The sequence below is a fragment of the Nyctereutes procyonoides genome, unplaced genomic scaffold (genome assembly GCF_905146905.1).
Source record: "Nyctereutes procyonoides isolate TBG_1078 unplaced genomic scaffold, NYPRO_anot_genome, whole genome shotgun sequence".
NCBI lineage: Eukaryota > Metazoa > Chordata > Mammalia > Carnivora > Canidae > Nyctereutes > Nyctereutes procyonoides.
Genome location: NW_026575125.1, coordinates 45871596 through 45973323, shown reverse-complemented (window position 1 = coordinate 45973323; position 101728 = coordinate 45871596). Strand labels below are relative to the sequence as shown.

Here is a 101728-nt window from a genome sequence, read left to right as displayed (position 1 = left end):
GATTCCAGCTCCTTCTCTTCCAAAAAACCTAAACTTTGGTGTAGGGCCCAGCCCCACTACTCCTAGTGTATGTTTCTCCACTTAAAGAATAATCCAGGCAGAAAATGATTCCCTCTGCCTACTCTGACCCCTTACATATGCACTACTCGCTGCCCCTACATTGATGAAAGGCATCTAACTTCTCACTGTGGAGATACAAAATTCCTCTGGACTCCAAACCAAGCCCTGACCATCTTCCCCTTGCATTTTCAGACTCTTCCTGTTTTTTAAAGAACTAACTCTTGTCACTTCTATGAATTTTCCAGCTGAGTTAGAAACTCAGAACACCTTTCTGCACTTATCCCTTAATATTGTAATCATTTATGTGGCTGCATCTACACATAAATGGATTTGCAGTCTCACCTCCTGAGACTAGGGGCTGCGTATCTTCAAGACTTCAACAAGACCCAGCACAACACTGGTACAAATCAAGTTTCAGCAAATATACATGAATGAGTAAGCTTACAGGCCTGTACCACAAAATCAATGGGAAATGGACAATTTAGTAGGTAGCTTTGGGAAATTTGGCTCACCATAAGGAGAGAAAACTAGATCCCGACATTTCCACATAAGATGGTGGAGAGTATCTTTGTCACCTACAACTGGGGAAAGACTTTTTCAACAAAGTCCCAAATGTGCAAACTATAAGGAAAAAAATGCAATGAAATCTTGCAAAGAAAGAAATTTGGTGTTACTACTTTGGAAAACAATTAGGAAGATATCCAGAAGAGTTGAAGGTGAGCCCTGGGACCCAGCAATTCTACTGGTAAAGGTATATATAACCTCTAGACTTTAAGTCCTAGAGAAATTCCTATACATATGCACAAAGGGGCATGTGCAAGAATATTCATTGCATACCTGTTTATAATAGAGAAAAAATCTGAATGATCTTAAAGTTCAATAGAATGAATAAATAGTTCAGCTATACAACAGAATACTAGACAGCAGTGGAAAAAAATGAAATAGGGTTGCATATATCAATCCAGGTAAATTTCAAAAACAGTGCTGAGATAAAATTCAAATTATAGAAGGATATATGAAATATGAGACATTCATTTTAAGTAATCTCTGCACCCAATGTGGGTGCTTTACTGACTGAGCCAGCCAGACTCCCCTATGTAGGTTTTTAAAATCTAGAACATGCACTACATTATTTATAGATTATATAAATATGTAAACAGTATTTTTTAAACAATGGAATTAAATAGTGCAGAATAGTGATTAGTTCTGGGGAAGCAAACAAAGGAACAGAGTAAGAGAGATACACAGGGGACTTCAACTGTTTGTCTAATATTTTATCTAGGCAATAGGTACATGGGTGTGTGTTATATTATTCTCTTATTTGTATGCCTAAAATGTTTCATACTTTTTTTTAGAAAGACTACAATGATCAATCACAAAATTAATGATAGTTACATCAAGGGACGCCTGGGTGGCTCAGCGGTTGAGCGTCTGCCTTCAGCCCAGGGCGTGATTCTGGAGTCCCGGGATCAAGTCCCACATCGGGCTCCCTGCATGGAGCCTGTTTCTCCCTCTGCCTGTGTTTCTGCCTCTCTCTGTGTGTCTCTCATGAATAAATAAATAAAATCTTTAAAAAAATAATGATAGTTACATCGAGATGGTTAAACCAGCATCAGAATCAGTGGGAGGGCTTGTCAGAACATTGATTCCTGGGCCCTATGCCCAGAGTTGTGTTTCAGTATGTCTGGTAGGGCCCAGGAATTTGAATTTCTAAGTTTCTGAGCAATGATGATGATGATGATAATGATGATGAAGAAGAAAAAGGTGGGGGAAAGAGAATGACCATCTGCTGCGACTAGTCCAGGTACAATATTTTAAGAACTACTGACAGGGACTTCTGGGTGGCTCAGCGGTTTGGCAACTGCCTTCAGCTCAGGTCATGATCCTGGGATCCGGGATCAAGTCCTGCATCTGGCTCTTGCGAAGAGCCTGCATCACCCTCTGCCTATGTCTCTGCCTCTCTGTGTGTGTGTCTCTCATGAATAAATAAATAAATCTTGGGCAGCCCCGGTGGCTCAGCGGTTTAGCACCGCCTTCAGCCCAGGACCTGATCCTGGAAACCTGGGGTCGAGTCCCGTGTCGGGCTCCCTGCATGGAGCCTGCTTCTCCCTCTGCCTGTGTCTCTGCCTCTCTCTCTCTGGGTCTCTCATGAATAAATAAATAAAATCCTTAATAAATAAATAAATCTTTTTAAAAGAAGAAAGTAGTTCTTCTTTTAGAGAGAAGAGTTCTCTTTTAGAGAGAGAAAATGAGATTATCAGTGAATTTTGTTGTCTTCATTGTGCTTTTCTGTTTTCCACATAGTCAATGAATATGAATTACTTTACAGAGAGGTTTTTGTTGTTTCTTTTAAGTTCACCTTAATCAGGGCACTTGGGTGGCTCAGTCCTTTGGCCTTTGTCTGGGTTTGTGATCCCCAGGTCCTGGGGTCGGGCCCCACATCAGGCTCCCTGCTCAGTGAGTTGCCTTCTTCTAACTCTCTGTGCCACTCCCCCTGCTTGTTCTCTCTCTCTCTCTCAAATAGATATAATATTGAAAAAATATTAAATTAACCTTAATCTCTACTTCAACCTATTATTTCTCCCATAGGCACCCATTCTATGGTGTTTTATGCAGATCTTTTTGCTTATGTGTGTTCTTGCAAAATATGTATTGTTATTTTAGGTGCATATATTTCTTCCCAAATTTTTATTTTTTACTTTTTGAAAATTCAGAACATTTGAAAGAATAGTACAATGAAAGCCCATATACCCTTAATATTTTGCCAGACTTCCTCTACTTCTCTTTATGTATGTATGTATACATTTTCTTTTTGGATGAAGCATTTGAAACTTGCAGGCAATGTAACACTCCACCCCTAAACACTTCAGCATACATCTACGAGAATAAGGACATTCTCCTACACCACTACAATGCCATTATCATGCTCAAGAAAATTTAACAATTCAATAATACCATTAAAGATACCCTATATTCGGGATCCCTGGGTGGCGCAGCGGTTTGGCGCCTGCCTTTGGCCCAGGGTGCGATCCTGGAGACCCGGAATCGAGTCCCATGTCGGGCTCCTGGTGCATGGAGCCTGTTTCTCCCTCTGCCTATGTCTCTGCCTCTCTCTCTCTCTGTGTGTGTGTGACTATCATAAATAAAAAAAAAATTTTTAAAAAAGATACCCTATATTCAAATTTTCAAACTGTGCCCAAAATATTTTAGATCTGATCATTATTTGATCCTAGGATCTAATCAAGTTTTATGTATTACATTTGGTGGTTGTATTGCTTTAAATTATTTTATTTTTCTATTTTTTTTTAGATTTTATTTATTTATTCACAAGAGACACAGAGAGACAAGCAGAAACACAGGCAGAGGGAGAAGCAGGCTCCATGCAGGGAGCCTGATGTGGGACTCCATCCCTGGACTCCAGAATCATGCCCTGGGCTGAAGGCAGGCACTAAACCACTGAGACACCTAGGCGTCCCAGCTTTAAATTCTTTTAATCTGGAATAGTACTTCTATATTTTGTGTGTGTTTTGTATTACACTGATGTTTTTTAAGAGTCCAACCAGTTTCTTCTAGAATGTCCCACATCTAGATTCATCTGCTCTTTCCACATGATTAGAGTCAGGTTAAATATTTTCAGCAATAATAATTTACTTCATATTGTATCACTTCAGCAGGCACATAAACATCAGGTTATCCTACTGTGGAGGATGCTTTATGTGTGCATTTTTATTTTATATAAATGATATTATGTTATTACTTTTTTCATTCGACCTTGTGTTTTTTTTATTTTTTTTAAATTTATTTATGATAGTCACACACACACACACACACACGGAGAGGGAGAGAGAGAGAGAGAGAGAGAGAGAGAGAGAGAGAGGCAGAAACACAGGCAGAGGGAGAAGCAGGCTCCATGCACCAGGAGCCCGACGTGGGATTCGATCCCGGGTCTCCAGGATCACGCCCTGGGCCAAAGGCAGGCGCTAAACCACTGCGCCACCCAGGGATCCCCAACCTTGTGTTTTTAAAGTCTATCCATATGGCTGTGTATACATCCAATCCATTGCTTCTACCTGCTCATCCTAACCACAGCCTGCCTTCACATTTTCCCTGAATATTCCCCCAATGATAGAAGATTGCTTCCAAAAAAAAAAAAAAAAAAAGACGAAGATTGCTTCCAGCTCCCTGATACCACAAATAAAACTTAGATGAACATTACTGTGCATGTCCCCTTATTGACCTATATGAATATTTCTTTTAGAACATACACTCAGGACCAGCATGATTGCATCATAAAGAGTGCATGTACTTAGTTTGACTAAGAACACTAATACTGCTAAATGGTTCTCTGGGAGGCCTACACCAGTCCACAGTTTTACCATGAGTGTACAAGGATTCCTGTGTCCCTACATGCTCACTAACACTTGACATTTTCCAGCTTTCTAATTTTTGCCGGTCCAACAAGTATAAAGTGATATTGTGTTTTAGTTTGCCTTTCTCTGATTGCTATTGAATTTTTCAATGTTACTTCACATGTGTGTTAAATGCCTCTTTTGTAAATTGCCTTCTTATATAGTAGGCCCATTTTTTCCAATGAAGTTTCTATCTTTCCTATTGATTTGCTAGCTCCTCATACAGTGGAGCTATTGCAAATATTCTCTCCTTATTTTAACTTTGTCCATGTTATCCTTTTTTGAACAGAAATTGTTAATTTTAATGTAATGAAATCCATCACATTTTTGCTCTATGGTTTCTGGTTTCGGGGTCTTATTTAAAAACTAGTTCCTCGGGATCCCTGGGTGGCGCAGCCGTTTGGCGCCTGCCTTTGGCTCAGGGCGCGATCCTGGAGACCTGGGATCGAATCCCATATCGGGCTCCCGGTGCATGGAGCCTGCTTCTCCCTCTGCCTGTGTCTCTGCCTCTCTCTCTCTCTCTCTCTGCGTGACTATCATAAATAAATAAATTTAAAAAAAAATTTAAAAAAAAAACTAGTTCCTCCTCCCAGGTCACAAAGATAGTCTCCTACTTTTTTTTATAATAAATTTATTTTTTATTGGTGTTCAATTTGCCAACATATAGAATAACACCCAGTGCTCATCCCGTCAAGTGCCCCCGTCAGTGCCCATCACCCATTCACCCCCACCCCCGCCCTCCTCCCCTTCCACCACCCCTAGTTCGTTTCCCAGAGTTAGGAGTCTTTATGTTCAGTCTCCCTTTCTGATATTTCCCACACATTTCTTCTCCCTTCCCTTATATTCCCTTTCACTATTATTCATATTCCCCAAATGAATGAGAACATACAAACTTTGTCCTTCTCCAATTGACTCACTTCACTCAGCATAATACCTTCCAGTTCCATCCACGTTGAAGCAAATGGTGGGTGTTTGTCGTTTCTAATGGCTGAGTAATATTCCATTGTATACATAAACCACATCTTCTTTATCCATTCATCTTTCGATGGACACCGAGGCCACAGTTTGGCTATTGTGGACATTGCTGCTAGAAACATCAGGGTGCAGGTGTCCCGGCTAGTCTCCTACTTTTTAAATTAACTTTACAGTTTCTCTTTCACCTTTAGGTTTTAATCCATCTAGAATCTTACTCATATGTAGTGATATATAAGGGTTGCAATTTTCTTTTTTCTTTTCTTTTTTGTATTTTTTATTGGAGTTCAATTTCCCAACATATGGTGTAACACCCAGTGCTCATCCCATCAAGTGCCCCCCCTCAGTGCCCATCACCCAGTCACCCCATACCCCTGCAACCTCCCCTTCCACTACCCCTTGTTCGTTTCCCAGAGTTAGGAGTCTCTCATGTTCTGTCACCCTCTCTGATATTTCCCACTCATTTTCTCTCCTTTCCCCTTTAATCCCTTTCACTATTTTTTATGTTCCCCATATGACTGAAACCATATGATGATTGTCCTTCTCCAATTGACTTGCTTCACTCAGCATAATACCCTCCAGTTCTATCCACATTGAAGAAAATGGTGGGTATTTGTCATTTCTAATGGCTGAGTAATATTCCATTTTATATATAGACCACATCTTCTTTATCCATTCATCTGTCAATGGAAACCGAGCCTCCTTCCACAGTTTGGCTATTGTGGACAATGCTGCTATAAACATTGAGATGCAGGTGTCCTGCCATTTCACTGCATCTGTATCATTGGGGTAAATACCCAGTAGTGCAATTGCTGGGTCGTAGGGTAGCTCTATTTTTAACTCTTTGAGGAACCTCCACACAGTTTTCCAGAGTGGCTGCACCAGTTCACATTCCCACCAACAGTGCAAGAGGGTTCCCCTTTCTCCACATCCTCTCCAACATTTGTTGTTTCCTGCCTTGTTAATTTTCCCCATTCTCACTGGTGTGCGGTGGTATCTCATTGTGGTTTTGATTTGTATTTCCCTGATGGCAAGTAATGCAGAGCATTTTCTCATGCGCTTGTTGACCATGTCTATGACTTACTCTGTGAGATTTCTGTTCATGTCTTTTGCCCATTTCATGATTGGATTGTCTCTTTGCTGTTAAGTTTAATAGTTCTTTATAGATCTTGGATACTAGCCTTTTATCTGATATGTCATTTGCAAATATCTTCTCCCATTCTGTAGGTTGTCTTTCAGTTTTCTTGACTGTTTCTTTTGCTGTGCAGAAGCTTTTTATCTGGATTAAGTCCCAATAGGTCATTTTTGCTTTTTTCTCCCTTCCCTTCATAGACGTATCTTGCAAAAGATACTGTGGCTGAGTTCAAAAAGGGTGTTGCCTGTGTTCTCCTCTAGGATTTTGATGGATTCTTCTCTCACATTTAGATCTTTCATCCATTTTGAGTTTATCTTTGTGTATGGCGTAAGAGAATGGTCTAGTTTCATTCTTCTGCACGTAGCTGTCCAATTTTCCCAGTACCATTTATTGAAGAGACTGTCTTTCTTCCAGCGGATAGTCTTTCCTGCTTTGTCGAATATTAATTGACCATAAAGCTGAGGGCCCATTTCTGGGCTCTCTATTCTGTTCCATTGATCTCTGTGTGTTTTTGTACCAGTACCACACTGTCATGATGACCACAGTTTTGTATTACAACTTGAAATCTGGCATTGTGATGCCCCAGGCTCTGGTTTTCTCTTTCAATAGTCCCCTGGCTATTCGAGGTCCTTTCTGATTCCACACAAATCTTAAGATGATTTGTTCTAACTCTCTGAAGAAAGTCCATGGTATTTTGATAAGGATTGCCTTAACTGTGTAAATTGCCCTGGGTAGCCTTGACATTTTCACAATATTAATTCTTCCAATCCATGAGCATGACATATTTTCCATCTCTTTGTGTCTTCCTCCATTTCTTTCAGAAGTGTTCAGTAGTTTTTAGGATATAGATCCTTTACTTCTTTGGTTAGGTTTATTCCTAGGTATCTTATGTTTTCGGGTGCAAATGTAAATGGGATTGATTCCTTAATTTCTCTTTCTTCAGTCTCATTGTTAGTATATAGAAATGCCACTGATTTCTAGGCATTCGTTTTGTATCCTGCCACATTGCCAAATTGCTGTATGAGTTCTAGCAATCTTGGGGTGGAGTCTTTTGGGGTTTCTCCATACTATATCATGTCATCTGCAAAAAGGGAGGTTTTGACTTTTTCTTTACCAATTTGAATGCCTTTTATTTCTTTTTGTTGCCTGATTGCTGAGGCTAGGACTTCTAGTCCTATGTTGAATACCAGTGGTGAGAGTCCACTCTCACCTTGTCGTGTTCCTGATCTTAAGGAAAAGGCTCTCAGTGTTCCCCCATTGAGAACAATATTTGCTGTGGGCTTTTTGTAAATGGCTTTTAAAATGCTGAGGAATGTTCCCTCTATCCCTATACTTTGAAGAGTTTTGATCAGGAATGGATGCTGTATTTTGTCAAATGCCATCTTTGCATCTATTGAGAGAATCATATGTTTCTTGTTTTTTCTCTTGTTGATATGATCTATCACGTGATTGTTTTACGAGTGTTGTACCAACCTTGTATCCTGGGCATAAATGCCACTTGGTCGTGGTGAATAATCTTCTTAATGCACTGTTGGATCCTATTAGCTAGTATCTTGTTGAGAATTTTTCCATCTGTGTTCATCAGGAATATTAGCCTATAATTCTCCTTTTTGGTGGGGTATTTGTCTGGTTTTGGAATTAAGGTGATGCTGGCTTCATAAAATGAGTTTAGAAGTATTCCATCTCTTTCTACCTTTCAGAACAGCTTTAGTAGAATAAGTTTCTTCTTTAAACGTTTGATAGAATTCCCCTGGGAAGCCATCTGGCCCTGGACTTTTGTGTCTTGGGAGGTTTTTGATGACTGCTTCAATTTCCTCCATGCCTATTGTCCTGTTCAGGTTTTCTATTTATTCCTGTTTCAGTTTTGGTAATTTGTGGTTTTACAGAAATGCATCCATTTCTTCTAGATTGCGTAATTTATTGGTGTATAGCTGCTCATAATACATTTTTAAAATTGTTTGTATTTCCTTGGTATTGATTGTGATCTCTCCTTTTTCATTTGTGATTATATTAATTTGAGTCTTTTCCCTTTTCTTTTTAATAAGGCTTGCTAATGGTTTATCTATCTTATTAATCTTTTCAAAGAACCAACTTCTGGTTTTGTTAATCTGTTCTACAGTTCTTCTGGTCTCTATTGCATTGAGTTCTGCTTGAATCTTTATTAACTCTTTTCTTCTGCTTGGTGTAGGTTTTATTTGCTGTTCTTTCTCCAGTTCCTTTAGGTGCGAGGTTAGCTCATGTATTTGAGTTTTTTCCAATTTTGTGGGGGATGCTTGTATTGTGCTGTATTTCCCTCTTAAGACTGCTTCTGCTGTATCCCAAAGATTTTGAACAGTTGTATCTTCATTTTCATTAGTTTTCCATGAATCTTTTTAATTCTTCTCTAATTTCCTGGTTGACCCATTCATCTTTTTCCAGGATGTTCCTTAACCTCCACATGTTTGAAATCCTCCCAAATTTCTTCTTGTAATTTAGTTCCAGTTTGAAGCATTATGGTTTGAAACTATGCAGGGGACAATTCCAATCTTTTGGTATTGGTTGAGACCTAATTTGTGACCCAGTATGTGGTCTATTCTGGATAAAGTTCTTTGTGCACTTGAGAAGAGTGTGTATTCAGTTGTGTTTGGATGCAAAGTTCTGTATATATCTGTGAAATCCTTCTGGTCCAGTGTATCATTTAAAGCTGTTTCCTTGGAGATGTAATGCTTAGAATATCTGCCATTTGCAGAAAGTGCCATACTGAATTCTCCCAGTATTAGTGTTATTATCTAAATATATCTTAACTTTGGTTATTAATTGATTGATATACTTGGCAGCTCCCACATTAGGGGCATAAATATTCATGATTGTTAGGTCCTCTTGGTGGATAGACCCTTTAAGTATGATATAGTGTCCCTCTTCATCTCTTACTGCAGTCTTTGGGATAAACTTTAATTTATCTGCTATGAGGATTGCTACCCCAGCTTTCTCTTGAGGATCATTTGAATGGTAAATGGTTCTCCGCCCTTTCATTTTTAGGCTGGAGGTGTCCTTAGGTCTAAAACGAGTCTCTTACAGACAGCAAATAGGTGAGTCTTGCTTTTTTATCCAGTCTAAAACCCTGTGTCTTTTCATGGGATCATTTAGCCCATTCACATTCAGAGTTACAATTGAAAAGTATTCATTTAGTGTCATCGTAATACCTATTCAGTCCTATTTTTGTGGATTATATCTTTGGACTTCCTCTTTCTTTTACAGGATATCACTTAATATTTCTTGCAGAGCTGGTTTGGTGGTCACATATTCTTTCAGTTTCTGCCTATCTTGGAAGCTCTTTATCTCTCCTTCTATTCTGAATGAGAGCCTTGCTAGATAAAGTATTCTTGGCTGCAGGTTCTTCTCATTTAGGACCCTGAATATATCCTGCCAGCCCTTTCTGGCCTGCCAGGTCTCTGTGGAGAGGTCTCCTGTTAATCTAATATTTATCCCGATGTAAGTTAGGGATCTCTTGTCTCTTGGTGGTTTAAGGAATTTCTCTTTATCTTTGGAATTTGCAAGTTCCACTATTAAATGTCAAGGTGTTGAACAGTTTTTATTGATTTTGGGGGAGATCCTATCTCCTGTATCTGAATGCCTGTTTCCCCCCAAAATTAGGGAAATTCTCAGCTATGATTTGTTAAAATATGCTTTCTGGCCCTCTGTCCCTCTCAGTGCTCTCTGGAACCACAATTATACGTAGATTTTTCCTTCTGAGGCTATCATTTATTTCTGTTCACCTTTCGTCATGGTCTTTTAATTGTTTTTCTCTTTTTTCCTCAGCTTCCTTCCTTGCCATCAACTTGTCTTCTATGTCACTCACTCTTTCTTCTACCTCGTTAACCCTCGTTAGGACCTCCAGTTTGGATTGCATCTCATTTAATTGATTTTTATTTTATTTTTTTGTAAATTTATTTTTTATTGGTGTTCAATTTGCCAACATATAGAATAACACCCAGTGCTCATCCCATCAAGTGCCCCCCCTCAGTGCCCATCACCCAGTCACCCCCACCCCCCGCCCACCTCCCCTTCCCCCACCCCTAGTTCGTTTCCCAGAGTTAGGAGTCTCTCATGTTCTGTCTCCCTTTCTGATATTTCCCACTCATTTTTTTCTCCTTTCCCCTTTATTCCCCGTCACTATTTTTTATATTTAATTGATTTTTAGTTTCAGCCTGATTACATCTAAATTCTGCAGTCATGAAGTCTCATGATTTTTTTATGCTTTTTTCCAGAGCCACCAGTAGCTTTTGTAATTGTGCTTCTGAATTGGCTTTCTGACTTTGAATTGTAATACAAATTCTGTAACTTTATGGCAGGGAGTACTGTTTCTGATTCTTTCTTTTGTGGTGAGTTCTTCTTTCTAGTCATTTTGTTCAGTGCAGAGTGGCCTCTGGTTTTATAAACTATAAATCCCTCGACTTCCCCTGGAGCTTTCCAGCGCTGCTTGGTCAAGAACTTGCTTTTTCCCTGTCCTTCCAGCTGGTCTTCTAGGGGAGGAGCCTGTTGTGCTGATTCTCAGGTGTGTACCTGGGGAAGATCCCTGCTCCGTTGTTAAAGTGAAAACCCTTCTCTCTGTAGCACTCCAGCTATTCTCTCTTTAAATCTCAGGTCAAATTCCTAGGTTTTCAGGATGGTTTGAAAGTTATCTAGGTAAGTTGGTGAGGCCAGGTGAGTTAATGACCCCTACTCCTCTGCTATATTGTTCCACCCCTCACAATTTTATTTTTTCTACACAGTAAGCCACATTTCCCACCATCAAACACTAAACAATCCTTGCTTTTTCATTAATTTGGCATGCCACCTTTGTTACATATTATGAAACACACACACAAGTCTGTTTCAGTTCTTGCACTGATACTGCCTTACTTTTGATATTTTGTAATATAACATCTGATAGTGCAAGTACCTCCACTTTAGTCTTCTTTTAGTATTGTCTTAGCTATATCTCCACATAAAATTTTTTTAAAGATTTTACTTATTTATTCATGAGAGACACAGAGAGAGGCAGAGACAGGCAGAGGGAGAAGCAGTCTCCATGCAGGGAGCCCGACGTGGGACTGGATCCCGGGTCTCCAGGATCAGCCCCGGCCGAAGGTGGCGCTAAACTGCTGGGCCACACAGGCTGATACCTCCACATAAATTTTTAAAAACAGTTTATCAAGCTCTTTAGAAATCCAACTAGAGTTTTTATTAGGATCACACTAAATTTATAGGTTAATTTGAGGGACTTGACATCAAAATATTAACTTGTCTTATCTAAGAACATGGAATATATTCTCATTTGTTGAATTCACCTTCTATCTGTGTCCTTTATTAAGAGTTTCAAATTTTCTCTTTGGAATTATATGTTTTTACTAATTTAATTTTTAGTTGTTTTATAGTTTTTGTTACTACTGTGAATATTTTATATTTATTTTTTAATAGATAATATACATACATTTTAAATATCAAGACCATAGAAAAATTATACTTTGAAAAGTGTCACTCTTGTCCATTTCACCCATTTGCCACCATACACATCCCCAGCAGTTACCACATTCTTTTAATTTGTTTTTTATTGAAATATAATTAATATGCAGTCATATTATTTCAGGTATAATGATTCAGCAATTCTATACATTACTCAGTGCTCATCAAGATAAGTGTATGCCTAATCTCCTTTATCTATTTTACCCTTCCCCCCAGCCACGTCCCCTCTGGCAACCTCCAATTCATTCTCTATATTTAAGAGTCTGGTATATTGTGTGTGGTTTTTTGGTTTGTTTGGTTGGTTTTTTTTTTTTTTTTGGTCTCTTTTTTTCCTTTGCTCATTTGTCTCTTAAACATGAATGATATCATGTGGTATTGTCTTTCTCTAACTTATTTCACTTAGCATTATACCCTTTAGGTACATCCATATTGTTGCAAATGGCAAGACCTCATTCTTTTTATGGCTGCATAATATTTCCATTAGATGTGGAATATTTTATAGTTAATATTTTGTCTTGTACTTGAGTTTACTTTCAATAATCAAGACAGACTCTATGAATGAAAAGAGATTTAAAAAACTCAACCTTTTTTTTAATTTTTATTTATTTATGATAGGCACACAGTGAGAGAGAGAGAGGCAGAGACACAGGCAGAGGGAGAAGCAGGCTCCATGCACCAGGAGCCTGACGTGGGATTCGATCCCGGGTCTCCAGGACCGTGCCCTGGGCCAAAGGCAGGCGCCAAACCGCTGCGCCACCCAGGGATCCCCAAAACTCAACCTTTTAACACGCTTTTTTTTCCTTAAGTTTCACTTTCTCCCCCCCCCCCAATCTGGTACTTTTTTTTTTAAGATTTTATTTTATTTATTCATGAGAGACACACAGAGAGAGAGAGAGAAGCAGAGACACAGGCAGAGGGAGAAGCAGGCTCCATGCAGGGAGCCCGATGTGGAACTCGATCTGGGTCCCCAGGATCAGGCCCTGGGCTGAAGGTGGCACTAAATCGATGAGCCACCCAGGCTGCCCCACTTTTTTTTTTTAATTTAAATTCAATTTGCCAACATATAGTATAACACCCAGTGCTCATCACATCATGTGCTCCCTTAAATGCCCATCACCCAATTACCCCATCCCTCTTCCACCTCCCCACCCCAGCAACCCTCAACTTGTTTCCTATAATTCCTCATGGTTTTTCTCCCTCTCTGATAACTTACAATTCAGTTTTTCCTCCCTTACCTTATGATCCTCTGAGCTATTTCTTATGTTCCATATATGAGTGAAACCATATAAGTGTCTTTCTCTGATTGACTTATTTAGCTCAATATAACACCCTCCAGTTTCATCCATATCACTGTAAATGGTAAGTATCCATCCTTTCTGATGGCTGAATAAAATTCCATCATGTATATATACAACATCTTCTTTATCCATTCATTGATCAATGGATATCTCGGCTCTTTACCCAGTTTGGCTATTGTGAACATTGCTGCCATGAACATTGGGATGCAAGTGCCCCTTCAGATCACTACATTTGTATCTTTGTGGTAAACACCTAGTAGTGCAGTTTCAGGGTCATAGCTCTATTTTTAACTTCTTTGGGAGCCTCCATACTGTTTTCCAGAGTGGCTCTTCTCTTTTTAATAATAACCATTATAACAGTGTGAGGTGGTATCTCATTGTGGTTTTGATTTGCGTTTCCCTGATGATTAGTGATGTTGAGCATAGATTTATTGGCCACTTGTATGTCTTTTTTTGAAAAATATCTATTCAGGCCTTTTGCCCATGTTTTAATTGTATTTTTTTCTTGGTATTGAGTTGTATAAGTTCTTTATATATTCTGGATATTGACCTTTATAAGATGTCATTTTTAAATATCATCTACCATTCAGTAGGTTGCCTTTTCACTTTATTGATAGTTTTCTTTGTCATGCAAAAGCTTTTTATTTTGGTATAGTCCCAATAGTTTAATTTTACTTTTATTTTCCTTGCCTAAGGAAACTTACCTAGAAAAATGTTTCTACAGCTGGAGTCCAAGAAATTACTGCCTATGTTTTCTTCTAGGACTTTTATGGTTTCAGGTCTCACATTTTAGGTCTTAATCCATTTTGAATTTACTTTTGTGTATGGTGTAAGAAAGTGGTCTAATTTTATTCTTTTACATATAGCTGTTCAGTTTTCCCAGCACCATTTGTTGAAGAGACTATCTTTTCCCCATTATATATTCTGCCTCCTTTGTCACAGATTAAGTCACCATATAATCATTATTTCTGGGCTCTCTATTCTGTTCCACTGATCTATGTGCCTGAGTTTTATGACAGTACCATACTGTTTTGATTCAGTTACCAATTTTATTAATTTTTTATTACTCCAGTGTTTTTTTTTAATTTTACAAGCATTTTTATTTTATGTTATTTTTACTCTAGTAACAGCAACAGAGAAACAAAATGTGCCATTAGGGAGGCCCAGGGTTATGCAGAAGAACAAGGAACACTGTCTTCTCTATCACAGGGAATATGTCAGTGGATTTGGAAAAGCTATCAAGATGCCCTTGTGGAGCTCATATACAGTACCCAAACCAGTAAGTTCCTGTGTCCCTTGATCCATGAAGGCTGGAAAAAAATCTATTCCAGTGTTTCTTTATGCAGCTACAAACAAATATAAATGTATCATATTCAATCTCCCCCTTCCTTACACATGTGTATTCTGTTATATATGTTGCTTATTTCTCTTAATAATACTTCCTGGAGGTCTTTCTATATCAGAGCATTAGAGTTTCCTGTACATAGAAAGGCACTGTATGGAAGTGTTTAGAGTAGTTATTCAAAATGTCACATTATGTAGATACATAATAGTTTTTTTAATGACTGCAGTCCCCTCTTGTGGATGCTTGGGATGTTTTTAGTCCTTTGGTATTACAAATGGTTCCATAATGAATACACATTTCATACATATGCAGATAATTATGTAGGGCAAATTCAATAATTATATTTGTAACTGGTAGATATTGCCAAAATTTCCCTCCATAGGTGTACCATTTTGCACTTACCACTCATGTATGAGTTTATCTGTTTTAACAGCCTCACCAACAGAGTGTATTGTTAAAGACCTAGATTTTTTTACAGTGTGATAGGTAAGAAATAGTATCTCATCGTATATTTAATTTACATTTCTCTTATGAGTGAGTTGAGCATCTTTTCATATGTTTAAGGGTTAATTTTATGTCTTTTTCTGTGAATTGTCTATATCTTGTATTTTTCTATTGGGTTATTGGCCTTTCCTTGATTTCTAGAATGTTTTTCTATAATTGAGAGATTAGACCTTTGTGAATTATATCATTTGTCAGTGTTTTTCCCCAGTTTGTTATCCTTTTGGCTTTGTTAATGGATTTTTTCCAGGCAAGTTTTATTTTATGTAAACAAATTTATCTATGTATTCTCTTATAGATTCTAGATTTTGAGTTGTTGTTGGTGATAGATTGCATTAATGACCCCAATTTTTCATGTGTCTATGTATCCATACCCTTTCATAGTGCTCTGCTATGTTGAATCTGAGTGTGGCCATATAACTTGATTTAACCAACAGGATAGCAGCAAACTGGATATAAGAAGAGACTTGAAAAAGTTCTTGCATATTCTGTTTCCTCTCTTGGACACCTGCCACTGTGAGCTATACCCAAGCTAACCTTGGAAAGATGTGAGAGACATGTAGAAATGAGCCTAGTTCTCCCAGTCAAGGCATCCTATAGTAGTAGCCAATCTCTAGCCAAGCCATCAACTTAGTGCAGACACATGAACTAGCCCAGCTGAGATTAACAGAACCTGATCCAGATTGTAGAACCCCCCAAATGACCCACAGACTTTGTCTAAGTTTCAGCACATAAATATTCATTTTGTCTTTTTATAGAGCATTATTGTGGCAATAGTCCCACATCATTGTTCTTCCTTTTTGGAGATATCCTGGCTATGCTTGCTTGTTATTTTTCATTTGAACTTTTTTAAAAAAGATTTTATTTATTTATTTACTTATTTATTTATTTACTTATTTATTTATTTGAGAGAGCACACATGGTACACACACACCAGCCAGGGAAGGGGCAGAGGGGGAGGGGCAGAGGGGGAAGGAAAGAGAATCTCAAGCCAACTCCCACTGAGCAGAGAAAAATGGTATTTTTAATGAGTTTATACCAAATTTATAAATTAATTTGACATCTTTATAAGTCTTAATTTTCTTATTTAATAACATGGGATACCTTTCCATTTGTTCCTTCAGAGTGTTATAAGTGTTTTCTCATACAGGTTTTGGACATTTCTTATTGAATTTGTTTCTAGGTATTTGCTATAGAGTAAATGTTTGTGTGCCTCCAAAATTTAGATGTTGAAACCTAATCCTCACTGGGATGGTATTTGGAGGTAGGTCATGAGACTGGAGCCTTCATGAGTGGGATTAGTGCCCTTATAAAAGAGGCCCCAGTGGACACAGCCAAAAGATGGCTATCTATGAACCAAGAAGCAACCCTCAACAGACACTGAATCTGTCTGCCTTGATCTTGGACTTTTCAGCATACAGAAATAAATTTCTGTTGTTTATAAGCCACCCAGTCTGTGGTATTCTGTTATAGCAGCCAAAACAGACTAAAACAGTATTTTACCTTTTCTGTTGCTGTAATAAATAGAACCTTCTCTTCCATATATCTTCTTTTGTGAAAAAGATTTTATTTGAGCCCCCAATGTGGGACTCAAACTCACAACCCCAAGATCAAGAGTCACATGCTCTACCAACTGAGCCAGCTGGATGGCCCTCTTCCATATATCTTCTAACCCAAATGATTTCTATATATTAATTTTATATCCTGCTACCTGATCTTGTTTATAGTAGTTTTTCTATTGATTTGCTTGGGGGTTTGGGCTATATAATCTTATCTATAAATAATAATAGCTTTACCTCCTCAATTCCAATTTTATACTTCTAATTTTTTTCTTTTTTAATTACAATGCTTACGACCTCCAATATAATGCTAAATTATAGTGGAAAGAGTAGACATCTTTACCTGGTTTCTGATTTTAGCATATAAATGCTGCTAGTGTTTCCAGGTTAACTGAAATGCTGGATTGCTGGATTTGGGGAGATATACACACACATATAATTAAATCATATCGAGGGAAAAATCCCTATATTCATCTTATTGAATGTTTTTATAAAGAATGGGTATTGGGGATGCCTCGGTGGCTCAGCAGTTGAGTGTCTGCCTTCGGCTCAGGGCGTGATCCTGGAGTCGGGGATCAAGTCCCACTTTGGACTCCCTGTGAAGAGCCTTTTTCTCCCTCTGACTGTGTCTCTGCCTTTCTGTGTCTCTCGTGAATAAATAAATAAAATCTTAAAAAAAAAGAATGGAAAAAAAAAGAATGGGTATTTAATTTGCCAGATGATTCTTTGGCATCTCTGAAAATGATGATATAACTTTTATCCTTAGATTTAATGATATGTTAGATTATATTAATGGATTTTGTAATACTGAACAATTCTTGCATTCTTGGGATAAACCCCACACAGTCATGGATTTTTTTTGCTAATATTTTATTTAGAATTTTACATTACTGTATATAAAAAGAATTTTATATTGCTAAAAAAAGAATTTTGCATACTATTCATAAGTGAATATTGGTCTATATCCTTTTCCTTTTCTTGTAGAATCTTTGTCAAATCTTGGTATCAATATTATACTCACCTTATAAAATGAATCTGAAAATGTTCTTCCTTTATCTAGACTCAGGAAAATAAAAATGGCATTCAAATTACCTGCTTTTTAGTGGTGGTAGACTTCCCCTGTGAAAGCATCATGATCTGATACCTTTGGGGAAAAGTAGCTCTTTATAGCTTTCTCTATTTCTTCCATGCAAATTGGCCTATATGGGTTTTTCTCTTTTAGAGTCAAATTAAATTATATTTTCCTAGGATGTTTTCCATGTGTTCCAGGTATTTAAACAATTTGTATAGAGTTGGGCAAGGTAGTCTTTTATGTTTTAAATGTTGTCTTACCTTGGTTATGTACAACTTTTCATTTCCTAATTTGTATACTTGTGCTTTCTTTTTCTTTTTTTCTTTTTTTTTAAGACAGAGAGTGAGGGGGGCAGAGGGGGAGAAAGAATCTATTTTTTTTAAGATTTCATTTATTTATTCATGAGAGACACAGAATGAGAGAGGCAGAGGGAGAAGCAGGCTCCTTGCAGTAAGCCTGATGCGGGACTGGATCCCAGGACCCTGGGACCACGCCCTGAGCCAAAGGCAGATGGCCAACTACTGAACCACCCAGGAGTTCCATATCTCAGCTTTATGAAAGCTGCTATGCTATTTGGTACAAAAATAGTCATAACTTTATACGTCCATTGTAAATTGTGGCCTTTTGCCTCAATTAATGTTTTTTTTATAGCAAACTTTCTGTTTTGGAATAATTTTAGATTTACAGAACAGTTGAAAAGTTAGTGCAAAGTTTCCTTCACCTAGTTGCCCCCATGTTAATATCTTGTATGACATTTGTCAAGACTAAGTATTGGTACATTGCTATTAACTAACCTCCAGACTTTATTCAGATTCACCAGTTTTTCCACTAATATCCCTTTCTGTTCCAGACCCCAACCCAGGATCCCATATTGCATTTAGTCATCATATCTCCTCCAATATATGACACTTCCTCAATCTATCCTTGTTTTACATGACCTTCACAGTCAGTTAATGCCTTTGGTTCTGAGTTCTTGACTTGTCTGATAATTAGGAGTGCAACCTATGTTTTCTTTATTTGCATTTAACTGGTATACCTTTGTCCTTTCTTGTATTTTTAACCTTTCAGAATCAATTTGTTTTAATTGATTTTCTTTTTTTTAAGATTGTATTTATTTGAAAGAGAGAGCACACACACAAAACAGGGAGGAGCAGAGGGAGAGAAACAAGCAGACTCCACCTTGAGCACAAAGCCTGTCACAGGGCTCTATCCCAAGACCCCACTGGAGACCATGACCCTAGCCAAAATCAGAATTCTGATGCCCAAGCAAATAAGCCACCCAGGCACCCCTTAATTGATTTTCTTTAATACACAGTTTGGATTTTACTCAGTAATACAATGGAAAAAAATGTTTTTCTTAAAACAAATAAGTTAAGGCCATGTATATTTATTGATACAAAAGATGTCTGATGGTAATGTCTATTAAGTTTTCCTTTAAGTTTTCTTTTCCTTTTTCGCTATATGTTTATGTATTAAAAGTATTTTACTATGTAGTCTGTTTAGTATTTTTATAGTTACCCTGATATTTAGAAAAGCTTACATTTTAGCCTAGTGACTAATTTTAGGTATCTTATTTTTAATTACATTTTTTCTACTTGTTTATTGCTAATATAAAGAAATACTAGAAGAAATACTCTTCTGTACCTAGAAGAGAACACAGGCAATAATTTCTGTGACATCACCTTAGCAACATTTTTGTATATCTCCTAAGGCAAGCAAAACCAAAGCAAAATTAAACTGTTGGGACCATACCAAAATAAAAGACTTTTGCACACAAAAGGAAACCATTAACAAAACAAAAAGATGACCTTCTGAATTGGAGAAGATATTTACCAATGATATATCTGATGAGGGGTTAATATCCAAGTATATAAAGAACTTACACCAAACCTATGGAAAGATGCTCAACATCACTGATCATCAAAGGAATAGCAAATCAAAACCACAATCAGATATCACCTCACACCTGTCAGAATGGTTATTATCAAAAAGACAAGAAATAGGGATGCTTGGGTGGCTCAGTGGCTGAGCATCTTCCTTCAGCTCAGGGTGTGATCCCGGGGTCCGGGGATCGAATCCCACATTGGGCTCTCCTCAGAGAGCCTGCCTCTCCCTCTGCCCATGTCTCTGCCTCCCTCTCTGTGTCTCTCATGAATAAATAAATAAAATCATTTTTAAAAAGACAAGAAATAACAAGTGTGGAGAGGATGTGGAGAAAATGGAATCCTTGTACACTATTGGTGGGAATGCAAATTGGTACAACCACTGTGGAAAACAGTATAGAGGAATCCATCAAAATCCTAGAAAACACAGGCAGCAACCTCTTTGACCTCAGCCACAGCAACTTCTTGCTAGACACATCTCCAAAGCCAAGATAAACAAAAGCAAAAATGAATTATTGGGACTTTATCAAGATAAAAAGCTTTTGCACATTGGAGAAGGACAAACATTATATGGTCTCATTCATTTGGGGAATAAAAAATAGTGAAAGGAAATAAAGGGGAAAAGAGAGAAAATGAGTGAGAAATATCAGTGAGGGTGACAGAACATGAGAGACTCCTAACTCTGGAAAACGAACAAGGGGTAGTGGAAAGGGAGTGGGTGGGGGGATGGGGTGACTGGGTGACGGGTACTGAGGGGGGCACTTGATGGGATGAGCACTGGGTGTTATGCTATATGTTGGCAAATAGAACTCCAATAAAAATATACAAAAAATAAAATAAAAAGCTTTTGCACAACAAAGGAAACAGCCAACAAAACTAAAAGGCAATTTATGCGATGAGAGAAGATATTTGTAACTGTCTTATTAGAGAGAACTTAAGAAACTTAACACCCAAAGAATAAAAAATCCAGTCAAAACATGGGCAAAAGACATGAAGAGACATTTCTCCAAAGACATACAAATGACCAACTATGCATGAAGAAATGCTCAACATCACTGGGCATTAGGGAAATACAAATCAAAACTACAATGAGATACCATCTCACATCAGTCAGAATGGCTAAAATTAACAACTCAGTTAACAACAAATGTTGGTGAGGATGCAGAGAAAGGGGAACACTCCTACACTGTGGGTGGGAATGCAAACTGGTTATAGCCACTCTGGAAAATAGTATGGAGGGTCCTCCAAAAGTTAAAAATAGAACTATCTTATGACCAGGCAATTGCACTACTTGGTATTTCAGCCATCAAAAAGAATTAAATCTTGCCATTTGCAATGATGTGGATGGAACTAGAGGATATTATGCTAAGCAAAATAAGTCAGAGAAAGATAAATATCACATGATTTCCCTCATATGTGGAATTTAAGAAATAAAACAGATGAACATAGGAAAAGGGAAGACAAAAATAAGAGGAAAACAGAGGTAAACCATAAGAGACTCTTAACTATAGGAAACAAACTGAGAGTTCCTGGAGAGGAGGGTGGGAGGATGGGGTAACTAGGTGTTGTGCATTAAGGAGGGCACTTGATGTAGTGAGAAGTAGGTGTTATATGCAACTGATAAGTCACTAAACTCTACCTTTGAAACTAATAATACACTATATGTTAATTAAATTGATTTTATTTTTTTAAAGACTTTACTTATTCATGAGAGACAGAGAGAGAGAGAGAGAGAGGCAGAGGGAGAAGCAGGCTCCATACAGGGAGCCCGATGTGGGACTCGATCCTGGAACTCCAGGATCATGCCCTGGGCCAAAAGCAGGCACTCAACCACTGCACCACCCAGGCTTCCAAATGAAATTGATTTTTTTAAAAAAAGTAAAAATACAACTACCATATGATCCATTAATTCCACTACTGGGTATTTACCCAAAGAAAAGGAAAACAGTAATCCAAAAACATATATGCACCACTATGTTTATTGTACCATTATTTACAATAGCCAATATATAGAAGCAACCTAAGTATCTATCAATGGGTTAATGCATAAGGAAGATGCGGTATATATACACAATGGAATATCATACAGCAACAAAAATGGATGAAATTGTGCCATTTGAGACAACATAGATGGACTCAGAGAGTATTATGCTAAGTGAAATAAGTCTGATAAAGACAAATACCATACTCATAAATGGAATCTAAAAAATGAATAAGCAAAAAGCAGAAGCAGACTTTTAAATACAGAGAACAAACCACTGGTTGCCAGAGGGGAAGGGGTGGGAGTGGGGCAAAATGGGTGAAGGGGAGAGGGGTATACAGGCTTCTAGTTATAGAATGAATAAGTCATGGGAATAAATAGCATAAGGAATACAGTCGCAGTTGGCTGGGTGGCTCAGTCTGTTGAGCATTGGTTGCTTGATCTCGGCTCAGGTCTTGATCTCATGGTCTTGAGTTCAAGTCCCATGCTGGGCTCTGTACTAGACATGGAACCTACTTTTAAAAATTTAAAAGAGAAAACCATATCTGGGGGCATCACAATGCCAGATTTCAGGTTGTACTACAAAGCTGTGGTCATCAAGACAGTGTGGTACTGGCACAAAAACAGACACATAGATCAATGGAACAGAATAGAGAACCCAGAAGTGGACCCTGAACTTTATGATCGACTAATATTCGATAAAGGAGGAAAGACTATCCACTGGAAGAAAGACAGTCTCTTCAATAAATGGTGCTGGGAAAATTGGACATCCACATGCAGAAGAATGAAACTAGACCACTCTCTTGCACCATACACAAAGATAAACTCAAAATGGATGAAAGATCTACATGTGAGACAAGATTCCATCAAAATCCTAGAGGAGAACACAGGCAACACCCTTTTTGAACTCGGCCACAGTAACTTCTTGCAAGATACATCCACGAAGGCAAAAGAAACAAAAGCAAAAATGAACTATTGGGACTTCATCAAGATAAGAAGCTTTTGCACAGCAAAGGATACAGTCAACAAAACTCAAAGACAACCTACAGAATGGGAGAAGATATTTGCAAATGACATATCAGATAAAGGGCTAGTTTCCAAAATCTATAAAGAACTTATTCAACTCAACACCAAAGAAACAAATAATCCAATCATGAAATGGGCAAAAGACATGAAGAGAAATCTCACAGAGGAAGACATAGACATGGCCAACATGCACATGAGAAAATGCTCTGCATCACTTGCCATCAGGGAAATACAAATCAAAACCACAATGAGATACCACCTCACACCAGTGAGAATGGGGAAAATTAACAAGGCAGGAAACAACAAATGTTGGAGAGGATGCGGAGAAAAGGGAACCCTCTTACACTGTTGGTGGGAATGTGAACTGGTGCAGCCACTCTGGAAAACTGTGTGGAGGTGCCTCAAAGAGTTAAAAATAGACCTGCCCTACGACCCAGCAATTGCACTGTTAGGGATTTACCCCAAAGATTCAGATGCAATGAAACGCCGGGACACCTGCACCCCGATGTTTCTAGCAGCCATGTCCACAATAGCCAAACTGTGGAAGGAGCCTCGGTGTCCATCGAAAGACGAATGGATAAAGAAGATGTGGTTTATGTATACAATGGAATATTACTCAGCCATTAGAAACGACAAATACCCACCATTTGCTTCAACGTGGATGGAACTGGAGGGTATTATGCTGAGTGAAGTAAGTCAATGGGAGAAGGACAGTGTATGTTCTCATTCATTTGGGGAATATAAATAATAGTGAAAGGGAATATAAGGGAATGGAGGAGAAATGTGTGGGAAATATCAGAAAGGGAGACAGAACATAAAGACTCCTAACTCTGAGAAATGAACTAGGGGTGATGGAAGGGGAGGAGGGCGGGGGGTGGGGGTGAATGGGTGACAGGCACTGAGGGGGACACTTGACGGGATGAGCACTGGGTGTTATTCTGTATGTTGGTAAATTGAACACCAATAAAAAATTAATTTATTAAAAAATAAATAAATAAATAAAAGTAAAAATAATAAAAATTTAAAAGAAAACGAGGAGTACAGTCAATGATATTGTTATAGCTATGTAATGGGGCAGAGGGCACTTGTGGTGAACATAGAATAGTGTATAAACTAGTCAAATTACTAAGTTGTATACCTGAAACTTATGTAACATTGTCAACTATACTCAAATGAAAAACGGGGAAAAAAGAAATACTATTGATTTTTGTAAGCTGGTTTTATACCTGACCTCCTCACTGAACTTGAAAAAAATTCCAATAGTATGTCTGTTGAGTCTGTTGGTTTCTTCTCTTCCAAACTTAGACATCTTACTTCTTTTTCTCCCATTGTAGTATTGGCCAAGACTTCCAGTTCTATGTTAAACAGTAGTTATAGTAAGTATCTAGTCTTATCCTCAGTCTTCAAGGAAATGCATCTTAAGTTTCTCCATTTGGTATGAAATATGTTGTAAGGATTTGGTATGTAACCTTCACCAAGTTAAATTTGCTTTCTGGGGTGCCTGGCTGGCTCAGTTGGTAGAGCATGTGACTCTTGATCTTGGGGTCATGAGTTCAAGCCCCAAGTTGGGTGTAGAGCTTACTTAAAGAAAAAAAAAGAAATCTACTTTCTCTTCCTAGTTTTCATCATAAGTGGAATGTAACATACTTATTCTATATTAATTGAGATAATCATGTGAGTATTCTCCTTAAGTCTATTAATGTAGCAAATTTCCTCAATACATTTTCTGGGGTTGAACAAGTTCTCTTTGCATTCCTGGAATAAACTCCATCTGATTGTGATGTATTATTTAACATACTGTTGGATGCAATTAGCTAATATATATTTTTTTAAGATTTTATTTATTTATTTATTCTTATAAATTTATTTTTTATTGGTGTTCAATTTGCCAACATATAGAATAACACCCAGTGCTCATCCCGTAAAGTGCCCACCTCAGTGCCTGCCACCCAGTCACCCCCACCCCCCACCCACCTCCCCTTCCACCATCCCTAGTTCGTTTCCCAGAGTTAGGAGTCTTTCATGTTCTGTCTCCCTTTCTGATATTTCCCACTCATTTTATTTAGGATCTATGCATCTATATAATTGAAATGACCCTATAATTTTCTTTTATTATCCTTGTCTAGTTTTATTTTTTTAAGATTTTATTTATTTATTCATGAGAGACACACAGAGAGAGGCAGAGACACAGACAAAGGGAGAACCAGGCTCCATGCAGGAAGCCAGATGCGGGACTCGATCCTGGGACTCCAGGATCATGCTCCAAGCCAAAGGCAGATGCCCAACTGCTGAGCCACCCAGGCATCCCACCTTGTCTAGTTTTAGACTCAAGGTTTGAAGATTGTACTAGATTAAGAAAATGAGCTGGGCAGCTTTCTCTTCTTTTCTATTTTCTAGAATAACTTGCATAAGAAGAGAAGTAAGTATTCCTTGTGAGTCTGGCATAACAACACCTAAACTTATCTGGGCCTGGATTTGGCAGATGGGATGTCCTTGCATACCATTTCAGTCTCATTAATGGCTCTGTGTGATTCTGTCGCTTTGGATATTCATGATTGTATATGAATATGTGCACTTTTATAAATGTGTGTGTTTACACATGATGCTCTGGTGTGTTTCTATTTATATGAAAATAGACCAAAAGAGAACAATTTTTTTTAAGAGAACAATTTTTCAAAGGGAAATTAGCTGGATGATTCTCTGTGGAGCTATTCTTCTGTGTCTGTTTGAATGTGTCCCTGAGCTGTGAGGGGATAATTCCATGGGTCTCTCAGTGTCTCTGTGTATGTCTGCATCTCTGCCAGTGTTGATTCATCGTGTGTGTTTTTTCCATGTCTCAGAGTATCTGCAACTATGAGGATTTGTGATATTTTTTAAAAATTTTATTTATTTATTCATGAGAGACACAGAAAGCGAGAGGCAGAGACACAGGCAGAGGGAGAAAGCAGGCTCCATGCAGGGAGCCCAATGCAGGACTCAATCCCGGTACTCCAGGATCACACCCTGAGCTGAAGGCAGACGTGCTCAACTGCTGAGCCACCTAGGCATCCCAGGATTTGTGATTCTATGTGCATCTTTATGTCTCTGCACACGTCTGTGTTTCTAAGTGTATGTGTGTGGGCGGATTCTGTATGCATCTTGTGTTTCACTGTAGAAATATATGCATGGAGTGCACATGCTACGTGGCAAGTTCAGACTCTCCAAGTCTGGAAGAAACATTACAACAGGAAATGCTCTGGATTCCAGCTTCCGGATGGAATTTCACTCAGAAAAATACCCCTTCCTGGTCCTCCCAATAACTGCAGCATTCTTTGTCCTTTTTCAAGAGGCTGAGTTGAGGGGGTTTATGCTAACCTTGACCTCAGAAGCCTTGTCTTTCAGGAGGATTTGGCAGAGCCGTGAAATTCCACACCCTGCCACTTGCCTCTTGCCAGGCCTACTTCTTCCTCCTAAACCCTTTTATAGCTCCATATTATCTACGAGACCAATTCTGATCCAAATTGTCCAGAGAGGCCAGGGAAAGACACAGGGAGATGAGAACAAAGAAACATAATACAATTTTTTAAAGTAAATGCACAAATAAGGATTAGATTTAGGAAGAGAGGAACAGATAAAGAATAACAGGAGACAAAGACAAAGAGACAGACAAACAAGTAGGGCCTGAAAGGTGGGAGCAAATAGTCAGAAATGGGGAGAAATCAGGATGGGGATAGAGAGATATACAGGGAGATAGAGTGAGCAAGGTAGAGAAAGTACAGAGAAGTGAGGCAGGAATGTAGGAAGAGAGGGAGATGACATCAGAGAGGCAGCTATGTAAAAGTGAGGACAGAACAGCCCTGGTGGCTAAGCAGTTTAGTGCCACCTTCAGCCCAGGGTGTGATCCTAAGACCCAGGATCAAATCCCATGTCCGGTCCCTGCATGAAGCCTGCTTTTCCCTCTGCCTGTGTCTCTGCCTCTATCTCTCTCTGTGTGTCTCTCATGAATAAATAAATAAATACTTTAAAAAAAAGTGAGGACAGAGAGGGACACAGAGATGATAACAACCAGATATATAGGTAGGGGGTGATTGGATTAAATAAAGACAGCAAGAGATAGGGATGAAGGTGAGTAGAGAGGTTGATGATGTAGCAGCTGACATTTTTGAGCTTTTGTTATGTCTGAGGCATGGCCCTACAAACTGTGTGTGTATTTTGGCACATTTAATGCTCATAGTAATGCTGTGAAGCAGGTGCTGTTATCAACCCTATTTTACAGATGGGAACACTGAGGAACAGCAAGTCAGAAACCCAACTAAGATTTGAATTCAAACCATTTAGCACCAGGGACTTTACTCCTGACTACTCTGTCAGTGACAAAGAGAGACAGAGGAATGGGAAGCTGGGGACAAGAGAGGAAACAGAAATAGGTGAAACCCACCTAAGACAGAGAGATGGAGACAAGAGACAGGCCTATGAGGAAAGCAACCCAATAAGAGAGATGGTAAGCGATAAAAAGGGGTAATAGAGGATGAGAAAAGAATCAAATAGGGAAACAAGGGCAAAAAGACCAAAATAGAAGTGTAACAGAGACAGAGACGAAGAGTATAAATATTATGAGGAGGAGGGGAGACGAAAGAATGGCACAGGAAGGTAAGAATAGAGAAAGATAGGTGGGGATGAGAGACACATGACTGCAGCAGCACAAACAGAAAGATGAGGACTGGGAAACAACCAGAGAGAAGAAGGGACAGAGTTATGGAGACAGAAATGCAGATGGTAAAGAGGCCAAGGAGCCAAAGGAAACTGAAAGAGAAATAGAAAAGATAGAATTTCTGGAGCACCCAGAAATTCAGAAACAGATGAGGTAGAGCAATGTGGTATTATATACATGAGGACAGAGACTCAGACCAAGATAAGAACCATAAGTTAGATAGCCTATGACCGGATAAAGACAAGGCAATCCCTAACACATAAAACATGAAGAGAATGGAGCAAGAAGAGAAGAGAGATGGAGAGAGAATAGGAGAGACAGGAAAGAGAAACCATCAGAGAGATATAAACAGAGAGACAAGAGAAAGCAAAATGTAGACAGAGATGGGGATGTGTCTGAGAGGTGGTTAACAGCGATGGTGAACTTGGGGGGGCAGTAAAAAATAAAAAAGAGAAGTAGAGACAAAGATAAAGTCATCTTGATCCAACTTACAAGTTTCTTGGATATATTAGGGCTGGCACTGGGCAGTGTGGTGCCCACTAGACTATGAGTTTAGGAAGGCAAGGCTTCCATATCCTCTGTCCACAATATAGTCCCAATCATATGTGGGACTACTGTTTGTTAAAGATTAGCTCCCAGAAAATGTGCATGCATTGCATGGATTTTCTCGTTCAATCCTTACAACTCTGATAGAGCAGGTATTATTATCACCATCCCCAGTTTGCAGATGGGGAAACTGAGACTCAGTGTGGAGTAACTTGCCCAAGGTCACACATAGGAACTAGGAGTGAAACCCAAGCAGGGTCCAATGGCGAAATTATTTCATGAACCAAGGAATAAGATGAATCTTTTCCTGACCATGCACTTGAAGTGCAAACAAATTCTAGTCTGCCTGATTCCAAGGTCTACACGTTTGACCACCATCACAGACTGCTTCAGTGAAGACTTGCTGACACTGTCCTAACTCCTCACCCTCTGGCGCTCCCTCCATCCAGTGAAGAAGGCTAACATGGCCAGCTCAGAGACTTGAAAAAGTCCTAAGAGTGGCAGGAATAAATTTCCCGTGGAAGAACCCCAGCCTGGGGCAATCAGAGAATGCTTTCTGGAGAAGGAGGAAGTTCAAAGAGGCCAGAAGCAGATTTACACAGAAGTCAGTGAAGGTTCAGGATCCCTTCTAAGGCCCTGCTTAACAATCAGTGAAAAATCAAAGAGTACTAGGATTTGTTACTTTGCAAGAAAATTGAAATGCCCTAACATCTTACAGCTCATATATGAAAGAAACTAAGCAGAAGTTTTCCCAAATTTGACAAGCCCTAAAAATGTACATTATGAAGCTGAAACTTTTCTAAACTATTGTAAAAATACATTTCTATCAACCATGCTATTAAGGAAGTCTAGGGCAGCCCCGGTGACTCAGTGGTTTAGCGCCGCCTTCAGCCCAGGGCCTGATCCTGGAGACCAGGGATTGAGTCCCACGTCAGGCTCCCTGCATGGAGCCTGCTTCTCCCTCTGCCTGTGTCTCTGCCTCTCTCTCTCTCTCTCTCTCTCTATATATATATATATATATATATATATATATATATATATCATTAATAAATACATTTTTAAAATCTTTTTTAAAAAAGAAAGTCTAATATTTTTATTCTTTCTGTAGAAAATGGCCTTACCTCATGCCTCAGTGACAAAACAGAAGCCATTGGACATCAGGAATAGTTACTAAGCCCTCGTCTTCCCACTGCCAAATCTCTAAACCTCCCAGTAACTGTGTTCATCCTTGTCTTGCTCCTACCAGTTACAGTGAGGGTCCTGAAGACCTCTTCTCCTTTTGGAGGTTCAATGCCCCAGATCCCAACCCCTCCTTTCCCTTTCTCTTCTGCATCTTTGTTTTCTCCCTCTCTATTATTCCCACCAGCAAACAGGCATAGTCTAGAATCTCGCATCTTTAAAAAAAATCATTCTTTGACTCTCCTACCATCACCTTATTTCTCTGGGCTCTGTTCCCATTCACAGCCAAGTTTCTCAGTGGAATTGCCTATACACCTAGCCCTACTTCAAAGGGGGTGAGGGAGGTGTTCTGTTCCCTCTGACCTCAGGGAGGGGCCTGTAACAATTTACACTCTCACCAGCACTCTATACAATTATTCCTGTTTGTTAAATGAATTTTATTTAATTTTCATTATATACTTTATATATTTTAGAATATACATATATAGACAGTTTGAATAAATAATAAATATCTATATACCCATCACCTAGCTTCAAAACCAGATCATTTCCAATGACAAAACCCTCTGGGTAACCCTCCCCAGTCACATTTCTTTCCCCTTCCTGAGGTAACTAGTGTTCTGAATTTTTCATTTTTCTTTTCTTTTTAAGATTTTATTTATTTATTCATGAGAGACACAGAGAGGGAGGTATAGACATAGACAGAGGGAGAGGCAGGCTCCCTACAGGGAGCCTGATGTGGGACTCCATCCCAGGACCCCAGCTTCACAACTTGAGCCAAAGGCAAATGCTCAACCACTGAGCCACCCAAATGCTCCAGTTTTTCATTCTTTGCTGTATAGTTTTATAACATATGACTGTATCCATATATTGCATAATTTTTCATGTTTTTCGACTATACATAAACATATGTATAGTTTTTTCTCTTTTTTTCTTCCATGACTTTTTGAATCAGCATTAGGTTTTCTGAGCTTCATCCATGTTGATACGTATAAGTAGAGTTCATTCTTTATTTCTTTATAGTATTCATCATATAAATATGTCTGAATTTATTCATCCCATGCTCTTATTTCCATTTATCGATGTTACAAACAGGCTTTGGTGAATATTCTTGTAGAATTTCCCAGTACATGTGCAAGGATTTCTCTAGGGGAGCAATTCTCAAATTTTTTGATCTCAGGACTTCCTTTACATTCTTAAAAATCACTGCAAGATAATTAAATCTTTTTTTAAGAAAAAGGGGGAATCATGTGGGTGGCTCAGTTGGTGAAGCACCTGACTCTTTTTTTTATAATAAATTTATTTTTTATTGGTGTTCAATTTGCCAACATACAGAATAACACCCAGTGCTCATCCCGTCAAGTGCCCCCCTCAGTGCCCGTCACCCATTCACCCCCACCCCCCGCCCTCCTCCCCTTCCACCACCCCTAGTTCATTTCCCAGAGTTAGGAGTCTTTATGTTCTGTCTCCCTTTCTGACATTTCCCACACATTTCTTCTCCCTTCCCTTATATTCCCTTTCACTATTATTTATATTCCCCAAATGAATGAGAACATATAATGTTTGTCCTTCTCCGATTGCTTCTTTTACTCTCATTATCTTGAGATTGTAGAGTGGTGTTTTCTGGATATCACAACAGATTGAATGCAGAAGTAGATATGAGAATCCAGCTGTCTTCTATTAAGCCATATAGTAAAGAGATGTGCAAAAACTTAAAACCATGCCACTCTTCTCACTGAATGGTCTGGGTTATCCTGGGGGGAGAAGTGAGGAGCAGGGAGCAAAACCATAATACTAGTAAGGTGTTATTTGCTTCAGCTCTATTAGAAAATGTCCAGCCTTTTCTAGAGCTGTTGTATCAATTTACACTCCTACCAATTGTGTACCCATTCCCTCTTCGCTCATCCTGGTGTTCACCCCTAATATTCCACCAAAACTACTATCAAGGTGACTACCAATATCCATGTTGCCATTTCCAATAAACCCTTTTCAGTCTTCATCTTACTTGACTTCTCAGTACTCTTTTTAAAAAATTTCCAACACAACCCTAGTTATGTACCTATCTCTTTATTTCTTTCTCAGTCTCCTTGCCACCTCCTGTTCCTTCACCCAATCTCTAGAGTTGAAGTTCCTTGGAGCTTAGTCAAGGATCCTCTTCCTTTCTCTTTGCTCTGCTTCAGACTGACCTCTTCCCTCATGGCTTTTAATGCCAGCTCTATACTGACAACTCTCATTTATATCTGAAACCCAGACCTCTCCCCTGGGGTGTATTACCTGCTTTGACTTCTCCATTTGATTATCTTAAGGGAGTGTAGAACTGAACCCTTGACATTTCCCCTGAAAACCTGTTCTGTCTTCCACATCTCAGTAATTGACCTAACCCACATCAGCTCCCTCCTACCCCCAAGCCACAACACCAACCCCTTTCAATTCTAAATATCTCTCAAATCTATGTCTCTCCATCTCCACAGCCATTTACCATTATCTCTGACTGCAGCAGGCTTCTAATCTGGCCTACCTCCAATCCAATCCGCAGCAACCAAAGTACTCTTTTTAAATCATACCACATCAATCCCAAATTAAAAACGTTTCAACATAGCATATTTCAGTATTTGGGAAATTTGAGTTATCTACAAAAGAGATACCATTTCATCATGTTTCAGTTCATATGATACAACCTGAAACAAAAGTTTCATGAAACAAACTTACCCTTCCTACATATTCTATGATACATCGATATTTTCTATTCTTTTCTCAACTTGATTTCAATACCTTCTGCACTGTGACTCACACTTAAAAGCACTGCTTCAATACCTTTGCATTGCTCATAGAATAAGATCAATTCTCCTTACCGTGGCCTATAAAGCCCTACATAGTATGGCTTCTGCCTACCTCTTTGACCTCATATCCCACTCCTCTCGCTCTCAGCTCACTATGCTCCAGCCACAGTGGCCTTCCAGCAGTTCCTAAGTATACCATTTCCCCTTCTCCCCAGGGCCTTCCTACTTGCTGTGTCCTCTGTGTGAATTACTTTTGCCTCCACTCATCATCTGCTAATTCCCACTCCTTCACATCTCAGCTTAAATGTCAGGCCTTGCCTGACCCCTCAGACTTAATTGCCCCCACCCATTATTCTCCTTCCTATCACCTTGTTTTATCTCTTTATATAGCCTTATCACAATTTGTAATTATGTGTGTGTTTTATGTGTTGTAATTATATGTTTGTTTATTTACTTCATGCCCTTTCCAGCACCAGACCATAAACTCATGGTCTTGTTCACATCTGTCTTATTCACTGCTGCATAGCTAGTGCCTTAGGTGGTGCCTGGTCTGTGGTATGTGCTCAAAAAGAAATTCATCAAATGAGCAGAGATCTGAAGAACAAATGAAGTGGGATTGAGGAAATGCAGAGTTTCACACAGAGGCAAGAACATATGCAAAGACTCAGAGGCTAGAGAGACTTAAGGATTGGTCTAAGACTTTCAACTTAGGCTCCAGAATGAAGTCTGGAGAGGCTGTCAGGGGACAAATAAACCATCAAGTGTGCAGCTTAATCTTCTTTGTTGAAGAAGGTAGGTTTCCTGTTGAGCCAGTGGGGACTCATTGAAGGGTTCTAAACATTAGAGAAATATGAGTTGATTTACTTTTTCAAAAAGACCATACTGACTATGGTGTGGAAAAGGGATTCCAGGGAGGAAGACTAAAACAGGGAGGCTGTGACAGTATTGCAGTTTAGATGGGTGCTGACCTACACTAGGGTCATGTCAGCAGAAATGAAGAGACTAAATAAATAAATTTGGGAGATATTCGGGAAGTAAAAATGATGAGGTTTGGTGATTGCATGGAGGTGGAGGAGAGAGAAGAGTCAGGGGTGTAACTCCGGTTTCTGCTTCGACTGAGATCACAAAAGTAAATGTACAAAGAAGGACACACAGGTTGAGAGGAGGATGCCTGGAGGTGGTAAAAAACTGAGGTTTTAGGTGCTTCTGGAGTGCTCGGGTAGAGCTGCCTAATAACCAGTTGAATGCATGGGTCTGGAGAAGTATCTGGACTTGAGCTATCAATTTGGGAGTCATCAGCAAAGAGATGATAATTGAAGCCATGGGAGCGAATGTAATAATTGAAGGAAAGATTATATAGAGAGAAGACAAGAGAGCTCAGGCCAAACCCCTAAGGAGCACCAACATTTAAGAATTGGACAAAGGGGAGCCTGGATAATAAAGAAGAATTTAACCAAGGCAGTAAGAGAAAAATGAGAGTGTGGTGTCATGGAAGTGGTTTAAGGAGGAGGGAGTGGTCACAAGTGCCAAATACTACCAAGAAGTCAATCTGGATAACCTCTGAAAAGATTCTATTAGATTTTGTGACATAGGACATGGCAGACCTTGATGAGAGAACAGTATTAGGCAAGTACTGGAGGCAGATTGGAATAGGTTGAAAAATAAGTGCGAAGTGGGAAAATGAAGACAGTCAAGTATAGGCAACACTTTTGAGAAGTTTACAGAGGAGAAGAGAAGGTACCTGGTTGGAGAGGGAGACTTTTAGGCAATTGTTTACTTGTTTTCAGATAGAAGAGATCTGGATGTGTTTAGATGATGATGGGAAGGGGCAAGGACCCTGTAGGTTGGGTGGCAAGAAGTCCAGAACTTCCTTTCAGTGACTTCTGTTTACTCTGTAAAGTAGGAGGTCAGGTCATCTGCTGAAGTTTGGGGGCGGATGGAGAAGTTGGAACTTTGAGGAAAGGGCAGGTTTGAAAGGGCTGTTGTGGAGCATGGGGGAAAGAGCAGCCAAGGGACACAGTAGAGTTGTGGGTCAGTACCGAGGGCCCCATAGATGCTGGGGACCATGAGTTTATAGTGGCACAAATCTACGAGAGTGAATAGTTTTCTCCAGCAGTGTTTAGCTGCCTTTGTGCAGGCATGGAAAAGGCGGACAGTTGGACTGATCCAAGGCTGGGATGTTGCCAAGCGGATGCAACAATCCTGAGAACTGAGGCTATTGGCAAGAGAGTGGCGAAGTTAAGGACCATAAGGTCTGGTCGGAGCAGAATGAAGTGTATCAAAGACAAGTCCTCTATGAGCGAAGCACTAGGGAGACTCTGGAACCTGTGGAAAGGTTTCTGGAAAAGAGACTGAAGGGCGAGCAGACAGAGGACGACCTGGCAGAAGGACGGAAAGGCAGATGAGGGATTTGGGCCCAGAGACTTGCCTCTATGGGACCACGGAGGGATGGGGAACGGAGGCCGAGGGGAATGTTTAAGGGGGAGGAGGGCCTTTGAAGGCTGTCGCAGGGAGAAGCGAAGCGGGTCCGAGTCAGGGGGCGTGGCCAAGCGCAAATCCCGGGCGAGGGGGCGGGCCCGAGGAACTGGGTCCCAGCGCCGCTGTGGCTGCGGCTGTCTCAGCGACGGCTCCCGCCTCCCCACCCCCCCTTCTCCGGCTCCTTCCTGCCCGCCGCCGCGGAGACCTAGGCCGTAGCTGTTACCCTGCCCCCGCGGCTGAAGCACGGTCCAGAGGGATTGGCTGAGGGCGAGCCCCGCAGCCCAAGCGCGCGACGCACACGCGCGCTCCCCGCCAGAGCCATCCCCTCCTCCCTCCCTCCCCTGCCCTGCCCTCTCTTTCCCCTCCCCTCCGCCCCCCCAGCCTCCGCTGCGGCGGGAGGAAGAACCCTTTCCGACCAGTCAGAAGAGTCCAGATCGATTCCCATTCGGGGAGAAAGAGACCCCGCTCACCGAACAGACTGACCGCTAGCCCCAGGGCCACGGAAGTGGCTCGCCTCCTAGGAGAGAGCCCGCGCGGAGCGCAGCCCCCCGACTCTAACCCAGCCGCTACCGCTTAGACAGCGCTCCTCAGCGGGCCCCCGGCCCCGCCGAGCCCATTCCCCGCGCAGGGCCCGGGCCGGCGATGCCTGGCACGGCAGCGGCGGTGGCTGCGGCTGCTGCTGGTGCTGCCACTGCTGCCACGGCTGCTGGCCCGGGCCCGGGCCGGGGGCTTGAATCTCCGCAGTGGGGCTGAGCCCGCAGCCCCGCCCCCCGAGCCTGAGGCCGCTGCTCCGCCGGGCGCCGGGCCTCCTCCGCCCGCGCCTCCGCCCCAGGATCTGGAGCCAAGCGGGGAGCCCGAGCCCCGCGCCCAGGCCCGGAGCATGCATGGCCACCGAGCCCCGGGGGGCGCCGGGCCTTGCGAGCCCGAACACTCAACCACGAATGCCCTCGGCGCCGCTCCACCGGTCAGTGCCGACACGGACACTGGAGCCTCCGAGCCAGGACTGCCGGTGCTTAAGGGCTCAGGCTCGGCTCTCGGCGGCCCCCTGGATCCTCAGTTTGCCGGACCCTCGGACGCCAGCCTGGGCGCTCCTCCAGGCCCCCGGGTCTTACCCTGCGGCCCCAGTCCACAGCACCACCGGGCCCTGCGCTTCTCCTACCACCTGGAGGGCTCACAGCCCCGGCCTGGTGAGTGATCGAGAGAGCATGGGAGCCCGGGCCACGGGCCTGGTACTGGAAGCGGGTTCTTGTTTTCGGGCCCTCTAAGCCCCACCTCGGAGCCGGCCCTCTTACCGTCGGCCCTTCTAGTCTTCTCAACCCCCACCCCCTTCGCTCGCTTCTCTTCCGTCCAGTCCTTCCAACCCCTGTCCGTGGTCTCCTCTCTCTGTCCCCTTGCCCCCTCAACCCTTCCCACCCCCTTCTCTTCTATCTGCTGAGATTAATGGGAGAGGGAGAACGCCCAGAAAAAACGGGCAGAATTGCAAGGCAGTAAGGGGAATTTGGTTGGGGGAAAGGAGTTTGTTTGGGGGAATAAGAGAAAAGAAGTCTCTCATTTGCCAAGCGCCTACATTGTGCCAGGCACTGGACTGAATGCTTTATGTGGATTCTCATTTCATCTTCAGGAACCTTGTGAAGAAGGTATCATTAGCCCCATTTTGTAGGGTGTGAAACTGAAGCCCAGAGAAGTTAAATAACTTGCTCAAGGTCCCACAGCTAGAACGGAGCCAGGATTCAAAACCACATATATTTGAGTCCAAAGTCTGTGGTCTTTCTCCTTCCCCAAACTGAGGTTGGAGACCATAAAAGTAATGCCAAGCCTTCTGCTTATGTGATTTTCTTCTCTACTGTTCAGCAGCTCTGGAGTATGAGTGGAAAAAAAAAAAAAGGAGGGACAGTGGATTGATCCAAGGCTGGGGTTTTGCCAAGGTGTGTGTGGCGGGAGGACAAGGGAAGGAGGGAATAGAAGGTGCTGATGAGTGAGATAGGTGGAGGAGGTGGGCCTTGGGGGTCAAGCTGGAGAGGAGGGCTGGAAGGGCTGATAGGTAGGGAGACAGCAGAAAGGGTGGGGGCCAGAAGCCAGTTGTAGCGGAGCTGTAGAGGTGTAGGACTGCAAGGATGGTTGTGAAGAGAAATCAGGATTCTTGAATTTGGATTTGCAGAGGTGGAGCAACTCTATGTCAGTTTGGGGCCACAGACTGCTGCCTGCAGAGGCATTTGCACTGCACAGGCCTGCGTGTATGAGGAGTCCAGCAGGGCCACCCCCATCTGAGGACATCCCTATGTGGACCTGAGCCCAGGAGCCACGGAGAAAGAGCAGTGTATTTCTGGTCTGCCTTGCACTGGGCAATGCTGACAGAACTGTTGAGCCTCTAGGACACCCCGCCCCCCACTCCTAAGTGGGGCTCATATCCCCAAGATCCATAGGTCTCTGGGACTATGACCTAGCACAGTTAGCAGTAGTGAAGCATAAAGTACTGGCAACATGTGCCCCTTACTGCTATTGTGACTTTGGGCTAGTCATGGAACCTCTGGAAATTTTCAGGGGCTCCCTCAGTGTGGGCTGTAGATATCCAGCTGACAAGAGGCCTTTAACACCCTGCTTTGCATGTTGCTCCTGAAGGCTTTCCAAACACCCCTTGGCAGACACTGTGTGGAGCAGGCTACTTGCACACCTTACTGCAGCACCTTCTCTCAAATCCCAAAACATGCCTCAAGGACTCCCACCTCAAGGTCTTTACATCTGCTTTTCTCTCTGCCTGGCAGCTCTTCCCCCTGCTCTCCACTTGACTTGTTCCTCATCTTTCAGGTCTCAGCTAGGATGCCACCTCCTCCAAGAGACCTTCCCTGACCACTTTGGAGTGGGGGAGGGCCACTTGTGAGTCTCCGTCACAGCTTCCATCCTGGCCCTTAGTACAGTCTGAAATTATCTTATTGTATGTGCCTACTTGTTTATTGCCCATCTTCCTCCACTAGAATGTGAACTCTGTGAGAGCAAGGGTATTGTACCTGTTTTGTTCCCTGTTGTATCCTCAGTGAGTACCACAGTGCCTAGCACACAATAGGTGCTTAATAAATTCTTTTTTTTTTGCTTGCTTAATAAATTCTTACAGAACAAATGCTTGAATGGATATGGAGGGAGCACATAGTGGCATCCCAGTAACTATTGTCTAAGAGAAGGACAACTGAATTCCTGCCCTCCAGATGCTCTTGGTCTGAGTCAGTAGCTGGGCATTGTCTCGACCCCTGGTCTCTAGCATCTGACTGATGACATGGTAGTACTGCCACTGCTGCTACTCCCATGCTAGTGATTCTGAGTTGCCTTCCCACTCTACCAATCCTTACAAATTACCAATCACAATACATATCCTGAACTACTCCCCTCCTCCCCAAAAAAACAAAGTTCCCAGGATCCTTTTTGCAAAGTCCCTTTGTCTGTAATTGATGGCTGTCTTTTTAAATATGCATTTTTGTATATATACTCCAAGATAGGGATTAGGAATAAGAAGAGTGTGAGGGAAAGACCTGGCTTCCTGTCCAACCATTCCTAGCTGACTCACTGTGTGACCGTGGGTGAGCGACTTCCCTTCTCTGAGCCTCAATTTCCTCATCTAGAGAATGCCATGAGGAGTCTATGAGATACTGCTGGTGAGAAGCATGCAGAATAAAACAAAATATTTTAAAAAATAAAGGAAAAACCCTCTGAAGAGGAGGTGGAGGAATTACTCAGGCCCTGGCAAAGCAGGCACTGGGCGGTGTGATTCACAGCAGCATGGGGAGTAAGAGGCCCGCCTCCCCCACTGCCCAGCCAGCCCAGGGGTAGGCACAGTGACTTGCTTCTCTCTCCACAGGACTTGCCTATAATTGGCCCAAAGAGGGCAGGGTTGGTGGTTGTAGGGTGTGTGTATGTGTATCTGTGTGTGAAAGAGAGAGAGACAGAGAGAAAGAGAGTCCTCTCAATTAAAGGGTTGAAACATTTTACTCCACATGTTAAAATTTTTGTGTGCCTGCTGACTTCCTCCCTCAGACTGATGAGGCCTTTATTGAATCACCATCCTTAGGGACCAGTGGCCCATCCTGGTTGGGGGGGGTACTTTTTAAAATAGTACAGTTAATACTTGAACAATGGGGGAGTTAGGGGTATGAACACCCATGCCCCTACTTGCACAAAAATCTGCGTATAACTTTCAAATCCCCCAAAACTAACTACTAATAGGCTACTTTTGACCAGAATCCTTACCAGTAATGTAAACAGTTAACAAATCATTTTGCATGTGTATTATATACTTTATTCTTAAAGTAAGCTAGAGAAAAGAAAATTTTGTTAAGGCAATCATAAGGAAGAAAAGGGATGCCTGGGTGGCTCCATCAGTTAAGTGACCTTGATTTCAGCTCAGTTTGTGATCTCAGGGTGCTGAGATTGAGCTCCACGCTCATGCAGAATCTGTTTAGGATTCTCTCTCTCTCAAAAAAAAAAAAAAGATTCTCCCTCTGCCCCTCCCCTCGCTTGCACACTCACTCTCTCTCACTCTGTCTCTAAAATAAATAAACAAATATTTTATTTTATTTTTTTAAGATTTTATTTATTTATTCATGAGAGACACCGAGAGAGGCAGAGACACAGGCAGAGCGAGAAGCAGGCACCCCACAGGGAGCCCAATGTGGGACTCATCCGAATTGAGATCACGCCCTGAGCCAAAGGCAGATGCTCAACTGCTGAACCATCCAGGCATCCCATAAACAAATCATTTTTAAAAAGAAAGAAAATAATAAGGAAAAGGAAATACATTTATGGTATTATACTATATTTATCGAAAAAAAAAGCACATATAAGTGAACCTGTGCAGTTTATACCGTGTTGTTCAAGGGTCCACTGTAGTTATATACTATCCACGTGAAAACCCTTCAGTTGCTTCAAAGTGTTTTCTCTTTTAGTTACCTTGATTTCTGCTGAGGGGGGCGATCCTTTTTATACCCATTTTCCAGTTTGATAAAACCTGGAAAGCGATGCCAGAGAGGGCTTTGAGAGAGTCAGAAAGGAGTACCCAGCTGTAAGTTTGCTCATAGAGATTTGAGGGAAACCCTATGCTATTTCTCAGTTTTAAGGCCTAGAATATCTTTCCAGATGCTGGATGGGGAGTAGCCTGGGGCCTGTCTCAGTCGAAATAGTTGTACCTGACATAAGAGTCTTTTCATGGGTAGTAGGAGAACTGAGCCAATTGAGGAGGCAGCAAGAGGGCTGGCTCCCTCTAATTTGGAGCCTAGGACATCATCAGATACTTCAAGAGTTAGAATGGGAGCTGGAAAGGGCCCTAGACACCATCTGGTTCTGGGTTTCCCAAACTGGGTGAACATCAGGATTCCCTGTTGACTTTGAAAAAAGTAAGTGTGGGCAGCCCCGGTGGCTCAGCAGTTTAGTGCCACCTTCCACCCAGGGCATGATCCTGGAGACCCGGGATCGAGTCCCGCTTGGGGCTCCCTGCATGGAGCCTGCTTCTCCCTCTGCCTGTGTCTCTGCCTCTCTCTGTGTGTCTCTCATGAATAAATAAATAAAATCTTTTTTAAAAAATGAAAAAAGTAAGTGTGATTCCCAACTCCACCTCGGAGCTCCAGAATCTTGGGGTTGCAATCCAGGAATCCCCAGGTGATTCTGATGTACAGCCTAGAATGGGAACTGATTTTTAGTTGGGGTAGTGGTGGCTCAGAGAAACAGTTTACTCATGGTCCTACAGTGAGCCAGCATGATTAGAGCCAGGAGAATACGTAGGCCTCCACTCTGAGGCCCTCTCCTCAGGACCCTATGTGGGCCTACCACCCTCTCTCCCAACCCCAAAGGAAGGCATGAGAATCTAAACTAAAGGGAGCAAGTCAACCCCTCACTCACATATGCACAATTACTGGCTGCCTCAATTTACCATCTATGCCTAGCTCTTATTAATGGCTGCCATTTGGCACTTCAAGTTGGAAAGCAATTGCAACTCTGGGACTCTAGGCAGAGGACACCCTGGCATCAGTAGCACCCACCACAGGGCCTGGCCCAAAGCAAGGTTCTAAAGGGTGTCAGCAAGCTTTAAACGCTAGGAGGAACATGGAGTGTGGTTCAGGTAAGAATTTCTGTGGGAGCAAGGGCACTGAGACATGGGACATCCTGGGAACTGGGAGTGGTTTTTTTTTAATTTTTTTTAAATTTTTATTTATTTCTGATAGAGAGAGAGAGAGAGAGAGAGAGGCAGAGACATAGGCAGAGGGAGAAGCAGGCTCCATGCACCAGGAGCCCGATGTGGGATTCGATCCTGGGTCTCCAGGATCGCGCCCTGGGCCAAAGGCAGGCGCCAAACCGCTGCGCCACCCAGGGGTCCCATGGGAGTGGTTTTGAGAGGAGTAAGGGAGAAGGCTGGGAAAGGGATTTTATCCTGAGGGCAAAGGGGTAACTATTGAAGGGTTTATTAAGCAGAGGAATGATGTGCCCAGATGTGGGTATTTGGGAGATCCCCGTAGCTACATGTGGAGAGTGGATGGTGGGGATTCAAGAATAGGAGCAGGGACACAGGCGGGTCGAGGTCATGGTCTTCCCAGTGACAGGTGATCATAGCTTGGGTTACAGTGATGGCAGTAGGTGAGGATAATAAGATCTGAGAGATATTTAGGGGCTAACATGGACGGGCCTTGGTGGTGGCTTGGATGTAGAGGCCAAGGAAGAAGGAATAGTCCGGGATGAGTTTGGGTTGTTGTCTGAAACCAACTACAGTGATCCAGTGGATGGCGGTGGGACCATCTACCTGCAAGAGAAGGAGCAGGTTTGAGGGAGGATACTGAGTTTGAAAGGCCTTGGGGGACATCCAGGTGGAAGTGGCCAGCAGGCATCTGGATGTAGGGTTGGAAAGCTCAGAAGAGAGCTCTCTGGGCCAGAGATGCTTCGGAATTCTCACCACCAGTGCATGTCAGGGGTCACAAAGCAGCTCATGGGAAGAAGTTGTATGTGGTTCTGGGGGCCAGTCCCATCCCTGAAGACATAGATAGTGAGGTCAGCAGAGTCACACTCAGGTGGATCATTCATGATCTGCCCAAACTTTTCCTTAGAAATGCCTTGTGGAGGGAGGGCAGTTTTTTTAAATTTATTAATTTAAGAGAGAGCACAAGTAGGGGGAGGAGGAGGAACAGAGGGAGAGGGAGAAGCAAGCTCCCCACTGAGCAGGGAGCCCGACATGGGACTCAGTCCCAGGACCCTGGGATCATGACCCAAGCTGAAGGCAGACGCTTAACCCACTGAACCATGCAGGCACCTATGAGGGAGGGCAGTTTTTAAAGCACATTTGCATAAAGCTGAGACCCATTTTACATATACCCAGGGTAGTGGCTGATGCCAAGAACCAAAGCAATCCTCCTGAAAAGCAAATCAAACATTAGTAAAGTAAATTCTTGTGGCTCCCTCAATGTTCTCCCTTTTGAGGGCATCCCAGAGAGGTCATAGAGGGAGGTTGCTCATGGAAAGAAAAGGGGGCTCATGACAGGAGAGGGTGGTGGGCTCTGCCGGGGACTTTTGGAGAGCAGCACTTTGAGATCCTGAGGGAATGTCTGGGAAAAGACCCAGATTTTGTTCAGTCAGCTGGGGCCCTCCAAACAAACACAACAGCATAGAAAGACTCTGGTTAGTGGGGGGGGGGGGAAGGACTTTCCCACACAGGACTAAAGGAATGGAAGTTTCCAAGTTGCAGGTGGCTGGCACCCCTGATCCTGAGCCCTTTCAGGTGCCTCTGTCCCTGTGAGAGGGCCTGGTTGGAGCTACCTGCTTCCTCAAGGGTGAGTGGTAGCTGTATCCCAGACAGACTCCAAGCATGGCTTTCTGGGGGCCAGTTAGCTAAATGCCTTAGGCAGATGTGGAGCTGGCCAGATCCTGGCTGGGTGGGGCCAGGACCTGTCTGGAATGAGGGCAGGAAGCACAGTCTGCCATTGGCTGGCCCTGCAGTGTTATGTTCCCTCCTCTGGGAGAGAGCACATCCTTGGAGCAGTGAGCCCAGCCTCTCTGGGCTCCAATACCCAGTTTGTTGGACTTGGGAGGCATCACATCTCCAAAAGGTGCTTCAAAACATGCATGGAACTGGAGACTAGGATGCAAGGCAGTAGCTGCAGGAGCCTCAGTGCTCCTGGCTCTGCCACTGGCTCACTGTGCCCCCAGGCCTACTTTTCCCTCTCAGGGCCTTAGTTTCTTCCATTTATAACATTGGGACTTGATCATCACCTTTGTCTGGCATATAACATGGCATCAATAAATACTTGGAAACAAATCCTTGGCAGATAAGGGAAGGGAAAAGGGGAAGAAGAAAGGCATTTCTTTATTCAATGAATGTTTATTGAGGACATACCCTGTGGTTGGTCCTGTGCAAGGTGCTTGGTGTGCAACAAGACAGGCACGACCCTGCTCACGGAGCTTCTTTCTAGCAGGCAAGAGCTGCATGGAGAAATTCTAAGCACAGATGCTGCAGGAACATACAAGGAGGGGGGTAAGTAGGGAAAAAAAGGACACTTGAGTTGAGACTCCGGAGATGAATAGGAGTCCAGAGGTAAGGCAAAGCGGAAGAGCCATTCAGGCCATGGGAACAGCATGTGCCAAAGCCCCAGGCGGAAGAGAGCACTTTCGAAGAACAGACAAGAGGCCATTGTGGCTGGAGGATGGGGGCAGGGAAGTGTTCTTGAGCTGGGCCTCCCTTATTCCCAAGCTCAGGAGGTTGGAGTTCACCCTGGAAGCAAGGGGAGCCCTTCGCAGGGCTGCAGGAATTGAAGCCAACTGTGTTTTCATAAGCTGGTTGTGGTGTGGAGAACACCTTGTAGAGAGGATTGGAGGGAAACCAGTTAGGAAGCTGGAGAATGGGAGAGAGCCTATGGATTCTAAAGCTAAGAAAGTCTAGTGTGCGAGAGCTTGGGGTCTGGCTGGATGTGTGATTTGAGGGAGAGGGAGGAGACATCAGAGAAAACCCAGCCTCTGGCTTGGGGGACTGCAAGGATGGATGTGCCACTCTTGGAATGGGGAAAGAAGGAGGAAGGAGGAGCCACTAGGCGCTGGATGTGGCTTGGGATGCATTGAATCTGAGGAGTCTGAAGACAGGGGATGGGGCATCCAGGTGGCTGTGCCCAGTAGGCAGGCATCAGCTGTGCCCACCTTGGCCCCAAAGTTAAGAGCAGGAGGGCGAAGGGCACAGGTGTGTGGTTGAGGTCCAGAGGGAATGGGAGGCTCTTCCTCATGCTGACAGCTTTAGGCCCTTTGTGGTGCTTTCCTGTGGAGCCCGCATGGAAGGGGTTAAGTCACAGAGGGAAGGTGCCTGTAGAAAGCGGGGAAAGGCGGGACTGGCAAGGCTGGCCCCAGGGAGCTGCAGCAGGCTTAGAAGCCCTTCATTTGGACCTGGTAGGCACACAGCAGCTGCCCACACCGCTACCTTTGCCTTCCCCTTCACCTTCCCTGCTCCCCCCCCCCAACTTCTTCCCAGTTCCCCTAGGTAGGGCCTCCCTGCCTAATGCATTCCAGGTGTTGACACAGCACCAGGGGTGGCAGGGAGTAGGGCAAGGAAGGTGTGGGTCTTTCTTACTGTGCATTTCTTAGGGGCTCCAGTCTCTAAGCCTCCCTGCTTCTGTTCTCTGGAGAATTCCTTCAGGGATCTCTGGGTCCTGAGTCTCCTCCTGCAAGGTCATGCAGTGGGGAAAACACTGCCCCCCACCCACAGACCCAGCTTTGCCTCTTTCTAGTTCTGTATGACCTTGGGCAAGTTTCTTCACCTCCCTGAGCCTCTGTTTTCTCATCTGTAAAATGGGGTTATCATGCCCACCTCTTAGTGTTGTCTTAAGAATTTGCCACAGGTAAAGAAATCCTCACAGCACTCATTGTAGCCAACATTCCACAAATGGTTCTGCTCTTTTTGTTTCTGCCCTTTTGCCTCTCTGAGGCTGCATCCCTTGCTGTCCCTGGCTCCCTTCTGCCGCGCCCCCCTTTTACAGCTTCCCTCTCCCTCTCCGGCTGTCCGGCTCTCTGCGGTCTTCATTTCAGTCTTCTCCCTCCTAGTCTTGGTTTCTCTCTCTCTCTCTCTTTCTCTGTCTCTCTCCCCTCGCCTTTTTCCCTCATGATCTCTCTGTTACTAACTCTCAAATTTGACCAGGCTTCTGGTAAAAGGGGAAGGGACATGGGTAGATGTTGGGGTCCTTGGGGGTCACACACAGCAGGGGTCAGAGGGGCCATCCCCTACTGGCTTTGTCCTCACAGAAGGGAAATCCCAGCCAGCGTGGCAGCCCCAGCACTGGGTAATTATGCCCCAGTGCTCCCAGCTGCAGCTCCACTCCCTTCCCTTCCTGTCCTCTGAAGTCCACCGCCCCTCCTGGAGGTGGAGCAACCACCCTCATCTTTCTCTGGCCTCAGGTCCAGAGACACAAGGAGGAGATGGCCAGACCCTTCTAGCAATCCAGCAACTGCAAGAGGGATGGGCTGCCTGTGCTCCCATGTGGCTGTGTGGTGTGTGTGTACATGTGTGTGCATGTGTGTACATGCGTGCGTGCACATGTGCCTGGCTGCTTGGCTGTCTTTGTCCCCAAGGGTATGTTCTGTATATATCGTAATGTTCTTCTTTTGGTGTATCTGTATGTGTTTGAGTGTGTGTCTGTATATATCTGCGTGTGTCTGTGTGTGTCTTTGGGTCTGCATTTGTTTTATGTGCCTGTTTGCCTGCTTGTGTGTCACCTTGATTCTGTCTAAGCCCCTGGGAGTTTCTAGATGTGGATTGTTGTACGGAGATCTTGTGTGTGCGTATGCGTGCATTGTGTGTGTGTGTGTGTGTTCCTGTGCCAATGTCTGTCTCTACTCCCTATGAGTTCTGTATCTTAGTTGTGGTTGTGGCTGATGTGTGTGTGGGCGGGGGTGCCTGTCTGTCTTTTGGCCCTTCCTGCCCGTTGCTCCTGTTCTGGAACGTTTTTACAAACCCAGGACTCTGTTCATTGTGCCCTTCATTTTTCCACCTAGTATTCACACCTTTGCTCATTTTCTTCCCCTGCCTACAGGACCATGCCATCCTGGATGGCTGAACTCAAAAACCACCTCCTTTAGAAAGTCATCCCCAGTCCTCCCTCCAAATGTGATTTCTTTCCCAACTCAGCAAACATTGGCTGAGGATATGCTGCTCTGTAACTCTGGACACAGACATGCTTAGGATCCAGTCCCAGCTCTAACTGTGTATCCTCAGACAAGTGATTTTGCTTCTCTGTGTCTCAGTTTTGTGGTCTATAAGGTGGAGCTAATAGTACACAGAGTTGTTAGGAAGATGCCATACAGGAAAGCATCAACACAATGCCCAGCCCAGAGTAGGTGCTTAACAAACAGTTAAACCCCACATACTTTATATCCTCCACTAAACAGTGAACACCTTGAGTTCCAGAGAGTTCTGAAGGTTCTTGAAATCCCCTAGTCTCTTCTCCAGGTGTCTTGCACAGGACAAAGTGTGAACTGGAGCAGGTGGAACAAAAGGCAGATTCTGGTTCAGGGAACTGCTGACAAGTATTGCATGAGCCTGCTCAGGACTAGAGAAGATTGGGCCCTAGCAGTGGGGATGGAAGAAGGGACCTCCAGGGCTGCCACCCAAAGGCCAGAGCGTGTCAGATAGGACAGAAGGTAAATGGCGGAGGTGGAAGGGGTCTTAAGGACCATTTACTTCAGATACCACAAAGTAGTGGCCCATAAGTTGAATTTGACTCACAAATTTTGTTTGGCCTACTCACCATTTTCAAAATTAGGGGATTCCATGTAGAAGTCTGCATTTCTGATTCTCTTGAAATATTGGAAGATCTGAAAACACAGGGCCCTGTTCCTGCAAAGTGACCATTAGATAGAAGGGAGGAGCTACTACCCCTACTTCAGGTGAGACATGTGGTCTCCAGTTTACCCCAGTTCTTACCATTCCCTCATGCCTAATGCTGTCCCAATTTACAGAAAGGTCCTTACTTTACATGAGGGTACACACTTTATAGAAACATCCCTCACTTTACAGAAGGGGCCTCACTCTACAAGAGACTTCTTCCATTTTGCAAGAGTCTTCTGTTTGGCAGAGTCCTTCATTTACAGACAGGTCATTCATTTTACAAAAAGGTGTACTCTCCTCACTTTATAGAATGTCCCTCCATTTTGAAGAAGTCTCCTCTACTTTGTAGAAATTTCTTCCCTTTACAGAAGGGGTATTCTTTTTGTCAAAGAGACCTCCATTTTATAGAAAGCTTCTCTATTTTGCAGGACAGAACATTCTAGGAAACTCCTTACTTTCCAAAATGGTTTCCACTTTCAAAAATGCCTTCACTCTGCACAAGGTGCCTCTGTTTTTCTGCAGAGTCCTTACGTTCAGAAGAACAGTCCAGTTCAGGGAAGGAACTTTCAAATCTAACCACAGGGTTGCTGTAGACAGCTCCTCCTGCATCTCTCACCCTTGACTGAGCTTTGTGTTTGAACTTTCTGAGAGAACATCTGTCAGGCCAAGCAAGGCCTGAGTTAGTCTGACCCCAAAGGTGTAGGCCAGGCAGCCCGGGTGGCTCAGCGGTTTAGCGCCACCTTCAGCCCAGGGTATGATCCTGGAGCCGAGATTGAGACCCACAGTCAGGCTCCCTGCATGGAGCCTGCTTCTCCCTCTGCCGGTTTCTGCCTGCCTCTCTTTCTGTGTCTCTCATGAATAAATAAATAAAATCTTAAAATAAAGGTGTAAGCTGGACCTCACATTCAAGGGGGAGATGGGAAGAAGTGGAGCAGTTAGGCCTTTATCCCCTGCTTTTTTCTCAAACTGAGGTACACCCCTCCCCCTTTGCCCCCCTCCCCTCACCCCTCACCCCTCCTCTCCCAACAGAGCTGGCTTTCCAAAAGACACTTTCTCATTTGCCTGTTGTTTTTTCTTTCCACTCTCTCTGTTCCCTTTCTCTACCCCACACCACCCCACCCCACCCCCAGGAATTCCAACTGTCCCTGGGGCCTACCTCTTAGCCTAGAGAGACTGAGGTCTAGGGGTTATAGGGAGAAGCATGCAGTGGGGTTCTGGAGGATTGAGTGCTGGGACCAGCTTCTGCCCCCTCTAGCATCTCACCAGGTCCTCCAAATGAGGAGCACACACATATTCTCCCCCATTTTGCAGATGGGGAAATTGGGGTCCAGAGTTGTGAAGCAACTGCCCAGGTCACCATGGAGTTAATGGCTGAGGTCCAGTCCGAGGCCCTATTAGCTGACTTGAGGTTAAGCCAAGGCTACAACTAGGAGATGGGAGACAGGGTGTTGCTGGCCAGGGAGGGGAATGCTGGGAGCTGAAATTACCAGAAAGAGGGGAGGGAGAGGCAGGGTCATTCCAGTGGAAATGGACAAATGAAGGAGTCCTTATCTTCCAACAGCTAGAGGACAGACCTGCTCTGCCAGGGCCCCAAAGCATGTACTCAGGGCACCTGCCAAGTAGGGGCATGTAGCAACCAGAAACAATTTTTGGAATGATTTTGTTATTTCAATAACAGTAAGTTGTCATGGAAAAATCCAAAACTCTATTATGCTTCTTAACCTTTATTTTACAGTTTTGTATGATTTGTATTTTCTTTTTTTTTTAAATTTATTTATGATAGTTACAGAGAGAGAGAGAGAGGCAGAGACATAGGGAGAAGCAGGCTCCATGCACCGGGAGCCCGATGTGGGACTCGATCCCGGGTCTCCAGGATCGTGCCCTGGGCCAAAGGCAGGCGCCAAACCGCTGCGCCACCCAGGGATCCCTGATTTGTATTTTCAATTGAATTTGAATTGAGTGTGAATTGCGGGTTGGGGTACCATTGTCTTTTCTTTGCCATGCCAGCTCTAGTAGGAATCCTGCCCTGATCTGAGGAGCTGTTGAGGAGAGTGGGGCTGGATTCTGTGTCCATCTCTGGCTGGGCTAGCTATGTTTCTTGGTGTGCCAATAGCTTTGTGTTGGATTACAGCCTGTGGCCTGTGGGTTTATGTATCTGTATGCACAGTTTTGTATCTTTGTGGATGTGTGGTTCTGTTGGCTTTCAAGTTTAACTCACATTGCTGTGTTTGGTGGGGGGCATTATGCTCTTTCCCTTCTTTGTTTTACTGGCTCCCCAAAATCTGGGGGCTATGATTACTATCCAATTTTACAGACAAGGGAACTGGGGTTCAGATAAATACAGAGGTTTGCCCAGGGTCACACAACTAGTGTGGGGGGGTTTTGACTCTGCATGACTCCTGAGCCAGATCTTCCTTCTTTTTTAAGAGAGGGAGAGAGCAGAGGAGGGACAGAGCAAGAGGGAGAGAGAACCTTAAGCAGGCTCCACACCCAGCCTGGAGTCCATTTCAGGGCTTGATCTCACAACCTTGAGATCATGACCCAAGCCAAAATCAAGAGTCAGACACCCAACCGACTGACCCACCCCGGCACCCCCAAACCCACTCTTCCTAAGGAGGGTGCCACAACACCTCAATACACACAGTCCAGTCAATGAGTGCAGCAATACCACCCCTCTTTGGGATAGTCATATACCACAGATTCTAAATGATTGACCTTGTTTTTTAATAAATAAGACCAGATTCAAGGTTATCCCTGAAATAATGTCACTGTCATGAGCATTTAGGTGCTCATTGCAGGGAAATTGGGTAGAGCCCACAGCTTGCCAGAGGCTTAAATGGACAAGAGACTAGGGGGCTCTCATTGCCAGGTGCCGCCTCAGAGGTCCGGCTCTGCCTCATTCACTCTAAGCCCTCCTTGACTTAGGTTGTGAAAATTTGCTCAAATAAAGTACAGGTAGATTTGAATTTCAGATATTCAACCAACAGTCTTTTAGTATGGTGTAATAAATTTTTAGTATAAGTATGCATAAGACATCCTTATACTAAGAAATTATTCATTGTTAATCTGAAATTCAAATTTAACTGGGCATTCTGTATTTTATTCTGGTCACCCTGTCCCCAGCCTCCCCTCCCACCCTGAGCTTCTCCACTACCAACAGGCTGACCTCCTTGTACTTCCTGAGCCCCACTTAGCTTTTCCTGAATGACACTTTCTTGTCTTTGAGACTGGGAGCTCCCTGAGGGTTAAAATGAGATTACCTTTTGCCTGCTGAAGGCTTGTTGGGACTGTATACCCCCACCCCCACAGGAAGACCTGGGACAGGTCCCAGGCACTCCTGGGGGGCCCAGGGTATGCTTCCAGTCAGTTGCAGGAGACGCCAGAATGGCAGCAATGGTTGTGTGCAAGCATAATATGCTGAGCGCGTTACATATGGATGTATGAACAACTTTGCAGCTCTCACTAGGTCATTGAGGGCTATGCATTGTCAATGTGTGGCTGGGTACGTTTTCACCAAGTATTATAAAATTTGGTGAAAAAAATAAAAATACAAAATAAAGTTTGGTGGTGTGACTTTCTGTGAGTGGGGTGGTGTCCTTTGTGGCCTCTGCTCTGATGGGCACTGGGGACTCTGGTAAACCCAGTAGTGGAGGGGGCAGTGCTGGTGGAGGACTCTGTCAGATGTGCAGGTGTGAGTGCGTGAGAGATAATGCTGTGGGTTGTCAACTATACAAAATGGGCTGGAGAAAACCAATGCAGGACCTAGCCAGGTGGGATGGGATGGGGCCGTGGGAATGGCTGTGGTATCCAAAAAGGGAGAAGGCCTCCTTGAGGAGCTCCCTAGGGGCAGAGATGGAATTTTCACATCTTCTAGTAGTGAGTCTACTGGGCTCAGAGCAGGGCTCAGAAGTATCTGGGAGAACTGAACTAAGCCTAGGGAAGCCAGAGAGTTGCATGGGGCTGTGAGGTGCCATGGAGACATAGCTGAGAAGTTCCTATTTTCCCCATGGGCAGTGGAAAGTCACAGAAGGTTCTTGTGCAGATAAATACCATGACCTAAGCTGGAGGTCCATCTACCCACCTGGAGGGAGCAAGACTTGGGGACAAGGGGGCCACTGAGGGAAAACAAAGGAGGAGACAGGGAAATGTAGGCAGAGGAACAGGCATGAGGAGCTCTAAAACAGGAAAGGGAGGGATCTTGAACCTTCTTCCTTCAGCAGAGCTTCAGCTGGTTCTTGGCCAGGCCTAGGAACTGGAACCCTGATGTCATCTCCCTGTAGGTGGGCATAGAGGTATTGCACTCACTAGCCACACTGCAGCTCATGACTTTCTGAAGCACTGGGGTGCAGCCCTGCCCCTCCTGCTTCTCTTTTCCAGCTTCCCCTGGAAGAGCAGGGATAAGAAAGGAGTCCAGTGTAGGACCAATCTGCTGAAGCTCTTCCATTGACTTGCTGTGTGACCTTGGGCCAGTCACTGCCCCCTTTCTCTGCCTTCATCTCCTCATTAGATACTGAGCTCACAGTCCCTGCCCCCTCTCTTCTGGGAATCAAGAGTGTCCCAGAATAATTGAATTTTATCCAGCTTCCCATTCTGCAGGGGAGCCTGCAAGGAGGCAGAGAGAAAGAAGAGCAGGCCCATTGGTGGGCTCCCAGGTGAGGTGGGTGAAGAGGGAGTGGAGGGTGGGCCATAGCAGGGCCACAAAGGATGATATGGTCATCCTCTCCCCAGAGCAAGCAATGGAGCCAAGAAAGAGAAGACCAGCCAGCCCCCCCCCCACCTAGCTGCTCTGTAACAGACTGGGTAGGGGGGACTCCCCCAGGGAAGCTTGCCTGCTTTGAGGGGTGGAGACAGGACTGGGTAGAGCCCTGAGGAGGCAGACAAGGGGCACCCAAGACCCTTGCACCTACACATGCATCTCTGAGGGGTTGGGGGTGGAGGTGTCTGCACAATGGGGTGCCTGGCTTTGCCTCCTGGATCTCTGACCCTGTCAAATACTCTGTCTTGCTTTCTCTGGCCATGTGTCTCTCAAACTGTGTCTCTTTATGTGCCACCCTCCAAGTGATTCATCCTCTTCAACCCCACACTCAGGGGAATGCAGGGCAGGACCAGGCCAGGAGGTGCTGAGCAGGGCAGGCTAAACTGAACTGAGAGGAGCACTTCCTCCCTCCCAGTCAAGGCCCTGCCTGCTCAGGTATGAAAGGAAGTGAGGAAACTGCACCCAAGGCAAGATACAGGGTGAAGGAGTGGGGCTTGGCCTGGGGGCACGTGTTCCTGCAGGGCTGGGAGGGGCCCATGGCCTGAGTTCCCTGGGGCCTACCTGGCTGGAGTAGGGCCAGACTGGGGCCAGAGACCCAGGGAAGCTGCTGGAACGCTGTGGGTTGGGCTGTTCCTTCCCTCCAAGACTGGAAGACCTAAAATTCCCTGTGACTTTTTTTTGCCCATGTGACCCTGTAGAGTATCTCTGCATGTTGTATCTGTATGTTTTTGCATCAGATGGCATTATTGACACCACAACCATTCAGATCAGTAGGCACATGTTAGGTGTGTATGTATGCCTGAGCCCCTAAGACCTAAGGACACCTTGGACATGTTTGTTTCATGAGTATGATGGAGTAGTAAATCAGGGCATATGTCTGTGATTGCTTGTGTTCTGGAAACATGGCAGTGTGTGACTTTGTGATGTCATCCCGTTGTATGAGGTTGTATCTAATGTGGTATAATGACCCTGTGTGGTTATAGTCCTTGTGACCATGTGGACCACTTGTAGGCATGTGAACATGCAACACCATATTATGGTACATATGACACACCAGGGCCCTGCGATTGCAAGACACAGTATAAATTACACCGTATATATTTGTGACTCAGTGCAACCATATTTGAGGAGTATACATGATGGGAAGTAGTTGGGAAATTATTGTATTAAACTGTATAAAATGATAGGCTTGCCACTGCATGACTGTCTTTGTGACCGTGCATGACTGTGCTTGTGTATGGGCTACCCTGGGGCTGTGTGGGTTTTATGACTGTGGGTCTCTGTGACTATGTGTGACTGGGCTTTCCGGAGCATGATGACGTGTGATTGGATATTAGAATTTGTGAGGTCCAGGGACGCCTGGGTGGCTCAGTGGTTGAGCGTCTGCCTTCAGCTCAGAGTGTGATCCCGGGGTCCTGGGATCGAGTCCCACATCAGGCTCCCTGCAGAGGGCTTCTCCCTCTTCCTGTGTCTCTGCCTTTCTCTGTGTGTCTCTCATGAATAAGTAAATAAAATCTTTTTTTAAAAAAAAAGGATTTGTGAGGTCTTGCAATTGTATGAAACAGTCTAAATAACTCCATGTGGCTCTGTAACTGAGTGGGCCCTTTTGTGACTGGTTGGTATGAGACTCTGTAATGCAGGGTAACAGAGTCTGTGGCTGTGTGTGGCTGTGGTTTGCCCTCCTTCTCTGTCCCCCTCTCGCCCCCCCCCCCACACACACTGACTTCCACAACTCCCTGCCTAGCCAGGCCCACCTGAGCCCCACGCTCCTTCCCTTTGGGACATGTCATCCTGGAGGGTCCCTCATTGCCTTTCAGATGGAGTCTTCTGTCCCAAATACAGCCATCATCTCCCCTAGGACCAAAGACAGAGGTGGACTTCGGGAGCTCACAGTAGGGAAGAGGGATGGTGCAAAAGACCTCCCATTTTCTGTATTTGTTGCCTGTCATTTTAAAGCCATTCCTGCAACCTGAACTCTGGGTGCTGAGTGTGTGTGGTTGTGTGTGGGTGTGGAAGTAGAAGAGGTCAGTACAGATTAGTGAGAGCCTAGGATTTTAAGAAGCAAAACTTTTGCTCGTGAAATACAGTTTTGTCATTTTTTAAAAAAGATTTTATTTATTCATGAGAGACACAGAGAAAGAGGCAGAGACATAAGCAGATGGAGAAGCAGGCTCCCCACTGAACAGGGAGCCAGATGTGGGACTCAATCCCAGGACACAGGGATCATGACCTGAGCCAAAGGCTGAGCCAGGTGCCCCCCCCCCCAGTTTTGCCATTTTTTAGCACACTCCACTATATAAAATGGTAGACAAGGAAGTCCAGATATCCTCAGGACCTTTAGAAGAAGAATGAAGAAGGCTCAGCATACTCACTGTGGCTATATAAGCAAGGGCTGCAAACACGTACACAAACTGTAGGGTGCTCACATCCACCCCTAGCCTGGCTAAATGCCCTAATAATAATGCCTGCTGACATACAAGGAATCAATGTACAGATCACAAAGAACTCTTGTCTATTGATGCAAACAGCCAGCCACAGCCCTGGGCCTGGCCCCCCATCTGAGGGCTGTGGTAGGGGCTTCCCAGAAAGACAGTGTGCTCAGGAAAGTGGTTCAGGGAAACCCAATATACCCCAATACCTGCTAAGACATACAACCCCAGGCCCCTTTGGGGCCACATCAATTGCTTCACACCCAGCTTCTCCTCTTCTGTAGGGCTGCACCAGGGAAACCGGATCCTGGTTAAAAGTTTGTCCCTTGACCCTGGCCAGAGCCTTGAACCTCATCCAGAAGGTCCACAGAGGCTTCGCTCAGACCCAGGCCCCCCCACTGAAACCCCCAGCCAGCGTCCTTCACCTCTAAAGCGGACACCAGGCCCAAAGCCACAAGGTAAGTGGTTCCAAAGGTGGGCAGAGAAATGGCCCAGGAGAGGGGATGATGGAGGGAAGAGGTTGACCAGTGGCAGAGGGCTAGTCCTATTAGAAGGGTAGGAAACACCGTGGTCTAGTAGCAAAGGGCTGTGACCTAGGGCTAATGGGTACATACTGGCATTTTGCCTCAGTCTTGCTCTGTACCTGCCTGGGGCAAAGGTGCAGCCTGGGGTGGGGGATGTGGAGGGCCTTGTGACATGACAGCTACCTCTAAACTCAGCTCAATGGGATCTCCCCTCTCTTCCCTGTCCATTTCTCCAGTCCCCCCAAAGCCCAGCTACCTGCAGATGCCCCGGATGCCCCCCGCACCTGAGCCCATTCCCCCTCCACCATCACGCCCCCTGCCTGCAGACCCCAGAGTGGCCAAGGGCCTGGCCCCCAGGCTGGAAGCCAGCTCCAGTTCTGCAGCAGTATCCTCACTGATTGAAAAATTTGAAAGGTGAGTCTGGTCCCTGTCGGGATGAGGGTGGGCCTGGGATGGGAAGGAAGGCTATGAGACAGGACTCTCAGGCAAGCTAATACCCTGCCTCCGTGTGTGTCCACCATCCGCCTCAGAGAACCTGTGATTGTTGCCTCGGATAGGCCAGCCTCTGGCCCCAGCCCAGGTTCCACAGAGCCTGCCGTGTTGCCACAGCCACTCCCGCAGCCACCAGTGCCCCAGCTTCCCGAGGGCGAGGCCTCCCGCTGCCTGTTCCTCCTGGCCCCTGGGCCCCGGGATGGTGAGAAGGTGCCCAACCGGGACAGTGGCATTGACAGCATCAGCTCGCCATCCAACAGTGAGGAGACCTGCTTCGTCAGTGATGATGGGCCCCCCAGCCACAGCCTGGGCCCTGGGCCCCCTGCCCTGGCCTGTATCCCTGTTCCTTTGGCTGACCCCCACCGGCCCGGCTCCCAGGAGGTTGATAGTGACCTGGATGAGGAGGACGACGAGGAGGAGGATGAGAAAGACAGAGAAATCCCAGTGCCCCTAATGGAGAGACAGGAGTCTGTGGAGGTACGGACCCATGTTCACCAAGAGACAGAACAGTGTGGAAAAACGAGGAGCCTGGCTTTTACACTTGGTTCTTCCCTAGCTCACTATTTCTCAAAACAGGGCATTGTTTCCACTCTGGATGTTTGGCTTCCCTGGTCCCCTGGTCCCTAAATATTGGTTGCAAACCCAAACCTCACCCCCTCCTTCACTGTAGCTACCAAAATGACCATGCACAGTTCCATATGCCCACTGGGAAAATTGTTCTACCCTCAGCAGAGAACCACTAGCTGGACCTCAGTTTTTCCATCTTGAAGATGAGCGTCTTGCTTGGGGATCTTTTAAAGTCCCATTCCAGCTGGAAAATCCCAAGACTCAGTAGCTATGTGACACTAGGCAAGTCTCCACTCCCCTACCACAGCCTCAGTTTCCTCACATCCAGAGAGACTTCCCAGCAGCTGGCCACCAGAGGGGCATAAGAGCTAGAGCTCCTCTTCCCCAAGGGACCCGAGGCTGTGGCCACAAAGGCTCTTGGCAGCAGGAAACCCTTTCTGTGCCCAGCAGCCTAAGCCTGCTTTTCAGAGGCTTCCTTGCACTTAAGTTAGGTTGCAGCCAGAACACCTTCTTCACTAGAACCCAGCTCAAATGTGGGGGCTGAGGCCAGGGACTCAGGAAATATGTGTCCAGCAATTTGGAAACTGGGCAGACAGGCAGAGTTTTTGGACATTTTTGTACCTCTGTGTTTTCTTCACATCCCAGGTACTCGGCAAGCCTTTGCTGACAGTGAACTGAGTAGGTGAATAAATAACATTGGTAGACTACTTAACCTGTAGTCTGCTATGTTCTACTTGTAATAAATCATTTAACTATCTCAATTACAAAGGGACTTAGGTTCTTTTATTATCAGTATATGTAGATGAGGAGATGTAAATACAGAGCAGTTACACAACTTATGCAAGCTGATGGATGGCAGAGCTAGGAGAGAGCAGATGCCTGGGTGCATGAGTGGCCAAGTGAGAGAGTGCATACATATCATCAGAATTGAGGAGTGGCCTTTATGATACACCAGGGAGGCAGGGATTGAAGCTGGGAAGTTTACAGGTCTAGAGATGGGGGAATAAGGAGGGTTATTCCAGGATGGCATTGGGCTTAGAGTAGCATTTGAGCTGTCCTGAGAATTCTGAAGGCTTGGGTGAAGGTTCGGGGACGGAGCGATCGATGAGTGGTTGCCTCTTCTCCTTCCCAGCTGACTGTTCAACAAAAGGTGTTCCACATTGCCAATGAGCTCCTGCAAACTGAGAAGGCCTATGTTTCCAGGCTCCATCTCCTGGATCAGGTGAATGGCCCCTCAGGGGTCCCAGGGCCCCAGGACATGGTAGGTGGGTGCCAAGGAAGAAGTAAGAGGGCCTGAGCCCAACCTTACGTTACCAATCTAGAGTTGGTAAGACCACATTCTGACCTTGACCCGCATCCTGTCTCTGAAGTCAGTTCTTATTATGATCCCAAGCCTGATCTTTGGAAGCCTCATTCCAACTTTGGGTGGGTACAGCAGCCCTGACTGCAACTCTGACCTAGATCCTGAATTGACGGCAGCTGTCTACCAGGCCCTGATCCTCATTCTGGTCCCATTCCTGACCCCAAATCCACTAGAAGCCCCAAGGGTAGGAATTTTTGCTTGCTTTGTTCACTGTGTTATCCCAGCTGTGTTATCCCTAACAGTGCCTGGTACATGGTAGGCACTTAAAAATATGTGTTAGATGAATGGATCTGACCCCAAATCTAATTCTGACCTTGGCCCTGCTCCTGACTTCTCATCATTCCAATGCCTGCCTCCAGGTCCTACCCTTGATAACTGGAGATCCAGCCCCACACATAAGCCTAATTCCATTCCCTCTCTGCTCAGTCTCAAGACCAATGCTGAGCCCAAAGCTCCACAGAGCTGCCCACAAACACTGCCCTCACCCCCCACCAAGCCCCAGGCCCAGCTGAACACCCCTGCCCTGCCCCACAGGTGTTCTGTGCCCGGCTACTCGAAGAAGCTCGGAACCGGAGTTCCTTCCCTGCTGATGTTGTCCATGGCATCTTCTCGAACATCTGCTCCATCTATTGCTTCCACCAGCAGTTCCTGCTGCCTGAGCTAGAGAAGCGCATGGAGGAATGGTGAGGGACCCCAGATCTAGGTTGCCTGTCCCCCTGTCCACAAGCCTGCCAAGCCCAGGGCATATGTGTGTTCTAGAGTCCACTCTTGCCCATCCTCTCCTCTTAGTGCCTTTCACAAAGAGAATCAGACCAACGCTCCACCCTCTATGACCTCCCAACCAAATGCAAAACGCAGACCAGGACTCAGAAAATTACAATAGAACAGCACAGCCCTTAAGAGTATGAGGTTAGAAGCCAGATTGGCTGGGTTCAAATTTAAGCTCTGCCCTTTGCTAGCTTTGTGACATTAAGCAAGTTTCTTAAATCACTATGGTTCAGTTTCCTCCTCTATGTAATGAGGATAATAATAATGGCCTACTTTGTAGGGTTGTTTTAAGGATTTAAATGAGTTTATCCATGTCAAGAGTTTAGAACAGCATCCTGTAAATAAGCGCTCAATGTGAACAGTTGTTTGTTTGTCTTTTTTTAATATCAGATCTATGATAGAGCTGAGAATGGAAGGCTGTAGGAATCCAGACAAATGGACTAAACCTAGTCTGGAGTTAGAGAAAGATTCAAGGAGGAGCTGATTCCTGAGCTGAGTAGAAAGAGGCAATCTCCCAGCCACCAGCTCTCCTCTACCAATCTGTCCTTTAAAGTCTGTACCACCTGCCATAATGGTCTTTCAGAAAAATCAGACCATGTTACTTCCTGCTTAAAATCATCTCCATGCTCAGGGTGCCTGGGTGGCTCAATCGGTTAAGCATCTGCTTTTGGCTCAGGTCATGATCCCAGGGTCCTGGGATCAAGTCCCACATTGGGCTCTCCACTCAGCAGGGAGCCTGCTTCTCCCTCTCCCTCTGTCCCCCTCACCCTACTTATGCGCTTGCTCGCTGGCTCTCTCTTCCTCTTTCTCTGTCTCAAATAGATGAATGAAATCTTTAAAAAAAAATCATCTCCATGCGCCCCACACCCACAGGATAAAGTATGTCTCCCTCACCAGACTATAACCATGCGCGGCTGGCATGAAGCCAGTTCCTACATCTTCCCAACTGACTGTTACTCCTGAGGGAGAGGCCTGGCCTGATTCTTGTGTGTCCCTCAGCTGCCTGTGAGCAATGAGGGCTAAGCCCAGGTCTAGTCCTGTGTGTCCCTCAGCAAACTGTGACTCCTGAGGAGGATAACCAGGCTTCACTTTGTCTTCCCTATTAGACAGTGACTCTGTTGGGGCTCTGTTGACTCATTTGTGTCTTCAGAATTACTCAGCATAAGGCTAGGCCCAGAATCAATAATAAGTGTATGAAGTGGCCCTTGCAGTGAGGTCAGAGAAGGTATTTCAGGACATGTTATTCCTGGTACTAGAGAAGGGCAAAATTGGGGCAGGTGGCAGTCAGGGCCATGGTTTCAGTTCAAGCTGTGCCTTTTGGCCTAATTGGCCTATAACATAAGCAGCAATTCCAGAGGAGCAGACTGACTGAGAAGTAGATTTCTAGGAATGCAATGAGAATAGCTTACCTGGGACTAGAGACCTAGAACCCTGGGGGAATTCTGGGGGACAAGGATCAGCAGGACCATGCCAGCCCCTGCTTCCACCCCAGGGACCGCTACCCACGCATTGGAGACATCCTGCAGAAGCTGGCACCCTTCCTCAAGATGTATGGCGAGTATGTGAAGAACTTTGACCGTGCTGTGGAGCTGGTCAACACCTGGACAGAGCGCTCCACCCAGTTTAAAGTAATCATCCATGAGGTGCAGGTAAGCAATGAAGCTGGACAGGACAGCCTGGGGAGGAGAGGTCTACAGGGACCCAGTAAGGGGTTTATGGCCAGACCTGAGCTGCTCTGCTTCTGCCTGTCACAGAAGGAGGAAGCCTGTGGCAACCTGACATTGCAGCACCACATGCTGGAACCTGTGCAGCGCATTCCCCGCTATGAGCTGCTTCTCAAGGACTATCTCTTAAAGCTGCCCCATGGCTCCCCGGACAGCAAGGACGCCCAAAGTGAGTGCACACATCTGGGCCCTGCCTCGCCCCATCCTCCAACACTTAACTCACAGGGTCAGCCTTCCATTGCAGCATAATGAGATTCCAGGATAGGCTCTCCAAACTGAAAGCTGCCTGTGAAAGGCCCACAGAGGCCCTGGAGTGAGACCTCAGGCTGAACCTCCAGGTTGAGATCTCTGCCTGAGTACCCAGACAGAGCACTCAGGAGTCCCCCAGTCTGACTGAAGTCCCCAGCTGGAACCCCCAAGTTTGAAGAGCATGCCCAGAATGCTCCCCTAGAGGGAGCCATCTGTTTTCTAGGCCAAGACCCCAAGACTGAGCCCTAGACTCATCCTCAGATGAAGTTGCCCAGAGTCCAAAGCCTCTGCCCCATGAGCCCAGACCGACCCCTCAGGCCAAGCCCTCTTTACCAAATCTCCATAGCTGAGCTCCCCATGAAGATATTTGTCTCATCGAGCCCCTGACTTTTCCGTCATCCACATTTAGAGCTCCCCTCTGTGTCACCAGCTGCTACCTAGGATGAACCTCATAAAAAACCTCCCAAGTCTGATTAAGGCCCCACAGAATCAACTCTTTGGAACTGAGCACCCCAGGCTGGACCCCATATTTTCTACCTCCAAGATTTGGATCTCTAGTCTGAATGCCTCCTCAGACTGAGTCCTCACACTGACCACTAGAAAAGTATCTCATTCTGATTCCTCCAGTATGAGGCCCACACAAATACACCCCCACCGCCACACCCAGGGTCACATCTCCAAGAGTGCTTCCCCAGAGTCTCCCCAACTTCCTCTCCCCAGAGCATCATTTCCATTCATCCCTTCGTTAATATAGCAATTATTTACTGAGCACCTTAGTTCTGCAAATTGGTGCTGGCACAGAGGATAAGGGAAGTAAACAAGACAGCAGATAATAAAGAGAACTGATAAATACACAGGAGAACATTAGGTAGGTGCTACATGTAATTCGGAGAATACGAGGGTGATGTGACAGGGATGGCGGAGGTGGGGGGCTTCCTTTAGGTTGGGTGGCCTCTCTGAATAGAAGATATTTGAGTCAGACCTGAATGACAAGAAGAAGGGAGCCACTCCCCAACTGGGCAGGAACATATTCCCCAGAGGCAACAGCAAGTACAGAGTTCCTGGGGGGAAGGGGTGGCAGCTTGCAAATCTCTGGACCAACAAGAGAGCCAGTATGACTTGAGCATGATAAGTGAAGGTAGAATGGTAGAAGTAGGGTTGGAGAGAGGAGCGAGACTTTAAAGGCCAGGCTAAGGAGATGGATTTTATTCTGAGTGCAGGGGTTAGCCATTAGAAGATTTTGACCAGGGTTACTTGGGAAGCAAGAGAGGGAGCTGAGAGACCAGTAAGAAGCCTTTGCAATAATCTTAGTGAGAAAAGTTGGCTTGGATGAGGGGAGTAGAAGTAAGAGCAGTGGAAGTAGTGAGAAATGGTTGGATTCAGGATATATTATATTTGGAAGCAGCACCAAAAGAACCAGGGTGGAATGGGTGTGAGTCTTGGGAAGAAAAGCCAAGAATTACTAGTAGAATTTTTGGCTAGTGGTGATAGTTCTTGAGATGAGCTTAAGGAGGTTGATTTTGGACATGTTCCAAGTGAGCTGCCAGGTAGGTACGTAGTCTAGAATCTAGGGAGAGGGATTTGGATGTCACTGGCTCATGGTATTCAAAGCTGTGAGGCTGGCCACAATCAACAAGAGAGTGAAAATAAATGGAGAAGAAATAGGGGCCAAGGGCAAGCTTAGGGAAGTGGAATCAGCAAAAGACTTAAGAAGGAGCAGCCCTAAAGGTAGGATGAAAGTTAGGAAAGTGTGGGGGGCTAATCAGGAGCAGACACTTGTGTCCACTGCTGTGTCTTCTTCCCAAATTGAGCCCCCTCCATCCTACCACATGGGACACTTTGCTACCAAGCCTGGACCTCTAGAAAGAGTGAGGACCCTAGGACGTTTGACAGTTGGACTCTACAGACAGACATCTGCAGACTAAGTGCCTCAGTCATCTCCCCAAATGAGAATCCCCACTGAAGTGCCAGGAGGAGCTACATAACCTAAATCTCGAGAAAGAGCCTTCCAGACTGATTCCCTGGGAGCAGTTCCATAGGCTGACATCTCCAACCTGAGCCCTCAGGCTGAATCCAGTATAAGGTCCCCATTATAGAATGCCCCCCCCCACACACACACACACACTGATTTCCCCAAACTAAGATCTGGGCCTTCAGAATGTTCTTGTTGTGAACTCTGAGAGTGGGTTCCCAGCCCTCAGCCTGAGGTCCCACAGGGAAATCCCCCCCAGAGAACTTCCCATTCTGATCTCCACAGCCACCATTCTATAAACAAGTATTGCCAAACTTAGAACCCCAGATTAACACCCCCATTTACTGTCCCTCAAGCTGTGACATCTATCCTGAGCCCAAAAGATTGACTCTTTTGTCAGGGACAGATCAATACTATTGACTGAGACACAGACACAGCCCTCAGACTGATTTCTACAGTTCCCCAAAGGGAACCCTAAGATTAAGCTGCTAAGTCTGAGCTCCAAACAGACTCCAGATTGTGTCCTCCCTAACCTCAGTCCCCCAGACTGCAGACTCCTGTGTTCATCCCCTTCACTGTGCCCTTGGAAGAATGCCCTAGATTTTCTCCCAAATGAAGTCTGATCCTCCAAATCTCATCTTCTCAGTCTTAATTCCCAGACTGACTGCCCACAAGAAGCCCCCCCAAAATTTTCTACCTTGCAGCCTTGAATTCACAGATTGAGATTCCCAGGCTGAGTCATGCAGAATGAGGTCTCCAGACTGGGCTCCGTATTGAGTTCCAGGAAGGATACCTCACTGCCACACTGAGTCTCCACATTTTATAACCCTCCAACTGGGATCCCCAGAGGAAACCTCCTGTCTCATTTCTCCACTCAGAGCCCATGGATTCTACAAAATCGCATATCCGCGTTGGGCTTCCAGGACTGAGTTCTTCCATTTTATTTCCACACTGGGCCTCTAGCATGACATTTCCAAACTGAAATTCCTCAAGTGAGCTCCCTGTGATGAACCCCCAAAATGAGTTGCTGGTGTAATATTCCTAAACTGGGCACCAGATGAGTCCCTTTTACCAACTATGTGTTCCTGGGCAAGCTGCTTGGTCTCAGTTTTCTCATGTATAGAAGGGGCATGATATTGATAACTCCTTCATAGAGCTATTTTCAGGATAAATGAGATAAACCAGGTAAAGCCATCAGCACAGTGCCTAGCACATGGTAGATGCCCAATATTAGCAGTTTTTATTACTGAATTCCCTGGCTGATACCTTCCCTGCTGAATGCCAATTAAATCAGCCCCTAGATTGAGTTCACCTAACTTAGGTTCCTATTATACCAATCTCAACCCTATCTGAGTCCCCAGAATGAACCTCAGAGCTTGAATGTGCCCAACTGAGCTCCCCATGCTAAGCCCAAAGATGAGCCCAACCCCTGTCCCGCACAGGAAAGAATTTTCCAGTCCGGTTTTCTGAGCTGCTCAGAATGAGAATCTCTGAATGAAAGACAGTCCAAGATATGCTCACTATGCTACCCAGCCCAAGATCTTAAGCTGACCTTCCAATTATTTACCCCTCAGACTACAATCCCCAGGCAGAATCCCAGAAAGTACCTTAAGGCCTGACCCCCACTGAATCATATCTCTGGTTCCCTAGACTCACTCTCCCACTTTCTACTTCCCTAACTGAACTCTGAAACCTGGACTCTAGACTGGGTTCCTCAAACCAGGCCAGGTGGAACTGCTACCATGAGCCCGAGACTGGACTCCAAACCCAGACTCCCAAACCCCACCAAAACTTCCAAGCCAAACCCCTACACTAAGTTCCTTAAACTGCATTCCCTAGTCCAAAGCCTCAAATGAAATTCTAGACTGACATCCCCACATTGGAACCACCTCCCCTCAAGACAGAGCCTATGCACACTGGACCCCTGGAGATACCAGTGTGCACTCCACACAAGACATCTCAGGACAGACTTCCTGATAGCAAAGCCTCTACTCTGAGCCCAGTGACCTGCACCAGCCTGAATTTGTATGTCCACAGCTTACCAGAGTCTTTTTCCTGTCCCTTCCCTGGCTACCTCTGACCTCTACCGCCCAACATGGCCCTGCCCTGGGGTGCGGGAGGTGCAGAATGGGTAGGAGAAGGGGCAGATAACAGGGAAGTTCCAGCTCTGATGTCAACTCAGCTGCTTCCCAGGAAGATAAGGCCACCACCTCTTCTCTCTGAGTCTGTTTCCTCATTTTGGACAAACAGTGCACAATCACGCCTATCTTATAGAATTGGTGTGAGGATTGGAAGGATCTCATTTATTCAAACCATCTGATGGGGAGCACTGGAGACAGGGGAAGGGGGGGACACTGGCCCCATCCTAGGGCGTTCCTCATCTACTGGGGGATGCAGATTTGTAAATGCATGATGAACACACAGTGTGACTAGTGGGACAGAGGGGAGTGCAGAGGAACGTGGGAACTGTGACAGGGTCCCGACCCATTCTATGAACTCAGGGCAGGTTTACTAGAGAAGGCAAGCTGAATCCAGTTAGCCAGATGAAGCAAGACAGCACATATTTAGGGAGGTACATGTGGAGAAAGTCGGAGAGGTCAGCAGAAGCCAGATCTCCAAGGGCTTTCAATGCCAGGCTAAGGGGCTGCGTCTTTTCCCCTGCAGATATGAGGGAGCTATTGACAGATTGAAGCAGAAGAGTGGCAGCAGTTTGTGAGAAAGATCCCTCTGGCAGCTAGGGTGGAAGAGGAGTTGAAGATTAGAGCCTCTTGAAAGGCCCGATTAAGACAAGGAGTACCAGGACATGGTCATGGAGGGACGACCTCCTAGAAAAGCCAGACTTGGTTTGCCAACCGTATGGACCCTCTTCAGAAGCACCTGTACTCCTCCCTCATAGGCATATTTTCTAGTGGGAAAATTCAGCAGCATACAGACAAAAGTGAGATGTGGTACAGCTGTAGCCGGGCCTCAAGCATGGGCAGGATTTGTTAGTGTGGGGGGATGTATAGGGACTTATTTCAAGATTTTTTTTCCCTGATGATACCTGGTCACTATAGGAAATATGGAAATTACAGAAAAGATGAAAGAGGTAGAGAAAAAGATCACCTGTGATACAAGCCCCCAGAGAAGAAGCATAATGAACATTTTGACTTGTATTCTTCCTGTTTTTTTAATACACATATATTTGCAAATTCAAGATCATTCAGTATATACTACTTGGTATCCTTTTCTTAAAATATCCTGAGCAGGGGCACCTGGGTGGCTTACTCAGTTAAGCTTCTGCCTTCCGCTCAGGTCATGATCCCAGGGTCTGAGATAGAGCCCCACGTCAGGCTCTCTGCTCAGCAGGGAGCCTGCTTCTCCCTCTCTGCCCCTACCCCTGTTTGTGCTCTCTCTCTCTCTTTCAAATAAATAAATAAATAAAATCCTTAAAAATATCCTGAACATTTCACAAATTATGAAAAACTCTGTATAAGCATCACTTGTAGAGGATGTCCAGTATTCCATTATATGAATGCACATTAATTTATTTAACTGAACTCTGACAGTTGGACATTTTTATTTTTAGAGAGAGAGAGAGAGAGAATGCATGTGGTCAGGGGAGGGGCAGAGGGAAAGGGAAAGAGAGAATCTTAAGCAGTACCGAACAATGTGGAGCCTGACACAGAGCTTGATCTCATGACCCTGAGATCATGACCGGGGCCAAAATCAAGAGTCAGTCGCTTAACCAACTGAGCCACCCAGGCACCCCTAGAGTTGGAAATTTTTGTTTCTGGTTGACACTATTGTAAACACCACTGTAATGAAAGTGTACTTACACATAGAATGTGTGTTTTCTCTTTTTTATTTAAATTTTTTTAAAAGATTTTATTTATTTATTCATGATAGTCACACACACACAGAGAGAGAGAGAGGCAGAGACACAGGCAGAGGGAGAAGCAGGCTCCATGCAGGGAGCCCGACGTGGGATTCGATCCCGGGTCTCCAGGATTGCGCCCTGGGCCAAAGGCAGGTGCCAAACTGCTGCGCCACCCAGGGATCCCCTCTTTTTTATTTATTATTTATTTTAATTCCAGTATAGTTAACCTACAGTGTTATATTACTTTCAGGTGCACAAGACAGTGATTCAACAATTTTTTTTAAATTTTTTATTGGAGTTCGATTTGGCAACATATAGCATAACACCCAGTGCTCATCCCATCAAGTGCCCCCCCCCAGTGCCTGTCACCCAATCACCCCATCCCCCCACCCACCTCCCCTTCCACTACCCCTTGTTCGTTTCCCAGTTAGGAGTCTCTCATGTTCTGTCACCCTCACTGATATTTCCCACTCATTTTCTCTCCTTTCCCTTCCATTCTCTTTCACTATTTTTTATATTCCCTAAATGAATGAGACCATATAATGTTTGTCCTTCTCTGATTGACTTATTTCACTCAGCATAATACCCTCCAGTTCCATCCACGTTGAAGCAAATGGTGGGTATTTGTTGTTTCTAATGGCTGAGTAATATTCCATTGTATACATAGACCACAGCTTCTTTATCCAGCCTTCTTTCGATGGACACTGGGGCTCCTTCCACAGGTTGGCTATTGTGGACATTGCTGCTATAAACATTCGGGTGCAGGTGTCCTGCTGTTTCACTGCATCTGTATCTTTGGGGTAAATCCCCAGCAGTGCAATTGCTGGGTCGTAGGGCAGTTCTATTTTTAACTCTTTGAGGAAGCTCCACACAGTTTTCCAGAGTGGCTGCACCAGTTCACATTCCCAGCACCAGTGCAAGAGGGTTCCCCTTTCTCCACATCCTCTCCAGCATTTGTTGTTTCCTGTCTTGTTAATTTTCCCCATTCTCACTGGTGTGCGGTGGTATCTCATTGTGGTTTTGATTTGTATTTCCCTGATGGCAAGTGATGCGGAGCATTTTCTCATGTCCTTTTTGGCCATGTGTATGTCTTTTTTGGTGAAATTTCTGTTCATGTCTTTTGCCCATTTCATGATTGCGTTGTTTCTTTCTTTGATTCAACAATTTTATACATAACCCATTTCTCATCAAGACAAGTGCACTCCTTAATCCCCATCACCTGTTTAACCCATCTCCACCCCTCTTCTTTCTAGTAACAATCCGTTCCTTCTCTATTGTTAAGAGTCTATTTCTTGATTTCTCTCTCTTAATTTTTTCCTTTTGCATGTTTTGTCACTTAAATTCCACATATGAATGAAATCATATATTTGTCTTTCTCCAACTGACTTAGTTCACTTAGTATCATACCCTCTAGTTCCATCCATGTCATTGCAAATGGCAAGACTTCATTCTTCTTATGAAAAGAATGGCTGAATAATATTCCATCACACACACACCCCACATCTTCTTTACCATCTATCCATGAACACTTGAGCTGCTTCTAAAATTTGGTTATTAGAAGTTGTGCTGTTATAAAGGTTGGGATGCATGTATCTCTTTGGCTTAATATTTTTGTATTTTGGGAGTAAATACCTAGTAGTGTGATTACTGATCCTAGGGTAGTACTATTTCTAGCTTTTTGAGGAACTTCCAGGCTGTTTTCCACAGTGGCTGCACCAGTTTGCACTCCCACTAACAGGGTACAAGGGTTCCTTTCTCTCCACATCCTCACCAACACTTGTTTCCTATGTTTTGATTTTACTGATTCTGACAGGTGTGAGGTGATATCTCATTTTGGGTTTTATTTGCATTTCCCTTATGATGAGCAGTGTGGAGCATCTTTTCGTGTATCTGCTGGCCATCTGTATATCGTCTTTAGAGAAATGTCTGTTCATGTCTTCTGCCCATTTCTAATTGGATTATTTGGTGTTTTGGCTTTCAGGTTATATCAGTTCTTTATATATTTTAGATACTAACCCTTTAAAAGAGACCACATTTGCAAATATCTTCTTCCATTCAGTAAATTGTCTTTTCATTTTGTTGATTGTTTCCTTTGCTGTGCAGAAGTTCTTTATTTTGATGTAGTCCCAATACTTTATTTTTTTCTTTTCTTTCCCTTACCTCAGGAGACATATCTAGAAAAAGTTGCTACCTCCGTTGTCTGAGAAATTATTGCCTATGTTCTCCTCTAGGATTTTTATGGTTTCAGGCCTCCCATTTAGGTCTTTAATCCATTTTTAATTTATTCTTGTGTATAAGAAAGTGATCCGGTTTCATTCTTTTGCATGTAACTATCCAGTTTTCCTAATTCCATTTGTTGAAGATACTGTTTCCCATTGCATATTCTTTCCTACTGTGGTCAAAGATTAACTCAGCATATAATTGTGGATTTCAGGGTCTCTGGATGGCTCAGTTGGTTAAGCGTCTGCCTTCAGCTCGGCTCATGATGCCGAGGTCCTGGGATTGAGCTCCACATCAGGCTCCCTGCTCAGTGGGGAGCCTGCTTCTCCCTCTCCTTCTGCTGCTCCCCCTGTTTTTTTCTCTCTCTCTCTGTCAAATTAATAAATAAAATCTTTAAAAAAAATAATTGTGGCTTTATTTCAGGGTTTTCTATTCTGTTCGAACTATGTGTCTATTTTTGTGCCATTTCCATACTCTTATGTTTACTACAGCTTTGTAGTATATCTTGGAAGTCTGGAATAATGATACCTCCATTTTGTTTTTCTTTTTCAAGATTGCTTTGGCTATTTGGGGTCCTTTGTGGTTCCATACAAATTTTAGGATTATTTTTTCTAATTCTGTAAAAAATGCTGTTGTTGTTTTGAGAGGGATTGCATTAAATGTGTAGATTGCTTTGGGTATAGACATTTTAACAATATTTGTTCTTTCAATCCATGAACATAGAATATATTTCTGTTTCTTTGTGTCATGTTCAGTTTCTCTCATCCGCGTTTGAAAGTTTTCAGAGTACAGGTCTTACACCTCTTTGGTTAAGCCTATCCCTAGGTACTGTGCAATTGTAAATGGGATTGTTTTCTTAATTTCTCTTTCTGCTTCTTCATTATTAGTATATAGAAATGCAACAAATGTCTGTGTATTGATTTGGTATCCTGTGACTTTATTGAATTCATTTATCAGATCTAGTAGTTTTTCGGTGGAGTCTTTCAGGTTTTCTATATATAGTATCATGTCATCTCCAAATAGGAAAAATTTTACTTCTTCCTTACCAATTTGGATGCCTTTTTTTCCTGTCTGACTGCTGTGGCTAGGACTTCCAGTACTATGTTGAATAGAGGTGAGAAGAGTAGCATCCTTGTCTTGTTCCTGATATCAAGAGAAAAGCTCTCAGTTTTCCCTACTGACTATGATGTTCTCTGTGGGTTTTTCATAGATGGCCTTTATTATGTTGAGGTATGTTCCCTCTAAACCTACTTTGTTGTGGGATTTTATCAAGAATAGATGTTGTGCTTTGTCAAATGGTTTTCTGCATCTGTTGAGATGATCATATAGTTTTTGTCTTGTCTCCTGTTGAGGTGATGTTATCACGTTGATTGATTTGCAAATATTGATCCACCCTTGCATGCCAGAAATAAATCCCATTTGATTGTGGTGAATGATTCTTTTTGAAATTTTATTCATTTATTTGAGAGAGAGCAAGTGAGTGAGAGAGCACGAGTAGAGTGAGGGTTAGAGGGAGAAGCAGACTCCCCACTGAGCAGGGAGCCTAATGCGGGCTTCATCCTGGGACCCCGGGATCATGACCTGAGCTGAAGGCAGACAGTTTAACCAACTGAGCCACCTAGGCACCCCATGAATGATTCTTTAAATGTATTTTTGGACTCAGTTTGCTAGTATTTTGTTGAGGATTTTTGCATCTGTTCATCAGGGATATTGGCCTACAGTTCTCTTTTCTTGTGGTGCCTTTATCTGGTTTTGGAATCAGGGTAATGCTGGCCTCATAGAATGACTTTGGAAGTTTTCCCTCCTCTTCAATTTCTTGGAATAGTTTGAGAAGAGACATTAACTCTTCTTTAAATGTTTGGTAGAATTTCCTATGAAGTCATGTGGTCCTGCACTTTTGTTTGTTGGGAGGTTTTTTTAATTAATTAATTAATTTTATTTATTTATTTATTTATTTATTTATTTATTTATTTATGAGTGACACAGAAAGAGAGAGAGAGGCCGAGGCATGGGCAGAGGGAGAAGCAGGCTCCATGCAGGAAGCCTGATGTGGGACTCAGTCCTGGGACTCCGGGATCATACCCTGAGCCAAAGGCAGATGCTCAACCGCTGAGCCACCCAGGCAACTCTGTTGGGAGTTTTTTTATTACGGATTCAATTTCCTTGGTAATAATCAGACTGTTCATATTTTCTATTTCTTCCTGCTTTAGTTTTGGTAGGTTATATGTTTCTAGAAATTTATCCATTTCTTCTAGGTTGTCCAGTTTGCTGGCATATAGTTTTTCACAATATTCTCTTACAGATATTTGTATTCCTGTGATGTTGGTTGTTATTTCTCCTCTCTCATTTATGATTTTATTTATTTGAGATCTTTTCCCTTTTTTTTCAATGAATCTGGCTAGGGAGTTATTGGTTTTGTTGATTAAAATGTGTATTTTCTTAGGATAGATTCCTATAATCAATATTATTGACACAAAGAATAGGCTCATCTCTTTGTTTCTTTATATATGGCGTTTTCTGATTATAAAAGTAATACATACTCTTTGTCAAAAATATGGAAAATACAGAAAAATCTAAAGAACACAGTAAAAACCACCCATAGCATAGACCCACCATCCAGAGATGGTTAACTCGTTAAATATGGCTATGTTTCTTTTCAGTTACCTATGTAATTGTTATTGTAGTTATTTTTAATGGTAATAATAATCCTAAGTTTGCATGTTATTCACTGCCAGTTATTCCATGTAGTATGATTCTGTTATTGTGGAATTAATTGAGATAGTTTCTGATTTTAAGTGATGTTGCTATGGACATCTTTGGGGCTGGTGCTTTCTGGGACAGGGAGGGTGTATTTAGGCCAGGAGGAAGCATTCAGGAAGCAAAGAAGCTCCCAAGAGCCTCCTCTCTGCTAGTTCCCCGTTTGACCTCCCACTCTGCCCACAGAGTCTCTGGAGCTGATAGCCACAGCAGCAGAGCACTCTAATGCTGCCATCCGCAAAATGGTGAGTGGCCCTTCTAGTCCCTGCCCTTCCTTAGCCACCCACCTGTGGTGTCTTTGTACTGGGGAACTTGCTATTTCTGGACATGTAAGGGGCAGCCAGCACCCCAACCCTGCCTTCTGCTTACTGTCTCCTGCCAGGAGCGAATGCACAAGCTGCTGAAGGTATATGAGCTGCTAGGAGGTGAGGAAGACATTGTCAGCCCCACCAAAGAGCTCATAAAAGAAGGCCATATCCTTAAGCTGTCAGCAAAGAATGGGACCACTCAAGACCGATACCTCATACTAGTAAGTGCCAGGTGTGGGGTTGCACACATTGGGTACTCACTCAAGACTATACCTCTTGCTAGCCATTCTTTCCTCTATTAATTCATTGTATTTTCACCACCTACACTAGGGATTTTTTTTCTCTACTTCAGAGGTGATGTAACTAAGACTTGGAAGTGACTTGCCATAGATCACCCAACTAGAAAGTGACTCCCATGCCTAGGCTCTTTCCTCGTGACCATTGTGCTCAATCTGGGCTGTGCTTTCTCCATCTGTTGCCTTGATTCCCCAACAATAAAGCTTCAGGAGTCCTATAAGGATAGGGGGCTGGGCCACACCTCTCCACACACATCCCAAAACTTTTCCTTTGTAGTTCAACGACCGCCTCCTTTACTGTGTGCCCAGGCTGCGGCTCCTTGGCCAGAAGTTTAGCGTGCGGGCACGCATTGATGTTGATGGCATGGAGGTGAGCACCAGGAGGTGGGAGATGGGGACCTGGAGTGGGGCCTTGGTGCTGGGAGGAATAAAGTTGTTCTGCTCTGACCCCAAGTCCTTGTGTGCATGTGTGCAGAGGGTAAGGTCCCTGTGGAGCTTAGTAGTCCTCACAAAGCCTCTTTCTCCCTCCATTCAGCTAAAGGAAAGCTCCAACCTCAATCTGCCTCGGACCTTCCTGGTGTCAGGAAAGCAGCGCTCCCTGGAGCTCCAGGCTAGGTACTTGCCCTTACCTATACCTTCCCTCCAGACCCCTCTTTCGCTTCAGATACAAGGCATTCTAGGCCTTGTGCCAGGCTACCTCCCCAAGGAAGAGATTGTTCCAGAGAAAAGATGGGTACCTTTTCCCAAAGATGCAGCTTTGCTCTTCTGGTGGGTTTTGTTAGAGGAGAGGGAAGAATGAGATATTAATCCAAACAGGAATGACAACAACATAGTTTATTGTAGATTCAGATATTTAAGAGAAATCACAATAAAATGCAATCCTTGGTCCATGAAAGGAGCCTAATTTGAGCAAAACCCTAAAATATATTTGCAAGAAAATAGGAAAAATCTAAGTGTGAGCTGAACAATAGCTGTTGGGTAATTATTGCTAACTTTTTCAGGTGTGATAATGGTATAATGGTTATACAGGAGAATGGCCTTGTTTTTTTCATGTTGCACATTGAAGATTTAGTATCATGATATCTGTAATTTATTTTTAAATGATTTATCAACCAAAAAATACATACACATGTACATATATTCACACACATAAATACATACATACATATACATATATATGAAGTAAATGTAGCAAAATATTTTTTAAATTTGCATCTATAGGATAGGCATACATTTAATGAATTTGTGTTATCCTGTCTTTTTTGTACACTTGAAATTTTTTATAAACTTTTAAAAATAGTAGCATTTAGGGATCCCTGGGTGGCGTAGCCGTTTAGCGCCTGCCTTTGGCCCAGGGCGCGATCCTGGAGACCCGGGATCGAATCCCACGTCGGGCTCCCGGTGCATGGAGCCTGCTTCTCCCTCTGCCTGTGTCTCTGCCTCTCTCTCTCTCTGTGTGTGTGACTATCATAAATAAATAAAAATTAAAAAAAAAGAAATGTTAAAATGATAAGCTTGATTTTAAAAAAAAATAAGATAAAAATAGTAGCATTTAAAAATAATGCCTAGCCATTTAATTAAGAGGCTTTCACATCCGTCCTCTACTTGGATGATTATAATAATAGCTCACATTTAGTGAAGACTTGCTCTTATGCTAGGCACTGTTTTAAGTTAATTTTAACTTAAACAATTTAAGTTTAAACTGACTAGTTGAATCCTTAACACAACCGTTGAAGTAGCTACTGTTACCATCAATCCCATTTCACAGATGAGCAAACCAAGGCACAGAAGAGTTGTATACTTTGCCCAAGATCCCACAGCCAGAAAGGAGCAGAGCTGGAAATAGAGCTCATGCTGCCTGCTGAGGGCCCAAGTGATACAGTATCATGGTCAGGGTCAGGACCAGAGAATGGATGCATATGAGTAGATGATCTGTTTCTGACAGGCTGCAAGGAAGTGAGAAATGAGAGTCAGAAGCCTCATTGTTGGGATTGCATGGAGGCAGGAAAGAGAGATGAATATGGCTAGAAGGTGTCCTCCTGGAGGATGCAAGATAGGTGTTGGCTTTGAAGCTCTGGGAGACTGAGAGATCATCCCTGAGGCCAGCAGCCAGGAAGCAAGAACAAAGTAAATGATGGGCACATCCAGGAGAGGGCTCAGCAGAACCGGAGTGACAAGTCACATGACTCAGCTCTTCCGCTGGGAGGATGGGAGGGAGGGGGCCGCAGAGAGACAATGGAGCCAAAAGGAGTACTGAGCAGTGCAGGGTTTCCTCCTACTGGCAGAGGAAAGTTATGAAGGCTTTGCACTTGCTTTGCAATTGATTGTACTGCCCTTTAAAAAATTTTTAATGAAAAATTTCAAATATCCAGAAAATTAGAAATACAACAAACACCCATATACCTACCATTTAACAATTGGTACTCAACCTTGGCAATGCAGGAATCAGCTGGGGAGCTTTTAAAAAATACTGATGTCTTAAGGGGCACCTGGCTGGCTCAATCAGTAGAGCATGTGACTCTTAGTCTTGGGGTTATAGGTTCAAGCCCCACATTGGGTATAGAGATTACTTAAAATATTTTTTAAAATACCGATGTCTGAGACCCACCCCCAAAGACTGAATTTGTCTGGGATACAGCCTCAACATGAGTTTTAAAAGCTCCCTTGGTGGTTTTATTTTTTATTTTTTTTTATTTTTTCCCTTGGTGGTTTTAATGTGTGCATCAGGTTTGGGACCACTACTGACTTAGAAGTCAACAACAATTGACATTTTGCCATATATAGCTTTGGCTAAATCATTATAAATTAAAGACATGATACTTCACCCCAGGCCTTTCCTCTATTTGCACACACACACACATACACACACACACATTTTCTTTCTATATTTTATTATGAAAATATTCCAGAGCAGCCCGGGTGGCTCAGCAGTTTAGCGCCACCTTTAGCCCAGGGTGTGATCCTAGAGACCTGGGATCGAGTCCCACGTGTCGGGCTCCCTGAATGGAGCCTACTTCTCCCTCTGCCTGTGTCTCTGCCTCTTTCTCTCTATGTGTCTCTGATGAGTAAATAAAATCTTTTAAAAAGAAAAAAGAAAATATGCCAAAATATAGAAAAGTTTAAAGAATTATACAGTGAACAACTGCAAACCCACCATATAGATTCTACAAGTATTAACACTGTGCTATATTTAATCACAGACCTATCCTTTTATCCATCCACCAATCCATCTGATTTATTAACACGCATTTCAAACAGTTACAGACATCAATACACCCTCACCCCTAAAGACTTTGGTGTGCATATTATTAAGTAGAATTCAATATTTGTTTAGTGTCTTCTCCTTTTCTTGAGGCCAATTTTCAACACAGGGAAATACACAGGTCTTAAGTGTGTAACATCAGTGAGTTCTGACAAATATAAACACGTCACATGTTTCTAAACAAAAATGGAAAGTTATGTGTATTTTATATATGTTTTTGTTTAACATATTATAAGCAGCTTTACATACCATTTATGTTGTCTGACAGTAATGATGTACCATCATTTCTTTTTCTTTATCTGATCCCTTATTGTTGGACACTTAGGCTGTTTCCAATTTTTCATAATAAATAGCATTGCAATGGACATTCTTGCAGCTAAATATTAGCTCATAGCCTTAATTTTTCATGAAGTGGTTCTAAGGATATAGTCAGAATTTCCTATTAGAAACATACTTTTGATGTCTGGTGTGTCAATATGGAAGGGGATTAAAAGAGACCAAGCAGGAGTCAGCCAAGAAGCTGGGTCCTATTCCTAGTGAGCAGTTTATGGGGCTGTACCAGCATAGAGGTCCTGGAGGCTCCAGGGCAGACAGGAGAGGTAGGAAGGGAAGGAAAAGGAAGAGTTCACTTACACCAATTCAGCACCTAGTAGACCAAGGATTGTGCTGGGCACTTACATGTCACCTCAGTTACTGCTCAGAACAATCTAGACTGGTAATTATCTCCATGTAAAATGGAGAAGGAAATGGACTAAAGAAAAACAAACTGCCCTCCTCTCTCAAACTTGCCATTCCAACAACAGGGAACTATTTTGGGTTTCTTGTCTGTTCCATACATTTACACACACCTCACCCATGGCCCTCTACCTGAGGTCCAGCACCTCCTTGAAGAAACCTTCCTTAACAGCCCCCACTCCAATTCCAGGCTGGGGCAGGTCTCTTCTTCTGGGCTCCTCAGCCCTATTTTCACCCTGTCATGGCGCTTATCCCCCTGTACTGTCCCTGGCCATCTCCCCTCCTAGACCGTGCACTCCTTAAGGGTAGGGTTCTCTCTGAGTTCCGAGTTCCTAGACAGGGTCTGGAAAGTATTAGTAATTGTTGAAAAAACAAACTCAGACAGGCTACATGACTTGCCAAAGATCACACAATAAGTTAAAGACCAGAAGATCAAAACCCCGGTCTGACTCCAAAACACTTGCTCTTTACCACTCTAGTTGCTTTTGGTTGGCCTGCCTAACCCAACATTTTTCTTTCCTCCCCCCCCCCCGCAACCCCCAAGGACTGAGGAGGAGAAGAAAGACTGGGTCCAGGTAACATCCAAGAAGGTTTTGTGGTAGGGGGCTGGAAGAGTATTAACAGGTCTCCTTGGGGTTGGTGGACTCTCCCCTAAAACTCATATCAGACCAGAATGGGCCTGGACACCTGCTTTCTAACAAACATTACCATCCCCACTTTACAGATGAGCAAACTGAGGTCCAAAGGTTAAAGGGATACGCAAATTTTTCTTTTAGGAAGCTGGCTCTGCTGAGAGTGTAGCCCCAGTAAATTAAATCCTGTGAAACCTTAAGCCCAGACAGTGGCCAGGAAGACCTTCTGAGGTTTTTCAACCACTGAATCCCCTCCCCCATTTCACAAATCTAAGAACTGAGACTTGGAGTTGGGATTGGGCTTGCTCAAGATCATATGCCTAGCAAGGAGCAGAGTTTGGTCTAGAAGCCACCTTTTTTGACCCGAGGCTTGGTCATAGGAAGGTGAGGTGAGGGTGGAAACAGGTGAATTGTGAGGTGATCTGACCCTTATTTCTCACAACCCCCTCTACAGGCCATCAACTCCACACTCCTGAAGCATGAACAGACGCTGGAGACCTTCAAACTGTTGAACTCAACAAACAGGGAAGATGAAGACACACCCCCTAACTCTCCAGTAAGAGTCCCCACCCCCTTCTCCTGCAATGGGACCCCTCCCAGGCTTCCAAGTCCCCACTTTATGTTGAGATGATCCATTCCCCTTACCAGAGAGTAAAGATCAGAGAGGCAGTGCATGACCTCAGAAGCCCAGACTTCTGAGGTATGGCTGCAGCAAAATCATTGGGGAAACTGAGGCCCAGAAAGTCAAAATGACTTGCCTTCAGTAGCACAGTGAGGTAGGGACAGAGCAAGGACTCAAAGGCAGGTCTTCTGAATGTATCTGCCACCTCCCAATGATGATCCAAGCCTTGGGGTAGAGGGCAGGGGCTGGCTGGACTGGGCTGGGGAGTAGCTATCTGTGACCTGGGACCTGGCCCTCTCTCCAGAACGTGGATCTTGGGAAGCGGGCACCTACACCCATCCGAGAAAAGGAAGTCACCATGTGCATGCGCTGCCAGGAGCCCTTCAATTCCATCACCAAACGCAGGCACCACTGCAAGGCCTGCGGGCATGTGAGTTTTGGCAGGCAGGGGCAGAGCTAGGGAGGGGACAGGCTGGCAGCCCAAAGGCCCAATTCTGAGTGGGTTACCCTCCAAGTGGGGGAGGCCATGAGTCTACTGTGGGAGTTGATACACTGAAGGGAAAGATCTGCAGGAACCAGGCTGTTTTTGCCCACTTGCCACCCCAGGTGGTTTGTGGGAAGTGCTCCGAGTTCCGGGCCCGCCTCATCTATGACAACAACCGCTCCAACCGTGTGTGCACTGACTGCTACGTGGCCTTGCATGGGGTGCCTGGGAGCAGCCCAGCCTGCAGCCAGCATACACCCCAGCGCCGGAGGTCTATCCTGGAGGTAAGAGCCAGGTCCCCAATTAACACTCCCACACTGACCACGTGGGCCCCAGCCACACACCCAGTGTGATTGATGCCTGGGCATCTCTGAAATGCTAGGGTGCCATTTGCATCCACAGAACAAGTGACGCAGGCTTGGAGTGAGTAAAATGAGTGCAAGAATGAAAGACTAATTTTTATTTAAGTGCTTTAGACATTTAATCCTCACAGTAACTAATCTATCCATGCTATTACTATCCCTGTGTTACATATGAGGAAGCTGAGGCCCAGGGAGTTCTTTGCCCAAATTACACAGCCAGCAAGTGGCAGAGCTAGGATGTTTTTTCAATTAACAAATTATCTTTTCTTATTACAAAGTAGAAAATGTGTGCTGAAGAATATCAGACAATATACACAAAAATAATAAAAACACCATATTCCTTCTACCTACTAGATTACCACCATTAACACTTCTGCTGTAGCATGCATACAAATACACACATTTTTTGGGTTTTTTAACCAAATTGAGGTATTTATTTAACACTTAAAGAATGCTTACTCTGTGAGCGCTGGTTTGGCTGTCAGTTAAGTGGCCAGCTCTTGATTTGGGCTCAGATCATGATCTCAGGGTTGTGAGATCGAGCCCCCGCAGTGAGCTACTCACTCAGCAGAAGTCTGCTTGAGGATTCTCTCTCCCTCTCCCTCTGCCCCTAACTCCCACTTACGTGCACACACTCATTCTAAAATAAATCAATCTTAAAAAAAAAAGGCTTACTCTGTACCAGGCAGTATTTTGAGCACTTTACATATATTAATTCATTTAATCCTTAAAACAAACCTGTATGCTCTCCCTCCAAGTTGATACATTTTCATCTAGAGCTGGGATTCTGAGCCAGACTGCCTTACCCAGCTAGCTACTCAGTTTCCTTCACCACAATGCTAGGTTGCCTCTTGTTAAATGTAAGGAATGGATTAATGATGAAAGATGGAAAACAGGTGAGGCATAAATGCATAATGACTTGAGGAATAAATGAACTGATGGAAGAAAGGATACCTGCCCAGCATTTAGGTACCCCTGCTGAGATACCCCTCCCACCAACTCTTAGGAGACAGCAGCCATGGCAGTTCATCAGACAAGCCTGGCTTTCTTTTTTTTTAAAATTTTTTAAAATTTATTTATGATAGTCACAGAGAGAGAGAGAGGCAGAGACACAGGCAGAGGGAGAAGCAGGCTCCATGCACCGGAAGCCCGATGTGGGATTCGATCCCGGGTCTCCAGGATCGCGCCCTGGGCCAAAGGCAGGCGCCAAACCGCTGCGCCACCCAGGGATCCCCAAGCCTGGCTTTCAATCTTGATTCTAACTCACTGGGGGTGGGAGGTACTGGACATATCACTCCGGCCACCTGAGCTTCAGCTTTATCAATCCCCAAGCTGAGGGGGTGTCAAAGCCAAGAGTAGCTAGGCCAGGCCTTCTGTCATCACTCACGTCCCCTATGTCTCTGGCCACAGAAACAGGCCTCAGTGGCTGCGGAGAACAGCGTCATCTGCAGCTTCCTACACTACATGGAGAAAGGTGGGAAAGGCTGGCACAAGGCATGGTTCGTGGTCCCTGAGAACGAGCCCTTGGTGCTGTACATCTATGGAGCCCCTCAGGTGTGCATCCTATTCCCTCAGATCCTTTCAGCCACCTGGCAAAACCAGGCTGTTCCTCTTCCCCTTCAGTCTTTGACCTCTCCTTGGCCCTGGGGGGCTGGGTAAGCCTAAGGGGAAATCAGAGCCCCTACCCTTGTGAAACAAAGACCACCTAGAGACAAGGAGTGATCCTGGGCCAACATGTAGGGAAAAGTGGGGTGAGCTGGTGGGGTAGTTTCCTGGAAGAAGCCGGAGTGGTTAGGCACTGCTAGGTCCGGTTTGGAGCCGGGAAAAACTGTAAATGGAGGCAACAGCCTAGTACAAAGGCCTGCAAACATTATTTGGTATATGCCAGAGACTAGCCCAACTGGTTTTGGTTGTGGGAGGAAACAGGTATTTTAACTGGCCTGCATGCTAGCCTCAATTGACATTTTCCTATTGCTATCAGGGGCGCCACGAAGTTTCCTGAGCAGGGGAAGGAAGAGGGGTTTGGCAGATGCAAAACTAGTGAGAAGCCCAGCCTCCAGGTGACCCCAGCTCTTTCCTATTCCCTAGGATGTGAAAGCCCAGCGCAGCTTGCCCCTCATTGGCTTTGAGGTGGGACCTCCTGAGGCAGGGGAGCGGCCTGACAGAAGGCATGTCTTCAAGATCACCCAGAGCCACCTGAGCTGGTACTTCAGCCCTGAGACAGAGGAGCTGCAGCGGCGCTGGATGGCAGTGCTTGGTCGGGCAGGCCGTGGGGACACGTTCTGCCCTGGGCTCACACTGTCTGAAGACAGGGAGATGGAGGAGGCACCAGTGGCAGCTTCAGGAGCCACTGCTGAACCCTCTGAAGCCCCCCAGACCTGAGACAAGACCTAGAGGGTTCAAAGGGGTAACTGGGGCCCCCTGCCCCACACTCTAGCTGCCCATGTCCAATTGGGGGCCCCAGCCCCCTCCCTCCCAGCTCAGTCAATACTTGAACTCCCATCACGGGCACTTTCAATCCCCAGTGCCAGGTCTTGGGTTTTTTAATTCATCTTTTTCCAAAACATGGGCTTTAAAAAAAATTCCTACAGTGATTTCAATTTTTTTTTAAATCCCTGTCCCCAAGGAGGGTGGGAACTGTTGCTAGACGCCCTTGAATTAGGCCGGTTTTGCCCCCATCCCCTCAACACCCTACAGATCCTGCCTCCACCCAATTCCGCCCCACACCCAAAGCACTGGAAACTGGAGATCTGGATTCAAGTGCCAGCTCTGCCACTGACCCCATGGCCCTGGCCCACCCCTGCCCCCTCAGCCAGTGTCTTCATACGTTATGTGGGATGGTGACCAGACCCCTCCTGCCTCTCCCATGGCTTACAGCTTTTCCCCAGCCCCAAGCTACCCAGTATTTTATCGTCCAGACCCATGGCAGGGCCACAGGGCAGGACAGGGGAATGGTGGGGGGGGGGGGGCGGGGAGGAGGACCATGGATACTCTGTTTTGTTTTTTAAAGAAAAATACAGTTTATTTCAGGCTTATGGAAACTTTCAGAGTGCTGCTGTGTTCCATATGTCCATCTGTGTGTTTGTTCAAAGTAACAGGCTGCTAGGGTGCCCAGAAACTGCTCCCTTGCTGAGCTCTGAAGCCCAGCTCCTAAAAGGCTGATTCCAAGGCTCGTCACAGGTCAAGTCAGAGATTAAAATAAGGTACTATTTACTGAGGTTTTAAGCCTCATCCCTGGATTTGGATAAGAATATGGAAAGAAGTTGGAGACAGAAGACAAAGCCCAGGTCCCCCAAGCTCTCCGCCTAGCTGAAATCTTCAACTTCCTGAAGAAACCCAGGGCTGGAGGCTAGGCTACAGAAAGGGAGTGTTCCTGGGAGGTTCCAATTTCTGGGCAGGGGTACAGAGCTGCTGTGTGTATGTGGGGGGAGAAGGAGAGGTACCATAGCTATTTTCATTCACATCTTCGACTCATCTCGCTTCCGGTTTGCATGTTCATCTCATCATTCCTGACCCAGCAGGAGCATTGGTCGTCCCATTTGTCCTCTCCCTTCACAGATACACCTGGCCACTGTCAACCAGTGCTTACCTTCTCCTCCAGTCACATCCTCACCTGCTCATCCCTCCCTCTTCATACTGAATGCACCTGAGAGGCAATGTGCTGGGAAACCGGGCCTCATCATGCAGATAGTAACTTAAGGCCCAAGGGAGTGTGGTGAACCAGGTCACATCACCTAAAGAGCAAGGACCATAGGGCTCTTCTTCCCCTGGAGGAAACTGGACAGGGGAACAGGGAGAGGGTGGAGATGAGGCAACCAGTCCAGCAGTCCACAACCCTCCCCAAAACCCCTACAAACAAGTCTTGAAACAACTAGCAAGCAAGGGCCCAAACCGTTTCCAGCCCCACTCATTTCTTTCTCCGGACAATGGTCCAGCCATCCTCCACTATATCCTCTTCTTTAATAGTCTGGGAGTCTGGACCAGAGGATGCAGGCTGGGGGCAAACCCCATCTGTAGCTGCCCCATCATTCGTATCTGTGACCTGGAGGAGAAATATAGGAGAGAGCTAAATATAACACCTCCTGGCTATGGCCACTGGAGACCCAGGCTCTCCCTCCCCACCCTGCCCGGATTGGCTGTGTGACCTTAGGAAAGTTCCCTGCCCTCTCTGGATAATATACCCTCCCTATCATTTCCCTGTGAAACTAGCTAATTTCCCAGAAAATTGAAGATATCTGCATTTCCCCACCCAGGGGCACCCCCTTCACCTCCATCTCCTCCATGCTGTCCACATCATCTTCATCCGTCTCTCTGGCTGTTGTAACTGCAGTGGCTCTGACCCTGTACTTTCTCTGGGTGATATGGGAGGCCATCTCCTTCAGAGCAGCCCCATCACCCCTCTGGAAGTGGTGGAACATGGTCTGTAGCTGCTGGCTCACCTACCAAGAAAACATTCAAACAGCTCGGATTTTTTAGAGAAACTACAATACAACCAGCCTGCGTTTACAGAAAGAGGAAGGAGGGGCTTGGAATTTTCCAGAAGAGAATAGGGCTCTTTCTCCCCAAGGAGTTTACTAATGAAGGAACCATATATGAAGGACTCAGGTAAGAGCCTAAAGTATGGAAGGAGGGCTTCCAAGCAAGGCAGGCACTAGAACTAGGTTTAAAAGACAGCAGAGGTAAAAGGGAAGGCAATCCCAGCAGAAATTAATGGAGTAATGTTAACCAGAGCAGGGGTGGGGAAATGTACCTGGCCTGACTTGCCTTTGGGATGGGGGTGAAGAACAGATCTGGTTGAGAATGATGTATGGAGAGAAATAGAAGAGGCAGCATTTGGAAAGACCTGAGAAGACTAGACTTTTTCCTTGAGGCAAAAGGGAGTCACAAAAGGTTCTTGTGTAGGACTCAAGAAAAGATTGGTTAGACCCAAGAGTCTTGGCCTCAAAACAGTTAGGGAGAAGACAGACTGCAGGCAAGGAAATGGCAGATGTGTCCACAATATGCTCACCTGGGGCAGACTCCCATCCTCCACAACTGTATCAAATTCGTTCGTCATGAGCTCCCCGAGGAAGTCTTCCACCTCACCTAGCTCCAAGTCAGCTGAGTAGGAAAGCAAAGACCAGCCAACTGAATCACTCCTGCCCACTACTATTCACTACCTACTTGGTGGATCCACATCTGATTGGTGGGCAAAGGTCCAAACAGCGGGCCTTTTACTCACTGAAGCATGATGTACTCCAGGTTTTACATGATTTTTAAAAACCAAACAAACACTAAATACCTAATTTCCAATCTCCTGCATCCTACCCATTCCTCTTATTCCCACAGCATCCCAATCAGACTCACCGTCTTTCATCTGACCTATTTTAACTGGCCTCCTTCTGTAACCATGAACAAGTTATATACTCTGTGCCTCTATTTTCTCATTTACAAAGAGGGGCTAATAGTGGCCTTCTTGAAGGTCTGTTATGAGGAGTCACCTAAATAATGCCTAGCATACGAGAAGGCCATAAACCATGTTAATTTCCATCACTCAGGGCTGAAGTTTTTGAAATGTAGAACCCTTCACAACTGTGGCACCTACAGCAGTGTTTCATATCCTGCTTTTGAGAAATAGCTGTCCTGCTAGTTTTAAAAGAAAACCATCCGGGCACCTGGGTGGCTCAGGGGTTGAGCGTCTGCCTTTGGCTCAGGTCGTGATCCCAGGGTCCTGGGATGGAGTCCTGCATCGGGCTCCCCGCGGTGAGCCTGCTTCTCCCTCTGCCTATGTCTCTACCTCTTTCTCTGTGTCTCTCATGAATAAATAAAATATTTTAAAAGGTAAATAAAAAAATAAAGCTATCCATAGAAGCTAATGAGAAACAAAGGAAAACCGACTTTTTGTGGTTATCTTTACCAAAGCTTTTATTGTTGATTATTTTGACTTCTAAGGAGGAGCTGAAGAAAAGAGCTTGTCTTACATAATTTAACTGGAGAAGCTTTTTCTTCACTGCACATCTAATGGAGCTAGTCTTCCATAGCATGCATTTTGGCAAATGCTGGCCTAATGGACAAAACCAAAGGCATGTAAGGTCTTCCACGTCTTATCCTCTTCCTGGGGCCTCCCCACTCCCCAGCTTCATTCTCTACCACTCCTTACACCCACAAGTGCACACAGACCCTTATTCCAATACTGAGCTCCCTGCCACTTTCCAAATATAACACATAATCTTCTCATACCACAGAACTTATTTGTGTTTTGCTGTCTCCCCTGCCTAGTTAACTCCTTTTCACCCTTTAAGACTCAACCCAATCTCTACTTCCCTGAACAATCTCCAAAAGAAGCTTCCTCCTCAGTCTCAGGCTATCCAAGCACCCTGAGCTCCTCCTTATTAGAATATCTATCACCTTGAGTGTAAATGCCTATTTACTTAAGTGGATCCATCACTAGATGGTAAACTTCTTTGAGAAAACCCTGCCTGGGGATCCCTGGGTGGCGCAGCGGTTTGGCGCCTGCCTTTGGCCCAGGACACGATCCTGGAGACCTGGGATCGAATCCCACATCGGGCTCCCGGTGCATGGAGCCTGCTTCTCCCTCTGCCTGTGTCTCTGCCTCTCTCTCTCTGTAACTGTCATAAATAAATAAAAAATTAAAAAAAATTAAAAAAAAAAAAAGAGAAAACCCTGCCTGTCATCTCCAAGACTAAAAACCTGAATAAAAAATCTTTTTTTAAAAGATTTATTCATTCATGAGAGACACACAGAGAGAGGCAGAGACACAGGCAGAGGGAGAAGCAGGCTCCCCGTGGGGAGCCCGATGCAGGACTCCATCCTGGGACTACAGGATCACACCCTGAGCCAAAGGCAGATGCTCAACCGCTGAGACACCCAGGGGTCCCCTGAATAAAAAACCTTGCAAAAATCTTAATATGCAAAAGGCCCACTAGAGGATCCCTTATTCTTACATGATCTTCAGGATACATCAAAGGTGTAGATCTTTGCTGTCCAAATGACCAAATGTGGTTACTGAGCACTCAAAATGCGGCTAGGCCAAATTGAGAATGTGCTAAAATCGTAAAATACCCACGAGATTTTGAAAACTTAATACTAAAAAGGGATGTAAAACATCTCGTTAATCTTTTATATTACCTGTATTTTAGATATATTGAATTCAATAACGTTAATTTCATTTGCTTCTTTTTACTTTGTTGAAGTGGCTGCTAGAAAACTTTATATGGCATGATGTGATTCGCACTGTGTTTTTATTGGACAATGCTGAGATACTTTAATACCCATTTTAGGAATTAGGAAACTGAGTCTCAGGTTTAAAAAAAAAAAAAACAACTTGCCCAGAGTGATACCGCGAGTCAATGACACAGCCGTAAGCCATCTGAACTCAAGATTCTGACTCCAAACCCTGTATTCATTCCACCTCGGCCTCAGGTCCCATCCCGCAACCGTTCAAGAGGAAGCGCGTGCTCTCCAGGACCCGCCACTCCTCCTCCCCGCGCCCCCCCAGACTTGTCGCAGTGCCTCACGTTCACTCACCATTGCGGAAGAAGTACTCCTCTACTGCACCCCCCAGCCACTCGGCCTTCTCCTGGCTGTGCACGCCCCCGAAGCCATTCTCCACAGCGATCTATGAACACAGGCCCAAGCCCACCACGTCAGTTGGAAGCCGGCCTAGGGAGGCGGAGGACTGGCTGGTAATGCGGCCAGGTGGAGCCTCAGGCGCGTTGTCCAGCCAACTCTGGTTCTGCCCCACACCCTAAACTTTATCCCAGCTGTGCCCCCACTCACCTGCAAAGCTGGCCAGGCCTCCAATGCCGCCCGGACACCAGCTCCGAAGAGCGCCCGTGAATCTTCCCCAGCTCCAGCCATCGTCCTGCCTCGGACCACGTGATGTCCAGGAGGCCCAATCGCTACGCAGCACGGCCCAGGCCGAATGAGCCGAAAGCCGAACCTAAGAACGCAGATTTGCCTTTTCTGCTTACCTGGCAGCAAGACCAGAGCAATAAAAAAGTCTGTCAGAGCAATAGATGACATCACCACAGTTAACTCCTATGGAATAAACCAAAGGAAGCCAGGAGTGGCTGACGCGCGTGGCCGTGAGTTCTTGAAAGATGTGAGGAACTTAATAAAGATACAGATTCCAGGGCTTGATTCCAAAGGAATCAACCTCAGGGAACATAGCCTTAAAATTTGCATTTAAAAAAAAGCATCCTAACATCCATAGAACACTGTACCTGACAATAGAATATACATTTTTCTGAAGTGCACGTGGAACATCCTCCAGGACAGACCCTATGGTAAGTCACAAAGCAGGCCTCAATTGACTTAAAAGGATTGAAATCATACAGTTTGTTCTCCTTCCACAACGGAGTGAAATTAGAAATCAATAAAGAAATTTGTGAAATTCACAAATATGTGGAAATTAAAACACTTCTTAATAACAAATGAGTCAAAGAAAAAAATCATGAGGGAAACTAGAAAACAAATAGAAATGAATGAAAACGAAACTACAGCACACCAAAATTTATGAAATGCAGCTAAGGCGATGCTTAAAGGGAATTTTATAGTTATAAACACCCATATCAAGAAAGAAGAAAGATCTCAGTAACCTAACTTTTCATCTTAGGAAACTGGAAAAAGAAGAACAAAGTAATCCCAAAGCAAGAAGAAGAAAGGAAATAATAAAGATTGGACAGAAAATACATGGAATAGAAAACAGAAGAGCAATAGAGAAAATCAGGGAAACAAAAGTAGGTTATTTGAGATCAACAAAATTGACAAATTTTTAGCTAGACTGACTAAAAAAGAGAGAAGACTCAAATTACTAAAATCAGGAATGAAAGAGGTGACATCACTACCAACTAGCTAAAAAATATTACATATTGCTTGATACCATTTATTTTTTTTTTATTGCTTGATACCATTTAATATAAATGCACAGAATAGGCAAATCTACAGAGATAGAGAATAGGTTAATGGTTTCCCAGGCCTTGGGGAGGGGGAGAATGGGGTGTGACTTCCAATGGATACTGGTTTTCTTGGTGGGGATGAAGATGTTCTAAAATTAGATGTAGTAATGGTTGGGGGCTGAGTTGTAAGTCATCCCCCCCATCCCCCGATTCATATATTGAAGACCTAATCCTGGGCAGCCTGGGTGGCTCAGTGGTTTAAGCGCCTGACTTTGGCCCAGGACGTGATCCTGGATCCCCAGGATCGAGTCCCATGTCAGGCTCCCTGCATGGAGCCTGCTTCTCCCTCTGCTTGTGTCTCTGCCTCTCTCTCTCTCTTGAATAAATATATTTAAAAATCTTTTTAAAAAAGAAGACCTAATCCCCAATACCTTAGATTGTGACTGGATTTGGAGACAGAGCCTCCAAATTGGTAAATAAGGTAAAATGAGGCCTTAGAGGTGCACCCTAATCCAATATGATTGGTGTCCTTATAAGAAGAGGAGATTAGGACATAGAGACATAAGATGCACAAAGAAATGACAATGTGAACACAGAAGGTAGACATCTAAATCCAAAGAGAAAGACTTCAGAAGAAACCAAACCTGCTGACACCTTGATCTCGAAGTTCTGGAATTTCGAGAAAATAAATTTTTGTTGTTAAAGTCACCAGTCTCTGGTATTTCATTATGGCAACCCTAGCTAACTAGTACAGCTGCACAACACTGTAAATATACTAAAAACCATTTACTTTTACACCTTAAGTGGGTGGAATTTATAGCATATAAATAATATCTCAATAAAGCTGTTTTTAGAAAAATAGGATAGGTGATTCCCTCTCACAGCAAGGGTTGCAAACTTTGGACTAAACCATGTTCACAAATAGTACTGACTCTTCTGTGCCTGGGCCTATGCTAAATGCTGCTAGGTCATGTATGGAGTTTGATGGAATGCCTAAGGAGTTTACAGTCTGTTGTGCAAGGTTGGCCAAGGACCCTAGACAATGATCACTGCTCTGGGTGAATCTAGGTTTTGAAGGGCCGGAAGGAGATAGAATTTTACAAACTGTCTCAAAGAGAAATAGTACAAATTCAGTATGAAAGCATTGCTTCGGGGCAGCCCGGGTGGCTCGGCGGTTTAGCGCCGCCTTCAGCCCAGGGCCTGATCCTGGAGGCCTTGGGATCAAGTCCCACGTGGGACTCTCTGCATGTAGCCTGCTTCTCCCTCTGCCTGTGTCTCTGCCTCTCTCTGTGTAAAAAGAAAAAAAATTGTTATTAGCAAGGTAATAAGATTGGTGTCAAGGGACGCCTGGGTAGCTCAGTGGTTGAGCATCTGCCTTCCGCTCAGGGCATGATCCTGGAATCCCAGGATCAAGTCCCACTCGAATCCCACATCGAGTCCCATGTCGGGTCCCATGCGGGAACCTGCTTCTCCCTCTGCCTATGTCTCTGCCTCTCTGTCACTGTATCTCGAATGAATGAATGAATGAATGAATGAATAAATAAATAAATAAATAAATAAATAAATAAAATGGTTGAATTTGGGGAAACCTCCATCTAGTTTCTTTTATATGTGAACTGTAAAATTTCAGGGTATTCTAACTGTTCTTGTGCAGCAACAAATCTTAAATGCTCTTCAAACTGACAGTGCTCAATAACCAGGGACTCAGAAGTGGCCTGTGTAAGTGTGGGGTACTGAGGCTTAAGATTTACCAGTTCTATAATAAATCCATCTCTGTGCAATGTTAGAGGAGAAGGGGGCACAGGAGAGCCCCTGGGTGGCTCAGTCAGTTAAGCCTCTGCCTTTGGCTCAGGTCATGGTCCTAGGGACCTGGGATCGAGAACCGCATCAGGCTCCTTACTCAGTGGGGAGCCTGCTTCTCCTCTGCTCTACCTGCCACTCCTCCTACTTGTGCTCTCCCACACGCACACCTGTAAAATACATAAATAAAATGTTTTTTAAAAAAGAAGGGAGCACGGGGGCTCATGAGAGTCCAGCAGAGGGGGCCCCTGACCCAGCCTCAGGGGTTGTGGCCAGCTCTCAGAGATGATGCTTGAGAGGCTTTTTAAAAGTTTGAATGGAATTTTGCCAAGTGGTGGAGTGTTACCAAAAAAAAAAAAAAAAAGAATAAAAAGAGACTTTCATGCTGAAGAAACAATGTATATACAAAGACACAGCAGAAAACCACATGATGTGTAATGATAACCATGAGCTTTCCAGGCTGATAACTTCAGGAAGCATCAACGCCTACAGAGCTACTGAGACTCATTCCAACAGATTCAGCAACTTAAATTGAGTTCAAAGAAGCCCAAACAAAGATCTGAGATTAATCATCTCTGTGTGAGTTTCCAGGGTTTAATGCCTCTAATGTACATGGAGAGAGTAGGTAAGATTCTGATCACCACTTCCAGCGTGTTGTGGAGGGGGTTTCCACACCACCAGGTAATTCTCTGACACCAGCTGTGTGTTCTCCAATTCAACTCACCTCTAATGCTGCCTCCCTTGTGATAGCCTCTGATCCCACAGCTTAAGGTTCAGTCTTACAAAACTGCCACCTCCCCCCACACACACATCACATGCCAATCACAAATGCAGGTTGCCACCTGTGCTTCTGACCAAAGGGCTACATATGAGAGGGCACAGTAACCCCTTCCTCAGGCTCAATTAATTTGCTAGAACGGCTCACAAAACTCAGAGAAACATTTCACTTACTAGATCATCACTTTAGGGACACCTGGCTGGCTCAGCCAGAAAAGCATGTGACTCTTGATCTTGGGGTTATGAGCAGGAGCCCTATATTGAGTGTAGAGATTACTTAAAAGTAAATAAATAAACTTTTTAAAAGTTTAGATTATTGGTTTATAAAAGAATATAACTCAGGAACAGCCAGATGGAAGAGATGCATAGTGCAAGGTGGGTGGGAAGGAATGAGGAGCTTCCATGCTTTCCATAAATCTCCATGTGATCAACCTGGAAGGGCTCTGACAGGGTTCCTATGGAGACTTCATACATAGCCATGATTGATTGAATCATTGGGCCAATGGTGATTTGCTGTTGTTGTTGCTTAGTTTTTATTTCATAATCATAAACTTAACCCTGCAATCCAGCTAGACTTGGAGTAAGGGAAATATGGAACCCATAGAACTGCAGCAAAAGCACAAAGATTATAGGATATTTCGAGCAGATAGGGGTGAAGGGGTGCTCCCCTGAGCTACAGAAGGAATGGTCTGGTAGTTAAGATAAAACACAAGTCAAATTTATTAGAGCAATGCTGATCTTCTTGCTGGTCTTGCCATCCTGGTCCCAAAGTGCTCTATGGCTTTCACAATATCCATGCCCTCTTTCACTTTGCTGAAGACCACATGCTTGCCATCCAACCACTCAGTGTTGGCAGTGCAGATGAAAAACTGGGAACTGTTCATGTTGGGTCCAACATTTGCCATGGATAAGATGCCATTACCTGTATGCTTCAGGACAGAATTTTCATCATCAAATTTCTTCCCATAGATGGACTTGCCACCAGTGCGATTTTGGCATGTGAAATCACCACCCTGACAGACTTCCCCTTTTCTGTGCCTTGAGCCCATCTGGCAATCTGGTGAAGCCAATATATCCCTTTCCAGATTAATGTTTTTAAATGCATAAAAGAAAATCTAGGCTACAAAGGAAACCAATTATATTAAAATATAGTTATCAAAACATTACAAAAACTAATTATAATGTACATGTTTATTTGTACATTAAATACTATGCTCTACTAGCAGGTTAGCAGTTAAATGACTACTCTGATTTCAAATTAATGATGATTGTGAACAATATTTTAAGACATCTGCCATGAGGGGTGCCTGGGTGGTGCAGTCAGTTAAGCGTCTGATCTTGGTTTCTTTTTTTTTTAAAGGTTTATTTATTTATTTATTCAGAGAGAGAGCGAGAGGCACAGACGCAGGCAGAGGGAGAAGCAGGCTCCATGCAGGGAGCCCGACGTGGGACTCGATCCAGGGTTTCCATGATCCCACCCCGGGCTGCAGGCAGCCCATGATCTTGGTTTTGCTCAGGTCATGATCTCAGGGTCATAGGATGTAGCCCTGCATTGGGTTCTGTACTGAGGGTGGAGTCTGCTCAATATTCTCTCTCCCACTCCCTCTGCCCCTCCCCCCTCTCTAAAATAAGCAAATAGGTCTTTAAAAAAAATCTGCGGGGTGCTTAGGTGGCTCAGTTGGTTAAGTATCTGCCTTCAGCTCAGGTCATGATCTCAGGGTCCTGGGATGGAGCCCCACATCAGGTTTCCTGCTCACCAGGGAGTCTGCTTCTCCCTCTGCCTTTCACCTCCCTCATGCTCTCTCTGTCTTGCTCTCTCTCTCAAACAGATAAAATCTTTTCTTAAAAAAAGAAAAAGAATAAAAAAAGATCTGCTATGAAAAATGTCTTTAAAATAGTGACAATTGGGAATCCCTGGGTGGCTCAGCAGTTTAGTGCCTGCCTTCGGCCCAGGGCCTGATCCTGGAGTCCCAGGATCAAGTCCCACGTTGGGCTCCCTGCATGGAGCCTGCTTCTCCCTCTGCCTGTGTCTCAGCCTCTTTCTCTCTGTGTCTTTCATGAATAAATAAATAAAATCTTTTAAAAAAATAAAATAAAATAGTGACAATTTTGGGGATCCCTGAGTGGCTCAGCGGTTTGGCACCTGCTTCAGCCCAGGGCATAATCCTGGAGTCCCGGGATCGAGTCCCACGTCAGGCTCCCTGCGTGGAGCTTGCTTCTCCCTCTGTCTCTCTGCCCCTCTGTGTGTGTGTGTGTGTGTGTGTGTGTCTCATGAATAAATAAATAAAATATTTTTAATTAAATAAATAAATACCCACTCAAATTCTATGCATGACACTTACTCTACTCCTACTCTAGACCCTATTCTAGAGTGAACATTTCAGACTAGATCAAACCTTCAGATGAAGAGGGCAAGATTGATGTATTGAAGACTAAACTCCCCAAACCTAAGCCTAAACTCAATCCCCAAGATAAAACCTGAGACTGAAATCCAAGATTAAAACACAGATTGAGTTGCCAAACTGAACTGCTAGTGTCGAAATGCAGCAGGTAGTTCCAGATGGAAATTTTTAGACTGGAACCCAGCCTGGAATTCCAAGAGACCCCACCAGACAGAGATCCCCAGGTGAAGTCATCATATTGAGATCCCCTAGGCTTGACCCCTCAGGCTAAAATATCCTGGACTGAACTCCCAAAACTTGATCCTCCCAAAGCAGTCCAGACCTAGCCACCCAGACTGAGTCTTGAGCTAAGCAATCACTTAAATGAGAGGCTCAGTCTCCTCTTAGATAAAAATCAGGCTTTCATATTGAATCCTTGGGTTTTTCAAGAATAAACTGTCAATGTTCAAGACCTCAAAGTCATGTTCCCATAATGACATGCTAAGACCACAGATACATCCCCTCACTGAAAGTACAAACTGAGTCCATGTTCTGAAACAGCTTCCTCCAGAATGAAGGCCTAATGTCTCTGAGCCTCCAAATAACATGCCCAGAATGAGCCCTAGAGGGAATCCTCAGTGAAAACCAGTATGTATCCCATGGTAGCCATGAGAAAGCATCTCATGGACTTCATGGACTTCAAGAAGCATGACTGATCAAGTGCCCCAGCTGCTGTAGTCTGAAATCCATCCCTACATTTCTGCAAAGACCATGCTTCCCATAAGTTACTCCTAGCCTGATGAGTATGACAGAGATACTTTGATGACTTTGGTTCAGGAGTCCCAGACAGCCTTGCCAAACTTTCCTTGCACTTGTAGCAGTCTGGAACACTTCTATTCAACCTTCCCCCCTTCTCTCCTTATTTGGGTTAATCTACATTGTAGACTCATAAATTGAACTGAATCCTTTAAAGTAAGCTTCTAGATCAAGGTCCCTCAACCTTGATCATGAAACTGATTCCCCAGAATGAACTTTCAGTCTCTCAGACCCTAAATTCATACCCCCAGAACGGGTACTCAAAATGGCATCCACAGAATTAAGGGCTCAGACTGAGAATCCCAGGCTGAGACATCTGTGCAGCAAGGCTGCTAGCTTCACATTCCAATTTACATTTTCCCTTTTCTTCTTTGGAATGGAACCCATATTTTCAGCTGGGTGAACATAAGTCCAGCTAAAAGACTACAGTTCCAGTATCCCTTGCAACTGATGACCATGTGCTATAAGCTTTGGCCAATAAGATTTATCTATTTTTATTTATTTTTTTAGATTTTATGTATTTATTCATGAGAGACACACAGAGAGAGGCAGAGACATAGGCAGAGGGAGAAGCAGGCTCCCCACAGGGAGTCCAATGCGGGACTCAATCCCCAGACCAGGATCATGCCCTGAGCTGAAGGCAGACTCTCAACTGCTGAGCCACCCAGGCATCCCTGGTCAATAAGATTGATTGATTGATTTTATAAATTTATTTTTTATTGGTGTTCAATTTGCCAACATATGGAATAACACACAGTGCTCATCCCATCAAGTGCCCCCCTCAGTGCCCGTCACCCAGTCACCCTCACCCCCCTCCCACCTCCCCCATTCCACCACCCCTAGTTCGTTTCCCAAGTTAGGAGTCTCTCATGTTCTGTCTCCCTTTCTGATATTTCCCACTCATTTTTTCTCCTTTCCCCTTTATTCCCTTTCACTATTTTTTATATTCCCCAAATGAATGAGACCATATAATGTTTGTCCTTCTCTGAATGACTTATTTCACTCAGCATAATACCCTCCAGTTCCATCCACGTCGAAGCAAATGGTGGGTTGTTTCTGATGGCTGAGTAATATTCCATTGTATACATAAACCACATCTTCTTTATCCATTCATCTTTCGAAGGACACCGAGGCTCCTTCCACAGTTTAGCTATTGTGGTCATTGCTGCTATAAATATCGGGGTGCCAATAAGATTTAAATGGAAGAGATAGGTAGTTCCTTGGGACTGCTTTTACATGTGAGAAATAAAGGCTTCTATCTTGTTTGAACATCAGTATTTGCTGGTTCTGTTACATGCAATTGCATCTGATGCCTGCTGAGCTCCCTTGGTTGGGTTAAAGTCTGATCCACAATGACTCAGCAGTCCACACCCAAATGCTGATGCTGAGCACTAACAGTGAGTGATCCAGACAGAGCTCCTGACTGACCAGTACAGTGAGACTGATCCCCAGTACTAAGCTAGCAGTGTCTTAACCTTTAGACAGGCAACCATGAGGTAAGTGGTTGAAACAGTTTCTAGACCAAACCCCCAAAATGATGTCTCCAGAACAAATATCCTGCCTGAGCTCCCTGAAGAAGTTTCCCAGATTGTGTGCAAGAGACAGTTTGCAGAACAATGTTTCAGACCCCATACTGAGGCCACATTCTGAACCCCCCCAAATTAAACTCCTTACCAACCTCAGAATGAACCACTGGATGGAGCACCAACTTAATTACAACCAGAGTGAGCCCCTTCACTGTGCCTAGTAGGCAGAATCCCCTAATCGGAGCCTCCAAACTGAGTTCTCCAGAGTAGAATTCCCTGATAAATCTCCCTGAAGCTGATCTGCCAAACTAAGGTCCCAAGATCAAGTCCCTCAGGCTAAAACTCCAGAATCACCTCCAATGATAGTGCTAGGTGGTCTACTCAAGTTGTTCAGATTGAACCCAAATATAGGCCCCCGGAGTGAGTGCCTAGGCTATGCCCACAAAATGATTCCATGAATTGAAATTTTCACATCAAGCTCCTGTACTAAAATTGAGATAGCCAGTAACAATGTTGGAACTTACCTGAGCCCTGTGTTCCTGGTAAGCAACCATGGTCCAAAACTCCTCCAGTCTTTGTGCTCTGAGGAAGGGCTAGCTACCAAGGACATCCCTGCTCCCACATACTCTAAGACTCAGCTCCACCATTCCTCAGTGACTGAAATAAGACCTGTCCCTATTCTTCCTCATCATGTAAGACTACTAAACTGTCTACCCTTGTCTACTTTCCTCCATAAAATTTCAGTCTCCCTTTCTTTTCTTTAAGACATTTCTCATTAGTGTACAGTCTTTCTATTGCAATAGGCTGAATAAAATTATGCCCTTAATTGTCCAGTATATTTTGTCTTTCATGCCATTCTCAGTCCTCACATTGAAGTACATTGCACTTAAATCCTCAGTGCCTTATTCATTCATTCATTCACTCATTTACCAAATATCAATTGAGTGCTGAATATGTGCCAGGCATTGCACTAAGTCCTGAGCTAACAAGACAAAGGCTCCACTTTCACAGAGCTTATATTCAAATAAGATAACAAGGGAGGGAGGAACAGTTTTTAATATGGTGGTCAGGAAAAACACTTATGAAGGTATAACATTTAAATTGTTCTCATAAGGAAGAGAGAGAAGGCCAAAGAAGATGGTTTTAGAAAAGGTAACAAGCACAAAGACAAGGATAATGGAACTCAGTACAAGAGGAAAAAAGGTACAGGAGGTGAGGCCTTGTTAGTCCTTGGCAAGAATTTTGAATTTTATTTGAAATGCAATGGAAAATGTTCTATGCAAGGGAATAAAATGATATGATTTACCTTTTTGAAAGATTACTCTGGCTACTGTGTAGAAAATGAATTACAGAGAAGCAAAAGTGCTAGCAGAGAGACCATCAGGAAGCTATTACAGTTTAAAGAAGAGATAATAGTAGTTTAGTGTAGGTTAGTGATAGTGGAGACAGAGACATGTGGACAAATTCAAGACAAGTTTTAGAGATAAAACCAATAGTGCTCCATAAGTACCACTGAGTGTAGAGGAGGTAAGGGAAAGGCATGATTCTCCATTTTCTAATTTAGTAACTGGTAGTTGTACTGATAGGAGAAGGTGGTGGGAGACACAGACTTAGGGAAGATATCAAGATTTATGTTTTAGACATGTTTAATTTGAGGTGCCTATTAGATATTCAAGTGGAGATAACAAGAGGCAATGGGTCTATAAGCTCAGAATGTCAACATTTAGAAGCCAGCAAAGGAGGATGAGAAGAAATAGACATGTTTCAAGAAGGAGGAACTGGTTGACCTACCATGTCAGATGCTACTGAGAGCACAATTAGGATGAGCAAAGACAAGTACCCATCTGCTGGATTTGACAACATGAAGTCTTTGGTGACTTCAACAAGAGCAAGTTTCATGAGGTGGTACAAACTAGACTGAAGTTGGTTGAAAAGTGAATGGAGGTGAAGTGGGGACAGCTATGTGTAATTCATGTCTTGAGAAGTTTTGCTGTGATGAAGGGAAGAGAGAAATAGGCAGTAGCAGGAGGGGCTCATGGAATTCAAGAGGTTCTCTTAAAGATGGTAGATAACAGAGCACATTCATGCACTGATGGGGATGGCCCCAAAGAGAACCTGGTGATACAGGACAGGCGGGAGTAACTGAAGGAGTAAAGACCTTGAGTAGGTGAAAGGAGTGTAAAGCAGAAGGAAGATGGTTCCTTCCCATGACAAGTCAGAAGAAAAGGAAGTTGGATGCAGAGAGGATTGTAGATCTGATGGTGAGATAAGGGAATTTCCATTTGAATGTAGCTATCTTCTTAATGGAAGGTGATAAGAAGCCAATAAGCTGAAGGTGAGAACAGAGGCTGGAATGTGGGAGGTTTGGGAGGAGCAGAGAAGGTCTAAAATAGTAATCTCTGAGAGTAGGTAAGTGAGCATATCAGGATTGCTATGCTATTAATGCCCATTTGAGGTCTGCAATCAATGACTTAGAGTGAAATCAATTGATTTGCTGTGTGGTTTTTGGTTTTCTGTAATAACATTCAGCCACTCAGATACAGATGTAGCGTAGGTAGGGCATTGTGATTAACGTGGATTGTGTTAGGCCAGGCCAGTATAAAGACAGGAGGGAGGGGCTGTATTAGTTTTCTATGCCACAAAACAAATCACCACAAACCTGGAGGCTTAAAACAAAATGCATTTATTATCTCACAATTTCTATGTATCAAAAGTGTAGGAACAAATTAGCTGAGTCTTTGTTAGGATTTCATCAGGCTGCAATACAGATGCCAACTAAAACTGCAGTCTTATCAGAGGCTTGATTAGGGAAAATATCTGCTTCTGGGGTCCCTCAGGCCGTTGGAATAATTTATCTCTTTGAAGACTGAGGTCCTCATTTTCTTGCTAGCTTTCAGGCAGGGATGGCTCTCAACTGCTAGAAGCCAAGTTCCTTGCCACATGATCCTCTCTATAGGCCCTTTCACAACAAGGCAGTTTACTTCTTCAAAGCAGCAAGAGTGTCTCTAATTCTAAACTGCTAATATGTGGTCTTAAGGGAGTGACATTCCATCACTTTTGTCATATTCTATTGTCAAAAAGCAAGTCACAGATTCAGTTTACAGTCAGGGGGAGGAGATTACACAGGGCATGAACACCAGGTAGTGGGGATTACTGGGAGTTGCCTTAGGGTCTGTTGGCCACAAGGGCTAGAATAGTAAGGATGCTTGTAAGGGAGTTGATTATAATGCTGGATAATGAAATCTAAGCTGAGTGTGTTAGTTTTCTATTGCTACATAACAAATTACCACAAACTTTGCAATTTAAAATAACACACTGTTAGGTTTTTTGGTAACTAAATGGAAATGAGACCGCCAAGGCAAGCGAGGGTCCAAGAACAGATTTTATTGCAGGCACCCTCGGGCGAGGTTCCACGACTCATGGAGGGGAAGAGTGAGTCGGGGAAGTCGCGCCAAGACAAGGTGGCAGGGGGTTTACATAACGTTGTAAGGCAGAACGGTTTCCTATTGGTCGGCTCATATGCAAAGGAAGGATTGCAATCCAACCAGTCAGAGTGACCCTCACTATGCAAAGGAAGGATTGCAATTCGGTCAGTCAAAGGTGACTTCCTCCTCTGGGGTTTGAAGGGCATTGGGTCCGGTTGGGTAAGTCCAAAGGAGAGGTCTAAGGGTCTGCGTCAAGCTGTCAGCAGGTCATTGGTCCATTGGTGTCCCAGGTGGAGGTGGTGACAGGAACCTCAGCCATTTGGGGTATCCGCCATCTTGAGGAGTTTCTCTTCCCGCCTGGCCCCAACACACACGGTTATTATGTCACAGTTTCTATGTGTGAGAAGTCCAGGCATAGCTTACCTGGGTTCCCTGTTCAGGGTCTCACAGACTGCAATCAAGATGTTGGCCAGAGCTAAGGTCTCATATGAAGCCACATATTATTTCATATTCTCTTCCAGTCTCATGTAGTTGGCAGAATCCAGTTCTCTGTTGTTATAGAACTGAGGTTCTCACATCCTAGGGTCTGCCCAAATTTCCCTGCCATGTGGCCCTCACTATAGGCAGTTCATCACATAGCAGCTTGCCTCTTTAAGGCCAGCAGTTGAATTTCTTGCATGATAGCAAGATGAAACCAGATAGATGATAGATAGATAGATAGATAGATAGATAGATAGATAGATGATAGATAGATAGACAGAAATATCTCACGTCACCTTTGCCATATTCTCTTGGTTAGAAGCAAGTCACTAGTCCTGATTATACTCCAGGGAAAGGGATTATATAGGACATAATACCAGGAGGTAGAGATCATGGGGACCATCTTAGAGTTCTGCCTCCCACACTTGGTGAGGAAGGAAGTGAGAGCATAAGGGAAGTACAGGGCAATGAAAAGATAGTGGGGTGAAAGAATCAGACATTAAGATGCATTTGAAGAATTCTCATGCAGGATAGGTATGAAAATAAATCAGCTAGAAGACCAGGAAATGATGATTAGAGGATGGTATGTTTGAACTTGAGATTTGGAGAGGAGGTTCCATTTTTGCTGAGGATGAGGGTTAGGCTGTGACAGTGAAAGTAGAAGGCTGAGGTGGCTGGAGAAGAAGGTTGGAAATGAGGAAGTCAGAGAAGTGATAGGCCAGTATGATGATGGGCCATCTACATCTAGGACCTAGCCATCCAGGAGAGTCTTACAAACTGAGCCCCCCTAAATGGAGCCCTAAAATTGAGATCCTAAGGTAGAGCCCCATATATTTGATGCCCCCTAAATCAAGCCCCTTGACTGAACCAAGAAGCTCACATAGGCCTGAGTAAATTCCCAGAGAGAGGACATGCCCCTAACTTGTCCTTTTCCATACATAATCTCCTGCCCTAAGTACCCACCTGGATCTCCTGCAAGGTTTCACCTTGTTTCCCTCAGTCTCTCTCAAGCTAACAACCTCATATCCTATGTTGTCTCATCCTTCCCAGCCACCGCTATGTGTCCTCTCCACAACCTACCCCAGGGAGATGCAGCAAGTAAGGCTGCTACTCGCCCATATAGTGTTGTTCTCTGAACATAGTGAGAGAGGCACTCTTCTGGCTGGACAAGTTAGGCAAATGAGCCTCTTCCACTGAATAGGCACAGGTTCACAAAGGCGTTGCTGCCTTGTTGAGTGGATCACAGGTGAGATTGCATTCATCCCAGCCCCCAGTTATCCTCTAGATTGGATATTTATAAGTGCATAAACTACGCAACCATATACAGTAGCCAAAGTGGCATGTGCAGGGGGAAATAACCACTATGAGGCAGTGTTATCCCTGCCATCTCCCAGCTAGACAACCTAAAGCCAGCCACCTTCCTTCTCTGAGCCTCAGTTTCCTCATTGGACAAATGAGACATAATCATACTTAAATTAAAGGGCTATTTTGAGGATTAAAAGAACTACTTAATGCAAAGCACTTGATGAGCCCAGAGAGGGGAATGGGACCTGGGCCCTGACCTAGGGGACACAGCCTGATAGCATATGTGACCCCCTGTGGGCAGAGACCACCTCTGATCATCTCATGTTTCTTACAGTGTACTCTCACACTCATTCCTGCACCATATTTCCTTATCTGTGAAAGGTCTGTTCATATCCCTTGCTTATTTTTCTATTGGGATGTTGGGGCTCTGTATCTAGCAATGCAAAGATGGGGAAAATGATTGGTGTTCATTCATTTCTTCAAGGAGTGGTACCTGGGGGAACCTGTTAATAATTTTCTGTTATTATCAAGTTCCCTTGCTAGCTGAAGGGCTTTGGTCTGTCCAGCGTTCCTTTCAATCCTGTGAATTTCTCTTACTTTCTTTTTGTTGTTGTTAAAGATTTTATTTATTTATTCATGAGAGACACAGAGACAGAGAGAGGCAGAGACACAGGCAGAGGGAGAAGCAGGCTCTATGGAGGAAGCCCGATATGGAACTTGATCCTGGGACTCCAGGATCATGCCCTGAGCCAAAAGCAGATGCTTAACCGCTGAGCCACCCAGGCATCCCTCTTACTTTCTTTTACTTGCAGCCAAAGAATCCTGGTCAAAACCCACATTTAGAAGTGGAGAGATGAAGTCGGGCTGGCCTTCCACTAACCTTACAAGAATGATTTTGAGGGGAGACCCTCAAATAGCATTCTGAATACTAATGAATGAATTCTTAGAGCCTCAAGTTTTGCTCTTTATGGGCAGACTCTAATAAATTAATATGTGATATGGAATAATAAACCTATAGTAAACCAAAGTTCAAGTCAACATAATTCCTTATACCCTTCGCTGTCAGAAAATTTCTGGAGGCTTGGGTAAAATATTGGGCAAGATTGTGAGAACAGTGCAAACAAGCAAAACGCACCCATATTTTTGCTTACACCACTATGGAATCTGCTCCATACCAAATATGGCCCTAGATGGAAATCCCATAAGAGTGTTCTATTACTTTGCTAGGGAGAAACCAGAGCCGAACAGTTCCTGGAATTCCCAGCTGCTGGGCCTCATCTACAATAATGCCTATGTCCTTGGGCATTCATTCCATCTCTGGAAACCAGGGCTTCATTTGAAGGTTTTAGTCAAAGATTAACCCTCACAGAGAAGTTAGGGCTGTTTTTATTTTTATTTTTTTAAGGAGGAAATTTCTGAATTGTCCTTATCAGCTGATAGCAATATCTTGGGTACACACTGGGCAACTTGTACTTTGTCTTGTACCTGTGGACCTGAGTAGTGAGAACAGGGAGTTTGGGACGTCAAGCTCAGATCACTCCTTAACCATATCTCCCTCCCGCCACAAACCCTTTAATAAGCTACTGCATTTTGTAATGCCAAATCTTTTGAATATGGCCTTCCAGCAACTTAATGAACCAAAACAATTATTAATGGAGACTTTGACATCAATGCAAAGAATCTTAGTGATGTGCAGACCTTCTTACCAAAAGCTTCTTACCAAAAGTTTCTTACCAAAGCAGCAAAACTAGATATATAGTCAAGCATCTTTGCACATAGTTTCCCAAAGTTTTCTTCCAGTTGTTGCTGGACAAAGAAATTTTCAACCACCTTGAAGATGCCCAAGGGCCTTTATTGTCTCCCAAAGGTTTCACAAAATAAAATGTCTTTGATGACATCACAGCACACAAAGGCTGAAAATTAGGTGTTGGCTATAGGGAGAGACAATGGCACTTTGACCCGGCATGTATTTTTTTTTTAAAGATTTTATTTACTCATGAAAGACACAGAAAGAGAGAGGCAGAGACACAGGCAGAGAGAGAAGCAGGCTCCATGCAGGGAGCCCTTTGTGAGACTCGATCCCAGAAATCCAGGATCATGCCCTGAGCCAAAGGCAGAAGCTCAACCACAGAGCCACCCAGGCTTCCCTGACCTAGCTGCATGTTGAAAGGAAATTTCTCTCACTCTCCCTCCCTACATCCTTCCCTTTCTATTTCCCTCCCTCTGGATTTCCCTCTTCTTCCTTTCTCTAGAAGAGAGGACAGGATCCAGAGCAGCTCTAGACTGAGTCTTTAAGGTTTGCTGCCTTTGAGTAAAGGTATTCCAGCTGTTTGCCTGCTCTGCTCTTTTTGCCCAAAGGGTGACCTGTTGGCAACATCTGGGAGTTTTTTAGAAATGCAGGATTTCCAGGCCCACTGACTCAGAACCTGCAAGACTCCCAAGTGATTCATATAGAGTTCAGAGAAGCCTATCCCATTCAAGATTCAGCTGGTCTAGTTTGGGTAACCTGCCCATCCCTTGACTGGAGGCGGGCATATACTATGGTTGACATTCCTGCCAGACTATTTCCAGTGGGGGAAGTGATCATTTAGATTTCCCAAATCAAAGTGCTATTACCAAATGGGGAACACATGCTGAGTAGCAAAGAACCAAATAAATAACCACTTCACCTTTGGTGTTTTTTGGGAAGGTGAGGTTTGGAAGATATTTTCCCCCAGGAAGGGTTAATAAAACTTTGTGTGTTCTTTAGATCTGGTTCCACCTTGCAGGCAATGAAGTTACTTTGCCTATGAAAGGGAATTTCAGGGGCTTGAAAAGGAAAGCCTCACAAGGCCTGGGATAAATCCTTAGGGAATGGGTTTGTGATGGGCAAATATCTGATTCAGTCTGAAACCTGTGCCTCTGAGGCAGTGAAGTCTCTGAGAAGAGCTAAGTGTACGCCCAGAAACACTGGTTACTTAGAATTGCAATTTGGAGAATATTTGAAGGACCATGCTGACTTCCCTGGTAGGTGGAAACAGCAAAGCTTTGTTCTGGAGTAGAGCAGCAGAGCCAGATGGAAACAGAGCAATGTTCAGTAGTGATACACTGTGGCAATGAGGCACAATGCATGCATGGGAGTGGCAGTTTTTCTCTGCTGAGGTATAGACATCAGGCTGACCTCCTTTGTGGACTATGGTCTAGTCCTTTCTGGACTTATCCTTCTGAATAAGCCAGAGGAAGAGAAGAGCCAAAGCAGGTGGTGTTAAACATTTTGCTAATCTGGCCCATGAAGGCTCAAGCCTATTTTCATTTATTTTGGAGAAATACAAAAGATAAGACTCTACTTGCACCTCGAGACTTATAAAGCTATTCATATAGTCTACATGTGTTTTTATGTAATTATTAGTTCAGTGTCTTTCTTCCCAAAGACAAGAAAATACCAAGAAGGACAGAGATTTTGCCTGCCTTATTCATCCCTGCATCCCCAGAACCTAGCAAATGATAGGTGCTCAACAAATATTTCTCCAATAATGAATGTGATGGGATATCAGTGTTGTGGGGCTTCAAAACAGGCAATAATACTCGTCAAAAGTCATCAAAATGCCTTCTGCTTAGATGTACCCAAAAAGTACAGCCTGATATTGTCTCCTAGTTCTTTAACATTCTAATAAAATAGCTGAAATCCTAGCCACTTGGAAAATCCAGTATCTCCCCTCATATTTTTGAAGAC

The 101728-nt window shown here is 44.3% G+C and overlaps 2 protein-coding genes across 3 annotated transcripts; one reads left to right on the top strand and one right to left on the bottom strand.

Annotated features, from left to right (window-relative positions):
- The first annotated feature begins 34816 nt into the window (after nucleotides 1-34816).
- Nucleotides 34817-79569, top strand: FGD1 (FYVE, RhoGEF and PH domain containing 1). 2 transcript variants are annotated; one of them, XM_055338654.1, is made up of 18 exons: nucleotides 34817-35585; nucleotides 53751-53868; nucleotides 54171-54348; nucleotides 54465-54903; nucleotides 56126-56215; nucleotides 56891-57039; nucleotides 58617-58773; nucleotides 58879-59017; nucleotides 70092-70150; nucleotides 70288-70434; nucleotides 70787-70879; nucleotides 71045-71124; nucleotides 75051-75081; nucleotides 75593-75694; nucleotides 76065-76190; nucleotides 76367-76528; nucleotides 78017-78160; nucleotides 78695-79569. In XM_055338654.1, the coding sequence occupies exons 1-18, from the start codon at nucleotides 35283-35285 to the stop codon at nucleotides 78986-78988; spliced, it is 2811 nt and encodes a 936-aa protein (XP_055194629.1). In that variant the 5' UTR covers nucleotides 34817-35282; the 3' UTR covers nucleotides 78989-79569. The 2 variants fall into 2 exon arrangements, with proteins under 2 accessions (XP_055194629.1, XP_055194628.1); XM_055338653.1 differs by having other exon boundaries at nucleotides 53695-53868.
- A 61-nt stretch (nucleotides 79570-79630) lies between these two features.
- On the bottom strand, nucleotides 79631-84471 carry TSR2 (TSR2 ribosome maturation factor). Its single transcript, XM_055338655.1, has 5 exons — nucleotides 84386-84471; nucleotides 84134-84224; nucleotides 81615-81706; nucleotides 80875-81045; nucleotides 79631-80648 (listed from the first exon to the last, which is right to left on the bottom strand). Exons 1-5 carry the CDS (start codon nucleotides 84464-84466, stop codon nucleotides 80514-80516), a joined length of 570 nt encoding a protein of 189 aa, XP_055194630.1. The 5' UTR covers nucleotides 84467-84471; the 3' UTR covers nucleotides 79631-80513.
- Between the last annotated feature and the right edge of the window lie 17257 nt (nucleotides 84472-101728).

Excerpts from the sequence above, each read along its gene's own strand:
- FGD1 (XM_055338653.1), top strand. The coding sequence starts at position 35,279 with ATGCATGGCCACCGAGCCCCGGGGGGCGCCGGGCCTTGCGAGCCCGAA. Across the intron at positions 56,216-56,890 it reads GGCTCCATCTCCTGGATCAG|GTGTTCTGTGCCCGGCTACT; the intron begins GTGAATGGCCCC and ends CCTGCCCCACAG. Across the intron at positions 75,082-75,592 it reads AGAAGAAAGACTGGGTCCAG|GCCATCAACTCCACACTCCT; the intron begins GTAACATCCAAG and ends CCCCCTCTACAG.
- TSR2 (XM_055338655.1), bottom strand. The coding sequence starts at position 84,466 with ATGGCTGGAGCTGGGGAAGATTCACGGGCGCTCTTCGGAGCTGGTGTC. Across the intron at positions 81,046-81,614 it reads AGGATGGGAGTCTGCCCCAG|GTGAGCCAGCAGCTACAGAC; the intron begins GTGAGCATATTG and ends TTTTCTTGGTAG. Across the intron at positions 80,649-80,874 it reads ACAGCATGGAGGAGATGGAG|GTCACAGATACGAATGATGG; the intron begins GTGAAGGGGGTG and ends TTTCTCCTCCAG.